Below are 144,179 nucleotides of genomic sequence, written 5' to 3' on the forward strand. Positions count from 1 at the left end.
AAAATCATTTTCTTTGTTAATAATGGAGATTTTGAATCGCTTTCTTAATGAATTTGTACAAAATAAAATTGACTTGTATGTTTAACCACGTTTTCTTATTAAAAGGCTTTTACTTTAACGTTTTCAAATACTCGAGTCGTTCCAACGGCGATTCGGGTAAACTTCATCAAACGGGGTTTTAAAACGCACCTAAATCGTTCCAACGACGATTAAGGTGCGAACCATGTAAATAAACTCGTTTTGGGGAAATAAGTTAGTATAGAATAAACACACAACATAACATTTAAATACGGTTGTAAATAAATCACTTCTTTTCCCCCCTCTCTGTGTATGTATAAACATAAATGGGTGATTCTTTACTGATGTGGCTTTTCAATAATATATGCTCAAAACGGTTTCTAAAAAGAGAAAGAAAAGGGTTTCAAATGAATTTTAAACTTAAAGAAGTATACGATTAGTCCGTTATCGCCTAACATGCTGAGTAGGAGGCCGGTGGTTCATAACCGGGCGATGTCGGGGTGCCTAGTAGCCTTTCTCCGGAAAGGAGCTAGCCTTCTCGGCTCGTACCTAAGTTTCCCGAACCCACACCGGTCTCCCGCAAGAGATCGGTGTTCATTTTCCCATTCGTGGGTGGCGACTCTTCCATATCTCCGAGCTCCGGTCCTGCCGAGCAGCTTGATTCCACGATTGGTTGCTTTCGGCGCCAATCACCGCTTACGTCGCCATGAGGTGTCCACCCCCCGGTCCGCCCGGGAGATTAGGCCGCGGCAGCTCGTCTAACAAGTGGCGACTCTGCTGGGGAAGCGAGAAATTTGATTCCGGAAGGCATGCACTAAGCCCTTAACGGGGACGGATCGTTTTACTTCTTTTCGTATGCATTCACGAGCATTATTGCAAACCCTTTGGGTAATTTCCGCGAAACCTCTAGCGAGAGTCCATTCGTCGCTCGAAAGAGGCTAGCGTAAGTTCCCCCTTACAGTAAGGCGCCAGAGGGTCCCCATCCATTCATTAGGGGTCAATCTGTGCAGTCCTGTGAGGTCCCGCAGTCAGCCGTGTCAGCATATAGTAGCCTTAGAAGTTTCCATAGGATTACCCGTTACTATTTTTGATGTGATAAATGAATCAGTTCGTGTTTTCAAACCGCCATGATACGTGTCTAATCCTAAATTATGTAAAGAAAATGAGACGATGCGTTAATATATACTCATGAATCGACGTACTAATTACCCTAAAACATCGAAACGATTTGAACTAAAGACGACTTAGTCATCTCATATGAATGAACATGTGCGACCCGCCTTGTCCCTTTCGATGTCCCGACGAAGGCACGTGTTCAGGAAATACATTATGACGTAAGCATGTATTAGTATGAATCGGTTCGGTGTTAAGGATAGTTACATCTCGATACAAAAGACTATATTAACAGTAGCCGTTATTCACATTCTTTAAATAAGTTAGGATAAAACGAGATCATGACGAAACGAAAACGAAGAACATTTCTGTTTCGAACGACCCTGTCGTAACGTGAAAAGTTTCGCACAAGTAGCCCGTCCCTTCCGAATAAAAGACGAGCTTTTACGTTATGCCTTGTGTCATTCTTAAGAGAAATGGACGTGTCCGCAAAAGGTGACTAAGAAAATAAAAAGACAAAAATGAACTAAACGACCAAAATCATTCTGAATCTACGATATATGTTAATCCCGCGAGTAGTTAAAGAAAATAAACCAATGTCGTTGAATACGTGCCTCGGACGAGAGTATACCCCGTTTAAAATCTCGAAGCCGAATTAAGCCAAACCATATAATTGCGCCATATGGACGAGGCTGCGGGTTTTGACTAACGACTCAATCATTTCGACCGTTACCAAAACTGCAAGAAATATGGCCCGATATATGTGTTTGCTTAAATTCGCGCCTAAAGGAAAGAAAACGGTGATATCCTCGCTTCGAACAAACACGCGATTCAACGAAACGTTGATTTTCTATAACCACACTGAGATGATATATCCCGTGGATTGGGAGGAACAAAGAGTTGTAATTAGCCGAAAGATTATCGTGCGCTCAAAATAAGACTCGCCATCTTTTCACATAGCAAAATGAGCAAACGAATTCTCGATGCTAAGAACAAACACGTTACGCGATGAGTCCGTTCCCTAAAATAAAATCCAAAAGTGATTCCATCACTAAATAAACACGTGGTACGTCTCTCGATAGATCCAAAAGATCCCGTTGTAATCCAAAAATCGAGACACGAACCCGCGCAAAAAAAAGGGAACGAGTCATTGACAATAACGAACGATTGGACTAGAAGAATAAACTCGAACCACGTCTAAAAACTGAGATGCGCTCAAAGGGAGTCAAAACCCGAATTAATGCGTCTCACGAAAGGACGAAAGACGAGTTATTCTGAAAGGACAATCCAACTTGGTCGATTTCTTAGTCACTGAACGTTGATACGTCAAAACGAACTGTATTGTCTGATGAATGATTTATTTTTCCGCAATAATCGACGGCATCACGCGTCCCCGGGACCGCAATGTGAGCCAAAAAAAAACCAAAATCCTAGGAAAGAGACCTGGACCAACGAGTGTGTGGAGGAATAAGGGTGGAAGAGAGATGTTGTGATACGTGTAAATAGAACTGACGTTTGTTCTTCTTATCTTATAATCGTAAATAAATAAATGCACACACCACGAATCATGCATATAAAATCATGCATACATACTAATGGATACCGTTCGCGCAGACATCATCATTAAGCGGTTGTGGTTTCGCGAGAGTAATCGGCTTGTCAGACAGTTTGATCAGTTGCGAGTAGACAGTCCCGAATCAGTAGTTGTGGCTTCTGAATCATCTTCATCCGAGTATACTCAGTCTTCCGTCAGTATGTCTGCAACCGACGAGAAGGTGGCTGAATTGGAGAATTCTGTGAATAATATCAACGACCAGCTGGCCGCGATCTTGGCCCAGCTAGCTGAGTTAGCACTAAAGGACAACAAGAGTGGTAGTAAGCGTGCTGAGAATGAGGTGAACGATGGCCCTCGCTTTGGGAATGAGGAGGATTATCAGGATTATGTCCGAAAACAGTTAGAGAAGGAGAAAGCTAAGGAAGAGGAGTGGAGGCAACACATCACACAGGAAGTGCAGGACTTGCGCGGAGGAAGCTCCGGAAGTCAGGATTTCTATAACTTGAAGAATTGCTTGACAGCAACAGCTTTGCCTCTGAAATTCCGGCTCCCTGACATGAAAAAGTTCGATGGAACTGGAGATCCCACCGCTCGCATGAATCAGTATGTTGCGGTAATGAAGCACACGATCCTGACCGAGGATCAAGTCTTGGGGTTGTTTAACACTTACCTGGAGGGGGCTGCCCTCACATGGTTCCATGCGCTGCCAATGGTGACAAAGAAGGATTGGAAGGAGTAAGCAAAGTCATTCATCGCTCAGTATAGTTTTAACACCATGTTGGAAGTCACTTTGAAAGAGTTAGAGAGCACTAAGCAGCAGACTGGGGAATCCCTTTCAGACTTCGTGAAGAGATGGAGGGCTAAGGCCGCGGTCATGAAACAGAAGCCGCTTGAGCAAGATCAGATCCGAATGGTGATTGGCAATACGTTGCCGTATATTAAGAATGAGTTGAGATATATGCCGTTCACATATTTCAATCAGATGTATAGTTGTGCCTTGACTGTCGAAGGCGATGGGGAGCTGAAGAAAGCTTATACCAAGTGGACGAAGTCTGGATATAGTGCCGGAGGGCCTAGCGCGAGTACGGAATCTGCGACAGTGAAAGTGGTTGATCTTAATGCTATCAAAAAGAGGCGGTTCGCCAAGTTCGATCAGACCTATGCGAAAGTTTTTGAACGTCTGCAGAAGAAGAGGTTGTTGAAAGCCCTTACCCCGTATAACAAAGCTCAACCTACTCCGCAGATTCAGGCTAGAGGGTATTGTGAATTCCACAGCAGTTATGGACATACGATTGAGAATTGCGAGAGGCTGAAACACGAAATCCAAGATTTGATTGAGGAGAAGAAGATAGCTGATCCTTCATCAGCAAACCCCTCCGTTAGGCGCAATCCATTGCCTAATCATAGGGTGAGCATGATCGGAGCTGGTTTGACGGAAACTGTGGTGATGGAATCTTTTGAGGAAGATGTAGAGGAGTTGTTGGACTCCGTCGAAAGAAGCAATGTAGGAAATGGTCTGTATGTGTCCTTCTTGGGTGAGGAACAAGAGGATGAACCAATGGAGGAAGGATCAGATGGTGGAGCACCATATGACGAGGATAGTGCCGAAGAGACCGGTGAAGGGTCGTCTTGGACTATCGTGCCAAATTTGGGTTTGTTTAGTGGCGGAAGGGATCCCGAAGTGCACTTGCGTGAATATATGCATGACATGTTTATTGAATCCTTCGGGGTAGATGAAATTGCTCAGTGGTTCCACCATTCGCTGGTAGGTGAGCCTTTGCAATGGTTCCATTCATTGCCCGACTCTTGCAAGCACGATTGGGATCGGTTGTCGGATTTGTTTCTAGAAAAGTATCAAAGAGCTAAAGATAGAACTGCGGAGCACTTTGCAATGCAGATTGGACCCATCAAGCGTCCATTGCCAAGGGTGAGCAAGTATAACGGCAATAAGGACCCTATGGAGCACCTTCACTTCTATTTGTCGGCTATGACAACCTTGAGTTTCAAAGAGGAAGAGATCACTAGCTTGTTTTGTAATTCATTGATGGGTGAACCGCTGATGTGGTATATGTCGCTGCCAATGTATGTTAAGACCGATTGGGCAGCTATGACAAAGAGATTTATCAAGGAGTATACAGTATGGATGCTAGCAGAGCAAACCCCTGATTCCCCGTCTTACCAAACACCCGATGCGGTGTTAGCGATGCCTATGTATGGTGGATACCGGGATCCTGTGGAGCATGCAAGGATATTTCGCGATCATATGTATAACGCTGGATTTCCACAGTGTGAGTTGCATGAACATTTTCCGGAAACCTTGATGGGTGAAGCCTTATTGTGGCATCAGGGTCTGTCAGAGGAAGAGATGTGTCATTGGATATCGCTCCGAAATGCCTTTGTGGCGAGATATGAAATGTACATTCCATGGACGGGATCTCTGGATGATCTGGATAGGATTAGGCAATTCCCCGAGGAACACTTTATGGATTATGCTAGAAGATGGAGGCACCGTTATGAGCAGTGTAATGAGACAATGAGCGATAAGGTGCAGCTCATGTGCATACAACGAGGTGCTATTTCGTTGGCCGCGAGAAGGATGAGTAGAGTGTCCCTTCGTGACTATGATGAGTTGATAGGTTGGGCCTTGTATGGATCGGCGGATCCCTTTTTCCTGAATCCGAGTGTTCCTCACGTCATGGATTTGATGGTCGTGGACATTTGGGCAAGTTCCTCGGACGAGGAGGATGCCAATCGGAAGATCCCTATCAACATTTGGGACGAGTCGGATGACGAGACGGAAGTTGCGGTGATGACGAGATCAGGTCGTGTGGCCGAGGGAAAGGCACCAATGGTAGAGACTGAGATTGGAGAAGGTTCGGCTCCTAAGCCCGACGACCAAGTTCTTGAACAGTTGAAGAAGACGCAAGCTAAGTCTACGGTCTGGGAAGTTTTATGCCATTCTAGGTACCATCGTGAAAATCTAATGAAAGAGTTGCAGAATTTGGTTATTTCCACCGATACCGAGCCGACAGCGCTAGTAGGGGCAATTATGGCCCGAAAGAGGACTGAGATCACATTTACCGACGAGGATCTCCCAGAAGAGGGGAAGGCTCACAACAAGCCATTGTATATCCGAGCGGAAATTAACGGGAAGAAGACTAGCTGTGTTATGGTCGATGATGGATCGGCCATTAATGTTTGTCCTTTGAAGCTCTTGTCCAAGTTAGGAGTGGAGAGAGGAGATTTGACAGCTTCTGAAACAGTGATCAGAGCATACGACGACAGCCGTAGGCATATTGAAGGAGTTTTCAAGGCTAAATTGAAAGTAGGGCCGCATGAGGAAGAGACTGAGTTCACAGTATTGGACATCCCGGTAACTTTTGCTGTGTTGTTGGGATGCCCTTGGTTCCATAAGTTAGGAGGTGTGCCCTCCACGCTCCACCAAATGATCAAGTTCCCTTTCGGGGAGGAGATAGTTACAATTAGAGCTGAGAAATTGAGCTCGGTGGCAGCATTGGGAATTGAGCCTCAACTTTTCTCCGGATTCCAAGTCTCCGGGATTTACGAATCGAGCATGACCACCGATGTGGTGAAGATGATGAAAGGAGGTTTCATCCCGGGAATGGGATTAGGAGCACACCATCAAGGGTTGTCGGAGTTTCCGGATTTTAAAAGTCAGAAAACCCGGAGGGGTTTGGGATATGAGCAGGGGAGTCCATCCAACATGAGTGCAGAAGGAAAAATAGGCTTGAGGAAGCATTTTGTAAGCGAGGGGCATGGAAAGCCATATTCGGGAACCTCCGAGTCGTGGACTAGCACGGAAGGAAAGATTCTGCCAGGGTTTGAAATCTTCAATGATGTCGCCGACTGGGGCAAAGGAAAGGCAAGCTGCTTTGTCGAGGAGATCATGATGCTGGATTCAAATGCCGAGGAGCAGGTCATTACCATTGAAGCGACTACATGAGCTGAAATTGAGCCTAGTACCTCGAGAGTATATGAGAAGTCCGAAGATATTGAGGACGAAAATTGTATTACTACTTTGTTTGAGTCTGATGATGTAATCACCCACGCTATCAATGAAATGAATTCTGATTTTGCTTACTTGCTTGATGTTGATCATGATCATTCCATGCATTCTCATTCATATAACATGCCTACATTTGAAATCAATACGATAGAAATGTCAACTTTCAATCTTGGTACGGATGAAAATCCTAAACTTATACAAATTGCTCAAGCATTAACTATTGAAGAGAGAAAAGAATTTGAGAGAATAATTAAAAAATACGAAATTGTATTCGCTTGGACATACGAAGACATGCCTGGAATTGATCAATCAATCGTAACTCACCGTATTCCAACATATCCCGAGGCGAGGCCCGTAAAGCAGAAGCTCCGACGTATGAGACCCGAATGGGCAGATAAGATCAGAGAGGAGGTAAAGAAGCAGTTAGAAGCAGGGTTCATCGAAGTAATCGACTATCCCCCTTGGGTCGCAAATGTAGTGCCCATCGCAAAGAAGGACGGCAAAGTGAGGATGTGTGTGGATTACAGAGATCTTAACAAGGCATGCCCCAAGGATGAGTTCGCATTGCCTCATATCGATGTATTGATCGACAGTGCAGCGTCAAGCGTCTTACACACGAATGTGGACGGTTTCATGGGCTACATGCAAGTTCAGATGGCCGAAAAGCACAAAGCGAAAACCTCGTTCACAACTGAGTAGGGAACATACTGTTACAGAGTGATGCCATTTGGTTTGAAAAATGCCGGGGCAACCTATCAGAGAATGGCCACGGCACTGTTCCATGACATGATACACAAGGAGGTAGAAGTCTACGTGGATGACATGATGGTCAAATCAGAGACAAGAGAAGGGCATTTTGCCGCACTCGAGAAGTTTTTGGCCCGAATTGCAGAATTCAAGCTAAGGTTAAACCCGAAGAAGTGCTTTTTCGGCGTTTCATCGGGGAAAATCTTAGGCTATGTAATCGGAAATAAGGGAATTGAGGTGGATCCCGATAAAGTGAAGGCTATAAAGGAAAAGCCAGCGCCGAGAAATGAGAAGGAAGTGAGGGGGTTTCTGGGGCAAGTTCAGTATATCAGTCGGTTCATAGCAAGACCCACCACAATCTGCGAGCCAATCTTTAAGTTGTTAAGGAAAGACCAACCCGTCGTTTGGAATGATAAGTGTCAACAGGCGTTGGAGAGTGTCCGAAGTTACTTGTCTAATCCGCCAGTGTTGAGACCGCCTAAACTGGGAAAGCCACTTCTCCTCTATGTAGCAATTGAGGAGCGATCTATTGGAGCAATGTTGGCTCAAGAGGGAGACACCGGTGTGGAGCACGCGGTGTATTATTTGAGTAAGAAGTTCCTAGAGTATGAGCTCAAATACAACATGATCGAAAAGACATGTGTGGCAGTGGTGTGGTTGACGAAGAAAGTGATCATTATTTCTCGGATGGACCCCGTGAAGTATCTATACCGAACTCCATCCTTGACGGGGAAGTTAGCCAGATGGTTGTTGCTTTTGTCCGAGTTTGACATTGAATATGTGACAAAGAAGGTTATCAAAGGAAGAGCCGTGGCAGAATTTTTGGCTAATCAACCCCTGAATACAGAAGAAGAAGAGATAAGCTATGATTTCCCCGATGAACATTTGAATGCAATCGAAGTTATACCGTGGAAAATGTTCTTCGACGGAGCAGTTAATTCGAATGGAGCCGGAGTAGGAGTACTACTTATCTCCCCGGAAGGAGAAAGAATCCCGATGACGAAGAAGTTATCCTTCCCCCTTACCAACAATATGGCCGAATACGAAGCATGCATTTATGGTTTGGAGTCATTAGCAGCACTGGGAGCGTCATATGTCGAAATTTAGGGCGACTCCAAGTTGATCATCGAACAGGCACAAGGAAATTGGGAAGTGAGAGAAGAAAGGCTACGTCCGTATCTAGATCAGCTAGAAGGGTTGGCATTGAGATTCAAAGAATGTCGCTTCTATCACATTCCTCGAGCTCAGAATCAGGCCGCGGATGCCTTGGCCACTTTGGTGTCAGTTTGGGACAACCCCCGGAACCTTGCTTCGAAACCATTGGTATTGAGAAGATCTCACAAACCGTGCTACGAAGACGTAATGCTGTTAGGGGCAGATGAAAAACCGTGGTATTTCGATATCGTGAACTTCATGAAAGATGGAACATATCCGGCAGAGTCAGAACCTAGGGATCAAGCTGTGATTAGAAGGCTAGCTCGTCAGTTCGTCATCCATAACGACTTGCTTTACAAAAGGCACATTGACGGATTACAACTAAGATGCTTGGATGCGGGGGAAGCCCGCGAGGCGATGGAATCAGTACATTGGGGAATTTGTGGAGCCCATATGGGAGGAGCAGTACTAGCTAAGAAAATTATTAGGCAAGGCTTCTATTGGCTCACCATGGAAAGAGATTGTAACGAGTATGCGAAGAAATGTCACGATTGTCAAATCCACGGCGATTGCAGTCATCTTCCGGCCATGGAACTACATGTGCTAGCACCTATTTGGCCATTCGCTGCCTGGGGCATTGACATCATCGGCGAAGTAAGGCCTAATGCTTCAAATGGACATAAGTTTATTGCAGTCGCCATCGATTATTTCACCAAATGGGTAGAAGCAGAGTTGTTTAGCAAACTGGGATCCAAGCAGATGAGAAAGTTCATTGAAAAACACTTGATCACCAGGTTCGGAGTGCCTCATCACATGATCACGGATAACGGAGTCCAGTTTCAGGGGGAAGTAAGGAATCTTTTCCGAGAATATGGCATTGAACATCACAGGTCTTCTCCGTACCGTCCACATGCTAATGGGGCAGTAGAAGCAGCTAATAAGAACCTTAAAAGGATCCTCGTAAAGACGGTGGAATCACATTGGAACTGGCAGGAGCACCTCCCACTCGCATTGTGGGCTTATCGCACGACAGTCAGAACCTCGACTGGGGCAACGCCATTCTCCTTGGTATACGGAACAGAAGCAGTCCTGCCGATTGAGATTGAAAAGCGATCGTTGAGAATCGCAGTGGAAGCAGAAATCCCCGAGATGGAATGGGTGAAGAGGCGATGTGAGCAGTTGGCTTTAGTTGATGAGAAAAGGATGGAAGCCCTTTACCATGTACAGTTATATCAAAGAAGGATGGCTCGGGCTTTCAATAAAAAAGTCAAGACCAGCCCTATCAAAGAAGGAGATTTGGTGCTGAAACAGATCCGTGTGACGCACACCGACCCGAGGGGGAAGTTCAGGCCTAACTGGGAAGGACCATTCGTCGTGAAGAAGATACTAAGCAAAGGAGCGGTGAGGTTAACCACAATGGACGGCATGGAATTCTCCGAACCTACCAACCTGGATAGGCTTAAGAAATACTTTTCGTAAAAAAAAAAAAAATAAATAAATAAAGAAAAATTCCCGATAGGTTGAAAACCCGCAAAGGGCGACCTATGCAACAATAAGGGACATCCCAATGGGTGAAAACCCGAAAGGGCACTCATTTAAAAATTCCGGGATAATAAAAGGGGAGGAGAAAAATCGCCGGGATCCAAAAACCGAAAGGCGGGTCCTGGTAACAATAGTTATGACTTGAGCAATTACAAAAACAATGTATAAGAGACTAAGTATTTCTGTTGTTTGTAAATAAATAAAGGCATGAATATATTTGACGAGAATGATTGGAATCATTATAATCTACCGAATGCATGGTAATATGAATCACGGGTTATACATTTCCTATCCTACTTTTCACAAAAAGCCTACCTACTATCCACCCCACTCCCTATACATCAGCTATACATCAGAGAAACCCTAATAAAAGCTATAAAGCAACAATGAAAGCTACAAAGCAACAATGAAAGCTACGAGCCTAATACGGAGGGAAGTCCCAATAGTTCTCAAAATCTCTCAGGTGAGATGCCCGCTCCGCAGATAGTGTCTCCTCGGCAGCACGCGCTCTCTCATCAGAAACTCGCGCTCTCTCATCAGAAACCCGTGCTCTCTCATCAGCAGCTCGTGCTCTCTCCTCTGCAGCAAGGCGGCTGATCGACTCATCACGCGCCCTCTCCTCGACGGCAAGGCGACCCTCAGTCTCCCGTCGCATCATCCTCGACCAGTGGTCGTTCCTCTCTTGATACACGTGACCAACTCGGGCATCAGCCTCCCGCACTAGCTCGCTCTGTCTCCGCTCGTGGGCATGTAGATCACTCTACAGAAAAAGGAAAAAAGAACAGATAAAAGGCAGCATAGGCAAAAAACATAAATCATACATACATGCATACATTTCACTACACTAAAGTACAGTAATGATACATACCAGGTGATCGGTGTAGCGCAAGCTGAGGCGGTCTCAGAGATAACCAGACAGCCCTACGTAATCAGTACAAGTCTCTCTCGTGGTCAGAGAAGCGTCCGAGGGATCAAACGGGACCCTCGAGGAGAAGATAGGAGGGGCCGCCTCAAATCCCGCGTAAGGTACCCCGGACTCATCATAGCGGATCGTAGCGTAATCTCTCTCGTAGCCTGGCATAGGCACGCCTATGGACGACCCCTCCGGTCGAGCTGCACTGGAGGACTCGCCGACAAAATAGGGCTGCTCGCACACCGGTGTTTGAGCCCGAGTATCGTCGAAAAAATCAGATAGGTGGGCACTCTGCCAGGATCCCTCCTGCAAAAAAGCAAAAAAAAAAAAAAACACACAGTAAAACCTCCGAGCATATCATGAATAAAATGAAAAGAGGGCGGAATCACTTACCGGAACCTCCGCCTGACCAAAGACGGCCTCGACCGCCTCTCTCAAAAACACGTCCGCTACCGGATCTACCTCCATCGCTGCCGCCGGGGCATCCCTCGCGCTCAGTAAAGTAGACAAATAAGGCTCGCGGCCCCCGGCGTGAACCCAGACTACTCTACCGACAAAATGACGGGTCAGATCTCGACGAATGGTCGATAGGGGCAGAGTCCGCACAGCAAACATGGAAACGGGAATCTCCCCCGGCGTCCAGTGAACATCACTCACTCCGGTGATGCCTCGATCTCCCAAATACCACGCCCGCACACAAGGGCCGGTGAGCACGCACTGCTGCTCCTGGTTCATCGATGTGTATGCATACTCGGGACCGAAGTCAAGGTCGTCCCACCTGAACTTAATCTAAAAAATATGCACAAAGAAAAGGGTCAGAAAGACTCAAGCCAAAGTCTAGCGAGACTAAGCGAAATCTACCTGTGTGAGGACTAATGAGTCAATCCGATCTAGGAGCCATGGCACTGTCCGCCTCCTCTCAGCGCTCAGATCAAAATCTCTCCATCGACCCATAAAAGGCGGCCTCTATGCTCTCAATCGAGGTCGAGATCGACTGGGAAGGATGCGTCTCTCGTACGCCCACACCTGCGGTATAAACAAGGACTAGGAGTGTGAGAAAGAAAAAAAAAACAAAGACGAGCGAATCAAGAAGGCGTCACGTACCAGCAGAGTAAAGGTGTAACCACCGAAATCCTTGCGCTTCCGGCTAGTCAGGTCCAGAAACTTGTAAAGAAAAGCTAAGCCTGCCCCCGCCCAATCGTAGGAAGCTGCGGCATCTAAATCACTAAGGGCCTGGATGAGACCCGCATGTACCTTTCCGCCCTTCGTGCGGAAAATCGTCTCACTCAGAGCATATACAAGGAAGCTACGAACCGCCAGATCAGTAGCATCAGTCTCACAGAAGTCCCGTCTACTCAAAAGGCTAGCAGTCGAAATAAACTTCGCCGGGGTAGATTTGGCGCATAGGGGAACTCCTGGTCCTATCAAGGCGGCAAGCCTAGCAGGGTCGACCCGCGGTCGCATCATGCCATAATGGAAAGGGACGGGGGTGTTGCTCCCTCGTAATCCGGTCAATAATGAGAAATCTCGGGGCGAGATGGTCATCTCCCCGAAGGAAAGGTGGAAGGTGTGGGTCGAGTCAACCCACCGCTCACACAGGGCCCGTAGGCCAAAGGGACCGCACACCCCGTTGGTGCGGGGCAGCGCTGCAATGAAGGGTCCGAAGCCCAACTCCTGCACGCGGGCTCTCGCCGCGGTGCTCATCCTATCATACCATGAAAGAACCTCGGTAGTGGTCCCGGAAATCTCGATGAGCTAAAGAGGAACAAGATAAAAAAATTTTAATACAACTCCTAAGGCAAGCGAGTGATAAGAACGCGTTAAGACTAGGTATTCTTTCATTTTCTAACCTAGAGGCATCTGGTCAGTTAGGACCAATTTTCTGTAAAAATCTCTCATGTAGGGTCCTTCACGTAAGGTTGAGTCAATTCTTTGATCCACCCTCGTCTGCGGTGACGAGGAGCATAGATTAGGCTTTACTATTCACGTGCATTAGTTAAGTTTTTACTATTCACGTGCACTATTCACGTTTTTACTATTCACGTGCATTAGCTAAGTTTTTACTATTCACGTGCACTATTCACGTTTATACTATTCGCATGCATTAGCTAAGTTTTTACTATTCACGTGCATTAGCTAAGTTTTTACTATTCATGTTTTCACTATTCACGGGCACTATTCACGTGCATTAGCTAAGTTTTTACTATTCACGTGCACGATTCACGTTTTTACTATTCACGTGCTTACTATTCACATCGTTTTTACTGTTAACATGCATAAATTCGTAGTGTACTATTCACATGCATATAACGCGCATTCTTACAAAAACAAACAGGTGTTACGTGTAAATAAAGGAATTCACGTTTTCTAGTTAAAGTCCTCTAAGGCAGTCTAAGAGTTAGCATGCAAATCATGTTCGTATAGGAGTGCTAAAGCCTAGAGTCCAAATCAAATAAAAGTGAGAAACCACTTACCTCGTTGCAGCGTGTCCTGCTCAAGTGTGTCGTAGGGTCGTGGAAGGTATCCACTCTATCCAGGTTTACATAAACCTCGTCCATGCCTCTGGTGCCATCCCATTCGTCTAAATCCATCCCGAGAATAGTCCAAATTAAAGTCTAGTGAGAGAAAGAGGAGAGAGAAGGTGTGGGGTTGAAATGAAACCCCACCACCTTATATAGGAAAAGGGAATGACATTCCCGTAAATAGTGAAAAAAGTACGATTTGACATAAAGGTAAATGTAAATAATTAATTACCAGGTGCACAGACCTCCGATTTGCAGTCCGTTTCAGCCTGCATTTCTCCCAGACAGTGACTAACATTGTCAAAACATCAATTCCAGACAACAGCTAATTTTTACAGAACAGTGACACCAGTCAAAATACAGACGACAGTCAACAGAAAAACAATCAGTAGTCTATGTCATTTCGGACTAAGACGTGTGCCCATCGAATCGTCGAGATGATAGCTCCAGTGAGAAAATACAGACAACAGTGTGGTAAGAAAATCCAGAAACAGCCCCCGCTTTTTAGCCATTTGACTCACGGTCGCAGACCGGAGTTGCTTTTGAGCCATTTGACTCTCGGTCGCAGACCGAAGTCGCTTTTTAGCCATTTGACTCACGGTCGCAGACCGGAGTTGCTTTTGAGCCATTTGACTCTCGGTCGCAGACCGAAGTTGCTTTTTAGCCATTTGACTCACGGTCGCAGACCGGAGTTACTTTTTAGCCATTTGACCCTTGGTCGCAGACCGGAGTTGCTTTTTAGCCATCTGGCTCGTGGTCGCTGACCGGAGTTGCTTTTTAGCCATCTTCACCACAGTCGCAAATCAGGGTAGCTATTTAGCCATTATCCCCGTGATCTTGAAATAGGGTAGCTGTTTAGCCATTATCCCCGCGATCTTGAAATAGGGTAGCTGTTTAGCCATTATCCCCGCGATCTTGAAATAGGGTAGCTGTTTAGCCATTATCGTCGTGATCTTGAAATAGGGTAGCTGTTTAGCCATTATCCCCGCAATCTTGAAATAGGGTAGCTGTTTAGCCATTATCCCCACAGTCGTAAATCAGGGTAGCTGTTTAGCCATTATCCCCGCGATCTTGAAATAGGGTAGCTATTTAGCCATTATCCCCGTGATCTTGAAATAGGGTAGCTGTTTAGCCATTATCCCCGCAATCTTGAAATAGGGTAGCTGTTTAGAAATTATCCCCACAGTCGTAAATCAGGGTAGCTGTTTAGCCATTATCCCCGCAATCTTGAAATAGGGTAGCTGTTAAGCCATTATCCCCGCAATCTTGAAATAGGGTAGCTGTTTAGCCATTATCCCCGCAATCTTGAAATAGGGTAGCTGTTTAGCCATTATCCCCGCAATCTTGAAATGGGGTAGCTGTTTAGCCATTATCCCCGCAGTCGTAAACCAGGGTAGCTGTTTAGCCATCATCCCCGCAGTCGTAAACCAGGGTAGCTGTTTAGCCATCATCCCGGCAGTCGTAAACCAGGGTAGCTGTTTAGCCATCATCCCCGCAATCTTAAAATAGGGTAGCTATTTAGCCATTATCCCCGCAGTCGTAAATCAGGGTAGCTATTTAGCCATTATCCCCGCAATCTTGAAATAGGGTAGCTGTTTAGCCATTATCCCCGCGGTCGTAAACTAGGGTAGCTATTTAGCCATTATCCCCGCGGTCGTGAACTAGGGTGCAGCCCGAAGCAGAGTCTGATGCAGTCAGAGAGCAACGCCGGAGCGCGCAGCGCAAAGGTCAGGTATGTTTCCTCCTACTCGTTACGTGTCTTTTACTTTTATATGTTTTACATTGCATGTGTTACGTTAGCAAAAAACGTTTTCGAACCACACACATCACTGTCAAAATAGAAAAGTAGGGGCAACTGTAGACACCGAGTCGGAGGACCTGTGACGAGAACCTGAAACAAGACGGTCGAAGCGATTGATTCCGGAAGTTTTGAAAAATATATAAAGAATAATAAGCGGAGGAAAATTAACGGCACGATGCGGGCACGCAACGGCATCCCGCACGCGGACGACGATGGCCGAACGCCCGCTTGACGGCTCGAGACGTGCGCGCGGCGTCCGTCGGACGCACCGCGAGTGGCACGCTCTCGACGTCCGAGCAATGCCTGGGACCGCTGGCGGTGCGCGCCCTCGTGGGCCGTTGAGCACACGTGCCTGGCAGCGCGAGGCGCGCGTTTGGCGGCCGCGACGTGCGAGCGTCTGGCTGCGCGGAACGCGCGCTCGGCGGCCACGGAGTGCACGCGTCCGACGGTGCGGGGCACGCCCCGAGGGTCGCCGGGCGGGCACCCAACCACGTCGGGCGAACGCCCAACGCGTCGGGCGGACGCCCGACGAGGGTTGGGAGCGGGCGCCCAACCCCGCGTTGGGCGCTCGCCCAACGCCGTTGGACGATCGCCCAACGAAAGTTGGGCGATCGCCCAACATTGTTACCCACAATGGGCGACGCCCAAATTTTTTTGGGCGTCGCCCATTGTTCCGGGATCCGTTTCCCTATATAAGGGCACAGATCCCAAGGTAAAAAGGGAGGATTTTTTTGGGGAGAGCTTTCTCACACTAGATATTTTTCTAGAGAGAGGAAGTGGATTTTTTGGGAAAAAAACATTTTTTTTTCCTAAAATTGAAAATCTCTAAATTTCCTAAGTTCAATTTTTACTAAATTTTTCATAAAAAACGGGAGCTTGCGGTTCGTGGAATCAATCGGCTTCGACTGTCAGATACCGAATTAAAGGTATTATCCGAGGACTAGACTCTTTATTTTATTTAATTTATTCTCTCCTTTTATTTATTTTTTTTATGCTATAGTTTTTATTCCGTTAGTTATTTATTTATTTTGTCACGCTTTATTTAGTTAACGTATTTATTTAATTTTCGTTTCGTGTTCAATAAAATTCGGTTTTGTTTTAAAATAAAAACCTCGTTTTGGATATCCCAATACGAACCGTGATCCGATAAAAAGGTAGTTCGGGTATCGAAAATGTTGTAATTATAATTTTTTATTTAAAAGAGGTTTCCAAATAACGTTTTAAAATAAAAACATCGTTTTAGGAACTTCCGTTTTCGACTATGATCCATCTTTGGTAGTTCGGAAGTCCAAAACGATTGAATTAGATTTAATTTAATGCTTTTGAACAAATCTGGAAAATGTTGGAGTACTGCTGTAATTTGCCAATTCTGTCACTGAAGGCTGTTTACCGACGGATTTTCCGTCGGTAAATCTGCCAAAATGTAAAAAATGCCATTTCGGTCTCCTTTTCTTAACTTTTAGACTTTTAACCCTCAGTATATATACATATAGTTAAGTAATACATGTTTTTCAAATTATTTTAGAACTTTAGTATATATATTTATTTTAGAATGTTTATATATCATTTTTATTCTATTTTACAATATAAGTATAAATATATATATATATATATATATATATGTATTTCCTTTCTATTAACTTAGGCTATGTTTAAATATTAGTTATTTGATATTTTGAGAAATAATGGATGGATATTAGTATATGTCATTTTTTTTATTTAAACTATATTAATTATGTACATATATGTATAGTTTTGGGAACATTTGGGTTATTTTGTTAATTATTGAAGGAAGTTATTTTTGGGTAAATATTATTTTCTTATCCATAAGATTTACTCATTGTTTTAGCATTTTTTAAAGTATAAGTATATAGTACCTATTATTTCCATATACATAAAGTTCCTCTTATATTAATTTTTGGGTTTTCATATCTTCCTTTTTGATTTACTTGTACATATATATATGTCCAAATTATTTTCTCTATTCTTTTGGGCCCATTCATGGGTCCATGTCTCAAATGAGCCTTGTTTGATTATAAGTCTTGCTTTAAATAAGTGTCTTATTGTAATTATAATAGTTAGAGAGTCCATTAAATAAGTGGGGAAAATAAATCACAAAAAGAGAGTTTTCAATTAAATTATTTAAGCTAATGAGCTTTCTTAGATCTCTAATGTAGATAAATAGAGTCATTTTTGTTGATATTTCAAATCGTCTTCAAAACACCACGTTTTAAAACCTTAGTCCGTTCCAAAGACGGATTAAGCGAACATTGTAGTCAAAATCGTTTTCTTTGTTAATAATGGAGATTTTGAATCGCTTTCTTAATGAATTTGTACAAAATAAAATTGACTTGTATGTTTAACCACGTTTTCTTATTAAAAGGCTTTTACTTTAACGTTTTCAAATACTCGAGTCGTTCCAACGGCGATTCGGGTAAAAACTTCATCAAACGGGGTTTTAAAACGCACCTAAATCGTTCCAACGACGATTAAGGTGCGAACCATGTAAATAAACTCGTTTTGGGGAAATAAGTTAGTATAGAATAAACACACAACATAACATTTAAATACGGTTGTAAATAAATCACTTCTTTTCCCCCCTCTCTGTGTATGTATAAACATAAATGGGTGATTCTTTACTGATGTGGCTTTTCAATAATATATGCTCAAAACGGTTTCTAAAAAGAGAAAGAAAAGGGTTTCAAATGAATTTTAAACTTAAAGAAGTATACGATTAGTCCGTTATCGCCTAACATGCTGAGTAGGAGGCCGGTGGTTCATAACCGGGCGATATCGGGGTGCCTAGTAGCCTTTCTCCGGAAAGGAGCTAGCCTTCTCGGCTCGTACCTAAGTTTCCCGAACCCACACCGGTCTCCCGCAAGGGATCGGTGTTCATTTTCCCATTCATGGGTGGCGACTCTTCCATATCTCCGAGCTCCGGTCCTGTCGAGCAGCTTGATTCCACGATTGGTTGCTTTCGGCGCCAATCACCGCTTACGTCGCCATGAGGTGTCCACCCCCCGGTCCGCCCGGGAGATTAGGCCGCGGCACCTCGTCTAACAACATTAAATTTAAATGCTTTGATTTATTCACACTAATGTGTTTGTTCAATGTTGAGTTTATTAATTTATAAGACATTAAGATAAAGAGTCCAAAGGCCCATAAGTGAAAGTCAAGTCCAAGTCAACACATCAAGACCTCACGGCCCAAGAAGCTAAAATACAGTCGTATCAAGTAAAACGACGACTCAGCATGAAGAAGGATCGAGAGGCCTTCTAACAAAAGCTTCAAGAGGAAGCTGCTGAGTTGAGCGACAATGTGGTTAGGTCAGCGGCAGAACAGAATCAACTTCTAGACAAAGTATTTCTACTTTGGGTAAAGTTCAGAAGGCGCAGGAAGCTGTCTGGAAGACCTTGCCGTAAATATCAAAACATTCTGTTCATCTGACGAAAAGCTGCTGAGCACTGCTGTAGACAGAAGATGCAAGAATCTCATTGGCCAACGACACTGAGCACGTCCTGAGTGACAATGACAGGAAGCCATTTCCCTCCAACGGTTATTTCGAAATTCGAAATTACCGGTGCTTGAAGTGTCACTATATAAAGGCCTCTCATTTTATTCAATCGATGCAGATCTTCAATTAGTCAAAACGCTATCCAAATTCATACTTGAAGTTCTGTGAGAAAAGCAAAGCAAAAATCTTACACCAATTTTCAATCATTGTGTAAAAGTCTAGAGTGATTTCAATCATCTAAAGTGTCTTAGCAATTGTTGTTTAGGACAAACACTTTATCATTTCTAGAAGAATAGAAAGGAGAGACTGATTACTCGGTTATAGTACTCAGCGGTGGATATAGGAGTGAGTAGAGGTATAGAGGAAGGTACTCTTGTATACTCAGCTTCTATTGTAAAAGGTTTCGTGCTCTACATTTAAAGAGCTCAGTAGAGAATTCAAAAAGCTCGGAACGAGTTCCGGGGACTGGACGTAGGCGGAGAGGCCGAATCAGGATATGTCTACTGAGTAACACATTTCTAACCCTTAAACTCCTTTATATATTGCTTGCTATAAAACTGACTAAGTAACGAACTCACGCTGAGTTGAGTGCACTAAGAAGCTGAGTTCAGGAATAGACTCTAAGTGCTATTGTAGACACCGGGGTCGGAGGATCGATGAAGAAAAATTATAAAAAGGGATCAAAATCAGTCGATTGAAATAAATGATGAGTCAATAAAAAATAATAAATAAAAAAACGTTGTTCGAAGGAACCGTGGAGACCGGTTTGATCGAATTCGGAAATTGAATCGAGATGACGGGCGAATCGGTTCCGTGAGTGAAATCTTAAATCGTCTCGCCGAGTTCGGGATATTTCACGCCCTTTTCTTATTTATTTTATTATTAATAAAGTCTCGGGATGATAGAGGGTTTTATTTTGGTATTCGAGCAATCCAAAAAATATATATGGTTTTGTAAAAAGATCGATTTTATAAAATAAGTTTTGACGAAAATCATTTTCGATGAAAATCGTTATTGATTTTGGTTATTTTTAGATGTATTTTGTCTAGTTAAACATTTTTATTTTTTTTAGTATATATAAACGCGGCCCCGTCGAGGGCCGGTATTTACGTCACGGGCCGTTGGACGGCCCGTGACGGGGCTGGACCGCCCAGGCCCAGCCCCCTGCACTTGGCATTCGGCCAAGTGCATTTTGCTGCACTTGGCCAAATGCCAAGTGCAATTGTAGCTTAGGATTTAATAAAAAAAAAAAATTAAAATCAAATAATAATTATAATAAGTATAATAATAATTATAATGAGTCATTAAGCCAAATTAGTTTACCCTTGGCTCCAAGTCAAGAGTAAGGTAATTTAGCTTTGCTTGGAGCCTACCCTTAGGCTCCAAGTCAAAAAAACTAAATTTGGGGCTCCATATGCCTATAAATAGGATGGAGCCCAAGGCATAAGGGAGGAGGAAAAAAAACCCGAACCCTTGGAAAAATTTCTCGAGACCCGAACAAAGCAAAAACACAAAAAAAATCCGACTTAAAACACTATCAATCGACTTGATTTGGCATTCCTATTACCGATTGAGAGGTAATAATCCGAGGAACTAGACCCGTTTATTTATTCATCTCTTTTTATTGTTTGAATCTATTTATTTATTTGTTTTTTACACTTTTATTGTTTAGATTTGTTTAAGTTAATTTTTTGTTTTGCATTTGAACAAGTATTTGGTTTTAGTTTTGAAATAAAAACTTCGTTTTGGATCCCAATACGAACCGTGACCCGATTCAATGGTAGTTCGGGATCCAAACGTCGTAGATCCGTTGTTTTATAAATGTTTTGAACCGTTATTTTCAAGAAAACGTCGTTTTAGAATCCTCCGTTACAAACCATGGCCCGATTTGGGGTAGTTTGGAGGCTAAAATGACAAAATAGAGTAGATCTAATGTTTTTGATAAAATCTGGAAACTGTTGGACTATTTCTGTAAATTGCCGTTTTCTGTCACTAAAAGCAGGTTACCGACGGATTTTCCGTCGGTAAAGCTGCTGGAACTTAAAAAATCCATTTTCCCAATATTTTTCTCATCTTTTTTACTTTTATTCTTGTATAGGTATATGTATAAATATGTAATAGGGTTATTAAAATTATTTTCAAAATATATGACTAGTAATAACTTACTATTGAATACCTATTTTGTATATTTGGGTATGATTTTCATTAATTTGGTTTTATAAAGGCTATATGTATATATGTATATTTTCCTTTTATTGTTTTGGGTGGGTTATCCTCCATATATTTATTATGGATAAAAACTATTTTAGTTTAAATATGGTTTTCTTATTTATAAACTTTATCCATTACTTTTTACATATTCTCAAGTTAAAATAAAATGTGTATCATATCTAGTATTATACTTACTACCATTTTTACTTATTAATTCATATATACATTATTATTTTACTTTTTTTATATAAGTATTATTATTATTTTGCTATAGTGTATATTCATATAAATAAGTATATTTATTTCCTCTTTTTTGAATTTCCTATATATATATATATATGTTTTAAAAAGTATTTGGGTTGGGTGAATTTGGGTTTAATTAGTAAGTGTTGTAATTATGTTCAAATAAAGGATAATTGAGTGAAAAAGGGAAAATAAACCACAAAAAAGAAAGTTTAATTTGTTTGTTTAAATTAAAGTTTTTCTAGATATTCTTCAAGTGCAAATAAAAGATTTTTGTCATTTTAAACCATTTCTAAAATATCACGTGTTGAAACCTTAATTCGTTCCAACGGCGGATTAAGCGAACCTTGTAATTAAAATCGTTTTCTATTTGTAAATAATAGAGTTTTGAATCGTTTCCTAATTAAATGGTTTTGTACAAAATAAATTGACTTGTATGATTAATCACGTTTTTAGATTAAAATGGTTTGCTCAATGTTTTCAAACGCTCGAGTCGTTCCAACGGCGATTCGAGGGAACATCATTAACGGGGTTTTGAAACATACCTAAATCGTTTCAACGACGATTAAGGTACGAACCATGTAAATAAACTCGTTTTTGGGGAATGGGATTAGCTTAGAATTAGTGTATAGACTAAGGCATAAAATCACATTGTGAATAAATCGATTCTCTCTTCTCCCCCTCTCTCTCCTATGTATTTTAAATTTATGCAAAATGGGTGATTCTTTACTAAAATGGCTTTTAATGACATGCTCAAAACGGTTTTCAAAGCGAGAAAGAAAAGGTTTCAAATGAATTTTAAACTTAAATAAATATGCGATTAGTCCGTTATCGCCTAACACGCTGAGTAGGAGGCCGGTGGTTCATAACCAGGCGATGTCGGGGTGCCTAGTAGCCTTTCTCCGGAAAGGAGCTAGCCTTCTCGGCTCGTACCTAAGTTTTCCGAACCCTCACCGGTCTCCCGCAAGGGATCGGTATTCATTTTCCCATTCGTGGGTGGTGACTCTTCCATACTCCGAGCTCCGGTCCTGCCGAGCAACTTGATTCCACGATTGGTTGCTTTCAGCGCCAATCACTGCTTACGTCGCCATGAGGTGTCCACCCCCCGGTCGGCCCGGGCGAGGCCGTTCGACACCTTGTCTAACAAGTGGCGACTCTGCTGGGGAAGCGAGAAATTTGATTCCGGAAGGGTTGTATTAAGCCCTTAACGGGGACGGATCGTATTATTTCTTTTCGTATGCATTCATAAGCATTATTGCAAACCTTTTGGGTAATTTCCGCGAAACCTCTAGCGAGAGTCCATTCGTCGCTCGAAAGAGGCTAGCGTAAGTTCCCCCTTACAGTAAGGCGCCAAAGGGTCCCCATCCATTCGTTAGGGGCAAATTTGTGCGGTCCTGTGAGGTCCCGCGATCAGCCGTGTCAGCATATAGTAGCCTTAGAAGTTGCCATAGGATTACCCGTTACTATTTTTGATGTGATAAATGAATCAGTTCGTGTTTTCAAATTGCCATGATACGTGTCTAATCCTAAAATGTGTAAAGAAAATGAAACGATACGTTAATATATACTCTTAAACCGATATACAAACTACCCCAAAACATCGAAACGTTTCGAACTAAAGACGACTTAGTCATCTCGTATTAATGAACTTGTGCGACCCGCCTGGTCCCTTTCCGTGTCCCGAAGAAGGCACATGTTCAGGAAATACGTTATGACGTAAGCACGTATTAGTACAAATCGTTTTGATATTAAGGATAGTTATATCTCGATTCAAAAGATTATATTAATGATAACCGTTATTCACATTCTTTAAATACGTTGGGATAAAGCGAAATCATGACAAAACGAAAACAAAGAACATTTCTGTTTCGAACGACCCCGTTGTAACGTAAAGAGATTCATAAACGTGGCTCGTCCCTTTCGAATGAAAAACGAGCTCTTATGTTACGCCTTGTGTTGTTCTTAAGAGAAATGGATGTATCCGCAAAAGTGACTAGAGAAAATAAAAGAAAATAAAACGACCAAAATCATTCTGTATCTACGATATATATCCATCCCGAGGGTAGTTAAAGAAAATGAACCAATGCCGTTAAATACGTGCCTCGAGCCGGTATGTACGCCGTTTAAAATCATAAAGCCGAATTAAGCTAAACTGCATAATTGCGCCATATGGACGAGACTGTGGGTTTGACTAATGGCTCGATCATTTCGACCGTTATCAAAACTACAAGAAGTATGGCCCGATCTGCGTGTTTTGCTTGACTCGTGCCTAACTGAAAAAGAACGGTAATATCCCTGCTTCGAATAAGCATGCGATTCAATAAGACGTTGATTTTCTATAACCACGCTAGGATGATATATCCCGTAGATGGGAAGAAATAAAGATTTGTTGCTAGCCGAAAGATTACCATGCGCTCAAATAAGACTCGCCGTCTTTTCACGTAGCAAAAACGAGCAAACGGATTCTTAACGCTAAAAACAAACACGTTACGCGATGAGTCCGTTCCTTAAAAGTACTTTCATCACTAAATAAACACGTGGTTACGTCTCTCAATAGATCCAAAAAGATCCCATTGTAATCCAAAGATCGAGACACGAACCCACGCGAATAAAAGGGAACGAGTCATTGTCAATAACGAACGATTGAACCAGAAGAATAACTCGTACCATGTCTAAATCCGAGATACGCTCAAAAGGGGATCAAAACCCAAACTAATGCATCTCGCGAAATGACAAAAGACGAGTTATTCGAAAGGACAATCCATTTGGTCGATATCTTAGTCACTGGATGTTGATACGTCAAAAACGAACTGTATTGTCTGATGGATGATTTACTTTTTCCACAATAATCATCGGCATCACACACCCCCTGGACCGCAATGTGAGCCCCAAACCAAAATCCTAAGAAAGAGACTTGGACCATCGAGTGTGTGGAGGAATAAGGGTGGAAGAGAGATGCTGTGATACGTGTAATTAGACTGACGTTTGTTCTTTTTATCTTATATATCCGTAAATAAATAAACGTACACACCACGAATCATGCATATAAAATCATGCATACATACTAATGGATACCGTTCGCGCAGACTTCATCATTAAGCGGTTGTGGTTTCGCGAGAGTAACCGGCTAGTCAGGCAGTTTGATCAGCTACAAATTGACAATTCCGAATCGGCAGTTGTGGCTTCTGAATCCGAGTATACTCAGTCTTCTGCCAGTATGTCTGCGACCGACGAAAAGGTGGCCCAATTGGAAAACTCTGTGAACAACATTAATGATCAGTTGGCCGCAATTTTGGCCCAGCTCGCTGAGCTAGCATTGAAGGATAACAAGAGTGGTAGCAAACGCGCTGAGAATGAAGTGAACACCGGTCCCCGCTTCGGGAACGAGGATGACTATCAGGATTATATCCAGAAACAGCTTGAGAAAGAGAAGGCTAAGGAAGAGGAGTGGAAGCAGCACATCACTCAGGAAGTGCAAGATCTGCGTGGGGGAAGTTCCGGGAGTCAAGACTTTTATAATTTGAAGAACTGCTTGTCGGTAACGGCTTTGCCCTTGAAATTCCGGCTCCCGAACATGAAGAAGTTCGATGGAACCGGGGATCCCACGGCTCACATGAATCAGTATGTCGCAGTAATAAAGCACACGATCCTAATTGAGGATCAAGTCCTGGGACTATTCAATACCTATCTGGAGGGAGCGGCCCTCGTATGGTTTCATGCGTTGCCGCTGGTGACGAAGAGAGATTGGAAGGAGTTGGCAAAGTCATTCATCGCCCAATATAGTTTCAACACTATGCTTGAGGTTACTCTGAAGGAGCTGGAGAGTACTAAGCAACAAACTGGTGAGTCTTTTTTCGATTTTGTGAGGAGGTGGAGAGCCAAGGCGGCAATCATGAAGCAGAAGCCGCTTGAGCAGGATCAGATCCAAATGGTAGTTGGTAACACGTTGCCGTATATTAAGAATGAGCTGCGGTATATGCCTTTTACCGATTTCAATCAGATGTATAGTTGTGCCTTGACAGTTGAGGGGGATGGAGAGCCGAAGAAAGCTTACACTAAGTGGACGAAGTCTGGATATAGTGCCGGAGGGCCAAGTGCGAGTACAGAATCAGCCGCAGTGAAAGTGCTTGAACTTAACGCTATCGAGAAGAGGCAGTTCGCCAAGTTTGATCAAAGCTACGCAAAAGTTTTCGAACGATTGCAGAAAGGGGGATTGTTGAAAGCCCTCACTCCTTATGGCAAAGCACCGCCTACTCCTCAGATGCAAGCTAGGGGGTACTGTGAGTTCCATAGCAACTACAGGCACACTATTGAGAACTGTGAGAGGTTCAAGCATGAGATTCAAAATTTGATTGAGGAGAAAAAGATAGTTGATCCATCATCAGCAAACCCTTCCACTAGGCGCAATCCATTTCCTAATCATAGGGTAAGTATGATCGAATCCGGGCTTGAGGAGAGTACGGTGGTAGAATCCTTTGAGGAGGATGAAGAGGAGCTGTTGGACTCCGGTGAGAAAATGACGATAGGAAGCGGATTGTATGTGTCTTTTCTGGGAGAGGAACCAGCGGGCGAGATGATAGATGAGGAATTGGGCGATGGAGCGCCATATGTGGAAGATGACACCGAAGAGACCGGGCAGGGGTCATCTCGGAGAATTATTCTTGAGTTAAAGATATTCAGTGGGGTGGAGGACCCTGAGGTCCACTTGTATGAGTATGCTTCACCGGGGTCGGAGGACCGATGAAGAAAAATTATAAAAAGGGATCCAAATCAGTCGATTGAAATAAATGATGAGTCAATAAAAAATAATAAATAAAAAAACATTGTTCGAAGGAACCGTGGAGACCGGTTTGATCGAATTCGGAAATCGAATCGAGATGACGGGCGAATCGGTTCCGCGAGTGAAATCTTAAATCGTCTCGCCGAGTTCGGGATATTTCACGCCCTTTTCTTATTTATTTTATTATTAATAAAGTCTCGGGATGATAGAGGGTTTTATTTTGGTATTCGAGCAATCCAAAAAATATATATGGTTTTGTAAAAAGATCGATTTTATAAAATCAGTTTTGACGAAAATCATTTTCGATGAAAATCGTTATTGATTTTGGTTATTTTTAGATGTATTTTGTCTAGTTAAACATTTTTATTTTTTTTAGTATATATAAACGCGGCCCCGTCGGGGGCCGGTATTTACGTCACGGGCCGTTGGACGGCCCGTGACGGGGCTGGACCGCCCAGGCCCAGCCCCCTGCACTTGGCATTCGGCCAAGTGCATTTTGCTGCACTTGGCCAAATGCCAAGTGCAATTGTAGCTTAGGATTTAATAAAAAAAAAAAAATTAAAATCAAATAATAATAATAATAATTATAATAAGTATAATAATAATTATAATGAGTCATTAAGCCAAATTAGTTTACCCTTGGCTCCAAGTCAAGAGTAAGCTAATTTAGCTTTGCTTGGAGCCTACCCTTAGGCTCCAAGTCAAAAAAACTAAATTTGGGGCTCCATATGCCTATAAATAGGATGGAGCCCAAGGCATAAGGGAGGAGGAAAAAAAACCCGAACCCCTGGAAAAATTCCCCAAGACCCGAACAAAGCAAAAACACAAAAAAATCCGACTTAAAACACTATCAATCGACTTGATTTGGCATTCCTATTACCGATTGAGAGGTAATAATCCGAGGAACTAGACCCGTTTATATATTCATCTCTTTTTATTGTTTGAATCTATTTATTTATTTGTTTTTTACACTTTTATTGTTTAGATTTGTTAAGTTAATTTTTTGTTTTGCATTTGAACAAGTATTTGGTTTTAGTTTTGAAATAAAAACTTCGTTTTGGATTCCAATACGAACCGTGACCCGATTCAAAGGTAGTTCGGGATCCAAACGTCGTAGATCCGTTGTTTTATAAATGTTTTGAACCGTTATTTTCAATAAAACGTCGTTTTAGAATCCTCCGTTACAAACCATGATCCGATTTGGGGTAGTTTGGAGGCTAAAATTACAAAATAGAGTAGATCTAATGTTTTTGATAAAATCTGGAAACTGTTGGACTATTTCTGTAAATTGCCATTTTCTGTCAGTAAAAGCAGGTTACCGACGGATTTTCCGTCGGTAAAGCTGCTGGAACTTAAAAAATCCATTTTCCCAACCTTTTTCTCATCTTTTTTACATTTATTCTCGCATAGGTATATGTATAAAAATGTAATAGGGTTATTAAAATTATTTTCAAAATATATGACTAGTAATAACTTACTATTGAATACCTATTTTGTATATTTGGGTATGATTTTCATTAATTTGGTTTTATAAAGGCTATATGTATATATGTATATTTTCCTTTTATTGTTTTGGGTGGGTTATCCTCCATATATTTATTATGTATAAAAACTATTTTAGTTTAAATATGGTTTTCTTATTTATAAACTTTATCCATTACTTTTTACATATTCTCAAGTTAAAATAAAATGTGTATCATATCTAGTATTATACTTACTACCATTTTTACTTATTAATTCATATATACATTATTATTTTACTTTTTTTATATAAGTATTATTATTATTTTGCCATAGTGTATATTCATATAAATAAGTATATTTATTTCCTCTTTTTTGAATTTCCTATATATATATATATATGTTTTAAAAAGTATTTGGGTTGGGTGAATTTAGGTTTAATTAGTAAGTGTTGTAATTATGTTCAAATAAAGGATAATTGAGTGAAAAAGGGAAAATAAACCACAAAAAAGAAAGTTTAATTTGTTTGTTTAAATTAAAGTTTTTCTAGATATTCTTCAAGTGCAAATAAAAGATTTTTGTCATTTTAAACCATTTCTAAAATATCACGTGTTGAAACCTTAATTCGTTCCAACGGCGGATTAAGCGAACCTTGTAATTAAAATCGTTTTCTATTTGTAAATAATAGAGTTTTGAATCGTTTCCTAATTAAATGGTTTTGTACAAAATAAATTGACTTGTATGATTAATCACGTTTTTTGATTAAAATGGTTTGCTCAATGTTTTCAAACGCTCGAGTCGTTCCAACGACGATTCGAGGGAACATCATTAACAGGGTTTTGAAAGGTACCTAAATCGTTTCAACGGCGATTAAGGTACGAACCATGTAAATAAACTCGTTTTTGGGGAATGGGATTAGCTTAGAATTAGTGTATAGACTAAGGCATAAAATCACATTGTGAATAAATCGATTCTCTCTTCTCCCCCTCTCTCTCCTATGTATTTTAAATTTATGCAAAATAGGTGATTCTTTACTAAAATGGCTTTTAATGACATGCTCAAAACGGTTTTCAAAGCGAGAAAGAAAAGGTTTCAAATGAATTTTAAACTTAAAGAAATATGCGATTAGTCCGTTATCGCCTAACACGCTGAGTAGGAGGCTGGTGGTTCATAACCGGGCGATGTCGGGGTGCCAAGTAGCCTTTCTCCGAAAAGGAGCTAGCCTTCTCGGCTCGTACCTAAGTTTCCCGAACCCCCACCGGTCTCCCGCAAGGGATCGGTGTTCATTTTCCCATTCGTGGGTGGCGACTCTTCCATACTCCGAGCTCCGGTCCTGCCGAGCAGCTTGATTCCACGATTGGTTGCTTTCGGCGCCAATCACCGCTTACGTCGCCATGAGGTGTCCACCCCCCGGTCCGCCTGGGCGAGGCCGTTCGGCACCTTGTCTAATAGCTATCTCCTGACTTAAGGAAAGAAACAGACTTAGTTAAAAGTTGACTAAGCTTGTGTCTTAAAACTACTTAGCGCCGATGTGTAAACCTTTTCTTAAGAAAAGAAGTCAGCCTTAACGGACAAAATTTTAAATAGTTCCTATCCCCCCCTTTGGAACTAACCTTGTCACGTTATAAGGGACCAACAGGCTTTGCTTTCAAGCGTTATTCTGAAGAACACATTTCTTTTATCGGGGCTGAGTTACATTTCACTCAGCACGGCTGTGCGTCTTTCAACTGCTGACTTGATTGTGACTTTCTCTAATGGATTCTTAGTTCCTGTTCTTAATAATTAACTTACTCAACATTGAACAAACTCATTAGTACAATTAAACCAAAGCACTTAAATTTAATTGTTTAATCATGGGATTAACTTAAATAATTTTGTCAAATCAAAATCATGTGTAAAGGTTGTTAAGCCCAAAATACTGAAGATCTATATACCGTTGCAAATGAAGTGCCCACAAGTATCTAAACCGTATTTCACGAACAATGAAAACAATGGAAAATAAAATGGTTAGTAATCAACCAATGAATAACAATCTAAATTGAATGCCTCTAAAGGAATCAACACGAGATCAAAGAGAGTAAATGAAAGGTGTAATGCCAACAAGCTGTAAAGCTCCCCCCATTTTGCTGATAGAGTAAATTGATTGTGTTGACTGAATTTCTTAGCATTAAAGGAGTATTTATAGTCTCTTAAATATTAACCTTAATCATATTGGATTAAATGCATCATTGGTCACTGAAGTTATATGGTTTCTCAATAAAATCACTAAACTTTGAGTTTTGTCTCAATTAGGTCACTATGCCGATTTTAGTAGTTAAAATACATCAAAATAATGACACGAGTGACACATCAACATGAGTCAATTCAGATCTCTAACCAAAACGAAACGTGACATCCACGCATGTGTCATTTGGCTATCACGTGTCAGTTATTTTTATGAAAAAACACAAAATTTAGTTCTTTTTCATAAAATAAGCGACACATGACTGTCACATTTTGTTTTGGTCAGAGATATGAATTGACTCATGTTGACGTGTCACTCATGTCGTTATTTTGATATTTTTTAACCACTGAAATTGATGGAGTAACCTAATTGAGATAAAACTCAAAGTTCAGTGATTTTATTTAGACAAATTGAAGTTGAGTGACCATTTTGAGACAACCATGTAAGTTCAGTGACCAATGGTACATTTAACCCTAATCACATTAGGTTAAAACTATTAATTAGAATCCTCTTCTGAATAGATTTACTAATTAAATAAATAAATATAATAATAATAATAATTATTATTATTATCTATATATAATATAAATAAATAATAATCCTAATTAGATATTTATTTATGTTAAAGAATTGATTTAATTAGAGATATAATCACATTAAATATTCTAATTAATATTATCACATAATAAATGAATTTAACCATAACTATGATCTAATTATAATTATTAATTAAATTAAAACGTCCATATACACTATAATTTTCGGCCCCCATGACCCACTCTCTCAATTACTCTTTCGTCCTCCGATTCCAAGTGTCATGTGTGACCCAATAAGTTCTTAACGCTATTAGTCGTATATATTCATTGGAATTAATTTAACCAAATTAATTTCAACTAAATATATAATGGAATGAGTCAACTTACCTGTGGAAGATGATTAACAGAGTATATAAGATTAGTGGTTTGCACACGTTTAACGGGTTGAGGACTTGGTTAAGTGAAGTCGTGTGTCAATAAGATACTGATCTAAATATCCATGGTATGTTATTATCGTGGGAATGAAGAATAACTAAAGACTACTATGTGCTTTGGTTATGATGGTGTTTCACCAGTCACAGACATAGAGTGTCAAACCAATGACATTAGGGTTTATGGAGTAAACTCTAGATTGATCCGCTATGAAAACACCATATGGTTATCTAAAGTCACATTTAGTTCTCATGTAATGGTCATATATGAATCCTTAGATCCAAAATCACCAAGGGACCTAGATGAGACATTGTGTACTTTTGTTATCGCCTAACGGGCCAGTAAATTTGTGCCAAGTATGGGTTAGCCAGATATGTACTGAATGAGATTGCTACTCTCTTCATGGAGAGCGGATATCACCACCCACTTGATTAGTGGAACTGAGAAGAGTGTGGCCACACTTGAATGAAGCAATGAGTATTGCTTATTCGAACTGATCAGTTCACTAAAAGATCAAGGAATGTCTGAACACTATATCAGGATGAGTGTACCATGCCTCATGTTTAACATGATATAATTTAGCAAAGGATTACTACAAGGTTACTATTAGGTTTTCAGTCTTTGAACATGATATTAATATTTGAGTTGGATAGTTATAGAGGTAAGCTAAAACCTTCTGATGACATGATTAGACAAGCTGGAAGTTTGATCTAATTACCACCTCTAGATATACCTATCTAGACCGCTCGCAAAATGGAACTAATAAGGAATCAACTTTTTTTAAAGATGGATAACACTGAGTGTTTGGCCCAGATGAATAAGGGAATTCAATTGGATTGAATTCAGTTTCGGTCTAACCCAAATGAGAAAATAAATAATGGCAAATTCAGTTCGAAGTTTAATTTCAATTTAATTGGATTAAATTGGAAATGTAAATTCAGAATATATATATATATATATATATATATATATATATATAAGAGATTTAGTACTGAATGAGATTGCTACTCTCTTCATGGAGAGCGGATATCACCACCCACTTGATTAGTGGAACTGAGAAGAGTGTGGCCACACTTGAATGAAGCAATGAGTATTGCTTATTCGAACTGATCAGTTCACTAAAAGATCAAGGAATGTCTGAACACTATATCAGGATGAGTGTACCATGCCTCATGTTTAACATGATATAATTTAGCAAAGGATTACTACAAGGTTACTATTAGGTTTTCAGTCTTTGAACATGATATTAATATTTGAGTTGGATAGTTATAGAGGTAAGCTAAAACCTTCTGATGACATGATTAGACAAGCTGGAAGTTTGATCTAATTACCACCTCTAGATATACCTATCTAGACCGCTCGCAAAATGGAACTAATAAGGAATCAACTTTTTTTAAAGATGGATAACACTGAGTGTTTGGCCCAGATGAATAAGGGAATTCAATTGGATTGAATTCAGTTTCGGTCTAACCCAAATGAGAAAATAAATAATGGCAAATTCAGTTCGAAGTTTAATTTCAATTTAATTGGATTAAATTGGAAATGTAAATTCAGAATATATATATATATATATATATATATATATATAATATAAGAGATTTAGTGTGACAGATTTCTTACGGTGAGACAAGTCTTATGGTGTGACAATGACCAATTTTGTAATTAAGTAGGGAAAGATGACAAATTTGTAAATAAAATGAAAGAGAAAATTGTTTTATTTTTTTTTTTTAAATTCATTTTCTCGACTTTTCCAACATCGTTTTTCAAAAACTTTCATATCATTGGACTCGTCTTAATTAGACAGTCATTTTAAGATCACACAAGCTCATGTAAAAAAATTTCCGCTGAATAGAATCCAACGATCTGTTTTTCTATGAGAAACAAATACCCAAAAAATTCCAAAAAAACGTAAAACATTTATTCTGAGAAACTTTAATTCTAAACTCAAAGTGAGATTCCTTACAGTTTAGTCCCAAATCAACGGAATCCGGCGATTAGGTGAGCGTTTTCCAGCGAGAAAAACAAGTACCCAGAAAATTCTCAAACAATTCCATAAAATGTAAAACATTATTCTGAAAAATTTTAATTCTCGGGTCGAAGTGAGATTCCTTACAGTTTTGTCCCAATAAATTATTGAAATATATAAAATGGATAAAATTAAAGAAAACAATTTATTGATATTTAAGGGTAATTTTTTTATTTTCAATAAATTTTAAGGATTAAAATTATTTTCTAAATAATATAACTAATATAAATTTGAAGATACTATATTAAATACTAAAAACCAAAAATGAAATTGAAGACGATAGATAATAAAACTGATTTGGAACAATTGGTAAACTGATTTATTATGTTGGAACGATATAAGTATTATGATGGAACAATATAACTATTTTGTTGGAATAATTAATACACTGATTTATTCTTGGGTCGAAGTGAGATTCTATATGGTTTAGTCTCAATAAATTGTTGAAATATGTAAAATGGATAAAATTAAGGAAAATGATTTATTGATTTTTAAGGGTAATTTTTTATTTTCAATAAATTTTAAGAATTAAAATTATTTTCTAAATAATATGACTAATATAAATTTGAAGATACTATATTAAATACTAAAAAAACAAAAATGAAATTGAAGACGACAAATAATAAAATTGATTTGGAACAATTGGTAAACAGATTTATTATGTTGGAACAATATAAGTATTATGATGGAACAATATAACTATTTTGTTGGAACAATTAATACACTGATTTATTCTATTGGAACAATATAAGTATTAGGGATAAGTACAAAAAAATGCCTATGGTATACACGTTTTGCGAACTCGAACCTGTGGTATTTTTTTTGCAAACAGAGGTACGTGTTACACGCCGTTAGCAAACAGAGGCAAAATTGACTAACGGTGTTAAAATTCAAAGAAAAAAGAGTTAATTTGTTCCTTATATTTATTTATTTTATAAATTAACCCCCCTAACTATCTAATTATCACAAATAAACCCCAAAATCAAAAATAAAAATAAAAAATACCTTCTTCTTCTTCCATTAATTTCTTCTTCTTCTTCTTCTTCTTCTTCTTCTTCTTCCATTAATTTCTTCTTTTTCTTCTTCTTCTTCTTCTTCCATTAATTTCTTCTTCTTCCATTAATAAGGAGAATAAAATATTTTTTTTTCTCTCTCTTCCTTCTCTCTCCTTCTTCCATGGTTCTTCTTCTTCTTCTTCCATTAATAAGGAGAATAAAATATTTCTCTCTCTCTCTCTCTTCCTTCTCTCTCCTTCTTCCATGGTTCTTCTTCTTCTTCTTCTTCTTCTTCTTCTTCCTCTCTGTCTCTTCTCTTTGTCTATTTTTTTTATTTTCGATTCCAGATTTCCGAAATCGGAAATCTGAAAATTCCAGATTTCTAAAATCGAAAATCTAGAAATTTTCAGATTCCTAGAAATTTCTAGGAATCTGGAATTTCCAGATTTCCTTTCTGGAAATTCCAGATTTCTGGAAATTTCCAGATTTCCAAAATCGGAAATCTGAGATTTCCCAAATCGGAAACCTGAAATTTCCAGATTTGGGAACTTAAAAAAATAGAAGAAAGAGAGGAAGGAGAAGAGAAGAGAGAGGAAGAAGAAGAAGAAGAAGAAGAAATTAATGGAAGAAGAAGAAGAAGAAATTAATGGAAGAAGAGTGTATTTTTTATTTTTATTTTTGATTTTGGGGTTTATTTGTGATAATTAGATAGTTAGGGGGGTTAATTTATAAAATAAATAAATATAAGGACTAAATTAACTCTTTTCTCTTTGAATTTTAACACCGTTAGTCAATTTTGCCTCTGTTTGCTAACGGCGTGTAACACGTACCTCTGTTTGCAAAAAAAATACCATAGGTTCGAGTTCGCAAAACGCGTATACCACAGGCATTTTTTTTGCACTTATCCCTAAGTATTATGTTGAAACAAATGGTACACTGATTTGGAACAATTTCGTACACTGTCAGAACAATATAAGTATTCTGTTGGAATAATTTAAAAATTCTGTTGGATAAATATAATTATTTTATTGGAATAATTGATACATTGATTTGAAACAATTAGTATACTAATTAGAACAATTTGTACAATGATTTAGAACAACGTGCTGGCGTCCAGCAGTATATGCTGGTTTTTTTAACACATAGTGCTGAAAGGTAGGACAAAAAACGTGCTCAAAAAATTATCAAAGAATTCCAAAACATGTAAAACATCATTTTAAGAAACTTTAATTCTGACTCAAAGCGAAATTCCTTACGGTTTTGACCCAATAAATTGTTAAAGCATGTAAAATGGATAAAATTAAGGAAATTTTTTTATTGAGACTAAACTATAAGAAATCTCGCTTTGACCCAAGAATTAAAGTTTCTCATAATAATATTTTACATGTTTTGAATTTTTGTGAGAATTTTCTGGGCACTTTTTTTTCTCACCGGAAAACACCCACCTAATCGCCGAATTCCATTCACCGGATTTTTTTTTACCTGAGCTTCAGGGATCTCAAAATGACCGTCAAATTTAGACGAGTCTAACAGTATAAAATTTTTCGAAAAACGAGGTTAGGAAGGTCAGGAATATGCATTTTAAATAAAAGAAATAAACCAATTTTCTCTCTCCTATGTTTCATTTTATTTATAAATTTGTCACCTTGCCCTTTTCAATTATCATCAAAACTACGTAGTTTTATTCTGTCACACCATAAACTTCTTCCCACACTATAATCCCTTGTCTCACTAGATCTCATCCAGGGGTGAGATCCAGCGTGACAATGGCTTAAGTTGTGACAAGGAGCTTATTGTGTAACATAACAAAACTACGTAGTTTTGATGATAATTAAAAAGGGCAATGTAGCAAATTGGTAAATAAAATGAAAGAGATGATAGAGAAAATTGTTTTATTTCTTTTCTTTAAAATGCATTTTTCCAACTTTTCCAACCTCGTTTTTAAAATTTTTTTATACCATTGGACTCGTCTTAATTAAACGGTCATTTTAAGATCCCTGAAGCTCAAGTAAAAAACAATTCCGGTGAACGGAATCCAGGTGGGCATTTTCCGGCGAGAAAAAAGTGTCCAGAAAATTCACAAAAAATTCCAGAAAATGTAAACCATTATTCTAAGAAACTTTAATTCTTGAGTCGAAGCGGGATTATTACGGTTTAGTCCCAATAAAACTTTTTCCTTAATTTTATCCATTTTACATGCTTCAACAATTTGTTGGGAATATACCGTAAGAAATCCCACTTCGACCTAAGAATTAAAGTTTCTTAGAATAATGTTTTATATTTTCTGAAATTTTTTGAAAATTTTCTGAGCATTTTTTTCTCGCAAAAAAAGCACACCCGGATTCTGTTCACCGGAATTTTTTTTACTTGAGCTTCAGGGATCTTAAAATGACCGTCTAATTTAGACGAGTCTAATAGTATAAAAATTTTCGAAAAACGAGATTAGAAATGTCGGGAAAATGTATTTTAAAGAAAAAAATAAAATATTTTTCTGTTGGAACAATATAAGTATTATGTTGGAACAAATGGTACACTGATTTGGAACAATGTAAGTAGGAAAAAAAATGTACCCATAAAATTATCAAAAAATTTGAAAACATGTAAAACATCATTTTAAGAAACTTTAATTCTTGGCTCAAAGCGAGATTCCTTACAGTTTTGACCCCATAAATTGTTGAAGCATGTAAAATGGATAAAATTAAGGGACAAGTTTTATTGGGACTAAACCGTAAGAAATCCCGCTTCGACCCAAGAATTAAAGTTTCTTATAATAATGTTTTACATTTTTTGAGAATTTTCTGGGCACTTTTTTTCTCACCAAAAAACGCCCACCCGGATTCCGTTCACCGGAATTTTTTTTACTTGAGCTTCAGGGATCTTGAAATGACTGTCTAATTTAGACGAGTCTAATAGTATAAAATTTTTCGAAAAACGAGATTAGAAATGTCGGGAAAATGTATTTTAAAGAAAAGAAATAAAATAATTTTCTGTTGGAACAATATAAGTATTATATTAGAACAAATGGTACACTGATTTGGAACAATGTAAGTAGGACAAAAAATGTGCCCAGAAAATTATCAAAAAATTTCAAAACATGTAAAACATTATTTTAAGAAACTTTAATTCTTGGGTCAAAGCGAGATTTTGTACAGTTTTGACCCAACAAATTGTTGAAGCTTGTAAAATGGATAAAATTAAGGAAAAAGTTTTATTGGGACTAAACCGTAAGAAATCTCACTTTGACCCAAGAATTAAAGTTTCTTAGAATAATATTTTACATTTGCTGGAATTTTTTGAGAATTTTCTGGGCACGTTTTTTTCTCACCGAAAAACTCCCACCCGGATTCCGTTCACCGGATTTTTTTTTTACTTGAGCTTCATGGATCTTAAAATGACCGTTTAATTAAGACGAGTCCAACGGTATAAATTTTTTTGAAAAACGAGGTTGAAAAAGTTGGGAAAATACATTTTAAAGAAAAAAAATAAAACAAGTTTCTCTTTCCTTTATTTACAAATTTGCCACCCCATTTTGGTTAATTACAAAATTGATCATTGTCACACCATAAGAAATGTATCACATCTGATCTCATCTCTCTCTCTCTCTCTCTCTCTCTCTCTATATATATATATATATATATATGGGAGGGATCAAGTGAGAACCCTCCCTTAGATGAAAACACTTTCTTAGGTGAGAACCACTAAAACTACGTAGTTTTGAGGCTAAAAATTAAAAAAAAACGCTGATCTCATCTCTCTCTCTCTATATATATATATATATATATATATAGGAGGGATCAAGTGAGAACCCTCCCTTAGATGAGAACCACTAAAACTACGTAGTTTTGAGGCTAAAAATTAAAAAAAAAAACACTACTGCCATCATGGGGGTTCGACCCTTGGACCTTTAATTTACACTTCATCTTACTTACTACTGAGCTAACTACTTTTCTTGTATAATATGTGCCGCGCTGATTAATATACCATCGCATTATAGCTTTCATTGTTAATATTTGACGCATGCACTTATTAATATTGATTAAATATGCATAATAATGAATTATTAAAAAAAAAATTCAAAAACATGCTCCAATTTCTTATTTATTTAATTCCTTTATATTTTGTAATTTATGTTATATAAATTCATTATATTTTTTTAAACATACGTTATAACATATAATTTAACTTTTTTTTTAAACAACATATATTTTAACTTTTAAAACACGAACTATAAAGTTTAGAACGTACGGCATATTTTTCAGAACATACGTTATGTTTTTTAGAATATGTGTTATGTTTTTTCGAACATTAGTTATAAATTATATTTTTGGAACAAATGAAAAAACGATCCAAATATCTACTGATTTTTTTAGAACATTATACTTAATTTTTGGAATACAAACTACAAACTTTAGAACATACGTTATGTTTTTTCATGTGTTATGTTTTTTCGAACATGAGTTATAAATTATATTTTTTGAACAAATGAAAAAACAATCCAGATATCTACTGATTTTTTTAGAATATTATACTTAATTTTTGGAACACAAACTACAAACTTTAGAACATACGTTATGTTTTTTAGAACATACGTTATGTTTTTTAGAACATGTGTTATGCTTTTTCGAACATGAGTTATAAATTATATTTTTGGAACAAATGAAAAAACAATCCAGATATCTACTGATTTTTTAGAATATTATACTTAATTTTTGGACCACAAACTATAAACTTTAGAACATACGTTATGTTTTTTAGAACATATGTTATGTTATTTAGAATATGAGTTATAAATTATATTATAGAACAAATGCAAAAATGGTCCATATATTTACTGTTTTTTTTAAACATTATACTTAATTTTTAGAACACAAATTATAAAGTTAAGAACACATGTAACAATATTTAGAACATCGTCCTTAACATTTTAAAACATAAATTACAAAAATATGGAGAAATTAAATAAATAAAAAATTAGAGCATGTTTTTGAATTTTTTTCTATTAATAATTCATTATTATGCACATTTCTTTTTTTTTCTATTAATAATTCATTATTATGCATATTTAATCAATATTAATAAGTGCATGCGTAAAATATTAAACAATGAAAGCTACAGTGTGGTATATTAATCCGCGCGGCACACATTACATAAGCAAAATAATTAGTTTAGTGGTAAGTAACATGGAGTGTAAACTAAGGGTCCTAGGTTCGAACCCCCTTGGCAACAGTGTTTTTTTTGTTATTTTTAGACTCAAAACTACGTAGTTTTAGTGGTTCTCACCTAAGAAAGTGTTCTCATCTAAGAAAGGGTTCTCACAAGAGCCCTCCTCTATATATATATATATAAAAGAGATCTAGTGTAACGGATTTCTTATGGTGTGACAAGTCGTAGGGCCGACTCTAGAGGGAGTTCCCCTAGGCCGATGCCTAGGGCCTCATAATTTTTGGGGCCTCAAATTTCCGAAAAGAGGAACTGTTAATTTGCTACCGCCGGTGAACATGGAAGTATGTCGAACTCCTCTGGTTTAGGTTTAGGAAGAAAACAATAGATTTAATATTTTTTTAGTTTTTAAAATATTAAAGTGAAACAGTGTGTTTCACCAAGACACCAAGTGTCTAGCACACCGTTTCACTTGGAAATTATTAAATTACTAATATTTTAATGGAAAAACATATAAAACCTATTAGTATTAGGGAGAATTACAAAACTAACACCTTTTAAGGGGGTAGTTTACATTTCTAGCTACTTTTAAAAATTTAACCAAAACTAACATATTTCAACAAGTAACTTCCAAGTTTACCCTCGTCTTCTTCCTTAACATAACTGTGTGTCTTTGTCTTTCCCCTCTCTTTCTCTAAAGAACAGAATAATCTATAGAACGACTACGAATACTACAACAATCAATCCAACCCACAGATCATATAATAAAATTTCTACAATCATATAAGTTTTTCATTGGTTTTTAGTTTCATTGAAAAGATTTAAAGCTTAGTCCATTCATCGTTAAGATCTAGCAGGTTATTTCTCTACAACCCAATGTATATTGTTTCTCTTCATTTTTCATATTTTTACTGATCGTGCGAACCCCAAAAACAGTGACATTATTGTCTGAAAATACATTTTGGTTGGAATATCAGTTTCAGACATTTTTTCCCGACAGTGTCGATATCTGTCGATATCTGATCAATATCGATAGATATGATGATATTTGTTAAATTTCAGATATTGGATGGATATCGACAGGATATTGACATGATATCGACAAATACAATATCGATAGATATCGACCAATACAATATCGATGGATATCGACAGGATATCGACAAATACAATATTGATAGATATCGACCAATACAATATCGATGGATATCGATAGATATCGACACTGTCGGGGAAAATGTCTGAAACTGATATTCCAACCAAAGTTTATTTTCAGACAACAATGCCACTATTTTTGGGGTTCGCACGATCAGTAAAAACGTGAAAAATGAAGAGAAACAATATACATTGGGTTGTAGAGAAACAACCTGCTAGATCTTAACGATGAATGGACTAAGCTTTAAATCTTTTCAATGAAACTAAAAACCAATGAAAAACTTATATGATTGTAGAAATTTTATTGTATGAACTGTGGGTTGGATTGATTGTTGTAGTATCCGTAGTCGTTCTATAGATTGTTCTGTTCTTTAGAGAGAGAAAGCACGAGAAAGAGAAAGAGGAGGAAAGACAAAGACACACAGTTATGTTAAGGAAGAAGACGAGCGTAAACTTGGAAGTTACTTGTTGAAATGTGTTAGTTTTGGTTAGTTTTTTAAAAGGAGCTAGAAATGTAAACTAACCCCTTAAAAAGTGCTAGTTTTGTAACTCTCCCTTAGTATTAACGCAAATGCTTTTTATATTGTCAGGTTTTCAAAATTTAAATTATTAAATATAGAGCATTCCAAAGCATTTAAATATATAAATAAATATTGACAAATGAAATTTATTACATATAACTTAGTTTAAATATTTTAAGGCTTAATACATCATTTGCTCCCAAACTTGTCTAAAAAGTTTGATTGACGCCTGAACTTTTAAAGTGTCTCGATAGCCGTATTAACTTGTATAAAATACTCCATCCGTTTCATATTACATGTCTTTTTAGAGAGTTGTATAGAAATTAAGGATATTGAAAAAAAAGACATTGTTACCCCTTATTTATTGATTTCAATATTTATTTATTTTATAATAAGTCCATTATTCTAATTAATTTCCGTAAACTCGCGTTTTATAGTAGAAAAAAAGATGACTTAACGTGTGCTGATCATATAAAATGACATGTAATATGAAACAAAAAAGAATCTCTAGAAAGACATGTAATATGAAACGGAGGTAGTATTTAGTTATCCCATTGAATATGCGTAAAATGTAATCAATTAATCACTTGATTGTAAAAAAGTAAGTTAAATGCGGAAAATATATATTGCACGTGCCTTATAATGTTATTACATATAATTTATAGAATAGATTAAAAAGGAAGTTCTCACTTGTTTAACTATAAAACTTGTCTTCTCTAATATTAGAACTATATACCTCAATCTTGATCATTTTACTTTTTTTAAGGTGCGTGCAATACATCTTCCGAAATTTAACTTACTATTTGACAACTGAATGATTAATTGATTACATTTTACACTGTGATTTATAGTTTCGATTTAAGGAGATGCATTTTAAGGGAGTGTCCATATTTTGTCGATATGTAAGAATATATTTTTTTAAGATAAAAATGTTATTGGTTCAGAACTTAACATAGTAATTTCAAATATCTTATTTTATAAATTAAACTACATGTCTCTGTTTACAAATTGGATAAATCATGTACATTATTTTTATACATTTTCTCTTGATATTATGTTATATACATAGAATTTATAAATTAAAATTAAAATTTTAGATTTTAAGATTTAGGAAAGGAATGGTTGGTTAGAGTGGGCGGAGGCTTTAGCCGCGTAGGAGGTTTTAATTTTTTTTTTCTAAACTAGAATATCAAACAAACAATATGATTATACTCATTCCACAACTATATCAAAAACCTATAACATATAATTTGTAGCGCTTCTTTTGAATATGTCAAAAGAAAAAAACTTGGCTACATTTCACCTATAATGTGAACATCAGCCAATTTTTTTTATGGAAATATTTGAGCCTTGGTTTATCAGAAATCTTAATTCTTCCATTGTATAACATATTTAAGTCTCAGATTTTCACTAGCTTAAAGTGTTATATATATATATATATATATATATATATATATATATATATATATATATATATATATATATATATATAATGTATTTAGCTTTACGAATAATATTTTAGGATTGATTTATTTTCGTTGGCTCATACATTACAAAAGCCTCACCTAATCATCTTCAATCACAAAATAATTGATTCCCCACCTACATTCTTTCTCAAATAATTCTGATTTGCAATTGGATTCAGATTTACCAAAATCAATATTTAATCGCATTAAAATTGCCTAAGGCCTCCAAAATACTGGAAACGCCCATCTCTCTCTCTCTCTCTATATATATATATATTGGATAATATATATGTATATTTGTATATAATGATATATATAAGAATTAATATTATAGTTAGAACTTTATAATATAACATTAGATGTTTTTTTTAACGAGGAATATGACATTAGATGTTATATGCATAAATTCTAATGTAATACTTCAGTTTAAAATTAATGATACATATTGGATATTATTATTTTCTATATGTTTAATAAAAAATGTATTTAAATTAAAGGCCCAAATAATCTAAAGTGAATTAATATTGGATATTAACTTACATGACTTAATTTAGTACATTGTATTATGTATGTAGATTAAATTTTAGATTATGTTATTATTTTGTTAATCTAGACTAAAAGATAATTAGATTATCTTTATTAAGTAATTAATTTTCAAATAGTGTTCAAATTAATTAATGGATTAAAAGGATAAGTATGTGAGAGTTTTTTAAGGAAAAAACTATCCACTCACTCCATTAAATGTAATTAATTCGTCCAACCTATATCCCCACTCATCTCACATTACATTTTGCAAAGAGAAAGAAAAGAGAAAAGTAGAAAACGGTATATTCTCTTCATATGTTCTTCATTCTTGAAGCAAAAACCATGGTTTGATTATTGTGATTGGCAATCATCAGTTTCCATTCGGCAAGTGATTAAGTAGAGGGAGTTCGTTGTTCAACACATCAATCTCAATCAAATGGACTGCTCTCAATCTTTGGTAAAAGGTAATTTAATTTTTCCCTAACCTTAATTATAATTACTTATGGTAGATCCTTGAATGATCGACATATTTGTTTTATATGTTTTTTAAACTTGTAAAAGCATGATAAAATCCATCAGGTGGTCTATATGGAAGTTCTTTTAGGAAGAGATCTTACTATTCCTTGAGCATAAAACTCACCTCCATGAGTAGATCCCATTCTCATTCATCCTTCATGCTACTAGCCTTTACCATCAAAGCAACATTAGTTGACTCCCCCCATTCCTCTATGAAGGCCTTACGGAGTGGACACATAATAAGGGTTGCCTTCTTTTTCTTATTAGGTTCTCCCAACATACGAATGAGTATGTACTTCATCTCATCTTTCATGAACTTGTAAGTATTATGTTCCCATGCATGTATATCATTCATATCATATTGCCATGATCTTCCCAACAACACATGATATACATCCATATCTATCACATCACAATAAATTTCTTCATAGTTCTCAATCATAATGGGTATGCGTATTTGATTGAATCTAAGCTTCCCCATATTCTTGATCCACCCCACACTATATGGGCTAGGATGTGCTTTACGGTCAAAATGAACTTCTTAACGACAACATGACTAATAATATTCTCTTAGTGCCCACTATCAATAATGATATTACACTTCCCACCTTGCACTAAGCATATTGTTTGAAACAATTGCTGCATTTGATCTTCCTTAATTCGATTGGACATAAACAACCTCCTCACACACATGTGTATCCTCTAATTCACCATACTCATCATACTCAACGGTTTCACAATAGACACCCTCATCATCCTCAAAATCATCTTCAAAACTTTCCACCATATTCACATTCCTCCTCTTCGGGCACTCATTGGAATGATGCATCAGCTCATTACAATGGAAATAGTTGAATGGATTCGTCCTAGATAGGGGTTGTTGTTATTTCAAGGGGGTGGTAGAGATCCTCTCACTTGCCTTCCATCACCCAGATGTGCTTTCACAACATTAGGGCTTCTAACCCGGCTTGTGCTTGCCAGTTTCTTCCCTTTATCCATAGGCTTCAATTGCTCCCTAATTATGGAAGAGCCTTCTTGCCCCATCTGCCTATAATTCTCTCTACTTCTTATGCTCAATTATGATTCCGCCTTTAGTGCTAAATTCCTTATGTCTTGTACCCTAATCACCAACCGAGTCTGAATTTTGTTTTGAATGTTATACCCAAACCCTTCTAAATACCTAGATGCCTTTTGTCTATTTGACTCAATCAATTGAGCTCTAGACGACAACCTCAATAACTCCGAAGTATATTCGTGCACACTCCTACTCTATTGTGTAAAATTTTGATATGAACTATAAATATATTATTCATTGTCCGATGGCAAGAATATATCTCTCAACATTGCCCCCATCCACGCATAAGACCAAATCGATTACGTTCCCCATTATTTTCGTTCTTCCCCAATTTGATCCCACCAAACTGAAGTTCATCCCTTTAAAAGATAAGAAACTAACCTTACCCTCATATGGTCAGGCATGCCTGTATATTGAAAAAACCTCTCCACTTCCAATAGCTAATTAACGAACCCTTCAATATCCAAGTCTCCCCCAAATACGGGCAAATATACTTCCAATTTAAAAGCATCATCTCAATTAAAATTTTCTTAGGTGGATTTTTCCTATCCTCGTTTCCACCATTTGGATTCCTCCTCACAAAACCCAACTCCATATCTCCTCTAGGTTCATTATGCCTGATAGGGGCGTTTCGTCCCTATCTTTTAGCGTGATTTACGGTTTAATTTTGGATTAAATAAATAAGTTTAATTTTAAAAATAGAATGTTTTAATAAAATAACGAAATAAAAATAAAATCCGTACTTTCGGTTAATTATCTTTATTTTTGATTAATTTAGAAAATAAAACGTCAAGCTAACTCGGCTCTCGAGAATTGTATTTCAGGTACGAGTAAGGAGCAAAAATCCACCGACATACGCGGGGCGTGGAACATCCAATCAGAAATAATTGCTCAATCCACAGGCACCACGTGGGACTAACCCACTGATACGCGGGGCGTATCAACCTCCACGCGGGGCGTGAGACTTCTAGTCAGAGATGATAAGATCAATCATGAAAGTCAGACTGCATGGTCTTCCAAGTCAACTGCTCTCACGCGGGGCGTCCCAACCTACACGCGGGGCGTATATGGGAAGTTCTTCAATCTAAAGTTCCAGGGACTCACATACACGAGGCGTCCGCTAGGCCACACGAGGCGTAAAAGACACATTTCAAACCATTAAATCTCAGGAGCTCAACCACGCGGGGCGTACCCCAGTCTACGCGGGGCGTGGTTGAGACAACAAGATCTGAATTTAGTCCACATGCAGGAATTATTGATGAAATGGGCCAACACGCGGGGCGTCCCCTACCATACGCGGGGCGTGTCATGGGAATTCTGCAGAAATAATGTATCTCCATGCTTGTATCTTGTGAACTTACAATTCTACCCCTAGCTTGATGTATAAATAAGAGTGACTAACACTCATTTAGCCATCTAGAATTTTATGTATTGAGCTCTTGTTATATAGTTTTAGATTTTAGATTCAGATTTTACATAGCAAAAACTCTTCCACCTCAAGAGCTTGTTCGTTTATTCCGGCATTCCGTCAAAGTTCCGTTCTATCTCCGTTCACCAAGCTCGAGAGTTCCACCTCCAAGTCCTAAGAGACGGCCTTGAGTCCGGTTAGCTAGTTTCGAGGGTGGATTCTTCCCTTTTCTCTTGCTAATTAGCTTGTACTCTTCCTATGTACTAGGCTTGGTTGTATTCCATATTTACATTTCCCATATTTATAATTCATGATTTACAATTTCTATTTCTTTATATGTGTTGATGCTTGCCAATTGTTTTGATATTTGTAATTGATTATTATGTAGGGGAACGCGATTTCCGACGCCATTCGGGCTATCTTTAGGGATTCATATAGGTGTTGCCTTACCGGAAGTGACACATCGGAAACCGTAGGAATTGACAAGCCATGGAACTTATGGGCCCTAGTTTCTAATCCCGAGCATTAGACACGCCTTGATTAGGAACCACGTAGTCTAAATACTTCACGGGTCAGTCACACTACACGTAGTCATCATTGTGTTGGGGTTTAGTGTCCTATAGACAATTGTTGCAGGATACAAACTTATTGTAAATGAATTGTTCTTTATATCATTTGTTTTAATAAGATATATGTTTTATAACTATATAAAGGCAATCCCTTTTAAAGCACTAAATAAAGTCTAATAAAAGGAAATCCGTAAGTTTGTTTAAAGTGATTATAAAGTGTTCATACAAGCATGAAGTGAGACAAAACTTTATAATAAACTAATAAACTTAAAACCACCCCAAGTCAAGTGATATGTTTAGTATTGATATATCACTGTTGAGACTTGTATGTAACAATGTCTTCTGTCCGACAGAAAGCTGATCTCACAAGCTTCACATATATAGATATCTGGACAGTTACATAGATCCGGTGAAACGTTGTTCATTAGGATTGGGGATCCGACTTGAGATAACAGGATGGGTAGATTCATCCTTGTCACCTGTTCATCTCATTGGTATTAATAGGTATAACTAATCCTCAGACTCAAAGGAATGTTAATTGGTCATCCTGAATTACTGAATGTGAGACTTTGATCGCGTGGTCCCACGATCCTTAACAGAGATGGCTCTGGGGTGTGAACTGCAAAGGTTGGGTGTCACAAGAGGTAATGTCAGGGTAGTTATACATTGGATTGAGCATTTATCACTCCCGATGAATGGGAGATACATCCAAGGATCGCTTGTGGAAGACTCGACTCTAAACCCTTGCAAGGTGATAGCTTAAGAGTAGAAATTCGGATTTCACTTAACCTATCTTTTGAGTTGACTCGGCCAATAACAAGTAAAATGAACGTCTCACTATATGTGACTTGACATTACCCATAGTCATAAGATTCAGTTCAAGGATGTAGTTGATAAAGGATCGTATTATACCGTAACTAATACGGAAGGGTTAACGACAGAATCAACCTGTCTTCTTAACGGACTCTGGGGGAATGATTATGGACTTGCCAATAACATACTCTGTACATCATTCCGTTATGCAAGGGATTAAATATAATTCTTGAAGAAATTAATTTAATAGGTTGCATACGGCCAGAAGTAGTAAGGACCTAATGGATCACACATAAGACTTGGAACCAAAAGGAGAGATGTATATGATTAATAGATGGAAGCCCAAAATTAAGCCCAGTAAGGCCCAATTACATGGAGGGGCCGAAATTTATATGTATTTGAGTAAGGAATTAATTTATTCCATTCATCCTAATTTGATTAGGATTGTGAAATTAAATTAATTAAGAGATAATCAAGTTAGGAGTTTTAATTAGATTAATATACTCCTATTATTATCTAACTAGGTTATTTATTATTATCCTAATTATATTAGATATATAGTAAGATAATAATTAGAATTCCTATTCCGAATTGGATTCCTATTAAGTAACCTATTCCTATCTAACTAGGGTTTAGATACAAGCAAATATATATACCCCTCCTACATGTGAATTTCGACCTAAGCCTCTACCCTCCCCTAAAGTGATTTTTGAAATTGCTTAGTTAGAGAGAGAAAAGAATTCCCATCCCCAAGTTCGTGGACAAGAATTCATTCGACATTCCATCGATTGATTAATCTAATTCATCCCTCTTTCTCCTTGATCTTGTGTTGGTTAATTAGAGGTAATCTATTTTGGTTACATCTCATAAGGGTTGATTCTAATTTAACCTTACCGTGTTCACGAAAGAAGAAAAACAATCAAAAGGGAGAAATTCGTTTTTCTTCGCCTACATCAGGTCAGTTCACCATTTCGAGGATTCTCGGAGATTGAACCGTCGGATCGTCGCGATTTTTGGACAGTAGCTTCTAGACATATTCTTCCACGTTTCCACCGAAGGGATTGTCGTTCGGATGTCTGTAAGGTCTGTTTCGAATAGGGGCAGATTGGTAAACAGTTTACCTCTCCTTTGAAGTTGTGGGCACTTCGTTTGCAACGGTAGATTGATCAACGAAAGGTATTTCTTCTTATTCCTCTTTATATGAAATAACGATTAACGGATCCTATGGTTAAAAGGAAGTAGGCTAAAATTTTTATATTTCCGCTGCTATACCTTAGCCCTATTTCCAACAGTGGTATCAGAGCCATCGTTAAATCCGTTATTTCATATATGAAAATATAGAAGTTTTCAATAGGATTGAATAAATATTTATGGTTAGGATTAATTGACAAATAGTATTGATTGATTAATTCTAAAGATAAATAAAGTTTTGATTAATTGTTAATTAAAACTGATTATGCTTATGTTCCTAATTATTTCGGTTGATAATCATTATAACAAAATCTATTAGTTTTATGGTTAGATTAATAAAATTAGTTTTATTGATTCTAAAGATAAAACGGAAATCTATTGTAGTTTTTCCTATTTCTGAAAATCGCTTTTCAACCGTTTTGAAAATCTGATATATATGTGTTTAAAATTAGTTTTGAATATAAAATATATATACATGTTTCGGAAATTAATAGTTTTCTGTTTTGATTATCGAATGAAAATTCGTTTAAAAGTTTGTTTTTACCAAGTTGTAAATCAAAGCGTTAAATGAATTGAAATCAAAATAATTGGGACATGCATAATCAACGTTTTGTATGGTTATATTAATCTAAGAATTAATATAAAGATATAAAATGATTAGAAGTAAAATTGGATGAAAGTTAATTTGATAAGTTAATGTGATTAACCTAAATATTACATAAGACAATTATGTAATCAACCAATTAAATTTATTTAATTGAGTCTTTGCATGTTTGGAGTTATGGACATATTTGGATCCTCTTTTAGTCTTTTGGTATTTTTGAAATAGGGCATGCGCGTCCTGCCTTTCTACTATCTATTGTAATTTCTCCTCTCATCTGATTCCCTTCAATTCAATTGAAGTTTTCTTTTAGTAGTATAGAAATTAATATGTAATTTCAAGGCGCCATGGAGAAGACGGAGGACCTAAAGAGAAATATGTAATAGTTAGTATTTCCTTAGGTTTGCCCTTTTATTCCGTCTCTGGCTCGACGGAATAATTTAGATGATATGTCCATAACGCCAATGTATGTGTGAATGTGTGTCTGATGTATGCTAAAGCAAATCAAGACTAAGTTAGATTATGAGACTTAAATAAAAATCCCTCATTAAAAAGTTAAGTAAATAAATAAGTTATTAAAATCGGTTGCCCCTCCCTAATATTATAATTCAGCCGGCAGTACTGGGGGCCTTTGGGTTGTTGGCCAAAGTCAAGCTCGGGGTCTTATGGTAACACCTGGATTATCGAAAATCGTTCTTTCATGAATATGGGGTAATACTTAAATTAGAGTATGATAATTGGATGGGCAAACTCATGTTGTCATACACTAATGGGCAAAATGGTTGGGATTAATATGAATGACATATTAGTTACTAATGTGGTTAGTAACCCAATAACCTAGGAATCGCATTCGAGATGTGATTGATTGAATGAATCTACCTAACGAATGAGACTAGTTTGTTGGCTAAAGTTAAGGCGAAATCTCAGGAGTTAGGATCCTAGCTCACTAAAGGATTTGTGAAATTCTTCGAATTAATATGGAGGGTTATTAATTTGGCAAAATAGTGGGAGCAATCTGAAATAAATTAAAAGGCCTATAATTTTAGATTGTTATACTTTAAAGCAAATGAATAACATACGTTTACTCTTTCTCACTCTCAGTTTAATGAAACACTCTTAAAATCATGACTAACACCAATCTGCAAAACACATTTACCGATAATAAGTTGAATAGTTCAAACTTCACCGACTGGTATCGCAACCTCAAAATTGTTTTGAAGTTCGATAAAATAGGGTATGTATTTGATACATCGATACCCCCTATCCTTAATAATGATGCTCCAAATCGAGGAAATCGATGCTTACAAGAAGCACAAGGCTGATGACGATCATGCCGGATGCATCATACTTGCATCGATGACATCGGAATTACAAAGGCAACTATGCCTGTTCCATCATCATGCGCCTAAAGGAATTGTTTGGGAAACAAACCAGGTGCAAATGCTACGAGATATCCAAATGGTTATATCGTTGCAGGATGCAAGAGGGCACATCAATCATGACACATTATGTCAAGATGATTGGCTATATTACCAAACTTTCTAGTATTGGATTCGCGATGGATAACGAACTAAGTGTAGACTTAATTCTTCAATCCATCCTAAAGAGTTATTCATAGTTCATCATGAACTATCAGATGAATGACTTGCAAACCTCTCTTGAAGAGCTTGCAAATATGCTCAAGTCAGTTGAGCCCAATATTCAGAAAGGCAAGGCAATACCGGCTATTATCATATAGGGATCAAAGAAGTGGAAAGGGAATTCTCCCGATCCTAAACATCCCAAGAAAGGTAAGAAAGCCATGCCCACTAAAGTTAAGGGAAAGGAAGTGAAGAAGCCTAAAAGAAAGTACCACTATTGTGGTGACATGGGGCATTGGAAGAGAAATTGTTCTTTGTACCGAGCTACCCTCCAGAAGGGAAAAGCCGGTACTCCAAACATCTGGTATGTTCTATATTTCGATAAAGAACAAACATTGCGATTTTTATAGAGATGAGATTTTCTATTTTTCAGGAATATCACAAAATGGGATTTATGTGTTAGATTTCTGTTTTCGCAATTGATACCAAAAGACATAAGCTAGATAATTCAACTTACTTGTGGCATTGTCATATAAACGAGAGATGCATGCTAAAGCTACATTCAGATGGGCTTATAGATCCAATCGATTCTGAATCATTGGAAACATGCGAATCATGTTTAAAAGGTAAAATGACAAAGACACCCTTTAGCAATAAAGGTGAGCGTGTATCAGACACTCTAGGACTCATTCATTCAGATGTATGTGGCCCTATGTCAGTCCAAGCAAGAGGAGGATTCAGATACTTCATTAGCTTCATAGATGACCATACTCGCTATGGTTATAATCTACTTGATGAGGCACAAATCAGAAGCTTTTGACAAGTTCAAATGCTTCAAGAATGAAGTGGAAAATCAATTAGGAAAGAAAATAAAGACACTTCGATCTGATCGAGGTGGCGAATATCTTTTTGATGATTTTCTAAATTATCTAACTGAATGTGGGATATGCTCACAATGGACACCTCCCTATACACCACAACACAATGGTGTATCCGAGAGGAGAAACCGTACCCTATTAGATATGGTACGATCCATGATGAGCATGGCCTTACTTCCAAAGACGTTCTGGGGCTATGCCTTAGAAACTGCCCTCTTCACCCTGAATCGAGTATCAACTAAATCCGCTAGTTCCACGCCATATGAATTGTTCGTTGGTAGGAAACCCGTGTTCTCTTTCATGAGAGTATGGGGTTGTTCAGCATATGTCAAACGCGTTGCGTCCGACAAATTAGATTCTAAATCTGATAAATGTTTCTTCAGTGGATACCCTAAGGAAACTATGGGATATTACTTCTATCATCCAGATGATCAGAAAGTGATCGTATCCAAACACGCAACATTCTTAGAGAAAGAGTTTCTCGAAGAAACACAAAAGGGAAGCGTGATTAAACTCGACGAAGTTCAAGAGGAAGAAACAACGACTGAAACAACGGAGGCGGTCGAGGTACCTAAAGAAGTCCCATTAGATGAGACTCCAGTGGCACCTATTCGTAGATCACGAAGAGTTCGTGAACTCCCAGTTAGATATGGTTTTCTAGTGGGAGATGATGATGAGGTTCCCGTGTTAGACGACGAACCCGAAAACTACGAAGAGGCTCTTACTAGTCCAGATTCTAAAGCATGGCTTGAAGCCATGAATTCTGAAATGGATTCCATGTATACTAACCAAGTTTGGACTTTGGTTGATCCACCCGAAGGGATAAAACCCATTGGGTGCAGGTGGATCTTCAAAAAGAAGACTGAAATGGATGGAAAGGTTAGCACCTACAAGGCTAGGTTGGTAGCGAAAGGATATCGTCAAAAACAAGGCGTTGATTATGACGAAACCTTCTCTCCCATTGCTATGTCCAAATCAATCAGAATTATGCTTGCAATTGCCGCTCATTTTGATTATGAGATTTGGCAAATGGATGTGAAAACAGCTTTCCTAAACGGAGACCTGCTTGAGGATGTATACATGATGCAACCTGAAGGTTTCATATCAAAGGATGCAAATAAAGTTTGCAAACTTCAGAGATCCATTTATGGACTCAAACAAGCATCTAGAAGCTGGAATAAGCGTTTTGACGAAACCATAAAACAATTTGGTTTCGAACAAAATTGCGAAGAAGCTTGCATTTATAAGAAAGCAAGTGGGAGCTCCATAGCATTTCTCATACTATATGTGGACGATATACTGTTAATGGGAAATGACATTGCTCTATTACAATCGGTGAAAGTATGGTTATCCGGTAACTTCTCAATGAAAGACCTTGGTGAAGCAGCCTATATACTTGGTATAAAGATCTATAGAGATAGATCGCGTAGACTGCTTGGTCTTTCACAGGCTACAAACATTGAAAAGGTGCTAAATCGGTTTAGCATGCTTGAATCGAAACGAGGTAACTTACCCATGGTACATGGAGTAAAGTTAAACAATCATCAATGTCCTAAAACTGATGATGACAAACGACGCATGGCTGTTGTCCCGTACGCCAGCGCGATCGGTTCGATTATGTATGCTATACTATGCACTAGACCTAACGTAGCGTTCGCATTATCTGTAACGAGTCGCTACCAAGGGAATCTGGGAGACGAGCATTGGATTGCCGTCAAGAACATTCTTAAGTACTTGAGAAGGACTAAAGATATGTTCCTAGTGTACGGAGAAGGAGATCTGAAAATTGAAGGATTTTCAGACGCTAGTCATCTCACAGATGAGAATGATTTTAAATCCCAATCAGGATACCTGTTTATCTTGAATGGGGGCGTGGTCAGTTGGAAAAGTTCCAAGCAGGGAAGCGTAGCTTTCTCTACGACCGAGTCAGAGTACATCGCTGCTGCGGAAGCAGCAAAGGAAGCAGTTTGGATTAGAAAGTTCATTACAGAACTAGGAGTGGTGCCTGACATTGTCAATCCCATTACTCTGTACTGTGATAACAATGGAGCCATTGCGCAAGCAAAGGAACCACGGTCTCATAATGCATCCAAGCACTACCTAAAGCGATACCACATCATTAGAGAGATTGTGGCTAGAGGAGATGTGAGAATAGAAAGAGTACCTACCGAGGACAACGTTGCAGATCCGTTGACAAAGCCATTAGCCCAGAAAGTACATGATCGTCATTTAACTTCTACTGGGATAAGTTTTAGAAACAATTGGCTTTAGTCCAAGTGGGAGTATGTTGGGGTTTAGTGTCCTATAGACAATTGTTGCAGGATACAAACTTATTGTAAATGAATTGTTCTTTATATCATTTGTTTTAATAAGATATATGTTTTATAACTATATAAAGGCAATCCCTTTTAAAGCACTAAATAAAGTCTAATAAAAGGAAATCCGTAAGTTTGTTTAAAGTGATTATACAGTGTTCATATAAGCATGAAGTGAGACAAAACTTTATAATAAACTAATAAACTTAAAACCACTCCAAGTCAAGTGATATGTTTAGGATTGATATATCACTGTTGAGACTTGTATGTAACAATGTCTTCTGTCCGACAGAAAACTGATCTCACAAGCTTCACATATATAGATATCTGGACAGTTACATAGATCCGGTGAAACGTTGTTCATTAGGATTGGGGATCCGACTTGAGATAACAGGATGGGTAGATTCATCCTTGTCACCTGTTCATCTCATTGGTATTAATAGGTATAACTAATCCTCAGACTCAAAGGAATGTTAATTGGTCATCCTGAATTACTGAATGTGAGACTTTGATCGCGTGGTCCCACGATCCTTAACAGAGATGACTCTAGGGTGTGAACTGCAAAGGTTGGGTGTCATAGGAGGTAATGTTAGGGTAGTTATACATTGGATTGAGCATTTATCACTCCCGATGAATGGGAGATACATCCAAGGATCGCTTGTGGAAGACTCGACTCTAAACCCTTGCAAGGTGATAGCTTAAGAGTAGAAATTCGGATTTCACTTAACCTATCTTTTGAGTTGACTCGGCCAATAACAAGTAAAATGAACGTCTCGCTATATGTGACTTGACATTACCCATAGTCATAAGATTCAGTTCAAGGATGTAGTTGATAAAGGATCGTATTATACCGTAACTAATACGGAAGGGTTAACGACAGAATCAACCTGTCTTCTTAACGGACTCTGGGGGAATGATTATGGACTTGCCAATAACATACTCTGTACATCATTCCGTTATGCAAGGGATTAAATATAATTCTTGAAGAAATTAATTTAATAGGTTGCATACGGCCAGAAGTAGTAAGGACCTAATGGATCACACATAAGACTTGGAACCAAAAGGAGAGATGGATATGATTAATAGATGGAAGCCCAAAATTAAGCCCAGTAAGGCCCAATTACATGGAGGGGCCGAAATTTATATGTATTTGAGTAAGGAATTAATTTATTCCATTCATCCTAATTTGATTAGGATTGTGAAATTAAATTAATTAAGAGATAATCAAGTTAGGAGTTTTAATTAGATTAATATACTCCTATTATTATCTAACTAGGTTATTTATTATTATCCTAATTATATTAGATATATAGTAAGATAATAATTAGAAATCCTATTCTGAATTGGATTCCTATTAAGTAACCTATTCCTATCTAACTAGAGTTTAGATACAAGCAAATATATATACCCTTCCTACATGTGAATTTCGACCTAAGCCTCTATCCTCCCCTAAAGTGATTTTCGAAATTGCTTAGTTAGAGAGAGAAAAGAATTCCCATCCCCAAGTTCGTGGACAAGAATTCATTCGACATTCCATCGATTGATTAATCTAATTCATCCCTCTTTCTCCTTGATCTTGTGTTGGTTAGTTAGAGGTAATCTATTTTGGTTACATCTCATAAGGGTTGATTCTAATTTAACCTCACCGTGTTCACGAAAGAAGAAAAACAATCAAAAGGGAGAAATTCGTTTTTCTTCGCCTACATCAGGTCAGTTCACTATTTCGAGGATTCCCGGAGATTGAACCGTCGGATCGTCGCGATTTTTGGACAGTAGCTTCTAGACATATTCTTCCACGTTTCCACCGAAGGGATTGTCGTTCGGATGTCTGGAAGGTCTGTTTCGAATAAGGGCAGATTGGTAAACAGTTTACCTCTCCTTTGAAGTTGTGGGCACTTCGTTTGCAACGGTAGATTGATCAACGTAAGGTATTTCTTCTTATTCCTCTTTATATGAAATAACGATTAACGGATCCTATGGTTAAAAGGAAGTAGGCTAAAATTTTATATTTCCGCTGCTATACCTTAGCCCTATTTCCAACACATTGCAAGAGTAAATCATTAACCGTATATATTGGGAGTCATTGTTTATCATAGGGTAAATTCCAAAAAAAACCCCTGTGGTTTGGTCGATTTCCAAAAAAACCCCTGTGGTTTGTTTTTACCAAAAAAAAGGACCGTGGTTTACGCCGTTACCAGAAAAACGGAAAATGCCTTAACACCGTTAAAAAGCTGACGTGGCACAGGGGTAAAATTGAAAAAATGAATTTTTTTTATTTTTTTTTCTTTTATTTTTTTTCTCTCTTCTTCTTCTTCTTCTTCTTCCTCCTCCTCCTCCTCCTCCTCCTCCTCCTTCCTTCTTCTTCTTCCTTCTCCTCCTCCCTTCTTCTTCTTCTTCTTCTTCTTCCTCCTTTTTTTTCTTCTATTTTTTTTAAATTTCCGATACCCCTGGAAATTTCCGAAATCTGGAAATTTCCAGATATCCCAGAAATCTGGAACCAGATTTCTGGAAAATTTCCAAAAATCTGGAAATTTCCAGATTTCTTCGGAAATTTCTAGGGGTATCGAAAATTATGACCTACAAAATGGAAGTTAATTAGTTTGGTTAGCTAGAATCACTTGTACACAAATCAATTAATTAACTCAGTCGATTGTGATGATGGAAGTTAACCGGCCGGAAAGATAAAAGACCGTCTCTCAATCGATTGTGATGATGGAGGAGCATATTATACAGAGGCTAGAGCTAACATTCCTCTAGCTGAATTTCTCAGGCGACCTGATCTAACACTTCTGCACAAATTAGTCCCCGATGTGTCCTCTGTCAATGGAAATCCAATTGGAGCAAATGTATCGCTGATTCTCTTGCGGTGGATTGGGGATCGGCCTTTCAATTTCACATACGGCCGTCGACGGAATCGCCTTGGCTTCGTTCATTAAAGCTTGGGCTTCAACAGCTTCCTCCGGCTGTGTACAAGTCGTATATCCAAATCTCGATGCCCCGATTCGATTCCCGCAGTACGATGGTTTCTCCACTGAATCAAGCCTAGCGTCAGCGTGGATGCCATTTATGAAGAAAGGTAAGCTTGCTGTTCGGAGACTTCTGTTTGAATTTCCCGATTTCCATCAATCTTGAAGATGGTTTTATATATATTTTAGTTTTCTTTTTATTTTTTTATTTTAATTTGGACCATTTTGCCCTTTGCCACGTCATCACTTTTAACACTGTTAAGCCATTTTCCGCTTTTCGGGTAACGGCGTATAACACGGTCCTTTTTTTTGGTAAAAACAAACCACAGGGGTTTTTTTGGAAATCGGCCAAACCACAGGGGTTTTTTTTTGGAATTTACCCTTTATCATATTTATAACTTATCATCATCCATATCACTTCGTAGAGTTTTCGTTATATAAATCTGTCTCGCCCGTAGTTAGGAGTAGTTTGTAGTTGTTTCCCAAATCAACCCAAAGTATTCACCGCTTAGATAACTTATAAAACCGAGTCATTTAATACTTGTAGTTATAAATCCCGTGGATTCGATACCCGGTCTTAACCGGATTATTGCTTGATACGACAGGGTACACTTGCCCCTAAGTAGTAGCGTCTAGTAGAGATAGAGCATTTAGGAAGATCACATCCGTAGTCATAATGAACTTATCATAATATACATTTCATAAGCTCTACCTAGGCGCCGCACGCATCAAGTTTTTGGCGCCGTTGCCGGGGATTTATAATTTCTTGCAATATTAGACAAAAACATTTTATTGTTAGTCTAAGCATTATTTTTGTATAAATTGTTTATATATACTTTTTACTAACAATATTCTTTCTTGTTTATAATTTCTCTATTTATTTATTTTATGCACACCCGATCTCGGAGTGATACTCTCGTTCCTATTGATCTTGAAATTGAACGTACTCTTTGTAGGATTCAGAGAGAGAAAATGGCAAACCTCAACAATGAAGCTAACCAACCCGAGGTCAACCAAAGGCCGCCGGTGCAACCCGTGAATAACAACCACAATGGTGGAGGCAATGACATGCGCTCGATGATGGAGATTCTTGCTCCGCATCGCCCTTCAAATCGCAACGGAATCGTCGCTCCCACCATTCCGGCCAACACATATGAAATCAAGCATGATCCAACTAATCCAACAGCTTGGCCAGTTCGGAGGGGAACCCCATGAAAACCCTAACGAACATCTCGATAAATTTCTTATGTGTGCCGAAACTTCTCGGCAAAACGGTGTTCCGGTTGAGGCCGTCCGACTAAAGTTGTTTCCTTTCTCTTTGACAGGACAAGCGTTGGAGTGGTTGCACTCGTTGGAGGCGGGGTCGATTACATCATGGGAGGAGCTTGAGAAGGAGTTCCTTTCTTACTACTTCCCGCCCTCCAAAACGGTTAAGTTGAGGAACGACATCACTACCTTTCGGCAGCTCGAGCACGAGGCCCTTCATACGGCTTGGGCGAGATTTCGAAAGTTGCTTCGAAGCTGCCCGCACCATGATATCCCCAAGCATGATTTGGTAAGTACTTTTTATCACAGATTAACGCCTACTAACCGTGCTACCGTGGATTCCGCGGCAGGTGGGGACCTGTTTAGGAAGTCGGCCAGCGAAGCATATGAGTTCATCCACGAGCTCGCAAGGAAAAGCGTACAGTGGTAAGAAGATTGGCTTGCCGGACCCCCACGACATCAAACGTTCGCCGTGGAGAAAGAGGCTCCAAAAAGTTCCATGGTGGAAATGAATAAGAAACTGGACGCGTTGATAGCACAGTTGAGCCTCAACAAAGTTGCACAGGTCCTGATGTGCAATCATTGTGGTGGAGATCATGACGGACTTAATTGCCAAGCCGGTAGCCCTTTCGCCGGCGACACTGAAAATGTAAGTTATGTGGGAGGCAATCAAAGGTACAACCCTAACCCGAACTCCTACTCACACCACCACAATAATAATGACAGCGGATGGAAGCCTCGATACCAACACCCTAACTTGTCGTACGATAATAATAATAATGTATTGAGGCCCCCACCCGACTTTCATCAAGAATATCGGGAAAATGGGCTAGGGCAATCACAAACCATGCCTGGTGGTCGGAACACTCAGCCTCCCAACAACGTGCATGGCCAGTCGGTAACGTCCTTGTTAAAAGATATCTTAACTCGTCTTGCCGATAGTGAGGTGTTTTGCAGGGACCTTAGCCGCCAGGTAGCCCATTTGAATCGTGAGCAACAGGAGAGGCCATTAGGAACTCTCCCGGCAAACACCGAGAAAACCCGCAGGGCAAAAATAGAGAGTCCGGACAAGCTATAACTCTCCTTAACGGTAGAAGTTCGGACCCATCAAGTTCCAACTCGGACAGCCTGCAGTAAGCCGCTGCATGAGAAAGTCGAGCTACTCCGACTCTAAACGTAGCCCCGGTTTGCATTCTTCAAACCCGCTGTTTATATGTATCATATCCGTTGTCTTTTTCTGTCCATTTCTCGTTTCGTTTCTTGTAAATCAAAAACCACGAAAAAACAAATCCCTCGCTGATCCAACGTATTTACGCGGGGCGTACACACCATCATGCCCCACGCAGCCGAGTCTCTGACCCTATTTTAACTACTCACGGGGAGCGTACGCACCAGTGCGCCCCGCGTAGCCAAGTTTCTAATCTTTTTAATGTGTTAAAACTCGATACACGCAGAGCTCCCCTCTTAGTGCGCCCCGCGTATCCATGTCTCTGGCCTCCAATTGCCTAATTTGCATCTCCTACGCGGGGCGCCCCCTAGGTACGCCACGCGTAGGACCTGACCTTCAGGGTCCTTTTTCAATTTTTTTTTTGTTTTTCTTTTCTTTTGCGGCGTCTGATGCGTGCGACGCCTAGGTAGAGCTTATGAAATATATATTATGATAAATTCGTTATGACTATGGATGTGATCTTCCTAAATGCTCTATCTCTACTAGACGCTACGACTTAGGGGCAAGTGTACCCCGTCGTATGAAGTAATAATCCGGTTAAGACCGGGTATCGAATCCACGGGATTTATAACTACAAGTATTAAATGACTCGGTTTTATACGTTATCTAAGCGGTGAATACTTTGAGTTGATTCGGCGAACAACTACAAACTACTCCTAACTACGGGTGAGACAAATTTATATAACAAAAACTCTACGAAATGATATGGATGGCGATAAGTTATAAATATGACAAACAATGACTCCCAATATATATACGGTTAATGATTTGCTCTTGCAATGACGACTACGTGTAGTGTGACCGACCCGTGAGGTACTTAGACTACGTGGTTCCTAGTCAAGGCGTGTCTAATGCTTGGGATTAGAAATTAGGGCCCGTAAGTTCTGTGGCTTGTCAATTCCTACGGTTTCCGGAGTGTCACTTCCGGTAAGGGAACACCTATATGAATCCCTAAAGATAGCCCCAATGGCGTCGGAAATCGCGTACCCCTACACAATAATCAATTACGAATATCAAAACAAGTAACAAACATTAACACATACATAGAAAAGGAGATTATGAATCATAAATTATAAATATGGAGAATGTAAATATGGAATACAACCAAGCCTAGTACATAGGAAGAGTACAAGCTAATTAGCAAGTGAAAAGGGAAGAATCCACCCTCAGAACTAGCTAACCGGACTCAAGGCCGTCTCTCAGGACTTGAAGGTGGAGCTTTCGAGCTTGGTGAACGGAGATGGAACGGAACTTTGACGGAATGTCGGAATCAACGAACAAGCTCTCAAGGTGATAGAGTTTTGCTATGTAAAAGTAAAATCTAAAACTAAGTAGCAAGAGCTTAATCTATAACAAGAGTTGTATGTCAAAAGCTATCTAAATGAGTGCTAGTCACTCTTATTTATACACATCAAGCTAGGGGTAAAATTGTAAGTTTACAAGGTGCAAGCATGGAGGATAATGATTTTCTGCAGATTTCCCATGACACGCCTCGCATATGGTGAACGCCCTGCGTATTGACCCATTCCGTCAGAAATCTCCTGCATGTGGACCAAATTCAGATCTTGTTGTCTCAACCACGCCCTGCGTAGACTGGGGTACGCTCCGCGTGGTTGAGCTCCTGAGATTTAATGGCCTGAAATGAGTCTTTTACGCCTCGCGTGGCCTAGCGGACGCCTCACGTATATGAGTCCCCGGAACTTTAGATTGAAGAACTTTCCATATACACCCCGCGTGTAGGTTGGGACACCCCGCGTGACAACAGTTGACTTGGAAGACCATGCAGTCTGACATTTATGATTGAGCTTATCATTGTTCATACGCCCCGCGTGTAAGGTAGGACGCCCCGCGTGTCAGTGGGTAGATCCCACGTGGTGCCTGCAGATTGAGCAATCATTTCTGACTTGGTGTTCCACGTCCCGCGTAGAGGATGATACGCCCCACGTATGTCGGTGTATTTTTGCTCCTTACTCGTACCTAAAATACAATTCTCGAGAGCCGAGTTAGTTTGACGTTTTATTTTCTAAATTAATCAAAAATACGGAAAATTAACTGAAAGTACGGAGTTTATTTTTATTTCGTTATTTTATTAAAACATTCTATTTTTGCAATTAAACTTATTTATTTAATCCAAAATTAAATCGTAAATCACGCTAAAAGATAGGGACGAAACGCCCCTATCAAACCTCATCAGACTTTAAAGTTTTACTTGTCCTCAAGTAAAAGAAATTGAAAGACAAGGGATTGAGATTATTAAGAAACAAACCGTCGGTTGGTTTTACCAAGTGCGTGATCCCAAAGCTAAAGTTTTATGCAAAGTTTTCGGCAAGTACCTACGCAAACAAATGAGTGACCAAAACTTGTTTGAAACCTCCATGGTCAAATTTAATAGGCAATATTAACGGGGGTCGATTATCTTTTGAGAACCCAATAGTACCTCACCAAGGGATTTCACTCTTACGCTCAAATTTTGGTGGGTCGGTGTTTTTGCACTCTCCTTTGCACTTACTTGAAGTCACTTTGAGTTTGCATTTTTATCCGGGTTTTTCCTCCTATGTTATGGTCTAGGCAATATTAAAAATGAACCCGTAGGGGGTTGTAATGTGGGTGGCTTTTTAGTGGTTAATTTTTAGGAACTCGAGTTCAAACACCATTTTGATGATCGCACCGTTTTTTTATTTTGGCCTTGGTGAGTTCGTAAAATATAACTCGAAATTGCTCGGGTGGAGCTTGAGAATGCCTTTTGCTCTTTATTGTATTTTTTTTTCTTTTTGTTTTGAGAGCGGCACAAAAACGATTTCGAAAGCTTATGGTGCTTACTTATAAAGGCCTTGGCTTATTTCGGGTAATTCATGTGTGATTTGATTTTGTTGGTATTTGAACAAGAGGAAAAAGGGTTAAATGTTAAAAGGGTATTAACAAAAAAATTCGGTTAATGGGCTCGAGGGGGTTTCCTAGAGGTTAATGAAAACGAGAAAAATAATTTAAGAAAAGAATTAGCCTAAGTGGGTTCGTTTTATCATCTATTGCCATTTATACCAAAATAAGTGTACTTAACCCGATATTAGGTGCAAACTCTATGAATCGAGTGAAGTCAAAGCTCTCGAAAAATTATGAAAGAAATAGAGTTCTCGTACGAACTCTTTTAGGCTCAAAAATATCTCACAAAATTTCGGGTTAAATTATGTACGTTCAAGCTCTCGTTGGATTTTCAACTATCCCGTTTTTATTGCCTTTTTAAATTTCATTATAGAGATGACCTGTGGGTTAGGACTCAATGTTTTTGTTTAGCACAAATCTAGGCATTGCATAAATTCTATAACTTCAGAATCAAGACTAAAAATTTTTAATTAAACCAATCCTTTGTGTTGACGTCTTTTCATTTAAGGACAAATAACAGAACTTTTAATTGATTTCCGAGGGGGGTAGTGTGTCGGAAAATTTTAAGAATCAATAAATTAGTTTAATTATTTTGTTGTTTATTTGATTTTTATTTTTGTTTTTGTTAGTGCAAAACAAACGGTGAGTGCGGGGTTGCACGTCCCTCCGCGTTATTAAAATGGCGTCTATTCCAAGGACGTCGCAAGAAAAAACAAAAACAAAAATAAAGAGAGAATCGAAAAAAGGACCCTTGAAGGTCAGGTCCTACGCGTGGCGTGCCCAGGGGGGCGCCCCGCGTAGGAGGTGCGTTTTAAGTTTGTTTTAGCCAGAGACTCAGATACGCGGGGCGCGCTAAGAGGGGCGCCCCGCGTGGCCATTCGTTTGAACTTATTAAAAAGATCAGAAACTTGGCTACGCGGGGCGTACTGGTGTGTACGCTTCGCGTGAATTGTCTAAACAGGGTCAGAGGCTCGGCGACGCGGGGTGTGATGGTGTGTACGCCCCGCGTAAGCACTGTGGATTAGCAAGGGATTTGTTTTTTCGTTAATTTTTATTTAAAAGAAACAGGAGAAAGAGACAATGCATATGAAGAAAGAACAAATGGATATGATACATATAAACACAGGGTTTGAGGAATGCAAACCGAGGCTATGTTTAGAGTCGGAGTAGCTCGAATTTTTCGTGATGTGTGCATACTTACGGTGTTTGGAGGAATGTGGCTTCACCGTGTTGTGGAAGAGTGCCTCCGCAGTATATTTTCAGACGGTGGCCGTTCACCTGGTGGGTTGCGTTGTCGGAACCTTGAATGTCGACCGCTTCGGATGAGTGGGCGTTAATAACGGTGTACGATCCCGACCACTGACTTTTTAATTTTCCTGGGAACAACAGAGGCGAGAATTATATAGGAGAACTTGGTCCCCCTTGTTGAACTCCCTGATTTGCACGTGCTTGTCGTGCCATTTCTTCGTACATTCCTTGTAAATCTTGGCGTTTCGTACGAACCGAGACGAAGTTCATCAAGGGTATTGAGTTGGAGGAGACGGTGTTCCCCTGTGACCTGCACATCAAAATTTAAAAATTTTAGAGCCCAATAGGCCTTATGTTCCAATTCCACCGGTAAATGACACGATTTCCCTAAAACTAAACGATAAGGAGACATCCCGATAGGTGTTTTAAACGCCGTGTGGTAAGCCCAAAGAGCATCATCGAGCTTTAGGCTCCAGTCTTTCCTAGAGGAACTAACCGGTTTTTCCAAGATTCGTTTTAGTTCACGGTTAGAAACCTCGACCTGCCCAATAGTTTGCGGATGGTAGGGCGTGGAGACTCGGTGTGCAACCCCGTATTTATGTAAGAGTTGGTCGAATTGGCGATTGCAAAAATGGGAACCCCCGTCACTAATGATAGCTCGAGGGGTTCCAAACCGAGTAAAGATGTTTTTCTTTATAAATTTCCCTACCACCTTAGAGTCGTTTGAAGGTAAGGCAACAGCCTCCATCCATTTGGAGACATAGTCAACCGCCACGAGAATGTAGGCGTTGTTATGCGACTTAGGGAAAGGTCCCATGAAGTCTATCCCCCAAACATCAAAAAGTTCACAAACTAGGATCCGTTGTTGGAGCATTTCATGTTTACGGGAGATGTTCCCGCTCCGTTGACAAGCGTCACATGATTTGACGAAGTCTTGGGCATCCTTGGACAGGGTAGGCCAATAAAAGCCACATTGCAAAACCTTTGCCATAGTCCGACTTGGGCCGAAGTGGCCCCCCGGCTCTTGGGTGTGACACATGTGCAACACATGATTTACCTCTTCTTCCGGTATGCACCTACGAATGATATTATCAGCACAAGATTTAAACAAGTAGGGTTCTTCCCAAAAATAGTTCTTAGCGTCGTGAAAGAACTTTTTACGTTGCTCATAAGTAAGGTGCGGGGGAAGAATATTACCGGCCTTGTAGTTCGCCATATCAGCATACCAAGGTAAAGGTGTTACCGCATAGAGGGTTTCGTCGGGAAAGGTCTCCTTGATCTCCACAACTTCCGGAGATAGGGTTTGCTCGCTTTGTAACCGGGACAGATGGTCGGCCACAACATTCTCCACTCCTTTTTTATCCCTGATTTCTATGTCGAATTCTTGTAGGAGTAGAATCCACTGTATCAACCGTGGTTTGGCATCCTGCTTAGTTATTAGGTACATGAGAGCTGCGTGGTCAGTGTATACGATAATTTTGGATAACACAAGATATGATCTAAATTTATCGAAAGCAAAAACTACAGCAAGCATCTCTTTTTCCGTAATGGAATAGTTTTGTTGGGCTTCATTGAGCATTTTGCTCACATAAAAAATGGGGCGGAAAATTTTATCCACCTGTTGGCCCAAACAAGCACCTACAGCCAAATCACTCGCATCACACATAAGTTCAAAGGGGAGACTCCAATCGGGCTTCACCATGATGGGTGCATTAATTAGTTTTTCCTTTAGCATGTTAAATGCAAGCAAACATTCGGAGGAAAAACTAAATTCCGCATCCTTTAAGAGGAGTTGGGTCAAGGGGGTTGCTATTTTGGAGAAATCTTTAATGAATCGCCGATAGAACCCCGCATGACCCAAGAAACTCCGGATCCCCTTAACATTGGTTGGAGGAGGCAATTTTTCAATTACCTCGATCTTGGCCGGATCGACCGCGATTCCCTCCCCGGACACTTTGTGTCCCAAAACAATACAATCTTGAACCATAAACTGACACTTTTCCCAACTAAGAGCTAGGTTAGTGTCCTCGCAACGTTGAAGGACTTTATCAAGATTGCTCAAACAAATTTCAAAGGACGACCCAAAAACAGAAAAATTGTCCATGAAATCCTCAATCATCTCGGAGAATATAGCCGTCATGCACCGTTGAAAGGTGGCGGGGGCGTTACAAAGCCCAAACGGCATCCGCCTATATGCAAATGTCCCATACGAACAAGTAAATGTCGTCTTTTCTTGATCCGAAGGATCAATGGGGATTTGCATATAACCGGATAGGCCATCGAGGGTACAAAAGAATTTATGTCCCGCCATTCTTTCCAACATTTGGTCAATGAACGGCAAGGGAAAATGATCTTTTCGGGTGGCTTCATTAAGTTTCCTATAATCAATGCATACTCGCCACCCCGTTATTTTTCGTGTGGGAATTAATTTCCCTTGATCATTTTCCATCACCGTAGTGCCCCCCTTTTTGGGAACGCATTGGACCGGACTAACCCATGGACTATTGGAGATAGGAAAGATTATACCTGCGTTGAGGAGTTTGATTACCTCGGCCTTTACTACCTCTTTCATGTTGGGGTTAAGTCGTCGTTGCGGCTGCACGGAGGGTTTGACTTTGTCCTCCATAAAGATGCGGTGTGTGCAAATGGTGGGGCTAATCCCTTTAATGTCGTGAATGGTCCATCCAAATGCGCCTTTGTGTTTTTGTAACACCGCAATCAATGCTTCCTCCATTTCCTCTGTCAAAAGTGAAGATATAACAACGGGTAAGAAATTAGGAGGTTGCAAAAACACATATTTTAAATTAGGAGGCAAGGGTTTAAGTTCCAAAGTCGGAGGCTCTTCGAGAGATGACTTTGGTTTTGCTTTGCTATCCCGGTCCAAACCCTCGAACCGGCTCCTTGCCAACAGACATTGTTCTATCTCGGAGGAGTATTCAAACGGCTTGTTCAATGGCTCCTCACCCAAATGCTCATTACCATCTATTTCCGAAGAGGTTCCCGCAGAAGACCTATCATAAAAATCCTCAACAAAAAGATCAATAGAGTCAACGGAATTTAAAAAGTTGCAATCCTCCATGGTATGAGACGGGAATTTCATGGAGTTGTACACGTTAAACTTTACCTCTTCGTCTTGCAACCGTAGGATGAGCTTACCTTCGTGGACATCAATGAGTGTCCTACCCGTTGCAAGAAATGGTCATCCTAGGAGGATCGGTACCGAATCGTCTTCCGCCATGTCGAGCACCACTAAATCGGCGGGGAAAATGAACTTGTCCACTTTCACTAAGACATCCTCCACAACTCCTTTTGGTCGGGCAATGGATCTATCGGCCAATTGAAGCGTTATATTGGTAGGCTTTGGCTCTCCCAAGCTGAGCTTCCTAAAAACAGACAAAGGCATTAGATTGATACTAGCACCTAAATCACATAAAGCTCTACTAAACTCAACATTACCAATCGTGCATGGGATAGAAAAACTTCCTAAATCCTTGAGTTTAGGTGGGAGTTTATTCGTTATAATCGCGGAGCATTCCTCCGTAAGCGCTACCGTTTTTTTATGTTATAACTTCCTCTTTTTGGCGAGGATTTCCTTAAGAAACTTCGCACAGGTGGGCATTTGTTCCAATACCTCCGCAAATAGGATGTTAATGTGAAGTTTCTTAAAGATTTCCAAAAACTTGCCATATTGATGGTCCAATTTTTCCTTTTTAAGTCGTTGCGGAAAAGGGAGCTTCGGTACGTAAGCCCCAATTGGATCACACACATTCTTATTCTTATCCGAGGAAGTCATGGGTTTTGGATCCGAACCGGGGTTGCTTACCACTTCCGGTTCGTCACTTACCTTTGGAGCGGTTGGAGTCGCCTTTGGAACCGGTGGTTCCAAACCCTTACCACTACGGAGAGTTATTGCTTGTGCGGTCTCCCGGTTCTTGGGTCTCGGGTTTCGTTCGGTGTTAGTCGGGAGAAACTTATGTTGTCTCTCTTATTGTTGGCGACTTAATTGGGCCACTTGATGTCCCAAATCCCTGCAAAAAGCCTCATTGTCAGCAATACGGGAAGATATCTCCTTGAGGAGATTAATTACCATAGAGTCTTGCGCATTGCTAGGAGGTTGAGAACTTTGTCCTCCTTGGGAATTGGGGGATTGGCCCAAACCTTGCTCCCTGAACTCATTATGGAATCCGAATGAGGGCTTCAACACCTTTTGATTGCTGCCGTAAGACAAATTCGGGTGTTGGTGTTGAGGCCTCCATCCGTTGTTATTATTATTATTATGGTGGTGATAAGCATTCGAGTTATGAAAGGAGTTGTGATTAGAATTATACCTCGGTTGTCCCCCTACATAACTTACGTTCTCGACATCGCCGGCAAAAGGGCTTCCGGCTTGACAATCCTTACCATGGTGGTCACCACCGCAATGTGAGCACATCAGGACCTGTGCTGTATTCTGGAGGCTCAATTGCGCCATTAAGGCGTCTAGCTTTTTATTCATCTCGATCATAGAGATCTTGGGAGCCTCGTCTTCTACGGCAAAAGTTTGATGTCGCGAGGGTCCGACAAGCCGATCTTCTCGCCGTTGGACACTTTTCCTAGCTAATTCGTGGATGAGCTCGTAAGCCTCGCTTGCCGATTTTCGAAACAAATCCCCACCTGCGGCGGAATCAACGGTTGCACGATTAGTAGGCGTTAATCCGTGATAAAAGGTACTTACCAAATCGTGCTTGGGGATATCGTGGTGCGGGCAGCTTCAAAGCAACTTTTGGAATCTCGCCCAAGCCGCATGAAGGGCTTCATACTCGAGCTGCCGAAAGGCAGTGATGTCGTTCCTCAACTTAACCATTTTGGAAGGCGAGAAGTAGTAAGAAAGGGACTCCTTCTCAAGCTCCTCCAATGATGTAATCGAACCCGCCTCCAACGAGTGTAACCACTCCAACGCTTGTCCTGTCAAAGAGAAAGGAAACAACTTTAGTCGGACGGCCTCAACCGGGACACCGTTTTGCCGAGAGGTCTCGGCACACATAAGAAATTTATCGAGCTGTTCGTTAGGGTTTTCATGGGGCTCCCCTCCGAACTGGCCAAGTTGTTGGATGAGTTGGATCATGCTAGTCTTGATTTCATATGTGTTGGCCGGAATGGTGGGGGCAACGATTTCGTTGCGGTTTTGAGGGCGATGCAGAGCGAGAATCTCCATCATCGAGCGCATTTCATTGCCTCCACCATTGCGGTTGTTATTCAAGGGTTGCACCGGCGACCCTTGGTTGCCCTCGGGTTGGTTAGCTTCATTGTTGAGGTTTGCCATTTTCTCTCTCCGAATCCTACAAATAGTATGTTCAATTTCAAGATCAATAGGAACGAGAGTATCACTCCGAGATCGGGTGTTGTAGACACCGAGTCGGAGGACCTGTGATGAAAACCCATGGCAGACGGTTAGAGCGGTTGATTCCAATAATAAAAAAATAAAAAAACCACGAAAGGGTCCGGAGGGACCGCGTGTCGTCAAATAGACGGCTCGCGAGTGCCCAACGGCGTTGGACGAGCACCCAGCGGCGGCCGGCGCGCGCCCGACGGCAGTTGGGCGCGCCCCCAACATGCGCTGGGCGCACGCCCAACGGTACATGGGCGCGCGCGCCCAGCCGGCGTTGGGCGTCGCCCAACCTACGTTGGGCGTCCAACCTTAGCATCCGTGCTTATAAAAGGCACGGATCCCCATGCATTTAGGGGGGGAGGGATTTTTGGAGCTTCTCACTCTAAAACATTTTTTAGAGAGAGAAAGTGATTTTTTTGGGAAAAAACATTTTTTTTCCTAAAAAATTTGAAAATTCCTAAAAGTTGAATATTTTACCAAACACGAAAAAAACACCAAAAAATCATAACTTGTGGAATCGACCGACATCAAACCGTCAATACCGATCTTGAGGTATTATCCGAGGACTAGACTCGTTTTATTTATTTCATCTATTTATTTTATTTATAGTTTTGTTTCTTTATTTATTTATTTAGTTATTTATTTATCACGTTTATTTATTTTCCCGTATTTATTTAATTCCCGTCTCGTATTAAATAAACGTTTTGTTTTGTTTTGAAATAAAAACCTCATTTTAAAAGTCCCAACACGAACCGTGACCCGATTTAAGGGGAGTTCGGGATTAAAACGTTGTAAATATAGAATTTAGAAAAGCTTTTTTAAATTAACGTTTTGAAATAAAACATCGTTTTAGGAGTCTCCGTTATAGACTATGATCCAATTTGGGTAGTTCGGAGGCCCAAAATGATAGAATAGAGTAGATTTAAAGTGTTTGAATAAATCTGGAAACTGTTGGACTGATTCTGTAATTCTCCATTTTCTGTCACTAAAGGCTGTTTACCGACGGATTTTCCGTCGGTAAAGGTTGTAATTATAAAAATGCTTTTTCAACCCTCTTTTCCTAACTTTTTGACATTTAATCCCTTATATATATATGTATAATTATGTAACATGTTTGTTAAAATTATTTTTGAGGTATATAACTAGTAATTACTTATTATGTATCTACTTATTTTGTATATTTGGAAATTATTTACATTAATTTTGGTTTTGTAAAAGCTATATATATATATATATATATATATATATGTTTTCCTTTTATTCTTTTTGGGGTGGGTTACTCTCTATATATTTATTATGTATAAAAACTATTTTGGTTTAAATATAGTTTTCTTATTTATGAATTTTATCCATTATTTTTACATATTTTTAAATTGGAATAAAAGTGTATTATATTTAGTATTTTCGTTATCATTACTATACATATACTTAGTTATATTATATAGTATCTTTTACTTGTTTTTTAATCTATAGATATATCCTTATTTTTAGATAAAAATGTATATATATAGGTATATTCACTCTACTTTTGGACATTTATATGTATATATTTCAAATTCGTTTTATTTGGTTAGATTTGGGATTTAAATTGATCATTCTTGTAAATATGTTCAAGTAAAAATTAATTGAGTGAAAAAGGGAAAATAAATAACAAAAAAGAGAGTTTAACTTGCTTATTTAAGTAAAGTTTTTCTAGATATTTCTAAAGTGTAAATAAAAGGCTTTTTACCATTTCAAACCATTTCCTAAACGTCATGTTTTCAAACCTTAATTCGTTCCAATGACGGATTAAGTGAACCTTGTAAACTAAATCGTTTTCATTGTAAATAATAGAGTTTTGAATCGTTTTCTTAACTAAACGGTTTTGTACAAAAATAAATGGACTTGTATACTTAATCACGCTTTTTGTTGTTAAAACTTCTTATTCCACGTTTTCAAACGCTCGAGTCGTTGCAACGGCGATTTGAGTGAACATCATATAAATTAACGGGGTTTTGAAACGTACCTAAATCGTTCCAACGGCGATTAAGGTACGAACCATGTAAATAAACTCGTTTTTGGGGAGTGAGATTAGTGTAGATTTAATGTATAATACGAAGCATAACTCACGTGGTGAATAAACTAATTCTTTCTTCTATCTCCCTCTTTCTTCCATATACTCTAAATTCATGTAAATGAGTGATTCTTTACTAATATGGCTTTCAATAATATATGCTCAAAACGGTTTCCAAAACGAGAAAGAAAAGGTTTCAAATGAATTTTAAACTTAAAGAAATATGCGATTAGTCCGTTAGCACCTAACATGCTAATTTGGAGGCCGGTGGTTCATAACCGGGCGATGTTGGGGTGCCTAGTAGCCTTTCTCCGGAAAGGAGCTAGCCTTCTCGGCTCGTACCTAAGTTTCCCGAACCCTCACCGGTCTCCTACAAGGGATCGGTGTTCATTTCCCATTCGTGGGTGGCGACTCTTCCATACTCCGAGCTCCGGCCCTACCGAGCAGCTTGATTCCGCGATTGGTTGCTTTCGGCGCCAATCACAGCATCTGTCGTCAACGGTGTCCACCCCCCGGTCCGCCCGGGCGAGGCCGCGGCACCTACAAGTGTCGACTCTGCTGGGGAAGCGAGAAATTTGATTCCGGAAGGCGTGTATTAAGCCCATAACGGGGACAGATCGTATTATTTCTTTTCGTATGCATTCATAAGCATTATTGCAAACCTTTTGGGTAATTTCCGCGAAACCGCTATTGAGAGTCCATTCGTCGCTCAAAAGAGGCTAGTGTAAGTTCCCCCTTGCAGTAAGGCGCCAAAGGGTCCCCATCCATTCGTTAGGGGCGAATTTTTGTGCGGTCCTGTGAGGTCCCGCGATCAGCCGTGTCAGCATATAGTAGCCTTAGAAGTTTCCATAGGATTACCCGTTACTATTTTTGTGATGAATGAATCAATTCGTGTTTTCAAATCGCCATGATACGTGTCTAATCCTAATATATGTAAAGAAAATGAAACGATACGTTAATATATACTCTTAAACCGATATATAAACTACCCCAAAACACTGAAACGATTTGAACTAAAGACGACTTAGTCATCTCGTATGAATGAACTTGTGCGACCCGCCTGGTCCCTTTCCGTGTCCCGAAGAAGGCACATGTTCAGGAAATACGTTATAACGCAAGCACGTATTAGTACAAGTCGGTTTGGTATTAAGGATAGTTATATCTCGATTCAAAAGACTATATTAACGGTAGCCGTTATTCACATTTTTAAATACGTTGGGATAAATCGAGATTATGACAAAACGAAAACGAAGAACATTTCTGTTTTGAGCAAACCCGTTGTAACATAAAGAGTTTCGTGAATGTAGCCCGTCCCTTTCGAATAAAAAACGAGCTCTTACGTTACGTCTTGTGTTGTTCTAAAGAGAAATGGACGTATCCGCAAAAGTGACTAAGAAAAAGAAAATAAAATAAAAACGATCAAAATCATTCCATATCTACGATATATGACAATCCCGAGAGTAGTTAAAGAAAATGAACCAATGTCGTTAAATACGTGCCTTGAACTGGTATATACGCCGCCTAAAAATCACGAAGCCGAATTAAGATAAAAAAACCGCATAATTGCACCATACGAACGAGACTGTGGATTTGACTAATGGCTCGATCATTTCGACCGTTACCAAAACTACAAGAAATATGGCCCGATTTGCGTGTTTACTTAACTCGTGCCTAAATGAAAAGAATGGTAATATCCCTGCTTCGAATAAGCATGCGATTAAACGAAACGTTGATTTTCTATAACCACGCTAGGATGGTATATCCCGTAAATTGGAAGAAATAAAGGGTTGTTACTAGCTAAAGATTATCGCGCGCTCGAATAAGACTCACCGTCTTTTCACGTAGCCAAAACGAACAAGCGGATTTTGACGCTAGAAACAAACACGTTATGCGATGAGTCCGTTCCCTAAAATAAAATCCAAAAGTGATATCATCACTAAACAAACATGTGGTTACGTCTCTCGATAGATCCAAAAGATCCCGTCGTAATCCAAAAATCGAGACACGAACCCACGCGAATAAAAGGGGATGAATCATTGTCAATAACGAGCGATTGAACCAAAAGAATAACTCGTACCACGTCTAAATCCGAGATACGCTCAAAAGGGAGTCAAAACCCGAACTAATGCGTCTCGTGAAACAACGAAAGATGAGTTATTCAATAGGGCAATCCAATTTGGTCGATATCTTAGTCACTGAACGCTGATACGTTAAAACGAATTGTATTGTTTGATGAATGATTTATTCTTTCCGCAATAATCGACGGCGTCACGCATCCCCTGGACCGCAATGTGGGCCCCAAATCAAAATCCTAGGAAGAGACTTGGACCATTGAGTGTGTGGAGGAATAAGGATGGAAGAGAGATGTTGTGATACGTGTAATTAGAATGACGTTTGTTCTTCTTATCTTATATATCCGTAAATAAATAAACGCACACACCACGAATCATGCATATAAAATCATGCATACATACTAATAGGTATCGCTCGCGCAGACATCATCATTAAACGGTTGTGGTTCCGTGAGAGTAGTCAGCTAGTCAGACAGTTCGACCAGTTACAGATTGTCAGTTCTGAACCATCACAGTCGACAGTTGTGGCTTCTGAATCATCTTCGTCCGAGTCTACTCAGTCTTCGGTCAGTATGTCTGCGACCAACGAAAAGGTGGCCGAATTGGAGAATTCTGTGAACAACATTAATGATAACAAGAGTGGCAGTAAGCGCGCTGAGAATGAGGTGAACACTGGTCCCCGCTTCAGGAATGAGGATGACTATCAGGATTACATCCAAAAACAGCTTGAGAAGGAGAAAGCTAAGGAAGAGGAATGGGAGAAACACATCACTCAGGAGGTGCAGGATTTGCATGGTGGAAGCTCCGGGAGTCAGGACTTTTATAACTTGAAGAACTGTTTATCGGCAACTGCATTGCCTTTGAAATTCCAGCTCCCGGAAATGAAGAAGTTCGACGGAACTGGGGATCCTACCGCTCACATGAATCAGTATGTTACAATGATGAAACACATGATCTTGACTGAGGAACAAGTTCTTGGACTGTTCAATACTTACCTGGAAGGGGCTACCCTCGTGTGGTTTCATGCGTTACCGTTGGTGACGAAGAGAGATTGGAAGGAGTTGGTGAAGTCATTCATCGCTCAATATAGTTTCAACACTATGCTTAAGGTTATTCTGAAGGAGCTGGAGAGTACTAAGCAGCAGGCTGGGGAATCCTTATCCGATTTTGTGAGGAAGTGGAGAGCCAAGGCAGCAGTTATGAAACAGAAACCGCTTGAGCAGGATCAGATCCGAATGGTAATTGCCAACACGTTGCCCTATATTAAGAACGAGCTGCGGTATATGCCCTTTACCGATTTCAATCAGATGTATAGCTGCGCCTTGACAGTCGAGGGGGATGGAGAGCCGAAGAAAGCTTATACTAAGTGGACAAAGTCTGGATATAGTGTCGGAGGGCCAAGTGCGAGTACAGAATCTGCCGCAGTAAAAGTGCTTGAACTTAATGCTATCGAGAAGAGGCAGTTCGCCAAGTTTGATCAAACTTACGCAAAAGTTTTCGAACGATTGCAGAAAAAGGGATTGTTGAAAGCCCTCACTCCTTATAACAAAGCACCGCCTACTCCTCAGATGCAAGCTAGGGGGTATTGTGAGTTCCACAGCAATCATGGGCACACTATTGAGAACTGCGAGAGGTTGAAGCATGAGATTCAGGATTTGATTGAGGAAAAGAAGATAGCTGATCCTTCATCGGCGAACCCTTCCACTAGGCGTAATCCATTGCCTAATCATAGGGTGAGCACGATCGGATTTGGGCTTGAAGAAAGTATGGTTGTAGAATCCTTCGAGGAGAGTGAAGAAGAGTTGTTGGACTCCGAGGAGAAAATGATGATGGGAAGCGGAGTTTATGTGTCTTTTCTGGGAGAAGAACCAGTGGATGAGGGGATGGATGATGAATTGGGTGCCGGAGTGCCATATGACGAGGATAATACCGAAGAGACCGGGCAGGGGTCATCTAGGAAGATTATTCCGGAGTTAAAAGTATTCAGTGGAGTGGAAGATCCTGAGGTCCATCTATATAAGTATATGTGTGCCATGTTTGTTGAACCGTTTGGGATTAATGAGATTGCTCAGTGGTTTCACCATTCGTTGATAGGCGAGCCATTGAGGTGGTTCCGATCCTTGCCTGACTCCATTGAGGGTGATTGGTCGCAATTAGCAAGTTTGTTCTTAGAGAAGTATAAGAAGGTTAAGGAGAGAGCGACAGAAAGTAGCGCAATGCAAATTGGGCCTATCAAATGCCCGTTACCAGCAGTTAGTAAGTATAACGGCAACAAAGATCCTATGGAACATTTGCACTTCTACTTGTCGGCAATGGGGCCGTTGGGCTTTAATGAAGAGGAGATCACCAATTTGTTTTGTAATTCACTAATGGGGGAACCGTTGATGTGGTATATGTCACTCCCGATGTACGTTAAGAGCAATTGGGCCGCAATGATGAAAAGGTTTATCAAAGAATATACGGTATGGATGCTTGTGGAGCAAACACCGGATTCGCCCTCCTATGAGACCCCAGAAGCAGTGTTAGCGATGCCCAAGTATGGTGGATATCGAAATCCGGTTGAGCACGCAACCTCATTCCGCAATCACATGTATAATGTCGGGTTCCCCTAAAGTGAGTTACACGAGCATTTTCCCAAAACTCTTACCGGGGATGCCCTGTTGTGGCACCAAGGGTTGTCAGAGGAAGAAATGGGACATTGGATACCCCTTCGGGATGCATTTGTGTCAAGATATGAGATGTATATTCCATAGACGGGATCCCTAGAAGATCTGGATAGGATCAGGCAATTCCCCGAGGAACCATTCGTGGATTATGCTAGGAGGTGGAGGCACCACTATGAGCTGTGTCGAGAAACTGTGAGCGATAAAGTGCAGCTCATGTATGTACAAAGAGGCGCTATTCCAATAGTGGCAAGGAGGATGAACAGGGTGTTCCTCAAGAATTATGATGAGCTGATAGGTGGGGCGTTGTATGGATCGTCAGACCCTTCCTATATTAATCCGAATGTCCCTCATGCGATGGACTTGATGGTTGTGGATATTTGGGGAAGTTCCTCGGAGGAGGAGGATGCCGAGCAGAGAACTCCTATCAATATTTGGGATGAATCTGATGACGAGCCGGAAATTGCTGTCATGATAAGATCAGGTCGTGTGGCCGAGGGGAAGGCGCCCATGGTTGAGACAGAGGTAGGGGAAGGATCGGCTCCCAAGCCCGATGATCAAGTCCTCGAGCAGTTGAAGAAAACACAAGCTAAGTCTACGGTGTGGGAAGTCTTGTGCCATTCCAAGTACCACCGTGAGAATCTGATGAAAGAGCTGCAAAATTTGGTCATTTCTACCGATACTGAGCCGGCGGCATTAGTGGGGGCAATCATGGCCCGGAAGAGGACTGAAATCACCTTCACCGATGAAGATCTCCCGGAGGAGGGGAAGGCTCATAACAAGCCTTTATACATCCGAGCTGAAATTAACGGGAAGAAAACTAGCTATGTGATGGTTGATGATGGATCGACCATTAATGTTTGCCCGCTGAAGCTCTTATCCAAGTTGGGAGTGGAAAGAGGAGACTTGACCGCCTCGAAGACTGTGATTCGAGCTTATGATGATAGTCTCCGTCACATTGAGGGAGTCTTTAAGGCTAAGCTGAAGGTAGGGCCGCATGAGGAGGAAACAGAGTTCACCGTGCTGGATATATCAGTGACTTTTGCTGTGTTGTTGGGACGCCCAAGGTTCCATAAGCTAGGAGGTGTGCCCTCCACGCTCCACCGAATGATCAAGTTTCCATACGAGGATGAAATAGTGACGATCAGAGCTGAGAAATTGAGCTCAGTAGCTGCATTGGGGATTGAGCCTCAGCTTTTCTCCGGATTTCAAGTTTCCGGGATCTACGAGTCTAGCATGACCACCGATGTGATAAAGATGATGAAAGGGGGTTTCATCCCCGGCATGGGATTCGGTGCACACCATCACGGGCTGCCAGAATCACCAGATTTTAAGAGTCAGAACACCCGAATGGGATTGGGATATGAGCTAGGAGGTCCGTCTAACAAAGGCTGTGAGGGGAAAGTGGGCCTAAAGAAGTATTTTGTGAACGAAGGTCAGGGGAAGCTTTATTCGGGAACTTCCGAGTCATGGACTAGCACTGAGGGAAAGATCCTGTCAGGCCTTGAGATCTTCAACGATGTCACCAGCTGGGGCAAAGGAGAGGCGAGCTGCTTCATAGAGGAGATCATGATGTTGGATCTGAATGCTGAGGAGAAAATTATCACCACTGGGGCAATCGTGGGAGCGGTGGATGAACCAAACACCTCCAAGGCCTATGAGGAGCCCGAAAACCCTGATGATGACAATTGTATTACTGCTTTGTTTGAATCTGATGATGTACTCGCCAAAACTATCAATGAAATAATTCTGATTTTTCTTGCTTGATGTTGATTCTGATCATTCCATGCATTCTCATTCATATAACATGCCTACATTTGAAATCAATACAATAGAAATGTCAACTTTCAATCTTGGCACGGATGAAAATCCTAAACTTATACAAATTGCTCAAGAATTACCTATTGAAGAGAGGAAAGAATTTGAGAGAATAATTAAAAAATACGAAATAGTGTTTGCTTGGACATACGAAGACATGTCAGGAATTGATAAATCCATCGTAGCTCACCGTATTCCAATATACCCCGATGCTAAGCCCGTAAAGCAAAAGCTCCGATGAATGAGGCCAGAGTGGGCAGATAAGATCAGAGAAGAGGTGAAGAAACAGTTAGAGGCAGGTTTTATCAAAGTAATCGACTATCCTCCTTGGGTCGCAAACGTAGTGCCAATCGCAAAGAATGACGGTAAAGTGAGAATGTGTGTCGATTATAGAGATCTCAACAAGGCTTGCCCCGAAGATGAGTTTGCACTGCCTCACATCGACGTATTGATCGACAGTGCAGCATCGAGTGTCTTACACAAAAATGTGGATGGTTTCATGGGCTACATGTAGGTTCAGATGGTCGAGAAGCACAAAGCAAAGACCTCGTTCACTACTGAGTGGGGGACGTACTGCTATAGAGTAATGCCGTTTGGTTTGAAAAACGCTGGGGCAACTTATCAGCAAATGGCTATGGCACTGTTCCACGATATGATACACAATGAAGTGGAGGTTTATGTGGATGACATGATGGTCAAGTCGGATACGAGAGAAGGGCATTTCGTGGCACTGGAGAAATTTTTGGCCCGAATCGCAGAATTCAAGCTAAGGTTGAACCCAAAGAAGTGCTTCTTTGGTGTTTCATCGGGGAAGATCCTAGGCTATATAATCAGTAACAAGGGGATTGAGGTGGATCCCGACAAAGTAAAGTCCATACAGGAAATGCCAGCACCGAAGAATGAGAAAGAAGTAAGAGGATTCCTGGGGCATGTTCAATATATCAGTCGATTCATAGCACGACTCACCATGATTTGCGAACCGATCTTTAAACTGCTACAGAAAGATTAACCCACGGTTTGGAACAATAAGTGCCAGCAAGCATTGGAAAGCGTCCAGACCTATTTAACTAATCCACCGGTTTTGAGACCGCCTAAACTTGGGAAACCGCTCCTCCTATATGTAGCAATTGAGGAGCGATCAATTAGAGCGATGCTGGCCCAGGAAGGGGACACCGGTGTGGAGCATGCGGTGTATTATCTGAGTAAGAAGTTCCTGGAATACGAGCTTAAGTATAACATGATCGAAAAGACGTGCGCGGAAGTAGTATGGCTAACAAAGAAGCTGCGGCACTATTTTCAGTCTTACAAAGTGATCATTATTTCCCGGATGGATCCCGTGAAGTATCTATACCGAACTCCATCCCTAACAGGGAAGCTAGCCCGATGGTTGTTGCTATTGTCAGAATTCGACATCGAATATGTAACGAAGAAGGTTATCAAGGGGAGAGCCGTAACAGAATTTCTGGCCAATCAGCCTTTAAATGCGGAAGAGGAGGAGATAAACTATGATTACCCCGACGAGCTTGAACGCAATAGAAGTTATACCGTGGAAAATGTTCTTTGATGGAGCGGTTAACTCGAATGGAGCCGAGGTAGGAGTGCTACTTATCTGACCAGAAGGAGAAAGGATCCCAATGGTAAAGAAGTTATCATTCCTTTTCACTAATAATATGGCCGAGTATGAAGCATGCATCTACGGGTTAGAGTCGTTAGCAGCATTGGGAGCATCGTATGTCGAAATCTGGGGCGACTCAAAGCTGATTATCGAACAAGCATAGGGAAACTGGGAAGTAAGGGAAGAAAGGTTGCGCCCATACTTAGACCAGCTGGAGGGGTTGGCGCAGAGATTTAGCGAGTGCCGCTTTTATCACATTCCTCGAGCACAGAACCAAGCAGCGGATGCTTTGGCCACCTTGGTGTCGGTGTGGGATAATCCATGGAATCTTTCCTTAAAGCCTTTGGTGCTAAAAAGGTCCCACAAACCGTGCTATGAAGATGTAATGTTGTTAGGAGTTGACGAGAAGCCTTGGTACTTCGACATTGCGAATTTCATGAAAAACGGGACTTATCCGGCAGAGTCAGAACTTAGGGATCAGGCTGTGATCAGGAGGTTAGCCCAGCAGTTCGTCATCCATAATGATTTGCTTTACAAAAGGCACGCCGATGGATTACAATTGAGATGCTTGGACGAGGGAGAAGCCCGTGAGACAATGGAGTCGGTACATTCGGGAATTTATGGAGCCCATATGGGAGGAGCAGTGTTGGCAAAGAAAATCGTAAGGCAAGGCTTCTATTGGCTCACCATGGAAAAAGATTGTAACGAATATGCGAAGAAATTCCATGATTGTCAAATCCACGGGGATTATAATCACCTACCAGCTATGGAACTGCACGTGTTGGCACCCGTTTGGCCGTTTGCAGCTTGGGGCATTGATATCATCGGTGAGGTGAGGCCTAATGCATCAAATGGACACAAATTCATCGCAATTGGCATCGATTACTTCACCAAGTGGGTAGAGGCAGAATCGTTTAGCAAGTTGGGATCTAAGCAGATGAGGAAGTTCATTGAAAAGCACTTAATCACCAGGTTTGGGGTACCCCATCATATGATCACGGATAACGGGGTCCAGTTCCAAGGAGAGGTAAAAAGTCTCTTCCAAGAGTACGGCATTGAGCATCATAGATCTTCTCCATATCGCCCACAAGCTAACGGGGCAGTAGAAGCGGCAAATAAAAACCTCAAGAGGATTCTCGTAACGACCGTGGAGTCGCACCGGAATTGGCACGAGCAGCTTCCACTTGCTTTGTGGGCCTATCGCACGACTGTTAGAACATCTACTAGGGAAACGCCGTTCTCCTTAGTGTATGGGGCAGAAGCAGTTCTGCCAATCGAGATTGAGAAGCGATCGCTGAGAATCGCGGTAGAAGCAGGGATTCCTGAAGGGGAATGGGTGAAGAAGCGGTATGAGCAGTTGGCATTGGTCGACGAGAAAAGGATGGAGGCCCTCTATCATGTACAACTATATCAGAGGAGGATGGCTCGGGCCTTCAACAAGAAGGTTAAGGTTAGTCATATCAAAGAGGGAGACATGGTGCTGAAACAAATCCGGATGACGCACACCGACCCTAGGGGCAAGTTTATGCCAAACTGGGAAGGATCGTTTCTCGTGAAGAAGATGCTGAGCAAAGGCGCGGTTAAGCTAACTACTATGGACGGCATGGAGTTCTCCGAACCTACCAATCTGGATAGGCTTAAGAAATACTTTTCGTAAAAAAAACAAAAAAGCAAAAAAAAAAAAAAAAAAAAGAAATTCCTGATAGATTGAAAACCCGCAAAGGGCGATCTATGCAACAATAAGGGACATCCCAATGAGTGAAAACCCAAGAGGGAGCTCATTTGAAAATTCCGGGATAATAAAAGGAGAGTTGAAAAATCGCTGGGATCTGAAAACTGAAAAAAGGCGGGTCTTGGTAACAGTAGTTATATCTTGAGCAATTACAAAAATAATGTATAATTGGCTAAGTATTTCTGTTGGTTGTAAATAAATAAAGGCATGAATATATTTGAAGAGAATGATTGGAATAGTTATGACCGACTGAATGCATTGTATTATAAATCATGGGTCTTTCCTCCTTTCATAAAGCAAGTTTTATTAAAACCCCGCCCAAACCAAAAAGCCACAATCAATCAACTTCACTAAAGAGTACAAACCCCACACGTGGATTATTGGAAAGCATAAAATGGTACAACACCTACCGCCAAGTGGTCATCGTAAGCCAAAACCTCGACCCTCCTAAGCCCTACGGCTGGCCTCAGCCTTCAAAGCCAACACCCTCGCCTTATAAGGATCATCTGTGACAAAGGTGGTCCCAAACCTCGGGGTGAAGTATGAAGAAGTCCACGAAGCAAGGACCTCCGGGGTATAATTGGGCCAAGAACAACAGCTATAGATATCCGAGCGGTTGTCCCAGTTAACCTCTAGCATCACCAGAAATCGGGCTGTCAAAGGATGGACCTCTATCGTCCCTAAGTCAGGGGTAAATGCTTGGAACACATTGTATTGGCGCGACACTCGGGGGGGGATAATAGCAAGAGGATGAGCGAAGACCAGCGCAGAACATTCTCCTCCCGCCAAAGCCGGTCAAAACCCTAGTCAAATGCCACCAAGGGCACATCCACATGATATCCTGATCAGAAGCGCCCTCTAGGAAAATTCTCCATTGGTCAAAGGACAAGCCTCGCACCCTCAAAGTCCGATGGAGGTGCCACTTGGGTGAATACGACGAATGGGGACCACTGAGGTCGTACCGAGTCAAAGGGGGAGCCATCATTTGAAACTTCTCTTGAAGCCAAATCTAAAAAGGAAAGGAAGAAGGAATGAACCAATGGAACTCAAGGAGATACATATTAAAGCATAGAATATACCTGAAGTAACAAAGGGCTCTCGGACAAACGGGAGGACCGTCCAGCCATCCAACTTCTCTGGCAGTCATCCAAGCCTAACAGTGTCTCCATGAGGATGGTGGGATAAACCGAGTAACCGTTTCCCATCCGGGGAAGCAAAGTCAGAATCTGATAATCCCCCTTTCCTGTAGGAGATACCAGGAGGTAATGGCTAAGAAGGAGAAACCTCACCGAGTTATTAAAACCAGCAGTTGAGGGGGAGATGCTTAGTATATGAGAGAGGAGATCCGGCAACTTGACAAAGTGGTGCTGGTCCGTCAGAGAATGAACCCTTGCCTTGGAAAGCTCGAGAAGGGAGCACATCAATCTCGGGTACGAGGGGTTAGGATCAGGAAGGGCTGGTCGAAGAGGGGTAACGAAGTGAGAATCCATAATGGCCTCAAAGTCTTCTAAGAGGGGGCACAACTCTTGGGGATCGAAGCGGAATACATGGTAATCAGGGTCCCAGAAGGTGATGGCAGCCCGGATTAAGAAAGCGTCTATTTTAACTTCACGTAAATATTTTAAGGCAGCTAGCTGTGGACAATCGAGAATGTCCCAATCTAGACGGCGCATAAAAAAGCGAAGAACATCAGAACTGGAATCAGCCATGATGAGAAGTGTGAGAGAAATGAAGAGAGGGAAGCCTTTTTATAGGAAAATGGAATAATGTCATGGGCGTGAATGATGTCATGGGCGCGAATGATGTCATGAGCGCGAATGATGTCATGGGTGTAAGGACAAGTGATGTCATGGGCGTAAGCACAAGTGATGTCCTGAGTACGAGGGATATTGGGAAATACGCGTAAATGATGTATTAAAAGGCGAAAGAGAGACAGAAATATTGGGATGGGCGGAAGCTTGGTTCAACAGAAGAATACAGTGGGGAGGCTAGTCGACGAGAGACAACCAGAAGGCTAAAATTGCCGTAAAACGTCATTCATGCGCATTCATTTCATACATACATGCATATACCACTACACGCATACAAAAATGATAAAAAAAAGTAAGTAAAAAAAAAGGTACGACGTGACGTAAAGGTAAAAAGTAAATAATTAATTACCAAGTGCACAAACCTCCGATTCGCAGTCCGTTTTAGCCTGCGTTTTTACCGAGCAGTGACCATTGTCCAGGGAGATGACTCTAGACGACAGTCAAAGTTTACAGAACAGTGGCGCCAGTCAAGATACAGACAACAGTCACCAGGAAAATAATTTTTAGCCCGAAAAGATTCCAGGCGAAGGGATAAGGTCATTCCTATTCACAACTTCAGTATGCGAGACCGTGGCTCTAGTCAAAATACAGACGACAGTGTGTCGAAATTCAAAATCGCTAGAAAGAGCAATTTTACTTGCGGTCGATTTAGAGACTAGGGTCGCTAGAAAGAGAAATTTTACCTGCGGTCGATTTAGAGACTAGGGTCGCTAGAAAGAGCAATTTTACCTGCGGTCGATGTAGAGACTAGGGTCGCTAGAAAGAGCAACTTTACCTACGGTCGATGTAGAGACTAGGGTCGCTAGAAAGAGCAATATTACCTGCGGTCGATGTAGAGACTAGGGTCGCTAGAAAGAGCAACTTTACCTGCGGTCGATGTAGAGACTAGGGTCGCTAGAAAGAGCAATATTACCTGCGGTCGATGTAGAGACTAGGTTCGCTAGAAGGAGCAACTTTACCTCCGGTCGATGTAGAGACTAGGGTCGCTAGAAAGAGCAATATTACCTGCGGTCGATGTAGAGACTAGGGTCGTTAGAAAGAGCAATTTTACCTGCGGTCGATGTAGAGACTAGGGTCGCTAGAGAGAGCAACTTTACATGCCGTCGATGTAGAGACTAGGGTCGCTAGAAAGAGCAATCTTACATGCGGTTGATTTAGAAACTAGGGTGGCTAGAAAAAGCTAAGGGAAGACGGTCAATGAAGAGACTGAAGACGAGGAAGGAACTTGCGACATGGAGATCAGGTATTGCTCCTCCCACTCTATATGTGTCTTTTACTTTAATATGGTTTCCATTGCATGTGTCGCATTCGCGAAAAAGTTTTTTTCGAAAAAGCACACACGTCACTGTTAAAATAAGAAAGTAGGGGCAACTGTAGACACCGAGTCGGAGGACCTGTGATGAAAACCCATGGCAGACGGTTAGAGCGGTTGATTCCAATAATAAAAAAATAAAAAAATAAAAAAACCACGAAAGGGTCCGAAGGGACCGCGTGTCGTCAAATAGACGGCTCGCGAGTGCCCAACGGCGTTGGGCGAGCGCCCAGCGGCGGCCGGCGCGCGCCCGATGGCAGTTGAGCGTGCGCCCAACATGCGCTGGGCGCACGCCCAACGGCAGTTGGGCGCGCGCGCCCAACCGGCGTTGGGCGTCCGCCCAACGTCTGTTGGGCGCGCGCCCAACGCGAAGTTGGGCGTCCGCCCAAACTCCCGTTGGGCGCACGCCCAACCTTGGGATCTGTGCTTATAAAAGGCACGAATCCCCATGCATTTAGGGGGGGATTTTTGGAGCTTCTCACTCTATAACATTTTTTAGAGAGAGAAAGTGATTTTTTTGGGAAAAAACATTTTTTTTCCTAAAAAATTTGAAAATTCCTAAAAGTTGAATATTTTACCAAACACGAAAAAAACACCAAAAAATCTTAACTCGTGGAATCGACCGACATCAAACCGTCAATACTGATCTTGAGGTATTATCCGACGACTAGACTCGTTTTATTTATTTCATCTATTTATTTTATTTATAGTTTTGTTTCTTTATTTATTTATTTAGTTATTTATTTATCACGTTTATTTATTTTTCCGTATTTATTTAATTCCCGTCTCGTATTAAATAAACGTTTTGTTTTGTTTTGAAATAAAAACCTCGTTTTAAAAGTCCCAACACGAACCGTGACCCGATTTAAGGGGAGTTCGGCATTAAAACGTTGTAAATATAGAATTTAGAAAAGTTTTTTTAAATTAACGTTTTGAAATAAAACATCGTTTTAGGAGTATCCGTTATAGACTATGATCCAATTTGGGTAGTTCGGAGGCCCAAAATGATAGAATAGAGTAGATTTAAAGTGTTTGAATAAATCTGGAAACTGTTGGGATGATTCTGTAATTCTACATTTTCTGTCACTAAAGGCTGTTTACAGACGGATTTTCCGTCGGTAAAGCTGCTGTAATTATAAAAATGCTTTTTCAACCCTCTTTTCCTAACTTTTTGACATTTAATCCCTTATATATATATGTATAATTATGTAACATGTTTGTTAAAATTATTTTTGAGGTATATAACTAGTAATTACTTATTATGTATCTACTTATTTTGTATATTTGGAGATTATTTACATTAATTTGGTTTTGTAAAAGCTATATATATATATATATATATATATATGTTTTCCTTTTATTGTTTTTGGGGTGAGTTACTCTCTATATATTTATTATGTATAAAAACTATTTTTGTTTAAATATAGTTTTCTTATTTATGAATTTTATCCATTATTTTTACATATTTTTAAATTGGAATAAAAGTGTATTATATTTAGTATTTTCGTTATCATTACTATACATATACTTAGTTATATTATATAGTATCTTTTACTTGTTTTTTAATCTATATATATATCCTTATTTTTAGATAAATATATATATATATATATATATATATATATATATATATATATATTCACTCTACTTTTGGACATTTATATGTATATATTTCAAATTCGTTTTATTTGGTTAGATTTGGGATTTAAATTGATCATTCTTGTAAATATGTTCAAGTAAAAATTAATTGAGTGAAAAAGGGGAAATAAATCACAAAAAAGAGAGTTTAAGTTGCTTATTTAAGTAAAGTTTTTCAAGATATTTCTAAAGTGTAAATAAAAGGCTTTTTACCATTTCAAACCATTTCCTAAACGTCACGTTTTCTAAAGTGTAAATGGGTGATTCTTTACTAATATGGCTTTCAATAATATATGCTCAAAACGGTTTCCAAAACGAGAAAGAAAAGGTTTCAAATGAATTTTAAACTTAAAGAAATATGCGATTAGTCCGTTAGCGCCTAACATGCTAAGTAGGAGGCCGGTGGTTCATAACCGGGCGATGTCGGCGTGCCTAATAGCCTTTCTCCGGAAAGGAGCTAGCCTTCTCGGCTCGTACCTAAGTTTCCCGAACCCTCACCGGTCTCCCGAAGGGATCGGTGTTCATTTTCCATTCGTGGGTGGCGACTCTTCCATACTCCGAGCTCCAGTCCTGCCGAGCAGCTTGATTCCGCGATTGGTTGCTTTTGGCACCAATCACAGCATCTGTTGTCAACAGTGTCCACCCCCCGGTCCGCCCGGGCGAGGCCGCGGCACCTATAGGTGTGCATAAAATAAATAAATGGAAATAATTATAAACAAGAAAGAATTTTGTTAGTAAAAAGTATATATAAACAATTTATACAAAGATAATGCTTAGACTAACAATAAAACGTTTTTGTCTAATATTGCAAGAAATTATAAATCCCCGGCAACGGCGCCAAAAACTTGATGCGTGCGGCGCCTAGGTAGAGCTTATGAAATATATATTATGATAAATTCGTTATGACTATGGATGTGATCTTCCTAAATGCTCTATCTCTACTAGACGCTACGACTTAGGGGCAAGTGTACCCCGTCGTATCAAGTAATAATCCGGTTAAGACCGGGTATCGAATCCACGGGATTTATAACTACAAGTATTAAACGACTCGGTTATATACGTTATCTAAGCGGTGAATACTTTGAGTTGATTCGGGGAACAACTACAAACTACTCCTAACTACGGGTGAGACAAATTTATATAACAAAAACTCTACGAAATTATATGGATGGCGATAAGTTATAAATATGACAAACAATGACTCCCAATATATATATACGATTAATGATTTGCTCTTGCAATGACGACTACGTGTAGTGTGACCGACCCGTGAGGTACTTAGACTATGTGGTTCCTAGTCAAGGCGTGTCTAATGCTTGGGATTAGAAATTAGGGCCCGTAAGTTCCGTGGCTTGTCAATTCCTATGGTTTCCTGAGTGTCACTTCCGGTAAGGCAACACCTATATGAATCCCTAAAGATAGCCCGAATGGCGTCGAAAATCGCATCCCCCTACACAATAATCAATTACGAATATCAAAACAAGTAACAAACATTAACACATACATAGAAAAAGAGATTATGAATCATAAATTATAAATATGGAGAATGTAAATATGGAATACAACCAAGCCTAGTACATAAGTGAAAAGGGAAGAATCCACCCTCGGAACTAGCTAACCGGACTCAAGGCCGTCTCTTAGGACTTGGAGATGGAGCTTTCGAGCTTAGTGAATGGAGATGGAACGGAACTTTGACGGAATGCCGGAATCAACGAACAAGCTCTCAAGGTGATAGAGTTTTGCTATATAAAAATAAAATCTAAAACTAAGTAGCAAGAGCTTAATCTATAACAAGAGTTGTATGTCAAAAGCTATCTAAATGAGTGATAGTCACTCTTATTTATACACATCAAGCTAGGGGTAAAATTGTAAGTTTACAAGGTGCAAGCATGGAGGAACATGATTTTCTACAGATTTCCCATGACACGCCTCGCGTATGGTGGAGTACGCCCCGCGTATTGACCCTTTCCGTTAGAAATCTCCTGCATATGGACCAAATTCAGATCTTATTGTCTCAACCACGCCCCGCGTAGACTGGGGTACGCTCCGCGTGGTTGAGCTCTTGAGATTTCATGGCCTGAAATGAGTCTTTTACGCCTCGCGTATATGAGTCCTTGGAACTTTAGATTGAAGAACTTCCCATATACGCCCCGCATGTAGGTTGGGACGCCCCGCGTGACAGCAGTTGACTTGGAAGACCATGCAGTCTGACATTTATGATTGAGCTTATCATTGCTCATACGCCCCGCGTGTAAGGTATGACGCCCCGCGTGTCAGTGGGTAGATCCCACGTGGTGCCTGCGGATTGAGCAATCATTTCTGACTTGGTGTTCCACGCCCCGCGTAGAGGATGATATGCCCCGCGTATGTCAGTGGATTTTTGCTCCTTACTCGTACCTGAAATACAATTCTCGAGAGCCGAGTTAGCTTGACGTTTTATTTTCTAAATTAATAAAAAATACGGAAAATTATCCGAAAGTACGGAGTTTATTTTTATTTCGTTATTTTATTAAAACATTCTATTTTTGCAATTAAACTTATTTATTTAATCCAAAATTAAACCGTAAATCACGCTAAAAGATAGGGACGAAATGCCCCTATCATCGTCCTTGGAACAAACATCATTTTAATAACGCGGAGGGTCGTGCAACCCCGCACTCACCGTTTGTTTTGCACTAACAAAAACAAAAACAAAAATCAAATAAACAACAAAATAATTAAACTAATTTATTGATTCTTAAATTTTTCCGACACACTACCTCCCTCGGAAATTAATTAAAAGTTTCGTTATTTGTTCTTAAATGTAAAGACGTTAAATCAAAGGATCGGTTTAATTAAGAAGTTTTAGTCTTGATTCTGAAGTTATAGAATTTATGTAAAGCCTAAGTTCGTACCAAACAAAAGCATTGAGTCCTAACCCACAGGTTATCTCTATAATGAAATTTAAAAAGGCAATAAAAACGGGATAGTTGAAAATTTGACGAGAACTTGAACGTACACAATTTAACCCGAAATTTTTGTGAGGAATTTTTGAGCCTAAAAGAGTTTGTATGAGAACTCTATGTCTTTCACAATTTTTTGAGAGCTTTGACTTCACTCGATTCATAGAGTTTGCACCTAATACCGGGTTAAGTACACTTATGTTGGTAAAAATGGCAATAGATGATAAAACGAACCCACTTAGGCTAATTCTTTTCTTAAATTATTTTTCTCTTTTTCATTAACCTCTAGGAAACCCCCTCGAGCCTATTAACCGGTTTCTTTGTTAATACCTTTTTAACATCTAACCCTTTTTCCTCTTGTTTAAATACCAACGAAATCAAATCGCACCAAATAAGCCAAGGCCTTGACAAGTAAGCACCATAAGCTTTCGAAATCGTTTTTGTGCCGCTCTCAAAACAAAAAGGAAAAAACACAATAAAGAGCAAAAGGCATTCTCAAGCTCCACCCGAGCAATTTCGAGTTATATTTTACAAACTTGCTAAGGCCAAAATAAAAACACGGTGCGATCATCAAAATGGTGTTTGAACTCGAGTCTCTAAAAATTAACCACTAAAAAGCCACCCACATTACAACCCCCCTCCGGGTTCATTTTTAATATTGCCTAAACCATAACATAGGAGGAAAAAAACCCGGATGAAAATGCAAACTCAAAGTGACTTCGAGTAAGTGCAAAAACACCGACCCACCAAAATTTGATCATGCAGGTCTCAAACGTTTTAATAAAATAACGAAATAAAAATAAAATCCGTACTTTCGGTTAATTATCTTTATTTTTGATTAATTTAGAAAATAAAACGTCAAGCTAACTCGGCTCTCGAGAATTGTATTTCAGGTACAAGTAAGGAGCAAAAATCCACCGACATACGCAGGGCGTATCACCCTCCACGCGGGGCGTGGAACATCCAGTCAGAAATAACTGCTCAATCCACAGGCACCACGTGGGACTAACCCACTGATACGCGGGGCGTGAGACATCTAGTCAGAGATGATAAGATCAATCATGAAAGTTAGACTGCATGGTCTTCCAAGTCAACTGCTCTCACGCGGGGCATATATGGGAAGTTCTTCAATCTAAAGTTCCAAGGACTCACATACACGAGGCGTCCGCTAGGCCACGCGAGGCGTAAAAGACACATTTCAAACCATTAAATCTCAGGAGCTCAACCACGCGGGGCGTACCCCAGTCTACACGGGGCGTGGTTGAGACAAGAAGATCTGAATTTGGTCCACATGCAGGAATTATTGACGAAATGGGCCAACACGCGGGGCGTCCCCTACCATACGCGGGGCGTGTCATGGGAATTCTGCAGAAATAATTTATCTTCATGCTTGTATCTTGTGAACTTACAATTCTACCCCTAGCTTGATGTATAAATAAGAGTGACTAGCACTCATTTAGCCATCTAGAATTTTATGTATTGAGCTCTTGTTATATAGTTTTAGATTTTAGATTCAGATTTTACATAGCAAAAACTCTTCCACCTCAAGAGCTTGTTCGTTTATTCCGGCATTCCGTCAAACTTCCGTTCCATCTCCGTTCACCAAGCTCGAGAGTTCCACCTCCAAGTCCTAAGAGACAGCCTTGAGTCCGGTTAGCTAGTTTCGAGGGTGGATTCTTCCCTTTTCACTTGCTAATTAGCTTGTACTCTTCCTATGTACTAGGCTTGGTTGTATTCCATATTTACATTTCCCATATTTATAATTCATGATTTACAATTTCTACTTCTTTATATGTGTTGATGCTTGCTAATTGTTTTGATATTTGTAATTGATTATTGTGTAGGGGAACGCGATTTCCGACGCCATTCGAGCTATCTTTAGGGATTCATATAGGTGTTGCCTTACCGAAAGTGACACACCGGAAACCGTAGGAATTGACAAGCCACGGAACTTACGGGCCCTAGTTTCTAATCCCGAGCATTAGACACGCCTTGACTAGGAACCACGTAGTCTAAATACTTCACGGGTCGGTCACACTACATGTAGTCGTCATTGCAAGAGTAAATCATTAACCGTATATATTGGGAGTCATTGTTTATCATATTTATAACTTATCATCATCCATATCACTTCGTAGAGTTTTCGTTATATAAATCTGTCTCGCCCGTAGTTAGGAGTAGTTTGTAGTTGTTTCCCAAATCAACCCAAAGTATTCACCGCTTAGATAACGTATAAAACCGAGTCGTTTAATACTTGTAGTTATAAATCCCGTGGATTCGATACTCAATCTTAACCGGATTATTACTTGATACGACGGGGTACACTTGCCCCTAAGTAGTAGCGTCTAGTAGAGATAGAGCATTTAGGAAGATCACATCCATAGTCATAATGAACTTATCATAATATACATTTCATAAGCTCTACCTAGGCGCCGCACGCATCAATGCCATACACATCATCATACTCAACTTCCACATCACCATTATCAAAATCATCAAATTAATTAAAATTATGTATCCTTACCTCATGATTTCTTTGGCAGTAGAGGACTTTGATATTCTCTTCACTGATTCTGTTAAAAGCCTTTATGAAGCATGCCTTGAAACTCCACCCTCATTTGCTCCATTCAAGCCTTCATATAATGCATAAGAGCTTGCCTTGATTCCAATATGGAGTGCATCATCTCTTGTCTCAAATATTCAAGCTTCTTGTCATATGCCTCCATTTGTTCTTGGAAATTTCTTATAGCTGAACCATACCAAAGAAGTTTCGGGTTAGAAAACTATTAGGTTTGATACCAATTGATGCATAGAGGGATTTAGAGAACGAAAATTATTTGTTTTGACCTTAAACAAACAAAGAATTTCACAAACTAAACTTGTAGGAATTAGAAAAGCACATATTTGATAAAGGGCTGAACCTTAGCCTCTATGAGAGTAATTTTAGATTTGATTGATAAAAGGTGTGCAATACAAAACATAAAAGGGCTTAAATACCTTTGAAACCCTAAGAAGGAAATATATAAAAGCCCTAACATTTAAATAACTCAAAACATAACTTAAGGGGTCAAAAAGGAAAAAGGCAAAATACATGGCATAAAAGCAATTAACTCTAAATGGAAAACTTGTAATCATGAAAGATTCTTGAAGTGGGCCCATAAACTATTTGAAAATTTGCTCAATTCAAGAGCAGTTGGACGACTTCGGCTGGTCTTAAAAAGTACTTAGCCAAGATTGGTGTCACCGACCTCATTCACTCCTGCCTAAATTTTTATCGGCTCGGATCACCGATCCAAGGCTGAGATCGGTGACTTGAGCTCCTGAAATGACCTTCTCGCACTTGTTTGGTACCTGACCCCTACAAAAGAAGTTTCGGGTTGAAACCTTAGCCTTTATGAAGCATGACTTGAAACTCCACCCTCATTTTCTCCATTCAAGCCTTCATATAATGCATAAGAGCTTGCCTTGATTCCAATATGGAGTGCATCATCTCTTGTCTCAAATATTCAAGCTTCTTGTCATATGCCTCCATTTGTTCTTGGGAATTTCTTATAGCTGAACCATACCAAAGAAGTTTCGGGTTAGAAAACTATTAGGTTTGATACCAATTGATGCATATAGGGATTTAGAGAACGAAAATTATTTGTTTTGACCCTAAACAAACAAAGAATTTCACAAACTAAACTTGTAGGAATTAGAAAAGCACTTATTTGATAAAGGGCTGAACCTTAGCCTCCATGAGAGTAATTTTAGATTTGATTGATAAAAGTTGTGCAATACAAAACATAAAAGGGCTTAAATACCTTTGAAACCCTAAGAAGGAAATATATAAAAGCCCTAACATTTAAATAACTCAAAACATAACTTAAAGGGGTCAAAAAGGAAAAAGGCAAAATACATTGCATAAAAGCAATTAACTCTAGATGGCAAACTTGTAATCATGAAAGATTCTTGAAGTGGGCCCATAAACTATTTGAAAATTTGCTCAATTCAAGTGCAATTGGACGACTTCGGCTAGGCTTGAAAAGTACTTAGCCAAGATTGGTGTCACCGACCTCATTCGCTCCCGCCTAAATTTTTATCGGCTCGGATCGCCGATCCAGGGCTGAGATCGGCGACTTGAGCTCCTGAAATGACCTTCTCACACTTGTTTGGTACCTGACCCCTACAAAACAAGTCCTTTACCGATGGATTTTTTCGACTTTAACGACAGTTTTAACCGCCCTTACAAATATTAGTGCCGGTTTTCAAAACCGTTAGAAGAGTGTTGTTAATGCTGCCGTTGCTACATTACCGACGATTTTTTTAGGGCGTTGGGGTTAGGTTTTTAATAGGGACACTTTACTACCCGCGGTTTTAATTGCCTTTACCGTTGATTTTAAAAAACACTTATAATAGACATTAATGACTGAAAAAGCTGTCGATATTCTGTCGGTAACTTATTTAGTGTCCAAATTTAAATTTTACTGACGAAAGTATTCTGTCTTTAAATTCCTGATCATTAATGCTGCATAATTTTTTTTGGGGGGATTATAGACTAAATTTAAGGTAGCAAACAAGTTATAAACATATACATGGGTAAATTATATACATGGTGTACAACCTTTACCCATAATCACACTTTGGTGTACAACGAAAATTTTGTCACACTAAACTGTACAAGCTTTAGGTGACCTCCCACTAAAGTATACAACCGGTATTTATGACCGGTCAACGCTGGTCAACTATACCACGTCATCATTTTTCATTGTAAAATTAAAAAAAATGGGACCCACTCTTTATAGAATGACAAATATAGCCTCATTCTTATAAAATTACTAAAATACCATCATCTTCTTTCTTCAACCCCTCCCTCCCATTTCTCTCTCTCACTTCTCTCTCTACCATTTGTCTGGTTTTTTTTGTTAAAATTTATGACTTACTCTCATTCTTTTAGTGATTTACTAAATCCAGCCCTAAATTTATACTTCTAGCCCCGTGAATAGACCGAAATACCCTTTGCACTAAATTTCAAAAAACCCAAAACCTCTCAAGAAGCCGAAACGATTTTTCCTCAAATCCAGACAAATTAGTGAACCGAATCATGGATGGTGATAGAAACCGTAAAGGAAAAGCTAAAATGGTAAGGTTTACCGCTTTATTTCGTTGATTTTTGCATCGAATTGAATCTGTTGCGGTTTTTAAAAATTCGGCCGGAATCGCAGTCGGGCGTATGAACATCACGCCCGATCTGCGGTTCGGGCGTATGAGTATCACGCCCGACCAGTGGTGCGGGCGTGATAGCCACATGCCCGAACCACTGGTAGGGCGTGATACGCATACGCCCTAACCACTGATAGGGCGTGATGCGCATACGCCCAACCAATGGTTCGGGCGTGATTCCCTTACGCCCCCGTTTTTTTTAATAAAAATTAATATTTTTTAAAATTTTAGTAATTTAGTGTAATTTTAGTTTAATTTTAGTAAACGTTTAGTATAAATTTTAGTATAAAAATTAATATTTTTTAAAATTTTAGTAATTTAGTGTAATTTTAGTTTAATTTTAGTAAACATTTAGTATAAATTTTATTATAAAAATTAATATTTTTTAAAATTTTAGTAATTTAGTGTAATTTTAGTTTAATTTTAGTAAACATTTAGTATAAATTTTAGTATAAAAATTAATATTTTTTAAAATTTTAGTAATTTAGTGTAATTTTAGTTTAATTTTAGTAAACATTTTAGTAATTTAGTGTAATTTTAGGATAATTTAGTATAAATTGAGTATAACTTTATTATAATTTTATTAATTTAGTAGTATTTTAGCATAATTTTATAAATTTAGTATAATTTACATTATTTACAATTTTATTAATTTAGTGTAATTTTTTTTTTGTAGACGGAGCGGCCTACTAGGGGTGGGAAATCCATCCCGTCATCTGCTCGTCGTCTAGATATGGACGACGAGGATGATACACCACGGCATACAAGATTGCGTGGTATAGATATTTCTGGTCGTAGGCGGAGAGGGGCTGCGACGGAGCAGGTGAGGAGGGGGCCGATTGCGGATCAGGCCGATATTCATGGATCAGAGGGGGCGACTGATTTTGATGACAGAGAGCCCAATAGCGATTCTTTTCAGGACTACCTGGATGTGGCAGCCCGGGCAGTGCGACAGTCCGCTGTTGCACATGATCGCGAGGTTGAGGAGAGCGATGAGCAGCCGACCCCGGGGAGACAGCCGACCCAACGCGTAGGAGGTCGTTTTGCGAGTACAGGTATTTTAATATTTTTTAGTATTTTTTTAATATTATTTAGTATAATTTTAGTATTTTTTTAGTATAATTTTTTAATATTTTTTAGTATAATTTAGTATAATTTAGTATAATCTAGTATAATTTTAGTATAATTTAGTATTTTTTAGTATAATTTTAGTATAATTTAGTATTTTTTAGTATAATTTTAGTATACTTTTACTATAATCTAGTATAATTTTAGTATAATTTAGTATAATTTAGTATTTTTTAGTATTTTTTAGTATAATCTAGTATTTTTTAGTATAATCTAGTATAATTTTAGTATAATTTAGTATTTTTTAGTATAATTTTAGTATAATCTAGCATAATTTTAGTATAATTTAGTATTTTTTAGTATAATTTTAGTATAATTTAGTATAATTTCGTAGTATTTTTTAGTATAATTTAGTATAATTTTATAATTTTCAGGGACAAGCAAACGTCCCAAAGCTAGTGAAGACGAGAGCTGGGTAGTTACTGCAGCGGTTGATGGTGGTCCCGTTGATGGTTCCGTGATTCCTAGTTTTCTAGGACATGTTGCCTCACGGATGTTGGGAGGAGAGATTTGGTCGTTTCTGACATGCTACAACAGATCAGCAACATGCCGAGATTTGTGTCATTGGTTTTCTGGTGCGTCAGCCGAGGTAAGAATAATATAGTGTGTCAACATTTATTGTAATTTGTATTTTTAACTATAAACATAAAAAACATTCAGTAATTGTATAAATTGTATATGTGTCATTTTACAGCTGAGGGAGATGATCGAGAGGACTGGTTTGTCTCACCTTCCACATGCCATGTTCAGGAACCTCGACACTCCGCTGTTGACTGCGTTCGTGGAGCGGTGGCAGCCTGATACGAACTCCTTCCACATGCCGTTCGGGGAGATGATTATCCAGCTGCATGATGTGTGGCAGATTCTTCGGATCCCGATCGACGGTCCGATGGTGTCCGAGTCTCCCCCTACTGACTCGCTTCATGCCATATGCATGATGATGTTTGGGGTGAGTCAGGCTGAGCTTCTGTTGCCGACTAGTCATTTATGGGCAGGTGGAGGTGTATTTGTTGGGACTGTTGTTAGACGAGGTGACGCGGCCTAATCTCCCGGGCGGACCGGGAGGTGGACACCTCATGGCGACGTAAGCGGTGATTGGCGCCGAAAGCAACCAATCGTGGAATCAAGCTGCTCGGCAGGACCGGAGCTCGGAGATATGGAAGAGTCGCCACCCACGAATGGGAAAATGAACACCGATCCCTTGCGGGAGACCGGTGTGGGTTCGGGAAACTTAGGTACGAGCCGAAAAGGCTAGCTCCTTTCCGGAGAAAGGCTACTAGGCACCCCGACATCGCCCGGTTATGAACCACCGGCCTCCTACTCAGCGTGTTAGGCGATAACGGACTAATCGTATATTCCTTTAAGTTTAAAATTCATTTGAAACCTTTTCTTTCTCGTTTTGAAAACCGTTTTGAGCATATATTATTGAAAAGCCACTTTGGTAAAAAATCACCCATTTACATCAGTTCAAAAATACATAGGAAAGAGAGGGGGAGAAGGAAGAATTGATTTATTTACAACGTGATTTATGTTCCGTGTTACATACTAATTCTATACTAATTCACTTCCCCAAAACGGGTTCATTTACATGGTTCGCATCTTAATCGCCGTTGGAACGATTTAGGTACGTTTCAAAACCCCGTTTGATGAAGTTCACCCGAATCGCCGTTGGAACGACTCAAGCGTTTGAAAACATCAAGATAAAAACCTTTAATAAGAAAACGTGGTTAAGCATACAAGTCAATTTATTTTGTACAAATCATTTAAGAAAACGATTCAAAAACTCTATTATCCACAATGAAAACGATTTTAATTACAAGGTTCGCTTAATCCGCCGTTGGAACGGACTAAGGTTTTAAAACGTGATGTTTTAAGAAATGATTTTAAAATGTCAATAAGACACTATTGATTTTCATTAGGAACCTCTAAAAAACCTTTAGTTTAAATAATTAAATTGAAAACTCTTTTTTTGATTTATTTTCCCCTTTTTTACTCAATAGACTCTTTACTTGTCATAATTACAACAATAACATATTAAATCAAAATTCACTCCAAATAAAACCTATTTAAAATATGGACCCATAAATGTCCCAAGAATAAAGAAAATAATATAGGCATATATATACATTTTAGCTAAAAAAAACCATGAAATATTTATAGATAAAATAAGAATAAGTGGAAAGATACTATGTAATAAATATATAAGAAATAATAACAAAGATACTAAATATAATACATTTTTACTTTAAACATGTCAAAATAATGGGTAAAGCTCTTAAATAAGAAAATAACATTTATCCCCAAAATAGTTTTATCTAATAATAACTAATATAGCCCAAATAGCCCAAAACTATATATATACATACCTAATGTAATTTAAATGTCAAAATAATATCCATTTATCCACAAAATGTCTACTAACTAATCACTCCCAAAACACCCAAGTAAATATCATTTTAAAATAAAATTCATTACCCTTTAAGTAAAGGAAAAAGAAAAGAAAAGATATATATACATATACTTATATTTAAAATAAAATAAAAAAAGATATATAAACATTCTAAATAACTATATGTATCAAATGTCTAAAAATAGTTTGAAAATATATATTACATAAATACACAGGACCAAAAGCTTAAAAGTTAAGAAATAGGGACCAAAACAGCATTTTTTACATTCCAGCAGATTTACCGACGGAAAATCCGTCGGTAAACAGCAATTAGTGACAGAAACGGAAAATTACAGCAGCACTCCAATTGTTTCCAGATTTATTCAAAAGCTTTAAATTAAGTCTAATTCAATCGTTTTGGATTTCCGAACTACCAAAAATGGATCATAGTCAATAACGGAAGTTCCTAAAACGACGTTTTTATTTTAAAACATTATTTGGAAATTTCTTTAGTTAAAACTTATAATTACAACGTTTTCAATACCCGAACTACCTTTTAATCGGATCACGGTTCGTATTGGGATATTAAAACGAGGTTTTTTACTTCAAAACAAAACCGAACGTTTATCTAACAAGAGACGGGAATTAAATAAATACGAAAAATTAAATAAAACGTGATAAATAAATAAATGACAAAATAAATAAAATTATAACATAAAAATAAATAAAGGAAAAGAAATAAATTAAATAAAATAAAACGAGTCTAGTCCTCGGATAATACCTCAAGTTCGGTATCTGACAGTCGAAGCCGATTGATTCCACGAGTCGTGATTTTCCGGTTTTTTTGTGTTTTTTTAGTAAAAATTTAACTTTGGAAAAATTTGGATTTTTTTGGGAAAAAAAAAATATTTTCTCCAAAAAATTGACTTTCTCTCTCTAAAAATGTTTAGAGTGAGAAAGCTCCAAAGAATCTCTTCCCCAAATGCATGGGGATCCGTGCCTTTTATAGGCAAACGGGTCCTCGGACAAATGGGCGACGCCCGAGTAAAATCGGGCGTCGCCCAAGGAGGTTGGGCGGCCGCCCAAAGCATGTTGGGCGGCCGCCCAACCTTGCGTTGGGCTACCGCCAAACATTGTTGGGCGGTCGCCCAACAGCGTTGGGCGAGCGCCGAACGCGAGGTCGGGCGTGCGCGCCCAACTGCCGTTGGGCGTCCGCCCGACGCGGTTGGGCGCTCGCCCAACGGCTGTCGGGGCGCGTATCGCGCCGCCGGGCGTGCACGCCCCCTGCGGCCGTCGAGCTCACGTTCCGCGCCGTCGGGCGTCCACGCGTCGTGACCGCCGAACGTGTGTTCCGCGCTGCCGGACGCACACGTCCCGTGGCCAACGAGCGCGCGCCTCGCGCTGCCAAGCTCGTGCATTGCTCGGACATCGAGCGCGTGCTATTCCTGGTTGGATGCGTGCGTCCGACGGGCGTCGAGCGCGCGCTTTGCGTCGTCGAGCGGGTGTCCGACTGTCGTCGAACGCGCGCCGGCCGCCGCTAAGTACTCGCACCATGCCGCTAAGCATTCGCGAGCCATCCAATCAACAACAGCGACCCACCGTAACTTATTTATTTTATTATTTTTTTCGAAACTTCCGGAATCAATCGCTTCCACCGTCTTGTTTTCAGGTTTTCGTCACAGGTCCTCCGACTCGGTGTCTATAGCTATACAGGGGGTTCTCGCTGAGGGTAGGGATGACGCTACTCGGGCCACAGTGTGGATGTGGCTTATGCTTGGATCCACTCTGTTTGTTGACAAGAGTGGAGATAGGATTAGGCCGGCCCATCTTGCTGAGGTTTACAGCGGTGTCAGCGGGGCAGCTGGACTATCATGGGGGTCTGCTACACTAGTCATGTTGTACCGGCAGCTGGGGATAGCGAGTAGAGGAGACTGTTCAGGTATATGGGGATGTTTGACCCTACTACAAGCATGGATATATGAGTATTTTCCGGTTTTCCGGACGCATAGAGGAGCTCACTTGATCCCAACTGACCATGCCCGTGCACTGAGATGGGAGGTCGGGGTACCAGGCAAGACGACCACCCGACTAGATACCATACGCGGGCAGCTGGACCGTATGACGGCGGCAGAAGTATTTTAATAAATTTTAGAATTAATTTGAGTATTATTTATAGTATATTATTATTTTTTATTGAGTATTACTTTTTTTTAGGTTACGTGGTTGCCTTATGGTCCTGTCGCCGATGATGATCGGATTCGAGTGTCCTACGCCGGTTGGATACGGTGTAGAGACATCGTTGAGCCGTATATGCCCGATCGAGCACTGCGACAGGTCGGATATACTCAGCCTATCCCAGCTGAGCGTATTAGACCTGATAAAGCAGTACGACCATGGAAGTCGTTATCGTACAGGCTCACGCATTCCTTAGTCACAGTTGAGGACACCTGACGGAGATTTCCATCGGCTCGGGGCATTGATCGGAGGAGATGCCGACCAGTTGGATACGATCCCACTGCCTGTGATCCTGCTTATATGGATTGGTATAGGCGATATTCGCATCCTCATCTCCTTCATGCACCACAGGCTGGACCGGTACAGCATGCTCGCGCCAACAGCGAATTTGTAAGTTTATTATTATTTAATATTATTATGTAGTATTAGTTTAATGTGTTTAATTTTTAATATTTATTTGTTACTTTTTTTATTTTTTTTGCAGTGGGTTAGCTGGTTGTGGCGTGTCACCCAACTATCGGCTACCCGCCGATCTGACGAGGATGTTCCACGCATTAAAAGGGAGATGGATGAGTTTATGGATGCGTGGCGTCGGGCGAGCTGATTTTTTGTTGTAGACATTCATACACTTTTTGTTGTAGATATTAAATTTACTCTTTTACGTTTATAAATGTTTATGTTTATTAATGTTTATTTTAATTTTTATGTTTTTAAAATTTTTTTGTTAAGTACATTTATATAGTTACGGGCTTAACGGACTATTTACGGGTTTAACGGCCTATTTACGGGATACAGAAACTATTTTTTTGCTCTCGGGCGTGTGAACATCATGCCTCACCGTGTGGTCGGGCCTGATAGCCCCACGCCTCACCGTGTGGTCGGACGTGATAGTCCCACGTCCGACCACACGGTGTGGCGTGGGGCTATCACGCCCGACAACACGGTGAGGCGTGATGTTTACACGCCCCACCATGAGGTGAGGCGTGATGTCCATACGCCCGTGTATGGAGAGAGCAAAAAAATAGCTTTTCCACCCCAAAACCCATGAAAGGGTAATTTCGTCCTTTCATGGGGCTGGTGGGAAATTGGGGCTGAGTTTAACAACACCCTTCTTTTATTCTATTCTAACTTTGTGTTGAATTTTGGTTATGTTTGTTTAGATGAGCAGAGTCCAAGAAACAACAACCATGTTTATGGAAGGGAATTCCAGTCCATGTTTGATGGGTTAGACGAAGATGCAGATGTCTGTACTGTTGAAGGATCTGGCCACAAGAAAAGACGAATAAGTGTAGATCAAGTGAAAGCCTTGGATAATTTCGAAGAGGCAAGTGTGTTTTCATTCGGTAACTACTTAAATTTCGAGAGATCTATAATTTCGACATAGATTTTTACAATTTTTTGTTCTGTGTTACAGAAAAAAGTGAAAATTTGGAGAAATGGGTCCAAAGTGCAAATAAGTAAGAATATGAGAGAAGATGGACAGAAATGGAGGTGGTAGAGAAAAAGGAAGAAGAAGAAAGGGAGGCACGTGGATGGAAAAATGGGAGAAAGGAAAGAAGGCGTGTCGTAATTGCAGTCATCTGTGCTGTAAAAAAAGAAGAAAAATTTATGAAAAATCCATGCCCAAACAATTCATTCCTTAATGGACAAATAATGATGGCTTCTCTTTCTTTTTTTTCTTTATCTTCACACATGTATCTATGCTCTTTCTTTTCTCTTCTTTTTAGTTAACATGAATCCATGGCCACACAGGATAAAAAAAGTAGTACTCGGAATTGAAAAGAAGAACAGAATTTATAAAGGCACTAATGAAATTTCATTTTCAACAAAAGTTGTGGAATGGTTATAAAGAGAGAGAAGTGAGAGAGAAGATATAGAGAGAGAAATGTGAGAGAGAGGTTGAAGGAAGAAGATGAGGGTATTTTAGTTATTTTATAAAGAATGAGGCTATATTAGTCCTTTCATAAAGAGTGGGTCCCACTTTTTTTAATTCCCAATACAATATATAGCATATGAAATGTTAGACAATTCATCATTTGCATCTTTCTTTACCATAGCCTTGGACTACAAAAGCACAACAAGTAACTCGCAAGAATTCTTCCACCTCGCTGCTCAAAGGTGAAGCTCTGAATACATTCAGACGAAGTCGACCTCCTAACTTAGCTTTCACCTAATAAAATGATGCATCAGCTCATTACAATGGAAACAGTTGAATGGATCCGTCCGTCCTAGATAGGAGTTGTTGTTATTTCAAGGAGGTGGTAGAGATCCTCTCACTTGCCTTCCATCACCCAGATGTGCTTTCACAACATTAGGGCTCTAACATTTAAATAACTCAAAACATAACTTAAGGGGTCAAAAAGGAAAAAGGCAAAATAGATGGCATAAAAGCAATTAACTCTAGATGGCAAACTTGTAATCATGAAAGATTCTTGAAGTGGGCCCGTAAACTATTTGAAAATTTGCTCAATTCAAGAGCAGTTGGACGACTTCGGCTGGGCTTGAAAAATACCTAGCCAAGATTGGTGTCACCGACCTCATTCGCTCCCGCCTAAATTTTTATCGGCTCGGATCGTCGATCCAGGGTTGAGATCGGCGACTTTAGCCCCTGAAATGGCCTTCTCGCACTTGTTTGGTACCTGGCCACTACAAAAAAAAGTCCTTTACCAACGAATTTCTTTGACTTTAACGACGGTTTTAACTGCCCTTACAAATATTAGTGCCGGTTTTCAGAACCGTCAAAAGAGTGTTGTTAATGCTGTTGTTGCTACATTACCGACGATTTTTTTAGGGCGTCGGGGTAAGGTTTTTAATAGGGACACTTTACTACCCGCGGTTTTAACTGCCTCTATTGTTGATTTTAAAAAACACTTATAATAGACATTAATGACTGAAAAAGTTGTCGATTTTCTGTCGGTAACTTATTTAGCGTCCAAATTTAAATTTTACTGACGAAAGCATTCTGCCGTTAAATTCCTGATCATTAAGGCTGCATAATTTTTTTTTTTTTGGGGGGGGGGGGGATTATAGACTAAATTTAAGGTAGCAAACAAGTTATAAACATATACATCAATAAACTCAATTCCTCTTAATTCAGAAATTGGATCTTAATACAAAAACAAATACGAAAGTTTAATAAATTGGATCTCAATACAAAAACAAAAACCATTTGCAAACTATTGCTAGTGGAGATATTAGCTATATTCATTTTCGTAAATGCGAGAAGGATGCTTATGAACTATTTACCCGTTTGATTTTTCTGTTATCAACCTCACGTTCCTTGATTAACTTGATTGTTGCAACTATCGTACCACCTGCAATCAAACAAAAAGGACTTAAAATCAACAGCTACATGGAATGAAACTCTCCTTTTTTAAAATCAAATTGAAAGAGTGAGCACAGTTTTGTATACATTATCATGAAAATTGGTGTCAAGAAATATTCATTTTTTAGCTCATATTTAACGTAACTAAAAATAATCAAAACAGAACCTATGGATATACAATGTATTTTTCATGAAAATATTTACTATATTACTAATGTAATTACAAATAATTAACCAAAAATGTAAAAATTAATCAAGACACTTGTTTGGTCTAATGTGTAGTTTTACCAATAAAGTAAAAAGCAACCAAAGAGAAAGAAGTTATTGAAAAGAATGCCTTGAAGATGCATATTTTATAACTCCTAAAGAGACATTCAATCCAATCCAATACATTATATAGCATGTTAGATAATTCATCATTTGCATCTTTCTTTACTATAGACTTGGACTACAAAAGCACAACAAGTAACTCGCAGGAATTCTTCCACCTCGCTGCTCAAAGGTGAAGCTCCGAATACAATCAGACGAAGTCGACCTCCTAACTTAGCTTTCACCTAATAAAATGCAAAACATAAAACTTTGAATTCATTGCTAAAAAGTAAGATGACATGAAAATGATACCAGATTTTACCTTCCTAAAAGGCCAACAAATCTACCAATGGTGAAGCATATTTCTGTTTATAACCACAATTCATCCAACCGAGTTTACTACATAAGGAAAACATATAAAATAAGGATACATTTTCAAACTTTGGTTTACTAGAGCTATGAAAAAGTGAATATTACATTGTTAAAGAGACAACATAATCAAATAAGATTATTTCAATCTCGACTAATGGCTACATTAGCCTCTTTTTTATTTTTCCTGTAACTTCCAACCTGAACAACCAAAAATTTGGATTATTTCACCATACTACACAAGAAGCTATTATCATGGGTTTGACAACATAACCATTGATTTCTCAATGAATTCTTATAGGGAGCTGCTATTCCTATGTGAACAAAAACATAATCATTGACATTAAAAACGACAGCCTCATCAACGGCCTATTAAGAATTAACTGAAATTGCCACCATAAATGACTTAAATATAATTTTGTTTACTGGTCAAATAAATCATAACTTCAGAGGATCACAAACATAGCAAATGAATTGATACAATTACAAAGAGTAACTTTGATAATGTGGCGTTAGCAGAATCAACAATGTACTCTGAGAGAAAAACATCTTATCTTGATGCATATTTAAGTGTTGCTAACAATATTAAACTCAATTCCCCTGAATGAGTATATAAGATGTAGCTAAATCAAATTGCATAGGTTCAACTTGCCTCTGGAATTAATTACAGAGAGAGATTGAATCAATTAGATTTAGCCTTGTGGGTCCGACATACCTTTCTCTATCAATTGACTATGGATGGAATTTAGGTGCATCCATCAATGAATTTGTTTTAATATGAGATGTTGTTAAGAAAATGTGCATGAGCTGAGCATGGTGCGCACGTACTACTCTCAATTACTTAATTAATTAGAAAAAAGGGAAAGAAATAAAGCATGAAACAAAAATGTCATCCGAACAAAGAAAACTAATAGAAAGTAATAAAATCTGGAATTTGATCTTGTTCATGTTCATGCTTATATACACTAACAGGAACAAGTGGGAGATAATTTGAACTTGTTTCAAAGGGGTTTGAACTTGTCCTAAAATGACATATATCTTGATCAATCTTCACCAATTCATAATCATCATTCCTATTATCTTCCTCGAAAACTTCCCATTTCTCTGTTATCACCGTCTTCATCGTAGCTATCTTCTCTTTAACATTCTTCTTCTTCTTCTTCTCATTTTCATCACCATTACTGCTTTTTGTTTCAGAAACACCATTGTTAAGCATCCGTTCAAGGTCTCGAATTTCATCCTCTGGGATTTTTTGGAGCTGAGGAATTTCCATTGCATTAAACACCCCGAATTCCTTACAAAATTGGAAGTATTGAGCAAGTTCCTCAGCTTGAATCAATGCCTTGTGAAGAAGCTTAATTGCCATTAAAGATTCAACATTTTTAGCCGAATAGATTCCAATCAAAACATTGGCAATGACATTGCAAATTCTGCTATGAACATCGAATATCTCTATAACAACACAATCCATTGCCTCGAGAATTAAGCTAACTTTCATGAAATCCCCAGCAGGTTTGATTTGAAGAAGAATAGCAAGCAAAGATTGCAAGTTTTCGAGCCTGATAAGATGTTGAGCAAGTCCAAGTTCCGATTCCGATTGAAGAATTTGGGAATATAAGAAAGACCATCTTCGATCTAAATAGGTATAATAGGAGCGAATAAAAGCATTGAAACCCCAAATGGAGGAATTAAGAGAAGGGGCGTGATGGGTGAAATTGGATAAATCGAATGGGAGCTTTTTTATCCTTAAAACAGCTGGAGTTTTGCAGCAAAAAACACCGTGCATTAGCATTAATCCTTTAAGCGCAACAACCCAGTTTTGTGTCTTGTCCATTCGAATAGAGAGAGCCCACATCAATGGCTTCAAGCTCACTGGAGACGCACGTATCCACGCAAATACTCTTTGCGCATTCCTATAATCTACATGCTTCTCATTATGGTTTGTAGCCTTAATGATGGCTGATTCCAGATCAGGAATCCGGTAAGACGTCCGCCGTGAAAGGCTTGCCGTCAATAAAGCTTTACGGTCTTTGAGGGCTCCAGAGGCTCTCTGCCACAGATTCATTCCCTGCTTTGCTCTGAAGGTGTTTGTTTAATTTCCCCAACCAAATTTTGCAATGGAAGAAGACCTCTCTCTATATCTTTCAATTACTTTAGTTTATGCTTCTTTTGTGGATGAGAGGGTTATTATATCAACGTTTAAGAGTTGGCAAATCTTTGACTTTTTCTTTTCTTATACGGTACACTAATTCCTTATTTAATTATGGGCTTCATTTCAATGCAACTTCATCCAGCCCCATTTCCAAAATTATACAACATATTCGGCCCAATACATCCATAGCCTTCTACTTTCTTTTATAAAACTTAACTACCCTTTCAATTTTTGAAATACTTCAACTTGTTCAAGTCAATATATGATTTAACGAGGTTAATAGATTCATATAGTCTATGTGTCACTTTAAGCAAGTTTATTAGTTTAGATAAGACGTTTTTAAAGTATAAAAGACAAGTTTTTTTTTTTTATACATAGAGAGAGATATAGAGATGTATCAAGTTAATATAGTGTTCTCTGTTGTAGCCTAAACACAACACTAGACTTTTTTGAAGGGAGGATTGATCATAGTCAGCCTAACGAGTTCGGGGATGAGATTAAAACCTACAAGGTGACGTATGATGTTCCTTGAAAATGATGTCCGATGTTCTCTGATATTCCTTGCTAGATATACCTGTCACAATTGAGAATAATGTTCTTCCTACAAACCTTTGGTGCTAAAGTCAATAAATCGTATTAATAGCTTTGTTCGATTTCTTTCTCTAAAAAATCCAACCCTTTAAGCATCAAATGAGAAGCTATTTAGAGAGTCAATAGTAGAGGTTATCTTTGAAAGTTAAACCATGTATCAGGTTTGAGAACGTGGATACATGAGGAGTTGATAGTACTTGCTGAAATGTGAGGTGGAAGTTACCTTGAGAACTATACAGTAAAACCTCTATAAATTAATAATGTTAGGACTATGAAATTCTATTAATTTATAGAGATATTAATTTAACAAGTATAAATTTATTGAACTGGCTCAAGTTGGGGTCAGAAGAAATTATTTTAAAGAGGTTATTAATTTATCGAATATTAATTTATTACTGTATTTCATGTTTTTCAACGTGATTATAATTAGAGAATTATTGCTAACTGGTAAGAATGTGATGGATAGTTAATTATGTATGTGAGAGTTATATCTATTGCTCCTCACCCTTATTTTTCAACTTTTACAAGAATAAAAGAGTTATATAATTGCTCCCACTCTTATATTTGGATTTTACAAGAATAAAAGTAAATATGCCAAAAATAATTTTATCAAATTTGGTCCGTACATATACACTTTAATTGGAATCTTTTTTTTTTCAAGAAAATGTATAAAGATAAATTTTATTTCCTCAAAAAAAAAGATAAATTTTATGGTTTAATTGATTTATAAATATTCATTTGTGGTTTAAAACTTGATAACAGATACTTTGAGATTAATCTGTTAATAAATAGAATTCAAAAAACTAAGGGCGTTACAAAAAAAAATGATGATTTGTTAATTTTGGTAAAAAAATCAAAGAACAACTTTATCTTTTCAAAAGATAAAATGATCAAACTGTGTCTTTTCACCTCGTTTATGCTTCTTCAACCTCCTAAGCATAAAACCAGAAAAACATTTTTGAATGGTTTTCTCAGTTGTCTTCATATTGATTATTGTGTGGTGGACACGCACATTCTCTCTCTCAATTGTCCAAATTATGAATGGGAAATTACCCAGAGAAACGACATCTTCGTATTGCGTTCATAAAAGGAGAGTCTCTATTGATGGTTTGGCATTGGCATTGGCAATTTAATGGGGAAATATATTGTTGAACAGTTAAGGGAAGCTAATTTGGAATTGCATGTAACTATGAAGAAGATCAGAGCCTCATAAAAGAAGTCTTGTTTTGGTACCAGATTCACTCACTGATTGAGTTGTATGACACGAGGTATAAAGTCTAAGGGAAGACATGGAATGAACAAGATCAACCCATTCATGCTTGTTTTCCATCTGAAATTGCAAATTTCTCTTATTACTTCAAGTTTTCTAATTTTTTGTTTGAGTTTTTATTGTTCTTCGTACTCCATTTTAAGATTTTTAGTTCTAGAAATCTCACATCAGTGAAATTAGTATAGTTTGATAAGGTCTATTACTCTTCTTCATTCTCGCCAAATTTGCACATTATATGGTTTAGGAAAACCATACCGAAAATGAGGAGAGAGATTTCGATAAGAAAGAATGATGAGGTGTCAATATATGGGGAGGATGAAAATATAAATTAAATCTTAAAAATAAGGTAAATAATAAAATGAAAATACCCATTAAAATTAACAGGTCATTCATTCATTTACAACCGTGTTAATATTTTTTAGTGTCTTTACTAACATTTTGAACCTTAAGATATCCGTTTGTCAACTTTTAAATTATATGATTTATGTTTACAAATTGGTCAAACCATAAAATTTATTTTTATATATCTTTTTAATTGGATAATAATTGACTTACTTTTAAATTCTATTGATTTGAAGTTCTTTTATCACCACAAGTTTTGATTACTTCTCCAACTAGTTTAAAATAAATTTTGAAATAATTAATTCCTAGAAGGCCATGGATCGGGCAACATTTTTATTCTTTCATTTTCGAGAATTACAACCCAGATTTATTCAAGTCATGATATAGGCAAGTTTTTTTTATATAAAAAACATAACGGGGGAAAGTACAAAAGTAAATCTTGTGGTTTGGGTCATTTTCGAACATAGATTATGTAGTTTAAAAGTTTGCAAACAGGTATCTTGAGCTTTATTCCGTTAGCAAACACAGTCCAAATTGACTAACGGTGTTAAAAAAGTCAAAAGTCAAAAGGGAAAAGAGTTAATTTTATCCTTATATTTATTTATTTTTATAAATTAACCCCTTTATTATCTAATTATCACAAACAAATCCCAAAATAAAAAACTAAAAACAAATACATTATCTTCTCCACCTCTTTAATCTCTTATTTTTCTTATTCTTTCCTTCTCTCTTCTCTATCATCTTTATTAATTTCTCTCTAACATCAATTCAACTAACATTTATGGGCAAAACTTGAAAAAAACGGGAAACAAATCATTTTTTCATACTTAATGAACAAATGTCCTTAATGAACAGATATCCTACAAATCGTAATTAAAAAAAGCTCAAAAAATGGAAGAATAAATTAAAACTTTATACAATTCCTTCTTTTTCAACAATTGATATTACACTGTTCTCAGGTACAGAGTTAAACTTAATATTCTATAAATGGTTGTATGTATATATTAATTATATAAACTAAATCTCTTCTTGGCTCCGCCTTCATTGAACTCATCAAGATCTTCAGCTTCAAGTAACTTCCAAAAAAAAAGGAAATTATGATCCATCTTTATTCTTTGTATACTAGAGTTTTCTGAATTTAAACTCTTAATTAATCAAGATTCAATCGCAAAAAATGACTGCAACAGATCAGAAGGGGCCCACAAAGCATCAATCGGACATGGCTGGTTTGAATCTAGCCGAGCCCATAGCTTCCCTTTTCCGCTCCAATGCAATAAACTCATCGGTTCGGGGTGTAAATCCCGGCACCTCCCTTAAAAATTATCCCCTCCAAGTCCATGCTGGTTCCACCGGTGATCCACCGGCGCAATACAAGTAAAAGCGGCGGCAACGATTTGTTCCTAGTTATCTTCATTTTTGGTAAACTGTTCTTTTTCTTGCAGTGTTCAAACAAATCTTCTTATTACAGTACGTAATTATCTGTTCATTAAGTATGAAAAAGAAGATTTGTTGCAGCCTATTAAATTCATCTATGAATCACTGAAAGTCCTAGCGAAAATAAGTGTTGAACATTGGATGATAAATATCCATCCTTGTGCAAAAGATTTTGATGGTGTTCTTTCAATTTCATGCCCGTTTTTATAACAAAGAAGGGAAGATGGAGAGAAATTAACGAAGATTAAAGATGGGGAAGAGAGAGAAAAAAAATTAAAAAGAGATGGAGAAGATGGTGTATTTGATTTTTATTTTTTTATTTTGGGGTTTATTTGTGATAATTAAATAATAAGGGGTTAATTTATAAAAATAAATAATAATAAGGATAAAATTAATTCTTTTCCTTTTGACTTTTGACTTTTTTTTTAACACCGTTAGTCAATTTGGACTGTGTTTGCTAACGGAATGAACTTCAAGGTATCTGTTTGCAAACTTTTAAACCACATAGTCTATGTTCGAAAATGGTCCAAACCACAAGGTTTATTTTTGTACTTTCCCCAAACATAATTAAACCTTTAAACTTTATATATTTTAAAATCAAGCATCTGATCAATTATTTTTCCATATTAATCTTTTAATCATGGTTTCTATAATGATTCGGTCTTTATTTATTTTTTCGTTGAGTTTGGGCAACACGCATCGTTAGGTTGATTCGGTCTATTGACGTGGATAAATAAGAATAAGAGTTTATTGACTAGGAAAGATAGTGAGTAAAAAGTAAAAAAAAATTATAGAAATCCTTTACAGTAGGTTTTTTCAAACTCGATCTTCTCCTATTTTATTTTGCGATTTCCAGCATTATAATCGCCAAATCGATCTTCTTCCTAACATCAATATTCGTTTTTAGGAGGTTCTTCTAATCTCGATTTCTAGCTTGAAAACGAGCTTGGAAGGACCTAGTGAAAATCGATTTCTGTAGTTTATTTTTACTTTTTACTTTCTATCCTCTAGTTAAGAAAGTTATTTTTTTCATTTGTCCTCACAGAAGTGAAAATGTCTACGCCAACATGTCGAATCCCTCAAAGGCTCGTATCGCCCAAACTCGATGGTAAAGTTCAATAAGGGCCGAATCTATAACAAAATCAATGATCAATGGCTCAATTTGAAAAAATAATTGATCAAAGGTTTGATCTTTAAAACATGTAATGTTTAGGGGCTTAATTATGGTTTTTTTTTTTGTTAAAGATTTGTCCCTAGAGACCAAATCTAATATTGTGATCTTGGAGTCCAATCCAAACACTTCAGATCCTTCATTTTTTAAGTCTAGAAGCTTGACCAATAGCTCTAGAGATATGATTATCTTCTGTTTGTTAACAGAGCTGATGAGATATCACAATCTTCCTCTACAACTTGGAGATTCACATAAAATTCTTGCACAAGTCTTGGGTAAACTATGCTCGGAAGAGCAAAGAATTTATCCCATTGCTGCTGGGTTATCCATTTACAGAAGGGCTCATCATTTTTCAGGAAGTCAGCAGAGAAGTACCTTGATTTGTGAATCAATGGGTTTTTCACCAGATGCAGTTCTGGATAGATCGTGGTAGGTGTGTATTTAACTGGGGCTTTTGGTTTTCGGTCTTTCTTCTTATGCTTCTGATGTTGCTCCTCAGTATCTTTCTCGGAGGCATTCTCCGTTAGGTTTTTGGTTTGATTTTCCTGGGATTCTACATGTTCTTCATTGTCCCCAGTTGATTGTTCATGAATTTCATTTTGTCCCTGATTCTGATGTTGAGAGGAGTCCTCATAATCAACTTCTTGTTCCTCGGGAGAGGAAGGATTGAGCTCAGAGGGGTGGAGCTCTTGTCTTTTAGAGCTGCTGGAGGAGGTTCTGTCATCTTTAGAAGACATGGTTGATTGAGAGAAAAAGCTTCGAAGAACTAAGAAAGATGAAGAACTTGATTTGCAGAAATAGAGAGAGAATAAGAGCATAAATTTCAGGCGTAGAGAGAAAAAAGGGATTTTGGCCTCTTTTTATAGGAAAAGTTAGGGCAGGTGATGGGTGTCGAAACCACCAAAAATAAATATAACTTTACTTGACCGAATATGGATTTGTAAAAAGGGTAAGTAAAGGTCGTACCCAAAGAATTAATACTGATCTAATCACAAATATAACCAAGCAATTAATAAAAAGTAAATAGGGGGAGTTTGAACAGGTTGATTTACTAAATTAGCAAAAGTAATCAAAATAGAATTTGGATTGAATGTAAAATTATATGTTGGAATTTCAGTTAAGGGATTCCTAGGCAAGGATTTCAGTTAGTCTTGATCATTGACAGAAAAGATTATTCATCCAAATCAAGTATCAGACTAGTTTGGGATATTCTTCCGTATTACTGAATTAGTTAAGTAAGACTATAACTAATCCCTAATTAACAAATAACCTCACCTCAGCGGCTAAGATTTAACCCGTTAACAGCATTATGAAATATAAGAACCTAATCTAAGCCAACCGATTCTCAGCGATATCGATTCAGAAACCTAATTAATTATTCACTTGATATGATAAAATTGAACCTTGATGTGTTAATGTCACGTGGAGGAATTTCAGATTGTCAATCTGATTTCGTCTCCGAATACATTCCAAGATTCGATTTTATGTTATCAATTACCACTTGCTTTGATTCAACTAAACAATGACTCATTGATTATATAGTTTAACCAAATAGCTGTATGTCAATTTATTCAATGAACAATCGATTATTATCATTCAAATGTAAACTAACAATTGGGATGAAATCCCTAAGCACAGTGAATAAGTAAATGATACGAATAAAGAAGAATGATAGAAGTAAAACGATCTCACAAAACTTGAAGGATCCTGCCTTTGAATTAACCCTTAACCAAAAATAAGGATTTAGCTATGGATAGCCATGAAGAACAATCTGTATCTATTTTCAAGAGAGAACAAATGATTGCTGAAAAATAAAACCTAAGAAGAACTTTTTTTCTCCAAAGCGTAAGTTCTGATATTTTTATAGAGAAAACCCCCTCCTAAAAGTTAGGTAACCAAATAATATTTATCTAAATCAACAATCTTTTCTATAATCTCAAATCCCTGATTTTCTGCCTTCTTTTTCGAGTTGGAAAAGGTCATAATCAATTTGAACATCAACAGATTCGGAGGTCCTTAGTCTTGGGCAAGACTAACTCCATTTTCGTTCCAGCTCCTTTAATTCAGCTCCAAATTCCTTTCTGGTCCAAAGTTTCTTCAATTAAGTCAAATTCTGCTCCTTTTAATCATTTGAGTCCTATGGAGGCAAATCAAACCAAAACAAGCAATAATACCCAAAATAACACCAAATTAATTAAATAACCTAGCACTAAAGTGGACATTTGGACGTTGAATTAGAGACTTATCAAAATACCCCACACTTACCCAATGCTTGTCCCCAAGCATATCAGATCATGTCATCAGCTCTTTACTCTTATGATTTCGTGTTTACCAACCTTTCTCGACCCCCCTTATAATGTAAAGAATATCAGCTATAAATTCTCAAAGCCAAGATATTATTCATGTTTAAACACACAACGTAACTACTTGAAGAATCTCAGCAATTGAGCTTTTGAGCATGTGCATAAGGTATGAATTAAAATCAACAACACCCTCACAGAAGCCACTCATTGCACTCAAGTGTTTAGGCTATGATTAGTTTTTAAGGAATCACTCATGTCGCAACCTAGAATGAAATTACCATAAGCTTGCCAATATATCAAATCTCCACCACTTAGTATGAATTCAAGACACTAAATCAAAGGGACTTAAAATAGGGTGTAACATAGACTAAGGTAAATGTTTGGAAAGGAAATGAGGAGAAAGGGAAACCGATGATAGTGGAAATGGCCAAAATGAAAACCAAAACACAATTATATACAAACTACTTACAGTTCTCAAACTTCAGAATGAATGAACGAGATGACCTTAATTAATTATAAACAAATTGAAATGAACAAACTAACAAGAATTTTTTCGTTTTTTTCTTCTTCTTTGCCTCTGGTATATTTTTTTCTTTTCTGAGGCTCCCTTTTTTTTATACTTGAAGAAGATAATACTAGAACAAGGAAGCTACGCTTTTTTTGTTTGCGAGCTAATGTCCATTTAAACATTTTTGAAGCACAACCACATATATCTAAAGGATCATTCAGTTGAATCCTCATACTTTGGCGAACTTGTGGTTAATTTGAATATGGAAATTGCTCAAAGCAACAACTAAACATAGAAATAAATGAAAGAATGTACAGACTCTGATAGCTAGAACGTCCCTAACCAAGGGACTCGAACAAAGGTGTGTCAAGAATGGGAAAAGGCTCAAATGTGACTAACTAAGGGTTGGTACTGTTATTTTTGTTAGTCTTGAGCAAGACTAAGGGTTCGAATTTTATTTGAAATGGCTAAGAAAAGAAACCTACTGCCCTATCATTTTTAATGTTTGAATACATCAGTGTGGTCTCGAAATGCATAACATGGCAAGTTCTAGAATTCCAAACTAGAATTGGATAACACTCGGAAAGAATAGAACAAAGTGTAATGTTTTTGTTCTTGCATTTAGGCTCAAAAACTTTCCAAAAATTAGGGTCAAATTGGTGTTGTTTCATTCAAACGTCTGTCATGTAATGTGAGATTAGTCAAGTGGTTCATATGTATGCTCGAGACAATTGTGCAATCCCGACCTTTTGAAATCGACAGCTTTATTCAAAACAAAGCTTAGGGGTTTCAATATTGAGTTGGCAATCTATTTTCAACCAAGTGCAAAACTGAGAGCTAGCATTGTTATTTTTAGGGACAAAACAAAGGGTGGACACCCCACACTATTGCAAACTTATTCACAATCAAAAATTGGTGTGCACCTCACACTTAGTCAAAAATCAGTTCCGACCCAAAATTTACATCAAAAATAAAAGTTTACAGCAGCACATGTAAACCAGAGCAAAGCTCCCATCACACCAATCAACACCAAACATATATATTAACATCCTATACTACTCAAGTTTCCTCCCCCACTTATAACATGCATCGTCTCGATGTAAAAAGAGAAACCATTAAGAATCTAAGGTCAGCAGTAGAATAAAAGAAAAGAGTAAGAGTTACTTCCCTATGGAGGATGGTGGGCAGAAGCTGCGGGTTGTGGTGAATTAGCGGTGGTGTGCGATTTAGGGTAGGAATGAGAGAGGGAGTGGAGGCTTGAGGGATAGAATTAGAGATTTTTTTCTTTTTGTGTTAATTGGAAAAAAATGAAAAGAAGAATGGTAAAATTGTGTTTTCACCCCCTCCTTTCAAATTTTGTTGTGCTAAACACTTTTGGCCTTTATTCTTCCATTCTTTTCTTTTCTTTCACACCTGTAAAATCAAAACCCAGAAATTTAAGTCATTTGGAGAAGATGATGGTAAATTTGGTTATTCCATATGAATTGAATAAATAAATAAATAAAAACAGAGACTGAATATAAATGACAAATGCTAGTCCTGGGCAGGACCAACACTGGGTTGCCTCCCATTAGTGTCACTAGTTAACGTCTTTGGCTAGACGGAATCGAGCTTCAAGGCTAGTCTCCAGGAACTTGTAGCTCCATAACTTCACCACTTTCAATCGGGATATTCTCATAAAATGGCGTGAGACGATGGCCATTTACTTTCTGCACTTTCCCGTTCTCCAAACGCTGAATTTCCACTGCACCATGGGGAAAGATATTAGTTACTAAGAAAGGTCCGATCCAACATGATTTTAATCTCCCTCGAAATAATTTCAACCGCGAATGATATAGTAGCACTTTCTGTCCTATTTGAAATTGTTTCTGAACTATCATGTCGTTGTGAAATTTCTTAGTCTTCATTTTGTGAATACTCGAACTCTCACAAGCTTCATTCCTTAGTTCCTCAAGATCTTGTACTTTCAGCTTCTTGAGTTTTCCTGCTTCATCAATATTCATGTTACACTGCTCAATTGCCCATAAGGCTCTGTGTTCTAATTTTGGTTCCTGCAAAACGGAAGGTAAAAGATGTTGAGTAGTGTGTGAAATTGTTTTAGCATTAGAATGCTCAGGTTCTGATTTCAGAGCTGCCATCTGTTGCATTACTTCCTGCGCATCTTCTCCAAGCTCCACGTCTTTCTCCTTTATTTTGCTGCTCACATCTAAGCTTTCTACCTGCATCTTGTCTTCCTTACATACTTCAAAAACTTGATGCGTTATTGGTTCAATAACACCTATGCCACAAACAGAAGACATTTCATTAGGAGTTTTCATGGCCTTATAAACATCAAATTGAACAATTTTACCATCAAACTCCATAGTCATTGTTCCTTTGTGAACATCGATTTTTGTCCGAGCAGTTGTTAGGAATGGTCTACCTAACAGGATTTCCGACAAATCTGAAGAGTGATCTTCATCTTCCATGTTACGACATAGAAATCAGCTGGAAAAATTAAACCATTAACCTGCACAAGAACATCTTCCAACAAACCTTCGGGATAAACTATAGACCGGTTAGCGAGTTGGATTACTACTCCTGTTTCCTCTAAAGGACCAGCATTTAAAGATGAATAAATTGATTTAGGCATGAGATTAATTGACGCTCCTAGATCAGACATTGCTCTTTTAATACTAGTATTTCTGATTTGGCAGGAAATAGCAAACATACCTCTGTCCTTGCACTTTTGTGGCATTTTTCCTTGTAGGACAGCAGATACATTCTCGCACATTGTTATCTTTTCATCCAACTTTCTTGGTTTTATTAGCGCACAATTCTTTGAGAAATTTTGCATATCGGGGTATTTGTTTTATAGCATTAAGCAAAGGAATATTTACCTCCACCTTGCGGAATGTCTCAAAAATGTCTTGCTCCTCTTTTTCTTTCTTTGATTTGGCTAAACGACTAGGGAAAGGTGGTCTAATTACCAAAGGTGTGTGTTGATTTGTGGCTTTTTCTCCAGATGACTTACCAACTGAACCTTCTGTCTCTTTTTCCGTCACCCCCTCTTTGCTTGCAGATTTCTCTGACACAGGCTGTTCTGATTCAGAAGTAGACTTAGTCTTAGGCAAGACTACTTCTTTTCCGTTGCGAAGCGAGATTGCACTCACACTCTGTCTCAGATTTGCCTCAGTTTGTGAAGGTAACTTCCCCTGGGACTATATTGCACTCAGAGTGGTCGCTATCTGACTCATTTGCTTCTCTAAATTTTGGAAGATGGCTTGAAAATTGGCATTGACCTTGCCTTGTTCTTCCTGGAATTTCAACAGGTTAGACATAACAAACTGATCATTGGAATTTGACATCATACCTGAATTTGGATCCGTTTGAACATGTCTATATTGTTGAGGTCTTTGTTGATACTGTTGGGGAATATTCGGTTGAAGCACATTATTTTGCTGCTTGTAGCTGAGGTATGGATCATACTTCCGTGGGGGCTATCCCTGATATCCAAGGACGGCGTTGATCTGTTCTGGTGTGCCTTCGTGCAATATCTCATTGATTTATTAAAATATGCGGAAAACTAGTCACTAAACGTTATTATTAGCTCAAGAATAAACTGTAATTTACCCTAAAAGATAGGGATAAAACGTCTCTATCAGTATCCAAGATGTTTTCCATAAAGTGTCCTCTGGGAACTCTTACTTCTCTAGGCAGAGGGTTGTCTTTAGCTGTGGTGTTTCAATAATCTTTACAGGAGCAATTTCATCAGTAAAAATAATCTCAGAGTCACCTTTTGACGTTCCAATGGAAGGAAGATCAGTAGCTTGAATATTCTCAATAGGTACTGAGACTGGGTCTTCATCTTATTTGCTTTTGAGTTTACCTGTAGGGTCAATCTTATCGAATTCCACATGTACTGATTCCTCAAGTACATGGGTTCTCATATTGAAAATTCTATAGCTTTTGATGTTTGTTGAGTAGCCAAGAAAAATGGTTTCATCAGCCTTTGAATCAAACTTTGTAAGATTGTCCTTAGTATGTAAGATAAAGCATTTATAACCAAAAGCTCTGAAGTATCCTATCTTAGGGTTTCACCCTTTCCACTTAGGGAGTTTTCTTCAATATAGGTTTGACTAGTGCCCTATTGAGAATGTAACACGCAGTGTTAACAGCTTCCCCCAAAAATACTTCGGAAGCTTATTTTCACTCAAAATTGTTCTGTCCATTTCAACTAAGGTTCTTGTTTCCTTTCAACTACCCATTCTGTTAAGGAGTTCTAGGAGCAGAAAAGTTATGGTCAATGTCTCTAGTATCACAGAATTCATCAAACATTTGGTTTTTGAATTCTCCGCCATTATCACTTTTGATATGAGCGATTTTAAAGTCATTTTCATTTTCAATCCTTTTACAGAGGTTTGAAAATGTCTTGAATGTTTCATCATTGCTACTGAGCAAGATGACCCATGTATACCGAGAAAATTCATCTACTACTACAAGTGTAAATCTTCTTCCGCTTAAGCTCAGAGGTTGTACATGCCCAAAAAGATCTAAGTGCAGTAGTTCTAGAGGACGTTTGGTTGATACTAGGTTTTTATTTTTAAAAGATTTCCTAGTCTGTTTTCCAGCTTGACAAGCATTGCACAATTGATTCTTTCAAATTTCAAAGTTGGCAATCCTTCAACTAATTGCTTTCTTGCTAATTTGGCCAGAAGGTCCATGCTCACATGACCAAGTCTTCTATGCCATAGCTAGGAATTTTCTTCCTTTGAGACAAGACATATTTCTTTTGAAAACTTGGTTTCTACATTCAGCATGAAAACATTGTTTATCCTATGAGCAGTAAGGATAATAGAGTTTGTCTTATTGTCTATAATTTGACATCCAGAGGCATTGAATACAACCCTTATGTCTTTGCCACAGAGCTGAGCCACGCTCAGTAGGTTGAACTTCAGGCCTCTGACTAGGTAGACTTCATCAATAACAGGATTGGTTTCGATGGATCCAGAGCCTACTATCCTTCCTTTCTTGTCATCTCCAGAACTTACAGTACCACCTCTTTTATGTTCAAATGTGATGAATTGAGTTTCATCACCAGTTATATGCTTTGAGTATGAGCTGTCAATATACCATATTTTCGACTACTGTGCACATCTCAAGCCAGCCTATATCAATATCAAGGTTTCTTAGGTACCCAAGTCTTTTTGGGTTCTTTGGGGTTAGTTTTCACATGTTTGATATTTTCATGTTTGGTATAGTCATTCATGTGCCAACAATCCTTAGTGGTTGGCCATATTTCCCACAGAAGTCACATTGAACATTCTTCTATGGTTTCCATCCTTTCTTATTGGAAGAGTTGCTTCCATAGTAATTGCGATGGTGACTATACAGATTTAGAGTCAGATGACTTTGAATTGATGTGATACCATTTCGAAGGCTTTTGGACTCCTTCTGAACTTTAGAGACAAACTTATGCATAATCTTTAAATTCTCATCTTGCCTAGTGTTGTCTTGAAGGAGATGTTGGATGTCAGAAAGTTTCACTTCCTCAATCTCATCACATCTTCTATTGAGTACCCTGATTTTCTTATTACAATTTTTACCTCAAGGTTCTGAGTTTCATTCTTAGAGGCAATTGATGGTTCTACTTCAACTGTACTATTCTCTTCTGTCTCATTTTCCATGAAGCACACATATGCTGTCTCAACAGCCTCTATTTCTAAAGAAGAAGACTTATCATTATCGCTCCATGTAGCTACAATATCCTTCTTCTGAGACTTCTTATCCTTCTTCAGTACTGGACAATTTGACATGATATGTCCAGGTTGATGGCACTCAAAACAGGTGATTGGTTTGGAAGAGTCCATCCAAGTTTTGCTTTCACCTTGTTCTCTTCTTGGTCTCTCAGACCTTTTGTATGGCTTTTTGTATTGATCACTCTTCTGAAACATCTGTTTCAACTTCCGAGTGAAGGAAAATAGACAAGCCTATGCATAGCGGAATAATAAATTTTTATCTATTTTATCTATTTCCCTTTTCCAAGATCTGTTAATTGTTATTTCATATAAAGAGGGATAGAAAGTAATACCTTTATTGATGAACTATCTACCGTTGCAAACAAAGTGCCCACAACTTGTTATTATCATCTCATTAACCACGAACGTTTGATTCAACACAAAACAAAAGATAATCAGTGATCAACCTTCAATGAATAGCAATCGCAATGATTACCTCTAACAGAAATTGATACGAGATCAAAGAGAGAGTAAGAAATTAAAGTAATTAGCCGAGACGACGACGGAACGATTCCTTGCTCTCCTGAATAGGGTTGGTCGAAATCTGGGGGTAGGGGGGTCTATTTATAGACTCCTCAAAACCCTAATCCCAGTTGTGTTAGGAATTTAATTAATTGGAATCTTATTCTAAATAGGATTCCTAATTAGATAATTAAATAAACAATTTAATATTATCTAAACAATAACTAATTATATTTAGATAATTATTATTAATTAAATTAATAATCAATTAATGTTAGGGATAATTAATTAGAGTTTCAATCATATAAAAACTTCTAATTTAATATTATCAGATAATCTTTTAATTTAATCCATAATTATAATCAAATTATAATTATTAATTAAATTAATTTATCCCCTAATATATATATAAATTTCGGCCCGTATAGTGTGTCTTTACTAATTACATTTTCGTCCTCCGATTCCAAGTCCCATATGCGACCCATTAGGTTCTTTATTGCCACTAGCCGTATATATCCTTTGAAATTATTCATCACGATTAATTCCAATATGTATATAACGGAATACCGTCGCGAGCTGTTACTAGCAGAACCTATGATATTCCCCCAGAGCAATTAAGAAGTTAGGTTGATAACTGACGTTAACCTTTCTGTATTAGGTACAGTATAATACGATCCTTCATCAACTATATCCTGTCGGTCAATTCCTTATAACCATGGAATGTGTCAAGGTTACATATAACGAAGAGTTCGGTTTTACTTGTACAGGTTGAATTTACTCTGAAAAGATAAGTTAAGTGAAATGTTCATTTCTACTCTTAACTGTATCACCTTGCAAGGATTTCAGTCAATTCACCACAAGCGGCCATTTGGATATATCTCCCACTTATCGGGAGTGACGAATGCTCAATCTGACATTAACCATTCTGCAATCACTTTGCGTGATACCCAACCCTGCTCTCACACACCCTAGGCTCTCACCTATTGGATCGTGCTCGCACAGAATCAAAGTACCAGACTCCATAATCCAGAATTACTAATTAACGAATGTTTAAATCTGAGGATTAGTTATACCTACTAACACCAATGAGATGAACAGTTGACATATTAGATAAATCAATCCATTCTGTTATCTCAAGTCGGGTCCCAATCCTAATGAACTCCTTCACCGGATCCATGTAACTGTCTAGATATCCGAATATCTAAAGCTTGTGAGATCAGCTTTCTGTCTCGACAGAAAACACTGTTACATGCAAGTCTCAACAGTAATATGCCAACCCTTATAACATATTACTTGACTTGGGTTTATTTTAAGTTTATTGGTCTATTATAAAGTACAGTCTCACTTCATGCTTGTATGAACACTTTATAACTACTTAAATAAACTTAGGGTTACTTTCTTTATGAAAGATTATTGCCGTTATATATAGTTACATTTTAATGCTATATATCTGATTAAACAAATGATCAAATAAACAATTTATTCATTAATATTAATATCCCAAAACAATTATCTTTAGGACACTAAACTCTAACATTCTCCCACTTGGACTAAAGCCAATTGTTCCTAAAACTAATACCAGAAGAACTAAGATGTCTATCGTGAGCTCTTTGTGGTAATGGCTTGGTCAACGGATCTGCAACGTTGTCCTCAGTGGGCACCTTTTCTATTCTCACATCTCCTCTGGCTATGATCTCCCTAATGAGATGATATCGCTTGAGATAATGTTTCGATGCATTATGAGACCGTGGTTCCTTTGCTTGTGCAATGGCTCCATTGTTATCACAGTATAGAGTAATGGGATTCACAATGTCAGGCACCACTCCTAGTTCTGTTATGAACTTCCTAATCCAAACAGCCTCCTTTGCCACTTCTGCAGCTGCGATGTACTCTGATTTAGTTGACGAGAAAGCAACGCTTCCTTGCTTGGAACTCTTCCAACTAACTGAACCTCCATTCAGGATGAACTGGTATCCTGATTGGGATCTATAATCATTTTCATCAGTCAGATGACTAGCATCTGAATATCCTTCAATTTTCAATTCTCCTTGTCCATATATGAGGAACATGTCTTTAGTTCTTCTAAGATACTTAAGAATGTTCTTGACAGCAATCCAGTGATCGAATCCTGGATTCCCTTGATATCGGCTCGTCATACTCAATGCGAACGCCACATCAGGTCTAGTGCAAAGCATAGCATACATGATCGAACCAACCACGCTGGAGTAAGGAATTACAGCCATGTGATTCTTGTCACTGTCCGTTTTAGGACATTGACCATTAGATAACTTGACACCATGGACGGACCATTGGTAAGTTACCTCTTTTCGATTCATGCATGTCGAAACGCTTTAGGACTTTGTCAATATATGTAGACTGGGATAGTCCGAGCAGTCTCTTTGATCTATCCCGATAGATCTTAATCCCTGAGATGTAGGCTGCTTCTCCCAAGTCTTTTATGGAGAAATTACTCGATAACCAAACTTTTACTGTTTGCAACATTGCAACATCGTTTCCCATAAGTAGTATATCATCAACATATAGTACTAAGAAAACGACTGAGCTCCCACTTGTCTTCTTGTAAACACAAACCTCTTCTGAGTTTTGTTCGAAACCAAATTGTTTTATGGTTTCATCAAAACGTTTGTTCCAGCTTCTAGATGCTTGCTTGAGTCCATAAATGGACCTTTGAAGTTTGCAAACCTTGGTTGCATTCTTCGACGTGAAACCTTCAGGTTGCATCATGTATACATCCTCAAGTAGGTTTTCATTTAGGAAAGCTGTTTTCACATCCATTTGCCAAATCTCATAATCAAAATGAGCGGCAATTGCAAGCAATATTCTGATGGATTTGAACATGGCTACTAGAGAGAAAGTCTCGTCATAGTCAATACCTTGCCTTTGACGATATCCTTTCGCTACTAACCTAGCTTTATAGGTACTAACCTTTCCATCCATGTCTGTCTTCTTCTTGAAGATCCATCTGCACCCAATGGGTTTTATCCCTTCGGGTGGATCAACCAAGGTCCACACTTGGTTAGTATACATGGAGTCCATTTCAGAATTCATGGCTTCAAGCCATGCTTTAGATTCTGGACTAGTAAGAGCTTCTTCGTAGGTTTCGGGTTCATCGTCTAACACGGGAACCCGTTCGTCATCTCCCACTAGAAAACCATATCTAACTGGGAGTTCACGAATTCTTTGAGACCTACGAGTGGGATATGACACTTGTGTTTCATCTAGTGAAACGGGTTCGGGTTCAACTTCTTCCGCATTTTCAACATGTGATTCCTCTTGAACTTCCTCAAGTTAAATCACGCTTCCATTCTGTGTTTCTTCCAGAAACTCTTTCTCTAGAAACACTGCGTGTTTGGATACTATTACCTTTTGGTCATCTGGATGATAAAAGTAATATCCCATAGTTTCCTTTGGGTATCCAATGAAGAAACACTTGTCAGATTTGGGATCTAATTTATCTGACACAATACGTTTGACGTATACTGAACATCCCCATATTCTCATGAAAGAGAAGATGGGTTTTCTACCAACGAACAGTTCGAATGGTGTGGAACTGGCGGATTTGGTTGGAACTCGGTTTAAGGTAAATAGGGCAGTTTCTAAGGCATAGCTCCGGAATGATTTTGGAAGAGAAGTGGTGCTTATCATGGATCGTACCATATCTAGTAAGGTGCGATTTCTCCTTTCTTATACACCATTGTGTTGTGGTGTATAAGGAGGTGTCCATTGTGAGCATATTCCACATTCATTTAGATAACTCATAAATTCTTCAGAAAGATATCTCCACCTCGATCAGATCGAAGTATTTTGATAGTCTTTCCTGTTTGATTCTCAACTTCATTCTTGAAGCATTTGAATTTCTCAAAAGCTTCTGACTTGTGCTTCATCAAATAGATGTAACCATATCTAGTATGATCATCTATGAAGCTAATGAAGTATCTGAATCCTCCTCTTGCTTGGACTGACATAGGAGCACATACATCTGAATGTATTAATCCTAGAGTGTCTGATACACGCTGACCTTTATTGCTAAAGGGTGTCTTTGTCATTTTTCCTTTTAAACATGACTCACACGTTCCCATCGATTCACAATCAATTGAGTCTATAAGCCCATCTTGATGTAGCTTAAGCATGCGTCTCTGGTTTATATGGCCTAAACGACAATGCCACAAGTAAGTTGAGTTATCTAATCTAAGTCTTTTGGTATCATTTGTGAAAGCAGAAACTTTATCATTCAAAACATAAATCCCATTCAATGATATTCCTGAAAAATAGAAAACTTTGTTTCTATAAAATTCGCAATTATTGTTCTTAATTGAAACATGAAAGCCATCTTCTACTAGACAGCTAATAGAAATAATGTTACGAGACATATCTGGAACATACAAACAGTTCCTTAACACTACTACAAGTCCTGATGGTAGATGTAGATCATAGTTTCCAATTGCGAGTGCGGTGATGGGGCGTACGGGTAGAGCTCTTAAACGACGAAGTGTATATTATTATGAGTGCGTTACGACTATGGATGTGATCTTCCTAAATGCTCTATCTCTACTAGACGCCACTACTTAGGGGCAAGTGTACCCCATCGTATCAAGTAATAATCCGGTTAAGACCGGGTATCGAATCCACGGGATTTATAACTACAAGTATTAAACGACTCGGTTTTATAAGTTATCTAAGCGGTGAATACTTTGAGTTGATTCGGGGAACAACTACAAACTACTCCTAACTACGGGTGAGACCAATTTATATATCAAAAACTCTACGAAATGATATGGATGCCGATAAGTTATAAATATGACAAACAATGACTCCAAATATATATACAGTTAATGATTTACTCTTGCAATGACGACTACGTGTAGTATGACCGACCCGTGAAGTACTTAGACTACGTGGTTCCTAGTCAAGGCGTGTCTAATGCTTGGGACCAGAAATTAGGGCCCGTAAGTTCCGTGGTTTGTCAATTCTTACGGTTTTCGGAGCGTCACTTCCGGTAAGGCAACACCTATATGAATCCCTAAAGATAGCCCGAATGGCGGCGGAAATCGCGTTCTCCTACACAATAATCAATTACGAGTATCAAAACAAGTAACAAACATTAACACATATATAGAAAAAGAGATTATGAATCATAAATTATAAATGTGGAGAATGTAAATATGAAATACAACCAAGCCTAGTACATAGGAAGAGTACAAGCTAATTAGCAAGTGAAAAAGGAAGAATCCACCCTCGGAACTAGCTAACCGGACTCAAGGCCGTCTCTTAGGACTTGGAGGTGGAGCTTTCGAGCTTGGTGAACGGAGATGGAACGGAACTTTGACGGGATGCCGGAATCAACGAACAAGCTCTCAAGGTGATAGAGTTTAGCTATATAAAGCCTAAAAACAAAATCTAAAACTATGAAGCAAGAATTGTATAACAAAAGGTGTGTTTCCAAGGGTTGTTTAAATGAGTGCTAGTCACTCCTATTTATACACATCAAGCCAGGGGTAGAGTTCTAATTTCACAAAATACAAGCATGGAGGAACATGATTTTCTGCAGATTTCCCATGATATGCCTCGTGTATGGTGGAGTACGCCCCGCGTATTTGCCCATTCCGTCAGAAATCTCCTGCATGTGGACCAAATCCAGATCTTATTGTCTCAACCACGCCTCGCGTAGACTGGGGTGCGCCTCGCGTGGTTGAGTTTCTGAGATTTTATTGCTTGAATTGGGTCTTTTACGCCACGCGTAGTTGAAGCACGCCTCGCGTAAACAAGTCTCTGAGTCTTTTAGGTCGAAGAACTTCCTTACACGCCCCGCGTGTAAGGTGGGACGCCCCGCATAGGAGCAGTTGACTCTGGGAGACCATGCAGTCTGACTTTCAGGATTAGGCTTATCATTTCTGACATATGTTACACGCCTCGCGTGGTGGTTTATACGCCCCGCGTATCGGTGACTAGATCCCACGTGGTGCCAATGGATTGAACAATTATTTCTGACCAAGTGTTCCACGCCCCGTGTGAAGGGTGATATGGTATGTCGGTGGATTTTCGCTCCTTGCTCGTACCTGAAATACAATTCTCGATAGCCGAGTTAGCTTGACGTTTTATTTTCTAAATTAATCAAAAATAAGGAAAATTAACCGAAAGTACGGAATTTATTTTTATTTCGTTATTTTATTAAAACACTCTATTTTTGCAATTAAACTTATTTATTTCATCTAAAATTAAACCGTAAATCACGCTAAAAGATAGGGACGAAACGCCCCTATCAAACCTCCTCGGACTTTAAAGTTTTACTTGTCCTCAAGTAAAAGAAATCGAAAGACAAGGGATTGAGATTATTAAGAAACAAACCGTCGGTTGGTTTTACCAAGTGCGTGATTCCGAAGCTAAAGTTTTATGCAAAGTTTTCAGTAAGTACCTACGCAAACAAATGAGTGACCAAAACTTGTTTGAAACCTCCATGATCAAATCTAATAGGCAATATTAACGGGGTCGATTATCTTTTGAGAACCCGATAGCACCTCACCAAGGGATTTCACTGTTACGCTCAAATTTTGGTGGGTTGGTGTTTTTGTACTCTCCTTTGCACTTACTCGAAGTCACTTTGAGTTTGCATTTTTATCCGGGTTTTTCCTCCTATGTTATGGTCTAGGCAATATTAAAAATGAACTCGGAGGGGGGTTGTAATGTGGGTGGCTTTTTAGTGGTTAATTTTTGAAAACTCGAGTTCAAACACCAATTTGATGATCGCACCGTGTTTTTATTTTGGCCTTAGTAAGTTCGTAAAATAAAACTTGAAATTGCTCGGGTGGAGTTTGAGAATGCCTTTTGCTCTTTATTGTTTTTTTTTCTTTTTCTTTTTGTTTTGAGAGCGGCACAAAAACAATTTCGAGAGCTTATGGTACTTACTCATCAAGGCCTTGGCTTATTTCGGGTGCGATTTGATTTTGTTGGTATTTAACCAAGAGGAAAAAGGGTTAAATGTTAAAAGGGTATTAACAAAAAAGTCGGTTAATAGGCTCGAGGGGGTTTCCTAGAGTTTAATGAAAATGAGAAAAATAAGTTAAGAAAAGAATTAGACTAAGTGGGTTCGTTTTATCATTTATTGCCATTTTAACCAAAATAAGTGTACTTAACCCGGTATTAGGTGCAAACTCTATGAGTCGAGTGAAGTCAAAGCTCTCGAAAAATTGTGAAAGAAATAGAGTTCTCGTACGAACTCTTTTAGGCTCAAAAACATCTCACAAAATTTCGGGTTAAATTGTGTACGTTCAAGTTCTCGTCAAATTTTCAACTATCCCGTTTTTATTGCCTTTTTAAATTTCATTATAGAGATAACCTTTTGGTTAGGACTCGTTGCTTTTGTTTAGTACAATCCTAGGCTTCGCATAAATTCTATAACTTCAGAATTAAGACTAAAATTTCTTACTAAAACTGATCCTTTGTGTTAACGTCTTTACATTTAAGAACAAATAACGGAACTTTAATTAATTTCCGAGGGGGGGTAGTGTGTCGGAAAAATTTAAGAATCAATAAGTTAGTTTAATTATTTTGGTGTTTATTTGATTTTTTTTTGTTAGTGCAAAACAAACAGTGAGTGTGGGGTTGCACGGCCCTCCGCGTTATTAAAATGACGTCTATTCCAAGGACGTCGCAAAAGAAGAAAAACAAAAACAAAAATAAATATGGAATATAAAGAGGACCCTTGAAGGTCAGGTCCTACGCGTGGCGTGCCCAGGGGGGCACCCCACGTAGGAGGTGCGTTTTTAGCCAATTCTGGCCAGAGACTCAGATACGCAAGACGTACTAAGAGGGGCGCCCCGCGTGTTTGAGTTTTTGGGCTAGTTATACAAGAAAAATGGCGAGCACGCGGGGCGTAAAATGGAGTACGCCCTGCATGAAGGTTATTAATGGTGCATAAACAGAGAAAAATGAACACGAAAAGAGAACGAAACATAAAGGGAAATCATAAATATATTAAAATAAAAAGGAAAGTACAATAGAAACGAACTAAAATAAACACGAAAAGAGAAAACACAAAACAAAGGAAAACATAAAACAAAGAAATGGAAACTAAGGTTGAGGCGGAGGAGGATTGCTGTGGATGTTGAAATGAGTGAAGAAGGTGTTGGCGAAGGCGTCGAAGCTGGCCCTATCCGCTTGCCTTTGAGCCTCAGAGGCGTCGAGGCGAGCATCAAGGGCGTCGAAGCGCGAGTCAAAGTGGGCCCGATCACGTCGTTGGTTGTCCTCCAAAATGTCCAACCGAGCGTAGATGGCGTTGAAGTCGTGGTTGGGGGTGGACTAAAGTTGAGGCCCATGTTCGAGTCCTCGTCCTCGTCGTTTTGGGGTTGGGCTGCCCCCGAACTCTCACCCGGGCCGGAGGTAGGGCGCTTGAGTGATTTGAAGGCATTTTTCTCCAAGGGCCGCGGCTCCAAGCTGGGAAGGCGGTCAAGGGCAACTTCACCAAGAGCGGAGGTGGCGAAGATGGTGATGAGATGGCCCAACCCGATTTTGCCACGTTTTCGGGTAGGCATGTAGTGGAGTTGGACGGCCACGAGGTAGGAAAGGTCATAGGTGAGGCCGTTTGCACAACAATAAAGGGCCAAAAGCTCGTGCTTATTGACCTTGGTGGACTCGGACTTCCCCGAGAAGTAGAAGGAGATGAAGCAATGCAGAAGTTGGAGGATCGGATCGTGGATGCACGTCGAGCGAAGGTTGGAGATATCGTAATCGTCGGACCCGGTGATGGAGGTCCAAAAATCACGAGGGGAGACACCCTCGGGCCAATGTGCTATGCCCTCCCCCGCTTGATGTGTGAAATGGTTGCGGAGCCATTGTGTGTCAATGGAGAAAGGTTGGTTGTGAAGGCGGAAGTTGAAGAGGGCGGCTCCGGGAACATTATTGGATTCTAAGGTGGTGTAGAACTCCACGACCAATGAAGAATAGATGTGGTGGCGTGCCTGATAGTGATCGAGCCAATTTAGAGCACGGAGGCGGTCCTCGAAGGCACCTCCAACATCGTAGCGATCAAGAACACTACGTTCGATGTACGGGAGTTCCATTATATAGGCAGCGGAGAGTGTTTGGTAGGATTGGGCCTCTTCTTCGGTGAGAAGATGGAAAGGAGCCCGGTATTGGCGGGTGAGTGGCGGTGTTTCCTCTCGTTCGGGGGGTGGTGGTGATTGGCATAGTTGGGTACGAGAGGTACGGGACCGAGTGGACCGCGGGGGGCGCATATCGGCAACATGTTTTCGTCTTGCCATGGTGTTAGTGAGGGATTGAGAGAGAGTGTAGGAAGAGTGTGGGACGTTAGAGTGAGTTGTGAGGAAGAAGAAGGGAAAAAAGGGGGGTATTTGTAGGGGAGGAGTGGGGAATCCAAGTAAAACTCGGATTCCCAGAGGGGTACGCGAGGCGTGAAGAGGCCACGCCACGCGTATCCCACCTCCTGCCCATTATTTGATGCAAAAAAAGCACGGTACACGGGATGTGCGGGGAATCACGCCTCGCATACCGCACCTCCTGGCCCTAATTTGGTGGGAGAAGGCGAGGACGCGGGGCGTAAATGGAGGTACGCCCCGCGTGGAAAGAACAATTTTCGGTTTGAAGGAGTTTTTTTTTAAATTTTTATGGGTTTTAATTGCTTATTTAATGTTTTTATGATTTTTTTATTTCTTTTTAATGTTTTTATGGTTTTTAAATTATAATTAAGAGGGTGGTTAAGACAAAATTTATGATGGAGGGGGGTTGAAGAAATTTGAATTTGAAAAAGTGGGATGTGATTGGAGGGAAAAAGAAGTGGAGTGGAGAAGTGTGAAAGATTTTTGGGGAAGAGGAGAGAGTGATGGGAAAGGTGGGAGAGGGAAAGGTTGCCATGGGGAGTTGCAATTCGCAGCTCCCCTAGGATACGCGGGGCGTGCCCTATGGGGCGCTCCGCGTGTCCCAATACGTGGCGCTTATTCGGAAAGGGGCTAACCGCCGAAGGTTACGCGGGGCGTGGTAGGAGGGGCACCCCGTGTAACGCGTCTTTTATTTCGGAAAAGGGACAGACATTCGACTACACGGGGCGTACTGGTGTATACGCTCTGCGTGGCCTATTTTTTGATTAAAAATGGGATTTGTTTTTCTTTTGATTTATGAGGCGGGATAAAATAACTAAAAAGAAAAATAAAAATAAAAATAAAACTAAAAATAACATAAAAGAGAGAAAAATAAAAATGAACAAAGATTATGATATATATAGACAAGGGGTTTGAGAAATTCAAACCGATGCTACGTTTAGAGTCGGAGTAGCTCGACTTTCTCTTGCGGTGGCTTACTGTAGGCTGTCCAAGTTGGAACTCGACGGGTCCGAACTTCTACTATTTAGGAGCGTTATCGCCTGTCCGGACTCTCTATTTTTGCCCCACGGGTTCTGCTCGGTGTTTGCCTGGAGGGTTCCTAATGGCCTCTCCTGTTGCTGACGATTCAAGTGGCTACTTGGCGGCTAAGGTCTCTGCAAAACACCTCACTATCGGCAAGACGGGTTAAGATATCTTTTAACAAGGACGTTACTGACTGGTTATGCACATTATCGGGAGGTGGAGCGTTCCGATTACCGGGCATGGCTTGTGATTGCCCTAGCCGATTTTCCCGATATTATTGATCAAAGTCGGATGGGGGCCTCAATACATTATTATTATTGCCATATGACAAGTTAGGGTGTTGGTACCGAGGCCTCCATCCGCTGTTATTATTATTGTGGTGGTGTGAATAGGAGTTCGGGTTAGGATTGTACCTTTGATTGCCTCCTATGTAACTTACATTTTTGGTGTCACCGGCGAAAGGGCTACCGGCTTGGCAATTAAGTCCGTCATGGTCTCCACCACAATGATTGCACATCAGGAGCTGTGCAACTTTGTTGAGGCTCAACTGGGCTATCAAAGCATCAAGTTTTTTATTCATTTCCGCCATGGAACTTTTCGGAGCCTCTTTCTCCATGGCGAACGTTTGATGTCGCGGAGGTCCGGCAAGCCGATCTTCTTGCCACTGTACGCTTTTCCTTGCGAGCTCGTGAATGAGCTCATATGCTTCACTGGCCGACTTCCTAAATAGGTTCCCACCTACTGCGGAATCCACGGTGGCACGATTAGTAGGTGTTAATCCGTGATAAAAAGTGCTTACCAAATCGTGCTTGGGGATATCGTGGTGCGGGCAGCTTCGTAGCAACTTTCAGAATCTTGCCCAAGCCGCATGAAGGGCTTCGTGTTCGAGCTGCCGAAAGGTAGTGATGTCGTTCCTCAACTTAACCGTTTTGGAGGGCGGGAAGTACTAAGAAAGGAACTCCTTCTCAAGTTCCACCCATGATGTAATCGAACCCGCCTCCAACGAGTGCAACCACTCCAACGCTTGTCCTGTCAAAGAGAAAGGAAACAACTTTAGTCGGACGGCCTCAACCGGTACACCGTTTTGCCGAGAAGTTTCGGCACACATAAGAAATTTATCTAAATGTTCGTTAGGGTTTTCATGAGGTTCTCCTCCGAACTGGCCAAGTTGTTGGATGAGTTGGATCATGCTAGTCTTGATTTCACATGTGTTGGCCGGGATGGTGGGGGCAACGATTCCGTTGCGGTTTTGAGGACGATGCGAAGCAAGGATCTCCATCATCGAGCGCATGTCATTGCCTCCACCATTGCGGTTGTTATTCACAGGTTGCACCAGCGGCCTTTGGTTGACCTCGGGCTGGTTAGCTTCATTGTTGAGGTTTGCCATTTTCTCCCTCCGAATCCTACAAAGAGTACGTTCAATTTCAAGATCAATAGGAACGAGAGTATCACTCCGAGATCGGGTGTGCATAAAATAAATAAATGAAATAAATTATAAACAAGAAAGAATGTTGTTAGTGGAAAGTAAAAAGTATATATAAACAATTTATAAAAAAATAATGCTTAGATTAACAATAAAACGTTTTTGTCTAATATTGCAAGAAATTATAAATCCCCGGCAACGGGGCCAAAAACTTGATGGGGCGTACGGGTAGAGCTCTTAAACGACGAAGTGTATATTATGATGGGTGTGTTACGACTATGGATGTGATCTTCCTAAATGCTCTATCTCTACTAGACGCCACTACTTAGGGGCAAGTGTACCCCGTCGTATCAAGTAATAATCCGGTTAAGACCTGGTATCGAATCCACGGGATTTATAACTACAAGTATTAAACGAATCGGTTTTATAAGTTATCTAAGCGGTGAATACTTTGAGTTGATTCGGGGAACAACTACAAACTACTACTAACTACGGGTGAGACCAATTTATATAGCAAAAACTCTACGAAATGATACGGATGGCGATAAGTTATAAATATGACAAACAATGACTCCAAATATATATACGGTTAATGATTTACTCTTGCAATGACGACTACGTGTAGTATGACCGACCTGTGAAGTACTTAGACTACGTGGTTCCTAGTCAAGGCGTGTCTAATGCTTGGGACCAGAAATTAGGGCCCGTAAGTTCCGTGGTTTGTCAATTCCTACGGTTTCCGGAGCGTCACTTCCGGTAAGGCAACACCTATATGAATCCCTAAAGATAGCCCGAATGGCGACGGAAATCGCGTTCTCCTACACAATAATCAATTACGAGTATCAAAACAAGTAACAAACATTAACACATATATAGAAAAAGAGATTATGAATCATAAATTATAAATTATAAATTATAAATGTGGAGAATGTAAATATGAAATACAACCAAGCCTAGTACATAGGAAGAGTACAAGCTAATTAGTAAGTGAAAAGGGAAGAATCCACCCTCGGAACTAGCTAACCGGACTCAAGGCCGTCTCTTAGGACTTGGAGGTGGAGCTTTCGAGCTTGGTGAACGGAGATGGAACGGAACTTTGACGGGATGCCGGAATCAACGAACAAGCTCTCAAGGTGATAGAGTTTAGCTATATAAAGCCTAAAAACAAAATCTAAAACTATAAAGCAAGAATTGTATATCAAAAGGTGTGTTTCCAAGGGTTGTTTAAATGAGTGCTAGTCACTCCTATTTATACACATCAAGCCAGGGGTAGAGTTCTAATTTCACAAAATACAAGCATGGAGGAACATGATTTTCTGTAGATTTCCCATGATACGCCTCGCGTATGGTGTGTTGAAACACCTTTCCACATAATTTTGATTTGACAAAATTGTTTAAGTATAATTAAAATATATTCTAAACACACTAAGTTTAAATGCTTTGATTTATTCTACTAATGTGTTTGTTCAATGTTGAGTTAAATTGTTTATAAGACACAAGATTAAGAGGCCCAAGCCCAATACGGAAGTTAAAGCCCAAGTCAAACAGTTTAAGGCAACTCGGCCCGTGTATGTCAAAACGTTGTCGTTATGTACAAAACGCAGCTCAGCAAGAGAAGGATCTAGAAGACCTTCAAGGAACAACTTCGGAACGAAGCTGCTGAGTTGATTCGACAAACAGTACAAGACAGCAGCTGGCTAAGAACAACTTCCAGACAAAGTATTTCTCCTTTGGGTAAAGTTCAGAAGACACAGTATGATGTCTAGTTGACATTACCATAAATGGAGAGACACTCTGCCGAGCTGACCAAAAGCTGACCGAGGACAGAAGATACACAAATCTGATTGGCCTAGAGCTCTGAGCAAGTCAGGATGACAACGACAGGAAGCCGTTTCCCTCCAACGGTTATTTCAAAATTCGAAATGACCGATGCCTCAGACGTCTATATAAATAGTGCCATCAGTTGCTTCATTCAACAGAGAACTTGATCAAGCCATTACGCTGACCAAATTTCTACGAAAAGTTCTCCAAGCAAAAGCAAAGCAATCTTACACTATATTTCATATCTTTGGTGTAAAAGTCTAGAGTGATTATTCAATCATCTAAGGTGTCTTAGCAATCATTGTTTAGGACAAACACTTATCATTTCTAGAGATTAGAAAGGAGAGGCTGAGTACTCGGTTATAGTACTCAGCGAGAGATTAGGATTGAGTAGAGGTATAGAGGAAGGTACTCTTGTTATACTCAGTTGCTAAGATTGTAAAAGGTTTGATGCTCTACCGTTAAAGAGCTCAGTAGAGAATTCGAAATCTCGGAACGTGTTCCGGGGATAGGACGTAGGCTTGGAGGCCGAACCTGGATAAATCTGCTGAGTAACATATTTCTAACCTTTAACTCCTTTATATATTTATTGCTTGCTTAAACAAAAACTGACCAAGTAAAGAGGTCAAGCTGAGTTGTGCGCGTTGAATATCCGAGCTCAGGAATAGACTCTAAGTGCTATCTCCTGACTCAAGTAAAGAAACTGACCTAGTCACTAGTTGACTAAGCCAGTATCTTGCTATTCACTCAGCGCCGCTGTACAAACCTTTTTCTCACGAAAAAGAAGTCTGCCCTAGCTTAAAATTTTTAAATAGTTCCTAACCCCCCCTTGGAACTATACTTGTAACATTATAAGGGACCAACAAGTGGTATCAGAGCTTAAAAGCTCACTGTAAAAGGTTTAACCACCTTGAGCTGATCCCCACTATGGGCGAAAACAGCACTCGGTTTCTCCCAGGAAACCAAACAACTCAGATCTTACTTGAGGGGCTGTCCATTACTCGGCCTCCCCTATTCTTCGGGTCTAACTATACCTTCTGGAATAATAGGATGAAAATTTCATTCAGGCTACAAACATGAGTGCCTGGCTATCCATAGTCCAAGGCCCATTTGTACCTGTCGAAGTCGTGGCTGGCCAAACAGTTGTTAAAGCTGAGGCCAAATGGATAGAGGATGATCTCAAGAAGCTACAAAATCATGCTTCGGCTATAAATATGCTTCACTGTGCGCTCGATGCTACAGAATATAATAAAATCTCATGTTGTGAGTCGGCGCAAGAGATCTGGAAGAAGCTGGAGGTCACCTACGAAGGAACCAATAAAGTAAAGGAGTCCAAGGTGAACCAGCAGATGAGACTGTACGAGCTGTTCGAAATGAACAATGATGAGGGTATATCTGACATGAATGCAAGGTTTACCAACATCATCAATGAGCTTAAGAGACTTGGGAAGATCTTCACTGAGGATGAACAAGTCAAAAAGATACTCAAGAGTCTTCCTAAAGACTGGCAAGCAAAGAAGACCGCTGTTGAGGAAGCTCAGGACTTAACCACCTACAAATATGACGAACTCATCGGCTCATTGCTGACCCATGAGATATCAATGAAAAACTTCGAGGTGAAGGAAAAGTCTGAAGACAAGAAGCAGAAATCTCTTGTCATGAAAGCTGACTCCACTGATGGGAGCTCAACAGATGATGAGGAGATGGCTATGTTCACAAGGAAGATGAAAAGGTTGTTTAGAAAGAATGACAAATATTCTAAGAAGCCTTACAGAAAGTTTGATAAGTATAAAGCTGAGTCCAGCGACAGCAAATACAAGAAAGACAACTCAAAGCCCATCACATGCTTTGAATGTCATCAAACTGGCCATATCAAGTCAAGCTGCCCCACGCTGAGGAAGGATAAGAAGAACGGCAAAAAGGCAATGGTGGCTACATGGAGCGACAGTGATGAGTCTTCATCAACAGAAGCTGAGGCCACCGAGTCAGCGAAGATTTGCTTCATGGCTGACGAACTTGCTGAGCCGTGCGTCTCTGAGCATACTGACCCCTCCATTGCATCTGATGATGAGGAGCAATCAAATGAGGTAATATCACTTTCCCAGCTCAGAAACGAAATGGGTAATGCCCTGAGTGACCTCTATACACTTGTTAAGAAGTGTAATAAGAAAATTAGAGCACTCAGCAGGCGTTGTGACGAGGTTGAAGAGGTCAAGCTAAGTGACCTCAGATTCCTTCTTCAGGACAACTCAACTTTGCATGATAATATGGAGATCATACATAAGTCTATCTCTGAAGTCCAATCAGATTCAAAGAAACTGAGAAAGGACGTCACAAATATCCAGATCCAACTAAAGGTTCAAAACAAAAGAAATATTCTTCTGAATGCTCAGTACCGAAGTACTGGTCAGCAGAGATGGAATCCCCAGCGGAATGTCCAGTGTGACTTCTGTGGGAAGAAAGGACACACCACAAAGGTGTGCTGGCATGCTCAGCACTGGGGTGCTGACCAGTCAGTGAAAAATCCTAAACGGAAGGTCAGCTGTGACTTCTGTGGAAAGAATGGCCATACTGTCCATGTATGCCGCCATAAAATCAAATATGATGCTTTACCTGTTGAACCTAACAAGCAAGGACCCAAAAAGAATTGGGTACCTAAAAGTAACTAGTTACAATGCAGGTAAGCCTGAGGTGTGCTGAGAAGTCAAAGATGTGGTATATTGACAGCGCATGCTCGAGGCACATGACTGGTGATGAAACTCAGTTCATCACATTTGAGCGTAAACGAGGAGGAAGCGTAAGTTTTGGAGACAACAAAAAGGGTAAGATAGTAGGATCAGGAACCATCGGAGGTAATCCTACTATTGAGTCAGTCTCCCTAGTCAGCGGACTCAAATATAACTTACTCAGCGTAGCTCAGCTATGTGACAATGGGAGAAAAGTTATATTTGATACTACTGGATGTAAAATATACGAGGAAAAAACAAATGAGTTAATTTTAACTGCCCCTCGGATTGATAATGTCTTTATGCTAGACTTAGAGAAAAAGTTTTCAAAAACTGTATGCTTAGTTTCAAAGGAAGAAAATTCCTGGCTATGGCACAGGAGACTTGGTCATGTAAGCATGGACCTCCTGGCCAAATTAGCAAGAAAGCAATTGGTTGAGGGACTGCCTGAACTTAGATTTAAAAAAAGATCAATTATGCCATGCTTGCCAAGCTGGAAAACAAACCAAACAATCTTTTCATAGCAAAAACATTATCTCAACTAAGCGTCCGTTAGAATTACTACACTTGGATCTCTTCGGTCCAGTCCAGCCACTGAGTCTGGGTGGAAGAAGATTTTCCTTGGTCATTGTAGATGACTTCTCTCGGTACACTTGGGTCATCTTGCTGAGTAGCAAAGATGAGACCTTTGAGACATTTTCAAATTTGGTTAGAAAACTTGAAAATGATAAAGACCTAAAACTAGCTCACATCCGAAGTGATAATGGTGGAGAATTCAAAAACCAACAGTTTGTTGAATTCTGTGAAGCCAACGGCATTGACCATAACTTTTCTGCTCCTAGAACACCTCAACAAAATGGGGTTGTTGAAAGGAAGAACAGAACACTGGTTGAAATAGCCAGGACAATGCTGAGTGAGCATAGGCTTCCAAAGTATTTTTGGGGAGAAGCTGTTAACACAGCATGCTATATTCTTAATAGGGCTCTTGTTAGACCTATACTAAAGAAAACCCCCTATAAGCTTTGGAAAGGACGAAAGCCCAACATTGGATACTTTCGTGCCTTTGGCTGTAAATGTTTTATTTTAAACACTAAAGATAGCCTAGCTAAATTTGACTCAAAAGCTGATGAAGCTATCTTTTTAGGCTACTCAACAAACAGCAAAGCATACAAAGTTTTCAATAAACGAACTCAAGTTTTAAAAGAGTCGGTACATGTTGAGTTCGGTGAAACTAACCCTGTAGGAAGATATTTGCCACTGACCGAGGATGATCCACACTCAGTACCCGCTGATCAAGATACAGCCGCTAAGTCATTTCCTCAAGGGCTGACTAAAGGTAAAAGTGAACCAAATATTGTTTTCACTGACCAGTCTTCACCTGCAGAGATTGTTGAAACACAGGCAGCACAAGACATCAATCTACCCAAAGAGATAAGGATTCCAAGAGGGCACTCAGAGAGTGCAATCCTTGATGCCGCTGAGAATACCCTGATGACAAGAAACCAACTCAGGAGGTACCTCAGCAATGTAGCCTTCGTCTCAGTTCAGGAACCTAAGAACTTCGCTGATGCTGAGGAAGATGAATTCTGGATGAGCGTAATGCAAGAGGAACTTGACCAATTCAGAAGAAACGATGTATGGGAGCTAGTGCCACATCCAAGAAGTCAGAAGACCATTGGAACAAGATGGGTCTTCCGCAACAAGCTGGATGAGCAAGGAAACGTAGTCAGGAACAAAGCAAGGCTGGTAGCTCAGGGCTACAGTCAGGAAGAAGGTATTGACTACGGTGAGACCTTTTCCCCAGTGGCAACGCTAGAGGCTATTAGGATTTTATGTGCATATGCATCTTACATGAACTTTAAACTGTTTCAAATGGATGTTAAGAGTGCATTTCTTAATGGAGCTATAAACGAGGAAGTTTATGTTAATCAACCTCCAGGGTTTGAGGATCCTAAATTCCCAAACCACGTTTATAAACTCAAAAAGGCTCTGTATGGCCTCAAGCAAGCACCACGTGCTTGGTATGAGAGGCTGACCAGTTTCCTGCTGACTAGAAACTATGTCAGGGGTAAAGCTGATACAACCTTATTCATTAAGAGAAAGGGTAAAGATACCCTGCTGGCTCAAATATATGTTGATAATATTATTTTCGGTGCTACTAATGATTCAATGTGCAAGGAATTTAGCAAGCAAATGCAGACTGAGTTTGAAATGTCTATGATGGGAGAACTCAACTTCTTCCTTGGACTTCAAATCAAACAAGGAAAGAATGGCATCTTCACCAGTCAAGCTAAATATGCCAAGGAGATATTGAAGAAATATGATCTTGAAAATTGCAAGCCAATATCCACTCCTATGGGCACTGACACTGTCCTCTGCGCTGACGAGAATGGTAAGTCAGTAGACAGCAAGTTATATCGAGGTATGATAGGCTCTCTACTTTACTTAACAGCAAGTAGACCGGGCATTCAGTTCTTAGTATGCTACTGTGCTAGATATCAATCTAACCCTAAGGAATCTCATTACATAGCTGTAAAAAGAATCCTTAGATATTTGCAAAGCTTAGTGAACGCAGGTTTATGGTATCCCAACACTCATGGTTTTACACTCGTTGGATACACTGACGCTGACTATGGTCGAGACAAGCTAGAACGGAAAAGCACCTCTGGAGGATGTCATTTCTTAGGAAGCTGTCTTGTATCTTGGTTCAGCAAGAAGCAGGCGTCAGTAGCATTGTCTACCACTGAAGCTGAGTACATTGCTGCTGGTCACTGTGTTGCTCAAGTCCTATGGATTAAGCAACAGCTTGAAGACTATGGTGTTCAAACAAAGACAATTGAGGTCAAATGCGACAACAAAAGTGCAATTGATCTATCAAAGAACCCAATTCAACACAGCAGAATGAAGCATGTCAGCATAAGGCATCACTTCATTAGAGACCATGTACTCAAAGGTGAGATAAAGCTGACCTACGTCCCAACGGATAAGCAGCTTGCTGATATCTTCACAAAGCCACTGGCTCGTGAACAGTTCAGCATACTGAGAGAAGCCATTGGTATGTTTAATCCTCTTCAGTAAATTCCTATTCTAAAATGTTAATTTATGCTGAGTGAATTACTATGCTGAATGAGTTATGCATGCTGAGTGATTGTTATGCTGAGTACTTAACATATCAATACTGAGTAAATATGCACACCGAGTAGTAATTTTCAAACTGAGAAATCATCCTTTCATATACTACTGATCACTCAGAATATAAAACGCTTAGTATTCTAAATGCTGAGTGTTAGATCCGTTGCATTAAATGCAAAAGCACGCGAATAGCCACCTAGGATGACGTATGCGCCGAATGTGTCATAAAAGCCAGGATCTTTGTCGGTTGACAATCCCAAGGCAAAACTGACACATGGATTCGATAAGATCCACACTTCATCGCTATAAATAATGGGTAAATCCCCATTCTTTATTTTCTTTACACTTACCGAATTCTTTGGCAAAGTATTCTCTCTCTCTCTCTAAGACTCTCAAAGCTTCCCAATCCTCTTTCTGATATAATGACTAGAGTTTCCGTCAACATCTCCGGTGCCGGTCACCCTAAGACCAGCTCCGATGAACCCTCCAGGCAAACTTCTGTGCCTGAAACCACCAAGGTCACTACGTCGATCAAAGGCAAAATTAGGCAAGCTACCTCCTCCAAAGGAAAACCGACCAAAATCAGAACCTATACCAAGGTATTTGATAACATTAGCGAATGGAAAGTAGACTTCTCGCGATGGGTTTCTGAGGCCTTCGTGACATCCGAACAACCCTTCTGCGAATGGATATCACAAAATGGATGGACCGAGCTGTTCTTCATTAGGGATCACACCTATCCTGACCTGGTAAGGGAGTTCTACCACAATCTCTTAGTCGCTGACGATAACCAGGACTACTTAACAACAGTGGTAAGGGGGAAAACGATTTTCATCAATCCCACCTATTTGGCGAATTTGCTAAAGCTGAAAAATGAGGGAGCAAAACTGAGAAGAACTGGAGATCAGGATGACACTAACTACGAAGTCAACTTTTTCAAGCCCCCTGGTCATTCTGGAGAAGTCTCAAGTTCATCCATGGGTCAGCACCAAAAGATGGCTCATTACCTGCTGACCTACTTTATTTACCCAAAGATAAACTGCACCAGCTCAGCGACAAATTTCGAGCAATGCTTTATATGGCATATGCTGACATATACGCCTATCAACATGCCAGTATTCTTGATTGCTGGGTTCATAAGGAGCACTAGAACTCTCAGGCTGGGATCGCTCATCACCAGGATCCTCATTGATCATCAAATAGACCTAACTGGTGAAGTTAAAGCTAGAGGATCTGAGATAACCGCAGCTTCGCTGAGGGCTTTGAAGTTCAATCAGCCACTAAAGAAAGGAAAAGCTGCTGCTGAACAACAAGCTGAGGAAACAGCTCCAAAGCAAAGCCAAAGGATAAAGGCTCCAGCTGCCCGTAAGAGGAAAGCTGTTGTGACCTCTTCCAAGAAGACTGAGCCTCAGACCAAGAAGTCAAGGTCAGCTGCTGAACCAGGTCAGGAAAGACCTAAGTCAGCTGAGAAAAGGAGCAGGCAAGAAGAGCCTGAAATTGAGGATGAGCAACCTCAAAAGAAGCAGAAGTCTTCTACACTGACTCCCATTGATGCTATACCTACTGACGTAGTAGTTCCTGGTGATTCTCACTACACACAGTGTCTAGGAACTATAGCTGAGCATCAAGAAGATGAGGTGCATCTGGACGATCAGTTCATTGCACAAGTTGAGGAAGAGTTAGATGGTGATAGCGAAGAAGATGAAGAACAAGAAGTAGAAGGCGGTCAGGATGATGCTGAGGACACTGAGGAAACAGCTAGTGAGGTTGATGCTGAGCCAACCAATACTGGGTTGGCTGCTGAACAAGAACCTGACCAACACAATGTTGATCAAGGACAAGAACCAACTAACCAGCTTAATGCTGATCAAGAGGAAACTTATCCCTCTCACTTAGGAGAATCTATACAAGCTGACGCTCCTCCTCCAAGAAGAAGATTAATCAAGGCAAGTCAGAAGTCTGTCATTGACACTCCTCCTCCAACTGTCCCTGATTTTGTTATCCAGAAACCGACCCAAGACCCTTCAAAACTCAAGCTGAAATTTTTCAGAAAACAACCAACTTCTACTCCATCAGCTTCACTTGAAAAGCAAGCCTCTGTTTCTTCACCAAAGGAACACGCCGACTTAAATGCTTCTGCAAACTCAACAAGTCAAGTTGAGTCAATTCCTGTAAATACTGTCAATCCAAGCATTGTGCTGACTCAAAACATTCCTGCCCCAGTCAGCACAGACAACATTAGAATTACCTCTTCTCCAATCAACACATCTGCCAATCAATCAACTCTACCAGAACCTCAAGTGCAGATTGGAAACACACTTCCAGTCACTGACCACGTTATTCCTCTAACTCCTCTTCCAACCGGTCATACTGAGGCAACACTGCAAGTTAATGAAGGCCCTCTTAGCTACTTGCATGCTACCGAGTTTGGAAAAAGAATCATCGACTCGGTGCAAACACTGATCAAAGACCTTCATCAAACCATTCAACCTGCTGCTGGATCTTCTACTGCTGAGACAACTCAGCTCTCCCATGTAACTCAGCTTCTCAACGAAGTTAAGGGATTCAAGGACTTGCTGAGTGTCATCGTTACCTTTCAAGCACAGCAAGCTAAGCAGGATTCCATCGCAAAGCTGGCTGAGATCCAGCTGACAATAGTTCAACATCTCAACGCTCTTCAAGAACAAGTTCAGACGTTGTCAGCTGCGAACACACGCTATGCAACTTCTGATGAGGTAAAAATGCTCTTTGCTCAGCTTCACACCGAGCAAATCAAAACCAATGAGCAAATGGTCTCCTATTCTCAGTGCTCAGTGGAGCAAATTGGTGAGGCCGTTCGATTGCTGAACTTGAACAAGCAAGAGATGGATACTGACGCTATGAAGCAAAATGAAATGCTGTCTATCACCAGACAAACCTTCAATCACATACGTCACAGTAATATCCAGCGTCAATACTATGACACATCCTTACTGAAGACTTCTCATCAAGTCATTGCTGGTCTGACTGATGCACTCACCTGGGTAGGAAAATCTCAAGCTTTCATAGTAAGCATGATCAGCGCTGCTGAACTTAATATACCTTCTGAGGTCTCAGATAATGGAGTTGCTATTTTTGATGGTGTCAACGAAAGCGCATATAGATTTAAGGAGCTGTCCACAGAATTGGCCAGAGCCGTCTTAACCGACGCCTTTAGGATTCCTCCTCCCAATGCTGACAAAACGGGGGAGAAAGAACAAGCTAGAACACAGCATGAGCATAGTCAGTCCAAACAAAAGAGAAAGAAATAGAAACTAGGCTAGCTCAGTTATGCTATGTGTTTGTAGTCTCTATGTGTTATGTTATGTTTTTCTTTCTCTTGCTGTAAACACTGACTACATCTAGTAATATCAATACTTGCATCTGTTTATCCAAAAACTGAGTTATGAGTTATTATCTATGATGTTGAGTATTAAATCATTATGTATCTTCAATAACATCAACCATGTTTAAATACTTATAAAACTTGTTGATTGTACCTAATGCTGATAACATGTTTGACATTGACTTATATGCTTATATAATATTGTCTTATAAAACTCATTGAACAACAAATTACTCAGCGCTCTCTGAATGCTATAACTTCCGCTTAAACACTGAGTAAAATAGAATATGTTCCATGAGCTGACCTATATCTATAAACTGACCTTAGACTTACTCGATTAAACTTTCAAATGTTTAGAGTAAAACTAAGTCAGTAGCTCAACCCTTACGGGGGAGTTTGCTAAGTTATATTAGGTCAACTATCATGGGGGAGCTCAATACTGAGTTCTTCGCTAAATAGTTTTGCCAACATCAAAATGGGGGAGTTTGTTGAAACACCTTTCCACATAATTTTGATTTGATAAAATTGTTTAAGTATAATTAAAATATATTCTAAACACACTAAGTTTAAATGCTTTGATTTATTCTACTAATGTGTTTGTTCAATGTTGAGTTAAATTGTTTATAAGACACAAGATTAAGAGGCCCAAGCCCAATACGGAAGTCAAAGCCCAAGTCAAACAGTTTAAGGCAACTCGGCCCGTGTATGTCAAAACGCCGTCATTATGTACAAAACGCAGCTCAGCAAGAGAAGGATCCAGAAGACCTTCAAGGAACAACTTCGGAACGAAGCTGCTGAGTTGATTCGACAAACAGTACAAGACAGCAGCTGGCTAAGAACAACTTCTAGACAAAGTATTTCTACTTTGGGTAAAGTTCAGAAGACACAGTATGCTGTCTAGTTGACATTACCATAAATGGAGAGACACTCTGCCGAGCTGACCAAAAGCTGACCGAGGACAGAAGATACACAAATCTGATTGGCCTAGAGCTCTGAGCAAGTCAGGATGACAACGACAGGAAGCCGTTTCCCTCCAACGGTTATTTCAAAATTCGAAATGATCGATGCCTCAGACGTCTCTATAAATAGTGTCATTAGTTGCTTCATTCAACAGAGAACTTGATCAAGCCATTACGCTGACCAAATTTCTACGAAAAGTTCTCAAAGCAAAGCAATCTTACACTATATTTCATATCTTTGGTGTAAAAGTCTAGAGTGATTATTCAATCATCTAAGGTGTCTTAGCAATCATTGTTTAGGACAAACACTTATCATTTCTAGAGATTAGAAAGGAGAGGCTGAGTACTCGGTTATAGTACTCAGCGAGAGATTAGGATTGAGTAGAGGTATAGAGGAAGGTACTCTTGTTATACTCAGTTGCTAAGATTGTAAAAGGTTTGATGCTCTACCGTTAAAGAGCTCAGTAGAGAATTCGAAATCTCGGAACGTGTTCCGGGGACAGGACGTAGGCTTGGAGGTCGAACCTGGATAAATCTGCTGAGTAACATATTTCTAACCTTTAACTCCTTTATATATTTATTGCTTGCTTAAACAAAAATTGATCAAGTAAAGAGGTCAAGCTGAGTTGTGCGCGTTGAATATCCGAGCTCAGGAATAGACTCTAAGTGCTATCTCCTGACTCAAGTAAAGAAACTGACCTAGTCACTAGTTGACTAAGCCAGTATCTTGCTATTCACTCAGCGCCGCTGTCCAAACCTTTTTCTCACGAAAAAGAAGTCTGCCATAGCTTAAATTTTTTAAATAGTTCCTAACCCCCCCTTGGAACTATACTTGTAACATTATAAGGGACCAACATGGTGGAGTACGCCCCGCGTATTTGCCCATTCCGTCAGAAATCTCCTGCATGTGGACCAAATCTAGATCTTGTTGTCTTAACCACGCCTCACGTAGACTGGGGTGCACCTCGCGTGGTTGAGTTTCTGAGATTTTATTGCTTGAATTGGGTCTTTTACGCCACGCGTAGTTGAAGCACGCCTCGCGTAAACAAGTCTCTGAGTCTTTTAGGTCGAAGAACTTCCTTACACGCCCCGCGTGTAAGGTGGGACGCCCCGCGTAGGAGCAGTTGACTCTGGGAGACCATGCAGTCTGACTTTCAGGATTAGGCTTATCATTTCTGACATATGTTACACGCCTCGCGTGGTGGTTGATA

General features: G+C 39.2%; 1 protein-coding gene across 1 annotated transcript; it reads right to left on the reverse strand.

The window, feature by feature from the left end:
• Nucleotides 1-103,997: 103,997 nt before the first annotated feature.
• Nucleotides 103,998-105,297, reverse strand: LOC136209437 (putative clathrin assembly protein At1g25240). The gene has a single exon (XM_066000900.1). The coding sequence runs from the start codon at nucleotides 105,220-105,222 to the stop codon at nucleotides 104,065-104,067; it is 1,158 nt and encodes a 385-aa protein (XP_065856972.1). The 5' UTR covers nucleotides 105,223-105,297; the 3' UTR covers nucleotides 103,998-104,064.
• Between the last annotated feature and the right edge of the window lie 38,882 nt (nucleotides 105,298-144,179).

Source organism: Euphorbia lathyris, chromosome 10, assembly GCF_963576675.1.
Source record: "Euphorbia lathyris chromosome 10, ddEupLath1.1, whole genome shotgun sequence".
NCBI lineage: Eukaryota > Viridiplantae > Streptophyta > Magnoliopsida > Malpighiales > Euphorbiaceae > Euphorbia > Euphorbia lathyris.

Coding starts and splice junctions, on each gene's coding strand:
- LOC136209437 (XM_066000900.1), bottom strand. CDS start 105,222: ATGAATCTGTGGCAGAGAGCCTCTGGAGCCCTCAAAGACCGTAAAGCT.